At 41.3% G+C, this 144,179-nt stretch overlaps 2 protein-coding genes, 2 long non-coding RNA genes and 1 pseudogene across 5 annotated transcripts; 3 read left to right on the top strand and 2 right to left on the bottom strand.

The window, feature by feature from the left end:
- Window positions 1-40,477: 40,477 nt before the first annotated feature.
- Window positions 40,478-48,626, bottom strand: LOC111844185 (interferon-induced very large GTPase 1-like; annotated as a pseudogene).
- Window positions 48,627-51,713: 3,087 nt separating this feature from the next.
- LOC111848101 (E3 SUMO-protein ligase ZBED1-like) lies at window positions 51,714-54,557 on the top strand. Its single transcript, XM_072718471.1, has 2 exons — window positions 51,714-52,143; window positions 53,608-54,557. Exons 1-2 carry the CDS (start codon window positions 51,714-51,716, stop codon window positions 54,555-54,557), a joined length of 1,380 nt encoding a protein of 459 aa, XP_072574572.1.
- A 19,418-nt stretch (window positions 54,558-73,975) lies between these two features.
- Window positions 73,976-75,216, top strand: LOC140593534 (uncharacterized). Its single transcript, XR_011993933.1, has 3 exons — window positions 73,976-74,062; window positions 74,674-74,789; window positions 75,096-75,216. It is a non-coding gene; the product is annotated as an uncharacterized lncRNA (long non-coding RNA).
- A 1,281-nt stretch (window positions 75,217-76,497) lies between these two features.
- Window positions 76,498-77,335, bottom strand: LOC140593533 (uncharacterized). The gene is made up of 3 exons (XR_011993932.1): window positions 77,178-77,335; window positions 76,881-76,942; window positions 76,498-76,799 (listed from the first exon to the last, which is right to left on the bottom strand). It is a non-coding gene; the product is annotated as an uncharacterized lncRNA (long non-coding RNA).
- A 44,161-nt stretch (window positions 77,336-121,496) lies between these two features.
- LOC111855605 (interferon-induced very large GTPase 1-like) lies at window positions 121,497-141,534 on the top strand. 2 transcript variants are annotated; one of them, XM_072697759.1, is made up of 4 exons: window positions 121,497-121,665; window positions 122,322-122,394; window positions 133,166-133,216; window positions 133,878-141,534. In XM_072697759.1, the coding sequence occupies exon 4, from the start codon at window positions 134,049-134,051 to the stop codon at window positions 141,060-141,062; it is 7,014 nt and encodes a 2,337-aa protein (XP_072553860.1). In that variant the 5' UTR covers window positions 121,497-121,665; window positions 122,322-122,394; window positions 133,166-133,216; window positions 133,878-134,048; the 3' UTR covers window positions 141,063-141,534. The 2 variants fall into 2 exon arrangements, with proteins under 2 accessions (XP_072553860.1, XP_072553861.1); XM_072697760.1 differs by lacking the exon at window positions 122,322-122,394.
- The last annotated feature ends 2,645 nt before the right edge of the window (window positions 141,535-144,179 follow it).

Genomic DNA, 144,179 nt, shown 5'->3' with positions numbered 1-144,179 from the left:
GAGTGCCCCCAGAACCCCAAGCCCGCCCCGGACCCACCCAGGAGCAGCACAGCCGCCAGGCCGGTACCCTACGTCCGCCGGCACAGGCTACCCCAGCAGCGCTGCATGCAGCCGCCAGAAAGACGCCACCCAAGAGCCACCAAAGCCCCATCTAGGCCAGGACCACAGCCCCAACGCCAAACCCCCCCAGAAACCCACCCCCAGACGCCCCAAGCCCATATGCCCCCCCCCCACACCAACAACAAAGACCAAAGTGGGACAAACCTGCGACCCCCCACCCCCACTAGGTGATGGAGCTGATCAGAGGAGCCCAGAGAGTCTGATCTAATATGGCGACAGAAGCTGTATCAAGACTAATATGGTCCAGCAAACTGTCTCTATATTGGTTGATATTAAGATTATTTTTATTGTTCCAGTTCATGAGGACAGTCTTCTTAGCAATGCATAAAGCGGTGAAAGCCATGTGGGTTGTGTTAATCTCTGTAGTGACACCATCTAGGTCGCCCAACAAGCAGACTGAAGGAGAGGCTGGAATGGTATATTTCAGACACTTTGATAAGTCCTCACAAATCCTGCGCCAAAACATCTGAACAGGTGGACAGAACCAAAGAGCATGGATGGATGTAATTGTCAGGTGTATCCCCTTGACAGTGTGAGCAGGTGTTAGAAGACGTAAAACCCATCCTGAACATCCGATGCCCTGTATAGTGCACTCTATGCAGGATTTTGTATTGTATTAATTGTAAACTGGAACTTCTGATCAGTTCAAAGGTTTTTAAACATGTCTTAGACCAGAAATTGTGGTCCCAGCTGATTGATAGATCTGCCTCCCATTTTGCAATAGGAAGGGATATTGATCCATCCATTTTGGAAAGTGTCCTGTATATTTTAGACAGTAATTTGGGGGTTTTGAGATTAAGGAATTCTGCCACACTTGGTGGTATTTGTAATTTGATTTGATTAGACTTGAATTTCCTTTTTACTATAGATTTAACTTGTTGATATTCTAAAAATCTATTCTTGTTAATCCCATATCTTTTAACTAATATGTCAAAGGGGATAAAGTCTATTTCTTCGAATATATGTTCCAAGTATTTAATACCTTTACCACTCCAATCCGGGAAGTTTATCATATTATTGTTTAGTAGTATATCAGGGTTGTTCCAGATGGGAGTACGTTTGCATGGGATTAATGAAGACTCAGTCGTTTTTAGAAACTCCCACCATGCTGTCAGAGAAGAGCTGATACTGATGCTTTTGAAGCATTCGTGTCGCTTAATGTTTGAGCTAATGAATGGTAGATCCGAAATCTCTATGTTATTGCATAGAGCCTGTTCTACGTCTAGCCAAGGTTCATCTAAGAGGGTATGTCTTAGCCACCCTGTTACGCTCCGCTGTTGTTCACTCCGCCCCCTCGTCCAGGACCTCACGGGGTGAGTTAATCTCCGCTCAGGGAGCTGACCCCTCCCTGAGGGAATGCTTTGATTCGGCCGTAGAGAAAGCAGAATTAGCGGACCACTCGGTAGCTTATTTCGTTGATCACAATGTGTTGATGAGAAAGTGGACACCTCCTCAGACTCCCAAGGATTGGGCTACGGTATTTCAGGTTGTTGTTCCATGTCCCCTCAGACCTCAAGTATTAGCCTTAGCTCACGATCATCTGTGTTCAGGTCACCTAGGAATTAGGAAGACGCTCGCCCGCATAACCAAGTGCTTCTATTGGCCAGGAATAAATTCAGACATAAAAAGATACTAACGTTCGTGCCATGCCTGTCAAATTGTCGGAAAACCTAACCAAACGATTCCCCCCACTCCCCTGTGCCCAGTCCCAGCGATTGGGGAACCCTTCGAACATGTCTTTATTGATTGTGTGGGTCCATTACCCAAAACTCCAGGGTGTCCGCGCAGTAGTAAAAGGTAGTAAAAAAAAAAAGTCCAAATTAAGGCCCTTGAAAGGTAGTAAAAGGTAACAAACGAAATTTGACCTGGTAGTAAATTTTTCTTCTCCACCTCAATATATTCCATTTGTTCTGAATATTTCTGTTTGCGTGTTTAACTTCATCTCATGAATAAAAAAAAATATATATATATACGGTATATACAGTATAGGACTTGAGTGTTGATAGCCTATCAGATTGGAGCTTGTGGGATTGATCCAATCTAACGTGTGTATGACGTTAGCAGAGTCCCCGACACTAGCTAGGTGACACTCGGCTCCGGGAAAATACGAGGAAAATGGGGAAATGCAGGTTTTCACAGACTTGGCTCGATGACCCGTTGTTTAAAGATTGGCTTAAGCCGGTCATGGGCAATGACAGAGAAGCATTCTGCAGTGTGTGCAAAAAAACAATAAATTTAACATGGAACGGCGTTACCGTGGTGAAATCACACAGTGCATCGTCCATTCACCAGCAGAGGATGCGGGTGGGGGGGGAGCAGCTCCCTATTTTGATGTTCAGCCATGCACAGACAAGCATAAACCCCACACAGCCTTCGCAGCAAACCAGTAGGCCTACCACGATTAGTAGCACCACTATGGCTGCAGTGGATAGACAGCAGACTTTACAGGTACCAACGTCGGCTCTCAGAGCTGAAATCCTGTGGTGCTTGAATACCGCGGCAAACCATCATTCTTATAATTCCAATGAAGGGGTTGGGGAATTATTCGCTACTATGTTCAGTGACTCTGACATCGCGAAAAGCTTCGCTTGTGGCACGGATAAGACTTCCTACATGATTCGATTTGGCATTGCGCCACATTTTAAGAAGCTACTCATAAAAAGCGTAAATGACGCAGGGCCATTTGTACTCATGTTCGATGAGTCTCTGAACCAGGCGGCGAAAAAAAAACAACTGGATATCCACGTTCGGTTTTGGAAGGATGACCGTGTGGCTTCCTCATACTTTGGGTCACAGTTCCTTGGACACGCAAGGGCTGAAGACTTGCTGCAGTAAGTTGACTTCTTATCGTAGGCTATTGTACATTTTATGGTTTTCAATTAATATCAACATTAAAAATCATTTAATTTGGTCAGAGAATGAAAAGTTGGTTTGGTTTGGAGTTGGTGGGTGGATGGGTGGGGGGCTGGGGCTCTCTGACCCTTGGGTCCAAGGCCTGATTTCCATATCTCATGTCTGTTCATGTTACCACTAGCTTGCAAACCATGCATGAAATTTAATGTAGGAGTGCCATCTACTGGACAGTAAAGTTCCTATAAATAATTATTTCTTACACTCATTATTCAGTCCTAATTCAACTCATTTAACAAGATCTTGGATTCTACACCTTACTTCTGGGACTGTGTGTTTTTGGTGGAAAGGTCTATAATTTACAGATTAAATATTTTGTGTTATATCTGAAATATGAATATTATAAAGAAAAGTCATATTTGCAGATACTTACGGGGACATGGGCTAGGCTACAAACTGTCTAGCAGAGTTTTATGAATAATTAAAAACTCAGTGAAAATAGTTATTTTAATAAAATGTTCTTTTGTGACAGGAATGTGTTACACAGCTCAACTTGAGACACCTGCTGTCTGTCAGTATGGATGGCCCAAATGTCAATTTGAAAATGTTGGAGCTCCTTCAGAGTGAACATTCAGAGCTTCATGGGGATGCACAACTCATCAGTGTTGGCAGTTGTGGCTTGCACACCCTTCATAATGCCATGAAGGCTGGATTCACCACATGGCAGGTAGACAAGCTGTTGCGAGCCTTGCACTACATCTTCCACAATGTTCCTGCACGTAGAGAAGATTTCACCAGTGTCACAGGATCCTCTACCTTTCCCCGACCTATCTGTGGCCACAGATGGGCGGAGAATGTCCCTGTGGCTGAAAGAGCTGTCGACATCTGGCCCATGCTTTCAAAATACGTTGTTGCTGTTGAGAAGAAAAAGGTACCAAACCCCAACACAGCGTCATATGACACAATTTTGTCAGCACAGTCTGATGATTTCATCATAGCAAAGCTCCAGTTCTTCTTGTCGGTTGCAAGAAGCTTTGGCCCATTCCTGACAAAATACCAAACAGATGAGCCTGTACTGCCTTTTTTGGCTAAAGACCTGACAGAACTCCTAATGGTAATGATTAGTTATTGTTGAAATTTATTGACTCATTTGAATATGATTAAACTGCTATAGTTGATTACTAACAGTTATTTCTTGTATTGTTAAGGGTTTACTGCGGCGATTCATGAAACGGGAACTTTTACAGGACCGAAGCCCCCTGCAGCTCATCAAAATTCAGGTATCTGATGAGAAGAACTGGGTCTCTATCAAAAGCGTGGACCTCGGCCTGGGTGCTGAATCTGCCATCAAGGTAAACTTGTCCTAGTCTCACTTCCATTAAGAACATTAAGTCACATGAACATTAATAACATTAATAAATTATTTGTTAGGTCCTGCAGAGCAAGCCAGGAAGCAAAATAGGGGAGCTTTCTGTACTAACATTCCGACGGGAATGTTTGAAGTGCCTTGTTAAGGTAGTCGGGAAGTTGCAGGACAAATCCCCCCTGAAGTTTCCCATGGTTCGGAATGTGGCATGTCTTGATCCCACAAAAATCTATGAAGAGCCAGAGTGGTGCATCAAGAACATGAAGAGCATAGTGCAGACGTTTCTTCAGGGCAAGAAATTGACAGGTGGAATTCCAGCTGGTAAGAAAATGTATGCGTAGGGACAGTAGAAGAGGACAGGTCATTCAAATGAAGGCCATTAAGGGATGTCATTGATGTTATTCTACCTTATTTACCCTTCAGAGCGTTGTCTGTTTTGCTGTTATAAATGACTGTGTGCACATTGACTGTTTGAGAAGCTGTGATATTCTACTTTGTAATGGGCAGTTAAGCATACTGCATTGTACTTAAATGTCATAAATGATTATATCTTCATTTCTTTATCAATATTTCAGGTGATGTTATCATACAGCAGTTTACCTCCTTGACCTCAGTTGAAGGAAGGGGTGAGCGTTTCCTGTCCTTCAAGCCAGTGAAGGAGCGCCTTGATGTGTTTCTGTACACAAATCTCAGCACACCTTACCCTGAGTTATCACGGTTTTGCCAGAGTCTCCTCCTTCTATCGCATGGCCAAGCCACGGTTGAGAGAGGTTTTTCCATCAACAAGGAAGTGGAAACGTGGAACCTCCAGGATGACACACTGGAATGCCTCAGATTGGTCTGTGACAGGATCAGCAGTTGTGGGGGTGTTTTAAAGGTGCCTCTGACGAAGGAGCTCCTTGCCTCTGCCTCATCTGCCAGATCTCAATATAGACTGTACCTGGAGAATGAGAGAAGAAAGAAGGAGAGTGCCGCACTTGCTCTGAAGAGGAAAGCAGTAGAGGAGGAGCTTTTGGACCTCAGAACCCAGCGTGAGGTACTAAGCAGAGTCTGTGAGTCGCTTCAAAATGACGCAGACAAGTTGGCCGAGCAAGCTGAGGGAAAGGCTGGGTCCAAAATGGCTGAACTTATCACAAAGTCCAACACACTTCGCAGAAGACACAAAGAGAAAAAAGAAGAGCTCCGCCAATTGGAGGAAAGGATTGAAGAGAAGTCCTCACAACTGAGACTTTTGTGACTGTCTCTCCTCTGTCTCAGTTTCACAATTTTCTCTTATTCTCCTCTTGTACTCCACTGATTTTCTCCCTTCCTGTCCATTCATCTCTTGCTTCCCTTATGTCTTTGGGAGGAAGAAGAGGACCGCTTCACATGTATGTATGTCTCTCTCTCTCTTCCACTGTCACTCTTTTTCTCTGCTGTCTCCATTCCCACATCTCTCCCCCTCAATCTCAACCCCTTCTTCCCCCCACCCCCCCTCTCTCTCTGAAGTTATCAGCTGATGAATACAGGTAAAATTGTTACAACTTCTACATTCTACATTTAATAGTGTTATAGTGCATATCTGTTCTGCACATAGAATTATGGTTATGTACTGCTAATGGTACGCCTGTTCTGCACACCAAATTGATTTTGGGACACATTCAAACTGATATCTATCTGAAGTTTCATCAACCAATAAATGCCAGTGGTTACCACCCATTACCATGGCTCATTGACTCATTTGGACATTCTCATTTGGAGTTGACAGATAATGAATTGCTTTTAAGAAAGTATTTCATTTCTTGAGTCTGTTTGTGACTGTGTGTGACATGACACACTTTTATTGATTTTTATTCACGTTTATGGTTGTTGTCATTTGTTATACGAAGTGTCAAGTTGGTGGGTTATGTTTAAGCTAAAAAAAAAAAAAAAAAGGCCGCTGATCGATGTTGTGTTGGTAGTAAAAAATATTGGGGAGGTAGTAAAAAAGGTAGTAAAAGGTAGTAAATTCAACTTTAGGATTCCTGCATATACCATGCATACGCTAAAAATTGTAAAATACAGTACGTATTTTAAGATTCACTGGCAGGCAAGTGTAGCAGCGTATGACGTACGATATGTTGGGACGCTGCTGGGATGTACGCATCGCCCACCTTGTGTGATACCTCACTCTTGCCAATGACTCATGGAGTTAATCTGTATCGGTGTTAGAGCGCATATCTTTTTTTCTGTGTTTTAAGTGTATCAAGTATGCAGAAGTCAAACAGAATCTTGGTGAATAACAATACCATACGATTCACATTCAATGCATGTATGCATGACACGAAGCTTTAGCTATTTCATTTTAGGGTTACCACATTGTTAAAGTTTTTATGGCAAATAGGATTATTACTGAGAAAACTTTATTGAATTGCATTAGCCAAATGTATGTACGCCTTACAATGCATATAGGCTACGAATTTGTCATATTTCTTAACTTTACATTTAAACTGCAATACAATACCATCGACTTATAATATTTTCAAGTTACGATGGGGTTCTCGGAACGCATCTCCATCGTAACTCAGGGACTACCTGTATATTCTATATACACAGTATTTACACCGGGCAACCAAATCGAATCCGTAATCCAAAGAATAGTCGGTAATATTCGGCAATAGTCAAAACACGAGTAAACAAATACAAAAGCCGAAAAACCAAAAGCAAATCGAAATCCAAACTGGAAATTCTCGGTGGGCAATTTTCACAAAATGGACTATACTACAGTGCAGTAGTGGCTTGTGACCAGTGAAATAGGTGGGGTACATGGACATTATCATATTTTGTTTGAACTATTTTATAAACTCTACATTGCTCTCTTGGTCATCTCTCTAATTAGGAAAGACAAATTATTATTATTATTATTTCTGGAACATGCTTTTGATAGAAGTGTCTGCTAACCAAACATAAGCTTATCTACTGGCATATTAAAGGCAAATTTGGAACTCAAACTCATGAACTGGTATATAGGAACATAAGAGCAGAACATGTAACATGAACAGTAATATAGTGGAAGAATGCTCCTTAACTAACTCAATAGCAAATGCCAGGTTGGTCTCGGATAAACATTGACCTGGACGTGATGAGGAAGTACCTGCTCCATGGAGTGAAGGCGTAATAAATAGCAGATTCCGGTAATAAATAGCGGATTTTACCAAGGAGGTCCTTTAACCATTAGTTCTTGTGGTTTGCTGGCTAGTGTTTTCCTTACTCATATGTACAGGGAGGGTGGAAAAGCTGTAGGAGTCAGCCCTTAAGGAACAACATTTGATAATCCCTGTTTTAAATTATTTTATTTTCACATAATTTTAAATATCTAACATACCCTCATGTGATTCCTTACTTTATTTCACCGTAAGGTGTCACACCTGGACCATGCAGTGGAGGAGATCATGAGGCTCCATCCAACTCTGGGTACAGGATGATACTACATGGGCATCTTCAGCCAAGAGGTCTTTCAGTCCAAAGTGAGTATACCGTAGAAATTAATCAAACTATGGCCATGCTTACATTATATTGCATTGCATAGATATTTGAAGATGACAAATGTGCAATGATTAGGCAAACTTAAAATTACAGAATGATTCCTTCAATATTGTCAAATTTTTCCTGTCTAGTAGCATGAGTAGTAACTGTTCCGGTGTTACAGTCTCGGTCATTGCCGATTAGCCGTCATTTATGGCTCACCATTAAAAAACAGAATCTCAGAGCTTTGTATCTGGTGTTAATGTGTAGCCTCCTATACACTGTGAAGAGCAACTGTTTAAGTAAAATACCATCTTTATGAAGCACATAAAGGCTTTCAGTCCTTGCTGTGCTGAATCTTGCAATGATACCCGAAGATCACAGAAGTCTCATTCCATACGTGTGTTTGAGGCACTTTCTTCTATCTCCATATAACTTGAACAATTCTGGGTCTAGTAATTTGATTATGAAATGTAGCAATTTAAAGCCTTTTTAATCAATGGCTGGTAACACAAACTCTTTATTTTGGGAAGGTCAGGGAGCCACGCTACCCAATGAACATATATGTATGTGCACATTTATTTACTTGTTTTACATGCAGGAACTTACAGTACAGGAAGATTTAAAAAATTAGGCTGGCTTCACCGTGAAATGCACAATTTTCTGACCTCTACGTGAACTTTTTAAAAATAAATATTTAGATAAATAGTAGTTCTTTTTCTGGAGCAGAGTAAAAGTCTCTGTGATGTTTAGTTTTCAGAAACAACTCATGCTAGAGTTCATCTGGAGAAACCTGTTGACTGTGGACATTAATGCAAATGCTCTCTGGTGGACATCAGTGTAGATGCATGTAATTGATTTGTTGCTTAACTGCTTTTTCATTTTTAATACTGTATCATGTACTATATAACCCTTATTACATGTTCTGTATAACCCTTATTACATGTACTATATAACCCTTATTGCCTGAACTGTATAACCCTTATTGCTTCTGCCCCTGGCTCCATGCATATGTGAAATTTGTGTGTCCTCCCCGTGTTTGTGTTGTGATGTTCCTCTCATAATAAACCCGAGTGTATACAAGTGAATATCAGTGAGCCCTGTGATGGACTGGTATCCCAGTCAGGGTTATGGAAGATGGATGGAAATTATTGATAAGTAGAATCACAGTTTAAAATCCATTTTAAGAGAGACAGTAATTTATTGTACAGTACGTGATCCCCCGCTATATCGTGGTTCAGCTATCGCAGATTTTCATCTATCGCTTTTAAAGCGTGTGGGAAGAGTATTTTAACGCTTAAACTATATATTTTTATTGATATGGTCTTTCTACATCGCGGATTTTCAATTATACCTTTTAAAGCGTGTGGGAGAGGTATTTTAACGCTTAAACTATAAAAAACTGTTTATTTATACGGTCTCCATATGGCGGATTTTCACCTATCGCTGATGGGTCTGGAACGGAACTTCCGCGATAGGCGGGGAATCATTGTACACAGCACCATTCAGTCAGCATTAATTTTTATTGCATTGAAGCATTTAAGTATATTGAATGATTATCACGCTGATATAGATCAAGGTAAATACATCTCCTATCCAATTAAAACTCAATACTACATTCTACAGTAATTTCAGCTATTAAGAGAAACAAATAAAAAACAAACAAACAAAAAAACACCCACTACATACAAATTCTTCTGGCAAAGTAGCATTTTAGATTTGAAACTCATCGTTTTCACATTTCCAAAATATCACAAACAAAAAATAAACTCAAACAGCCCCACCCCCACACCATAACTCATGTAGGCATTATTAGCTCAGGTAAATTTTAATATCTCCACCAATATGTTTTGAAGTTAATTAAATTTGAATTAATTATTATTTAATGATGACTATTAACTAATTGTTATGCCGAATGGTTGGTTCCTCCAAACTCAATTGTGGTATCCCCGTGAGTCTGTTAATGTTAGACTTAAATGGGATTCACTAATTACCAGTACCGCTTAGTAACCTGGGGGTGGGGGGTGGGGTAGTCTTGGCAGTTGGTGGCAGATGATGGGTTATATAGAGGGATGATGGCACTCAGGAAGGCGGTTGTTGGAGTGGTTGTTGGAGTGGAGCCCCTTGGATCCTCTCTCCTTGTGAAGCTTTAAGGTGAAAGGCTTTGTCTTGGTTGCAGTTCTCTGTTGGGTAGCAGCCTTCACCGGCAGGCTTCAGGAGGGCTTCTTCTGGGCTTCTCTTCTCCTGGGCTGATGTTCTCCGCCTCTATTCAGGCTGATGTTATTTCTGCTACCCAGCTTTGTTCTGAGGTGCCAGGTTTTATAGTCTAAAGTTCATGAATAGGGATGACCAGGAATTTGACTCCTGGACCAATGGCTGACCATCCATTTGGCGGGCTTTCGGAAGGAGGTCTGTATCAGTCCTTTTGGGATTTATGACCAGACTGATTCCCCTTTACTGATGATTTTCATTAAGCTGGTGTAACATACACTTTCCAGGTAACCATTGACCAGATTTGGAATCAGCAGTGATTTTCCATCAGGTTGATTCCAAACATGCCATACCAGCTTCACAGGTTCACACCTCATACCATCTGTATTAAATGATTAACAATTACTTATATCATGTATGTTACTGACTCACATCAGTATACGGTACAGGTGTTTTGGGTTGCATCTCAACATATGTTACACTTTGTACAGACATTACATGACATATTCACATTCAAACAGCACATCTTATCCTTAGATAGGCGTGGCCGTTAATTTGTGGTAATACTAATTTAAGTTGCACATCTAGGAACAACATATGTTGGGTTGGTGTGGCTTATCCCAACTGACCTGCTTTCCAGAATGGATAATGTACATCTTAATTCAATTCTTTTAATGCAGAATGGTCGAGCACAAAGAGCTTGCTAACGGGCCACAAAGATCAGATAAGGGCCACAGAGGAATGTGAAAAAAGGGGGGGGGTTGTTAAACAAAGAAAGAAGAATCTCTGAAAGTTAGGACACACTGAGATACTCGGTTACACTAATTTTCAAGATTCTTCTGGTATAACCATTAGAACATATATGCAGTGGTAGCTATACATATTTATTTATTCAAATTTATATAAGTGTTCAAGTGAAAGGTGTAAAATAGGTGATACTCCGTGAACATGCTTATAAGGGTGGCACACAAAACACTAAGATTGTCTAAGGACACACACAAACATAACCTGTATATTGAGACTAGCAATCATAAGCAAAGAAATATACAGGGTATATAAAAGCCGACTTAAAAGAAACTTTCTTTAGGGTGTTGGCCTGTTGGGTGAGTGGTATGTAAGGCAGGATGTCTGGGGAGGGGGTTGTGTGCCAAGTTGAGGGACCCCTATCCTTGATGTCCACTCTGCTGTCTGTAGGCATGGTTTGAATTACGGGGGGTACTGGGGGTACAGGACCCCCCGATCAAGACCCAGACCCACCCAAAGACACAAAAATAGCAGTGTGTGTGTGGGGGGGGGGTCTTAACAATTTTCTTTTGTTGTAAAAAATTTTTTTTAAAAAAAGATAACCTCACCTTGTAGGAAAATTTTATGTAAAATGATTTCAGACACCCCTAATGTGGACCGTACCATTTTAACCACCTCGGCGCTAGAAGCAGCCAGTCGGTTGCATCATTAATTCTCACTGAGTGACCTGTTCATTGTGTTCGTCTGTCATGGTACTGTTTGTCGTGCATTGGTAAATGTAAATAGCCAGCAGATGTCTAGCCTGTCGAAAATGTGTTATTTTACAACCTTCATTTATTTAAGTGTTTCATCTACTAATGCAAGCTGACGTCTTTATAAGTTGAATTACTTGCCATTGTCCTTCTGAGGCCGGTACAGTCAACTTTAGTTACGTTAACTAGCAATATAAGCCAAGTTCTCTATTTAAACCAGGCTTATTTGGTGAGGTAAAATCGATCATGGTCATTTTCCAAGGAGATGAACTCCCTATGTTTTCATTCTCATTTTATCATGAATTAATTGTGTCTTTCTGAAATTATTTCGCCAATTAGCCTGTGTGGTTTGTTATTAGGCTAATGTTAACGCATAAGATGGTCTAACGTTATGCTCTGAAAAAACATCACTATAAGTGAAACATATAGGGGCAACGTAAAAAAACTAGCTAGCCCTATTATTTGAATTTTAGTGGTATTGATTCTGCACTCCACAGTTTCATATTTATAGACATTTTTAGAAGCTTCATCTAATAGCCCAGATACTGTTTTGTTAAACATAGATTAGATTTTATTCACAGACACACTATGAGGAAAAGGAAAGATGGAGACATCAGACACATTTTTGGTGGTAAAAGAAGAGTAAGTAGGAAATATTAGTGTTAAGAGCTACAGAACATTACACCAAAAGTATACAGTAGGTGCAGTTTTGCAAACTGTTAATGTGTATGAAGGAAAGTGGTGGTCAGCAGAAGGCAGGAGAGGCACAGGAGCAGGAAGATGGCAGGATGAGGACAGTGTGCAGGCAGCAGGAAGATGGCAGGATGAGGACAGTGAGCAGGCAGCAGGAAGATGGCAGGATGAGGACAGTGAGCAGGCAGCAGGAAGATGGCAGGATGAGGACAGTGAGCAGGCAGCAGGGAGATGGCAGGATGAGGACAGTGAGCAGGCAGCAGGGAGATGGCAGGATGAGGACAGTGAGCAGGCAGCAGGGAGATGGCAGGATGAGGACAGTGAGCAGGCAGCAGGAAGATGGCAGGATGAGGACAGTGTGCAGGCAGCAGGAAGATGGCAGGATGAGGACAGTGTGCAGGCAGCAGGAAGATGGCAGGATGAGGACAGTGTGCAGGCAGCAGGGAGATGGCAGGATGAGGACAGTGTGCAGGCAGCAGGGAGATGGCAGGATGAGGACAGTGAGCAGGCAGCAGGGAGATGGCAGGATGAGGACAGTGTGCAGGCAGCAGGAAGATGGCAGGATGAGGACAGTGTGCAGGCAGCAGGGAGATGGCAGGATGAGGACAGTGTGCAGACAGCAGGAAGATGGCAGGATGAGGACAGTGAGCAGGCAGCAGGAAGATGGCAGGATGAGGACAGTGAGCAGGCAGCAGGGAGATGGCAGGATGAGGACAGTGTGCAGGCAGCAGGAAGATGGCAGGATGAGGACAGCGTGCAGGACCAAGAGGTGAGTTAGAAATTAGGCTGTACTTTAAGATCTACTGTATCATCAAGTCAGATATTTTCACCATTACTGATACCAACAGTGCGGTTTTCGCCATTCGCCACACTTCGTACAGCATCACTACAATGCAGGCGCACATGCACGCATACACACACACACACTCCCCTCCTCTCAATAGCCGCTGAACGCATTTGCACTGGTTAACACACACATGCCAAGTTGGCCGAACATGGCATATGCTGCAGTTGAAGACATTTTGCAAACTGCTTTAGTAAAAAAAAAAAAAATGCAAAAGTGCCGTTTGGAAGTATTTTGCAGACGTCCATGGAAAGGCTAAGGATGTCGTTAAGCCTCTACACAAACAGTGCTACAATGTTGAGGCAACAAAGTCAAGTAGCACGTCAAACTTGGCAAAGCATCTTACAGACAGACATCCCGGTCTTTATGAGAAATTTTGCGAGGTCAGTAAAGCTCGCGTTCCAGCAACACTGGACTATTAAACACTTATCAAAAATGTTAACTTAGATGGCGCACACCTTAACATTAGCTGTTTATCTATTAGCAGTTAGCCAACAAACATGTTAGCCGTATGTTATCATTAAGGTAGCAGATTGGCGCAATGGCTAATAATAAAATAATACAGTTAATGTGGGAACAATGCAAAAATGTAAAACAAAAATGTGTCCTGTAAAATCCTGTAAAATGTTTTAAACGCCCAGTTATACTTTAAAAAAAATACCAACGTATACCGTGAAACCAATATAACTTTGAAAAATACCCGGATATAAATTTTTGGTCATACCGCCCAGCTCTAGTGGCGACTATTCATATTGACGCGGTAGCGGACCGTAATGGTTATAGAAGTGTTATGAAGGCAGTACCCCCCAATTATGGAGGGGTAATTCTCACTCTGTCTGTAGGTCCTTAAATCTTCAGGCAATAAAAGTTGGAGTGCTGGCCTCCCTTGTTATCTGTGTGTGTGTGTTTATGTGTGCGTGTGTGTGTGTGGGGCCACTAACCCCCCTTTGGTGCTTAGGCCAACATGTACCTACACTCAATTTTAAGGTGTCTGATTCATGACTGTCAGTGATTGTTTAAAAGGAAATCCAAGCCTGCCTCCCTCATTAAGAATAGAATGATTTTTGGTTCAGGTGCCCATATAAATAAATATCAGTTGTGCACCAAAACAGCAGGGCTTTTACTATTAGTATAACTGAAACAATTTTAGCACAAAACACAATATGCCACCACATCATAATTTTATAATGTAAGCAGCAGTACAGAATCGAGGAATCAATGAAAGATGTGGCAGCCATAAGTTTATGTGGCTGGCAACAATAGTTTTCTTGTCTTTTGAAATTTTATTTTCACTCAAATTTCATTCATGATTGTAATGTTTGAAAGTCTCACTTTTTCACTTTTTGAAGGATGTTTAGTATTTGAAACTCTTACCAAATTTTTTATTTTGTTCTCTTTCTCTTTTTGCCTTATACATCATTGCCTCGAATGGTAAAAGTTCTTCGTTATTGATGACCTTTTGTATGATCACTGCTTGTTCTTTCATAGCTTTAAGTGATTGAATTCGCTGCAGGAATCCAGGTTTAGCTTCTGCCTTTTCACTCTCAATCAGCAAATCAATGTATTCTGGTGTGGAAAGTGGGTTGGGCTTTAAAGCGATTTGCTGTAGTCGACCTAAACACCTTTGCATTTCCTCCATTAGTTCCAGTACTTCATCTTGAAGACGCTGAATTTCCTCCTGTTGTTTTTTAATTATTTCCTGAGCTGTCAGTTTGGCACCAGATGCTTTCTCATAATTTGTTTTAAGCTCTTTAGATGTTCTCTTCTCTGTCACCTTTTTATATTCCCATTTGTATTTCTGGTTAAAATGCACATTCCAGGGACATTTGCCAGCACACACTGTGCAGTTTCCTTGGGGGTCCATGGCATTACAACGTGCCTTATCCTTATCATCTGGAATAGCACAAGGGAAGTGGCAGGTGAAATAACACTGCTGACAGTTGGTTATATACTGTCCAGATCCTTTTATACTAACCTGAACTGACTTTGTCAGCTCTACTTCAAATTCAAAGTTTTTGTTTGTATTTATTTCTGCTTCATGCTTCCGAATTATTTGTTGGGTCCTTTTGATTTCATCCAGTTTGGCCAAACCAGCTCGGATCTGTGGTTGCAGACCTGTGACTGCAGTTTCCAGCTCTTTGCGTTCTTTGAGGACTTCCCTAGTTAGCCTCAAGCTCTTGGTTTCCATACTTGTTAAGGCAACAAAAAACCTCTTCATGCTCTTCACACCCATTCTCCAGAACATCTTGTCAAAGTTCTCATCACCATCTTCCTCATTTTCATCATCACTATTTTGCACATTGACTGAATGAGAATTGTCTGCAAACAGTGCTGAATTGTTGAATTTGAAGTGAACAGGAATCCCTTCTTCTGTTCTCGGACAAGGTACACCAGACACGTTGATGGCCTCTAGAACTGGGGGCTTCTGTCCATCTGCAAATGTCACAAGCATCTGGATATTGTCTGCTATGTCTTTACCAAAAATGGAAAGGATGGAGTCAAACACATATTTCTGTGGATGTGTTAGTCGTGCCAGTGAGGCCTGAGTTATGAAGCAGACTGCATCTATAGCACTGATTCCGTTGTTGGAGGTGAAAAATGTTCGGATCTGTTCAGTGATTGCTCGGTCTCTCTCTATTCCTCTTGTGTCACCAAAACCTGGGGTGTCGATGATAGTGATGGAGTAGTTTATTGTATATCCATCTTGATAATTAATGTCATAGGCAGTGACATGGGATGTTTGACTCTCTGCTTGTGATTTTGAAGTCCCCTCATCAATTAATTTGAATCGGAAATTGTCTTCCCACTTAACACCTAAAATATAGTTGATCATTCCATTTATTAGGGCTGATTTTCCTGCTCCAGTTGCCCCAATGACCATAATGGTTCGATGTTCTCTGATGTTCTCTTTTCCAAAAGCATATCTCTTGCATCCATCTACGTTTCTGTGTATCTCCCGCAGGGGAACCTTGTACACAGAGGGGACCCCTTTGCTGAGACATTCACTCTTTTGTTTTATCTCTTCAGCTACTTTTGTGGTTCCTGACAATGTTGAAATAGAGATTGTCAGACTTTCATTGCTTTGACCAGATTCACCACAATTGTATGTAATTCTAACACCATATGTTGTATTTGACTGTAGCCCAATAATTTCAAAGACTTCACCTTTACTAGTCTTTTTTTCCAGTCTGCCTTATTTTCATTTGTTTCAGTTCTGTATTCAACAACATAGTTTTCAATGCTGACACCATGGCCAATTGAATCAGGTTTTGTCCAAGTAACTACAATCTCCTCTGAGTCTACATATGTTTGGAGGACTTGTGGGCAAAGTTTTAATGCTGTCAGCTTCACTGGTTAGACTGACACCTGCTGGACACACTGCCTTGTATCTGAACCTGTAGCCTGTGTGGGGAAGCAGCCCAGACACAGTACATTCTAGGTTAGATTTGAGTACTTTAATAAATTGCCAAACATCTGACTCATTAGCACAGTATTCAACCAGGTAGTGTGTGATTTCACTGGATCCATACTGGGGGTGACTCAGCTTTATTGTCACACTGTCATGAGTGACATCAGATGCATTTGGTCTTTCAGGCTTTGACGGAGGCTCAAAATGATCACTTTGTTTATTCCCATGTTTGTAAAGGTAAATGCTTTCCCCTTTGTGTTTATCATTACGTATGGATGCAGCTATAAAGTATGTTTTCTTGTTCTCCTTGTTTGCCTTTGCAAAATCTGTGAAGAGGATAACTAGTTTTTTCATTTAATGTGAAAGTTAAGTACAATTTCCACAGTTTAATTTAATTGTGTCAAGCAGACCTTGTGTATGACCAGCTAGAAGGAGTGTTCTAACTTGGGATGGAAGAAGTACTAAACTTTAGCTTATGTGAAGCCTGTTCAAGTTCACGCGTATGATCAGGGAACCAGGGGGCAGGTTTCTAATCTCTTGCAGCAAAATCTGATTTTATTAGATATTTGACTGTTCAATAGAAAGGAATGTCCATTAATGTTAATATTTAAAGTAACTGATGAATTGTTTGGTTTTACGCTGTGAAATGTGGGCATATTTATGGTAAACTCTGGTATGTATTATATTACACACAAGTTAAACTGATCATACAGTATGTATGATTTACATGGTATTGATGAAAAGTTAACGTTTAAGAATACACTTTTATAAGGCAATTACTGGTAGTGTTAGCCAGTTTTTAGATGATGTTTAGATGATCTTGCAATACTGTAAACTACCATTATACAGTTTGTTTTAAGAGAATATTTCCAATAAATGTACCTACTATGTTTTCAGGGTTCAGACTGACACAATGGTGGCGTTTGATTCATTCATAGATAGAATTTATATTGCAGAATTTTTTAGCACAGTGTCCCCACCACTGCACTAGGGCATTGAGATCCACACTGACAACCAGATGAGCAAATCTGTTGGCCACACAAACACCTCTTCCAGCAGCAACCCAGCTTTGCTAGTTAGTCTCCCATCCAAGTACTGGCCAGGCCTAAACCTGCTTAATTTCAGGGGGATTCCTTAGTATAAATGCAAGTGGTATAATGTCACTTCAGGCCAACTTACCACAACAAGGACATCAGGTAAAAACACATTTATTAACTTTAACATTTCCTAGTGATGCCTCTATTACTTGTGGAAATTGTACTTAACTTTCACATTTCCAGTTGATCCATCCAGTACTTCTAGAAAGTGTATAAGCTAGTGAGTTTGGAATGATTACCAAAGCTGCCCAAGGAATACAATGCCGGTGTATCTGATAGCACTGATTCTAGTTTTACTACAACAATTACTTAAAATTCAGTGGAAAATGGTAGAAGAATCTTTTCATATACAACGTTTCATGGGAATAATTTAATAGAATACCTACATTACCTTGGGCTGAACGCCCCCCCCCCCCCGTACTTAAGTGAAAACCCAACTTTTTATGGTTTCCAGGGCTAAAGGTACTCGCCGGAGGATGGATCCTGACCACAGAGCTATTGTTGAGCTAATCAGTCAGTGCTGTGACTATAGCATTTCATGTGATCAGCCTCTTATCTGATCCATGTGTTGTTCTAATGCTGACTGTGAGTATTCATATCGCATTGATTAACAGTACTCTGTTTTGATTCCTTGGCCCAGTGGCTAATAGATGACCAGCTGGGCTCACATAGCTGCCTGCTACAGTCTCTGGACAGTGGATCCATGAGTTGGTAGAAGCCAATATCCTGACCTGTTTCCTGCTTTCATTGGAATGGCTGGACTATTTACCACAATCACAGATGCAATGTTGGCGATCAATATGTCATATTTATGTATAATTTACTAAAAGTAGTCTTTAAAAATGCTATGCTGTGATACTGTCCAGTATGAATTGCAGTAATGCTGCTTGATGACCTTCTTGTGAGGGTATTCATGGTTTAAGTTGTTTTTCCCCCTTTATGAAATTGTGACTGATGTGTTACATGTTATTCACTTAGCAGACACTTTCATCCAAGGCACATTTTTGAGAAACTGGGGTCAGACATTCCCTAGAGCAATTGGGGGTCATTGGTTTGCTCAAGGGTTTAATGGTGAAATCATTCTGCTGGGCATGGGGTGTGAACTGGTGACCTTCTCATCACAGACAAGTGTCCTAATCTGTTGATCCACACACCCCCTCCCCCCCTTTGCTTATCAGAAGATTATTTGCATTGGTGTGAAGGTCACATGTACATTCAATGGACCCTCTTCTCAGAATCGATTAAACTCTTTCATTTGATACATGTGGTCTCTGTCTCACAAAGCTCAACCCAGTATCTTTACACAATGATACTGAACCAGAAGCAGCTGTTTGATTTAGCGACTTACCTGGAATGAGACAATCATTACAGCAATCATACAGCATCCCCAGCTGGAAGGGTCTTCCAAGAGCTGCCACCTCCTGGGGCTTCCTCGAAGTGGCTTGCATAATTTCAGTTCTACACCCTAAAATGTAGGTTTATTTATTATGATTAATTCATGATTCACTGAGTTTTCCTAATGAGCCTACATGAAATATTAAATTATACAGTGGTACCTCAGTTCTTGAACTCATTAGAACTCGAATTTCTTAAAACTCGAACCAGCCAGTTCGAGAAAAAAAAAGACCTAGAACTCGATCTGAATCTCATAAGTCAAACCGTAAACGCCGACCTAAGATAACTTGTACGCGCGGGGAAATGAGTCACGCTGCACGTCTCTCAGCGGAAACAAAGGGTAATGCTATAGTCTCAGCCTCGCATTAGCTGTGATAGCGTCGTGTATGTTTACACAAGCTGAATACATATATTTAGACAGTAAAATACATTTAGACAATGATAGACAGTAACAGTAATTATTATAAAATAAAATACATTTAAAAATAAAGATTTCTTATTAATTATTTTAATATTAATAATAAACCATTAATACATTTAATTATAATAATATTGTCGTGCCCAGCGTGGACCGAACGGGGACAAAGGCGCAGACGTCAGGGTATTGGGGAATACGGGGTTTAATTACAGGTAAGGCAGGCAAAACGCAAACGCACAGTAAAATGACCTGACTGGGGAAACAAACTGAAACGCGGAGGAAATACAGAGGGCTAATGACAACAACCAGAAACAGCTGATCACACGGGGATTCCATACGGGGTTAACGAGGGGGCGTGGCACACGGAAGGAGCCGAAGATCGGGGCAGGACACATTGTTTTTTTTAACTATACACATTGTTTGGATAAATTAATTTTCTTAGTTTAAAAATTACTGTTTTGATAAATGTGTTTAGATGTGTTTAGTACAGTATATGCTTTTCTTGTTTTGTCCGGTTCATTTTGTGTTTAAATGCTAGAAAAAACATATTTCGGTGTAATTTTTTGGGACGGTGTTATGCCGAAAAAGGCATCCCTGCCGTAGAATGCAGTCTAAATGACCGATTGGTCGCTGATCTGAAACGAGTTGAGCTACGTTGTCGAGTAAGGATACCGTAGTGCTAATCGATAGCCCCCCAAAACCCGTAAAACTCTAACCCTAACCCCTAAAAAACCCCAAAAACCTATAAAACCCTAACCCCCAAAAACCCCCTAAAACCCTAACCCTAACCCCCAAAACACCCCTAAAACCCTAACCCTAACCCCTAAAAAACCCCTGACCCCCAAAACACCCTTAAAACACCGGCATGCATTCTATGATTCTAAGGCAGGGATGCCTTTTTCGGCATAACACCTGTTACCAATTAATTGGTTTTCCAATTTTTCTTATGGGGAAAATTCGATCAGAACTATAAATTTTTAGGATTCGATCCGGAGTTCTGAACGGATTAAGTTCGAGTTATGAGGTACCACTGTATCTTTCAAAATCAATTATTCTGACTTGGTCTTCGAGAGCACGTGAGCATCTTTTACAAAAACAAAAACAATTGTTTAAATTGAATTAATTTTTTAAGCTGAAATGCTCCAGTAAAATGTCTTTAAAAATAATAATTTACCATTTACCATTTCATGTCACATTTTAGGTGAATGGATTTCCGGACATAAAACAAAAATGAGCTCCAGTTAACGAGGGGGCGTGGCACAAGGAGGAAGCGGACTTTCGGGGTAGGACACATTGGGTTTTTTTTTAACTTTATGTAACCGGTACGAGTAGCTCGAATGTAGATGAGAAGGGGACTTTCACTTTGACGTTTGGAATGGACTTTTATTTTGATGTCTGAGTGCGGTATCCCACCATATTTATGCCCTCATAGTCTCGCGATCCAGGGTGAACTACCGTTTGGGCTGGTTGATGGTAGAGACCCTGCACTCCCGCGGGACCCAACGCACCGAGTGCGGCGCGGGACAAGATTTGATGGGTGAATGCGGGTGCGGGCGGTAAGGTCCTCATGTATGTGCGGGTTGCGGGAGAATAGAATTAATCGCGGGACTCCCGCAAAATGGAATTATCTTAAAATTAATTTATTAAAAACAAATACTCTATTATTTATCTACTGCACAAAAGCAACAAGAACGACTAAATTAAAATAAAATTATTAGCCTATTTCTAACTGTTATGAGTTTATTTCTATGTTCTGAAAAGCTCCTCGTTCGTGTCCATGTTTATCATTCCATTTAATTAAACTCAAATAAAACGAAACATATTTGTTTATTTTCCGTTTCTTTTTTATATATACTCAAAGGGAAGCAAGTGAAACAAATAGAGTAGCGGGAAGAAGTGGTAAAAATAAAACTACTGTACTTACCTGCGGGATTTTGCGAGCGGGAGTGGGACAGAATCTTGCGGGAGCGGGCAGGAGCGGGACTGAAAAATCCGTCCCGCGCAGGTCTCTAGTTGATGGTCGACTGGAAGGAGAGAGTGTGGCATTTAAACTTTGGTGGTGCGCATTTAGGATGTCATAAGAACGATCACCGGGAAGTTCGAGTATTGCTGGTGTGATATGAAAATGTTTGCCTAAGGGCACAAGCGGGAGAAGTCACACATCCATACTAAGATCGGTCGCCAGTATAAGGTATGGATTTTATCCTTTCACAGTAATGATGAATTATGGTTGAGCCTAACGGAGTTTTAACAATTGCGGTATGTGATTTTATTATACAGAAGACGGTCGGAAGGGAAAGCCTAATCAACCGGTGTGAGCCTGGGTTCCTTTGGGGATTATATATAGGCTGCTCTGGTGTGATGTACATGTATGTTTTTACGACTATTACAGGGAATAGAGAGGATGGGTTTTATAAACTGTTTTGGTGTTTGCAGGGAATGGCAGTATCTGGGGAACTTAGTCGCTGTTTCTCTTCCCCTCTTTTAGCATCAGAGTATATCCTGTTATTTTCAGCTACCTTAGTATCTTAACCCTTTAACCATACGGTTAATACCGTTTAGAACATCTGGTGGTCCGTAAGTACCCTTTGGCGGGCCTTACCCTGAGCATTATTAGTTGGGATGTTGTTTAGTGCTCTGGTGACCCCAGGTTCTGCATTTGATTTGACTGCTGCGAGCTTTTCGTGTGTATTTGGATTTTTTTTGCTTTTGCTTGCATAGCAGCCTGATTCGTTTTATATAAGGGGGGTACGCCAGCAATAGCGTCCCAGCTTAATATTAGATCTTAGGCTGTAACGGAAATTGGCCAAGGGTTTGCACCACCTTCCAAAAGTCATAGGTCATCCTTGAAACCACCACCTGGGGCATTTGGAATTATTTAGCCCCTTTATTGTTCTTGAGAATGCAAAAACCCAATCCCAAGGACACCTGGATACACACACACATATACATACGTACAGTTACGCACTCACCACACCCTCCCCCCAACCCACGCCTTCGCCGCTTCATACCCCCAGCGTGAACAGGCAGGTCTGTGACAGGCGCTGGATTTGGCTGCAGGACCGGATGGCTGTTTGTCTATGCTGGGCTACCTCCACCTCCCCATTTCCCTCCCCTGTTGCAAGTCATTACTTTTTATGTTGTAAAGTGTAGTGATCATGTGCTTATGTTGCTGAGGTGTTTTTTTTTCTGTTCCTACATTGTACTCCCTACTGGAGTACAGTCTGGGGGCTGTTTTTTTTTATTCTCCTCTTCTCTCCTCATGTACGTTAATTCTGTTTTCTCTGTTCTTCCTATATCCCCTGTCTTCCTGACCTGTCTACCCCCTATAATGTGATGTTTGTGTATATATATGGTTGGGTTGATGGCCAGTTTTTTCGCTGGTACTTGTGACTAGTGACATGGTATATTGCAACAGCAATAAAGGGTTTTCATCATCATCATCATCATCATCATCATCATCAACAACTTTTTAGGATTTGATCTGGAGTTCTGAAGGGATTAAATTCGAGTTCTGAGGTACCACTGTATAAGTGTTTTTTTTTTTCAAAAGTAACAACACAAAAGAAAATTACATTAAACAATCTATGAAAACTTTGCACTTTGTTTAATAAATGATAATAAATAAGGCAGTAGTGCGAACCACTGTGGCACCGTTATGACATAAACATTTTCCATCTAAACTATGCGACTTGTTCCTTAAAGATTTTTCAGTTAATTTAATAAAGATTAGTTTGTCTTCTTATAGAATAAGAGGTACAGAGTCAGAGATACCTGCTTATTGACCACTGGCAACATTTTCTCAGCTCAAGCAACTTCCTGAAAGCTTTGAAACATCATTTTAATGCTTAATAGCTGATATTATACTCAATTAGTTACTACTTAATTACTTATTAATTAGAATATATTTTCAGTTTAACTTCTTAATAAAAATTATGAACATGTGTGATGATTAATATATTAATACATACATTTATAATTAAATATTATATATCTAACTGCATTCCAGTGTTAAGTGGAACTTCCTTCGCAGTTTTGCAGAAAATTTATTTTTCTTTCTTTTATAATCTATATATCTCTACCTCAAACCAACATAAAAAAACCAAAGCATGTTTTCATATGTGGATAATGTTAATATCGGCACAATCACATTAAAAAAGTGGATTTGACCAACCTGCAAGAAATAGACTTGCACTTGTGAAAAACTGGATCTTGTTCTTTCTCTCTGTCAAGCAGGATGTCGGAGCTGAGCAGAAGTCAAGTGTGAAGAGTGAAGTCGACTGACAACAGCCTTTATATAACAGAATACTTTTACTTTCATTCTGAATGGTGCCTGTTGCTCATTATTCTTTCAGAGGATTTTTTTTTTTATTTATACCCAAGCACCACCCCCGCTTCGCTAATAACTATATTTTTAATTAGCTGAACTACAGATAAATACATTAATTGAAGCCACTCCAAACCAGCCCACCCCCTTGATTCTGTTAGTCTTTACACAGCGTGTAGTCAGAGTATGGAATAGTCTTCCTGCTATTGTAGTGGAAGCTAAAACCCTGGGTTCCTTTAAAGCAGAGATAGATAAGATTTTAACAACTCTGAGCTATTAGTTAAGTTCTCCCCAAACGAGCTTGATGGGCCGAATGGCCTCCTCTCGTTTGTAAATTTCTTATGTTAATTGTTGGAAGGTGACAAATGTGTTTTTCTCGAAAACGTGGTGGAGGTGTGTGATACCCTTTTGTTTCCAGGAACTAGAGAAAAGTGGAGTTTTTTTGAGTGGAAAGTCACGGTTGTGCCAAATTTGGGTGTATTTACAAAATTTTATTGTGAAGTTGAAGATTTTGTTGATTTGCCACCATGCGGTTAAATGAAATTACTCTTTTGTTAAAGCAGTTATGGTGTTTTATGGAGATGTTTAGAAATCAGAGATTGATATTTCTTTACATACTGATCGTTCTATTTATAACCATGAATTGTTCCGTTGGTTTGGGTGAATCTAATTGTTGATGGACTGTAGTTGATTTGCTAGGTAAAATTTTGAAAATTTGGGGCTTCTAGTCCACCTAGATTTTTGTGTTTCTGTAATGTTGCCAGTTTGATTCGGGGTGTTTAATTTTTCCAATAACATTGAGTTATTATGGAATTTAATGAGTTAAACCATTTTGTTGTGGGTTGAGTTGGGATCATTGTTAAAAGGTCACTGATTTTAGGTAATATGATCATTTTTACAGTTGCTATTGTACCCAGTAATGAGGTAGGTAGGTTTATCCATCGGTTTAAATCATCTTCAAATTTTGTTTAATAATGGGATGAAATTCAGATGGAATAATTCTGAGAGGCTGGCAGAGGTACCTGATGTTGCCAGTGGGAATGGGGACAGGTGAGTTTTGAGCTGCAGCATTCCAGTACTCACCATGTATGGGTAGTATTGTGGATTTTGTCCAGTTTATGGTGTATTCAGAGACTTCAGAGAATTAGTTGATAATGAGGTATGATTGGTAATGATTTTATAAGATTGCTGAAATCACACAGTGTGTACCGGGTATTACACTTTAGAAGCACGTGTGGCATGCTGAAGGCAGGCATGTCTTTCCTGCTTTATTTAATATGACTGTTTGCAGGTACAATAAGCTGCACTTACCTCAGATGTTTCCTTAGGTTGGACATGGACTGTTTAGATGTCGACAACATCTTTACAGCCAGTAAACACGCACTGCATTGCAGTTACATTTGTGCCTTTTTCCGTAATATACAGGAAATGTTTTTTTATATTTCCAGCAATGGAATGCATTCCTTTCCTTGTCTGCCATTGCCTGCAACAGAAACTCAGACCGCTCCGGCAAGTTAATTAGTTTGGCTGCAAATGTAGACACGACAGGATAACCAATCAGAAGCATCGAATAGTTTCAAACTTTCGTCTGTGGAGGGAAATAGCAAAGGAGGATGTTTTGCATAAGAAAAACACAAAAAGCAATAAAAATACTGTTATTAAAGATATTAGCAAGGTTTTGCATACAATCTTATGATGTAACTAAAATTGTAATCATGAATATTTCCATAAGTAACTGTAATTTAATTGCACTTTTTTCTCTAGTAGCTGTAATGGATTACAATTACATTTTTTTTGTAATTAAATCACGTAACGCCGTTACATGTAACTCGTTACTCCCAAACACTGTGTATGTATGTGTGTGTGTGTGTATATATGTATATATAGGGTCATGCAGAGGCCAGGTGTGTGTGTGTGTGTGTGTGTGTGTGTGTCCATAAAGGAAAATAAACCACATGGTAAGGATAGAAAAATGTGGCCGGTTACAGACTTTGATAATATAATCAACAATGGGCATCTATAGCCCTGTAAAAATGAAAGTAGGGAGTCGCCTACCAGGGTCCTGAGGTGTTTCATCGTGCGGTGGGTGTGGCAGCACGCTGTACCGGTGCATGATCACCAACCTGACCTGACCTGACCTGGACAGCTTTTGAGCTCCCTTTCACATGCACAGGTGCTGCTGGAATAGACAGGAACACCCATGCAACTGTACAGGTGGGGGAAGATGCTTGAGTTCTCCTGCCAGTATGCAACTGAATCTTCACTTCTGTGTGTTTGAGATCCCAGATCCTTTGCCCCGGGTGCGATCCCCCACTCTGCCCCCGGTGTGAGTTTGCCTCCCCAAGTCTGTGCAAGTGTTTCCTTTTCCCATCACCCCCAAGACAGGCCTTTTGACTTTTTCGACCCTTGCAAGTATTTTCAACTATGATTCTTGTCCTGCAATTCTGCAATTATGGAAGTGTAAGCTGGCCCCTTTCTCTAACCAGCATGTCAGTGAAAAAACTTTTTTGAAGTGGGTAAGCTGCTTCCCTCACAAAAAAATAAAAAGCCGTCTTTGACAACCAAACAGTTTGCAGGTGGTACTGTCCATAGGTTCGGGTCATCCGGGATAACTGGGACGTAGCCGATAGCACCATAAAAAAAACTGATGTTTAGTCTTTGCATGAAACTTCCAGAAGATAAAAGAAAACACCCTGCATCAAGCTGACATCTTGTCTTCACATAAATAAGAAAAAGATAAACAGATCGGAGGTAACATAAAATTTGACACGTTGTATTCTGATTAAAGAATCCTAAGAAAAGGCATACATCAAATTGGCATTTTGTCTTTTCCGCGCATAACCTCCCCTAACAGAAAGACAACCAGCCTCAGATATCTATTACGGTCAGCGGTCATCGGGCCAAACGTACCGGTGTTCCCATCTGTAAAGAAGCAGAAATACCCCAAGTACGTGCGGCATATCTGTGGAAAACTACACGTCTTCTTTGGAGTGGGTATATTTTTTTCTATACATGGTTTATGCTAAACGGCATACATTACAAATAAAAGAATTATATACACATGTATGTGTATTATATAGAGACATAGACCGTTAGAGCGACTGATTAAAAGTGGATCGAGACGCAGCATCGGGGGGGGGTGCCGGTTAAGAGACAATCTGTATAAGACCTTAATCAGCAGGTATAGACGGAGCATCACCATCACCTATACCAGTAATGAAAATAGGAGACTTTATATCACATGACATCCGCCTCGTGTACTGTACCTGTTGTACAAAATCCTTTGTTATATGTACAGTATGCAGCATGGTTGTGTTTTTAAAATGTAACATAGATACAACAGATCTATGGGGGGGGTAAAGCGTATTTAAAGAGCCACCTCTGGTAGAATCCACCTTTAGCAACTTTTGAACCCTAAGCCACACGAGCACTGGGGCTTTTAACCAGGAGACTCCACACCTACGCATTAAATCCTTAGGTCAGCAGTGGTCCCCATGTGCCCAGTGCATATAGGCTCAGGTCCATCGCAAAGAGAAAGAACGACCCGCCAACATTTTGTGTATCTGTACGTATCTGTAACCATTCCATTACATTCATTATATGCTGAGTTTTCCAAAGTGTTTTTTTTCTGAAACATAAAATGCTGAACCTGCTAGTGCACCTGGTTAATAGCATCTAATTTATAACAGGAGCTAGTAAACTGCATTTAGCAGTCGTATTAAAACACATAAAGACTAAAGCCTTAGTTATGTTTAATAAAGATGCCTTTTCAGTGAACATTAACAATGGTAACTGAGCTGTAGCATGTTTGACTCGTAATGAAACGCAGACCTAATTCAACAGAACCAGTCGTCATCCACTTTGCAGTGAGAGTACCGAGCGAAAGTGAACAAAGTTTTCTTTACTTTACCTCCGACTGGTAAGTAAGGGAAATATGTCAGACACATTTATTCAGACGGACACCCAACAGCGCTTATAACAGCTGCCACTCTCCTGGGAAGGCTTTCCACAAGATTTTGGAGTGTACAGTATCTGTGGGACTTTTTGCCCCTTCATCCAGAAGAGCATTTTGAGGTCAGGCACTGAAGAAAAATCACATGGTGAGGCTGGAAAAATGTGGCCTCTTATAACCCCCTTAAATATAATCAATAACAGACATTAGCACTATCAGAACGAAAGCTTTATAGACAACCCTTACTGTCAGAATGAAACTAAAAGTAAAAGTATTCCTTTGTTTAGATTGCTGTTCTGTTATTTCACTCCCATTCATCCAGAAGAGCATTTTGAGGTCAGGCACTGAAGAAAAATCACATGGTGAGGCTGGAAAAATGTGGCCTCTTATAACCCCCTTAAATATAATCAATAACAGACATTAGCACTATCAGAATGAAAGTCATAGACGACTCTTACTGTCAGAATGAAGCTAAAAGTAAAACTATTACTTTGTTTAGAGTGCTATTCTGTTGTTCAACTTCCCTCTGAAAAATACTCTGAACACTATTGTGTGCCTCTGTGTAGAACATCTTTAAAATGTAATGGCAGTTCAAGTTTCTTCTCAATTCTCTTCAAAATTCAATCTGAGCTAAGAAAGCAGTGTCATAAGTACAAAGTACAGAGTTCAATGAAATTCTTACTTGAATGCAGGGGCGTTTCTAGGATTTTCATTTAAGGGGGGCTCAGCCCCCATAGATGTTTAACACATATTTGGCTTGTTCAGAATCAGTACTCAAATGAGTCTTCCTGATTCCTCATAAATAAGACAGTAGGTTCTACATTCAACCCCTTAAAACTTTATATCTATATAATAAATGTTTTTCACGATCTGGGACATTATTTAATACAATGTTTATTACAAAAAAAACAGGATTTTTCTATCTCTGTAAATCACACTGCTATGCAGTTAAAACGAGTGCATTGAATGCTGTCTGTCACTGTTTTTAATCATTTATGTGCATAACTCTATGGCAATTAATGCCATGCACTGTGTAATGTTTTATATAGACAGTTAGGTTTTCCAATTAAAACAGCATCATTGTTTTATAAAGTAGACTATAGGTTAATAGGGTAAGTATTAAGGGCTTCCTTTTCGCTAGAGGAAACAGCTGGTGTGATGACGTAACACAGCGAAAATTTTGACATTTTTTGTAAACTGTATTTATGAAAAAGGACTGCACTGATGCAGATATAACAATTTATCGAAAAACACACACCTTGGCTTAATCCTCGCTCTGTGATGCCGCAGTCTGTGATGCTTCAGTTGAAGACCGCGCTGAAAGACGTTGCGGAGCCGAAGTCTGCCGCCGTTTTCATATGAAATTTAAAGGGGACGTGGCCGATCACCAATTTGTGTAAAGTTTATGGAGAATTTTTAGGGGGGCTGAGTACAAATGTTAGGGGGGCTAAAGCCCTAAAGGCCTAGCGACTCCCATGCTTGACTGTCATCCCCACAGACTACAGACAATTAACAAGACAGTGCAACATCACAGTATAAAAATACTGGGTAATGTGCCATATTAATATCAACATCGCAAATTATGCACATGCAATTCTCACGTCGCAGCTGGTTTGAGATCAGGCTTTTACATACCTTGCATACGGACATTACAGCGGTATAAGGTATTTTCATATTTTGCAGCTGCAGTATTTAGAAATCTTCATGAGGAGGAATGATGCTACTCTGAGACAATTGCGAGACGGCGGGTGAGATCAAGAGAGCAGAAGATCAACAAGACGTACGTCTCTCCGGATATTCTCAGACGTTCACCATTGTTACCAGAGTCGATACGAAAGTATCTGCCTCCTTAACTCTGGATCACCTATTCATCTTCATTGACGACTGCTTTTACAACCTGCGCTTAATGAATTAATAATAATAATAATAATAATAGTAGTAGTAGTAGTAGTAGTATTGTTATTATCACTATTACTCTATCTCGCCAACATATCAATGAATCCACTAAAGTTTATAACCTGGAACATTCGTGAAGTTAGTTCACAGGGAAAACGAATAAAAATTATAAACCACCTGATCCAATTTCAAGCAGACATGGAATCCGAAACTCAAAATTCGAAAACCCCACAATTTAGCCGAATATGCTCATCTACGTATAATTTTAAGAAACGAGGCGTATCAATTTTGATAAACAAAAGAATTACATTTACCCATAACACAACAATCACAGACCCCGAATGGCGATATGTCATTATTAACAACACAATCAACAACAAAAACCTCACTACTGCAAACCATATATAGAGGAACTATCGAGAGCATCCTGAGTGGCAGCATCACTGTCTGGTTTGGGAATTGTGCCATATCGGACCGCAAGACCCTACAGCGGATAGTGAGGACAGCAGAGAAGATCATCGGGGTCTCTCTCCCCTCTATTGGAGACATCTACACCACACGCTGCATCCGCAAAGCCACCAGCATTGTGGCTGATCGGACACACCGCTCTCACACACACTTCACACTCCTGCCATCTGGAAAAAGGTACCGAAGCATTCGGGCACACACATCCAGACTGTGTAACAGTTTTTTTCCACAAGCCATCCATCTTCTCAACAAAAACAGACTGGACTGAAAATTTCACACACACACACACACACAAACATTATCACTCAGCTCACCTCATCTACCTCAAAACATTGGGACTGGACTGACTAATCAACACAAGCGCAAACACACTGACCTACACTACCAAACTATCGTACACACCAACCTGTACTGTAAATGTTCTTTAGCACAATATTCAATACTGGATTACTTTTTGCACTAATTCCTAAATTCTTGCTGCTATGTTAAGGAACGTCTACTGTTTCTCCACTACCTCAACTCATCACCTCAACACCATATTATTATGTTATGTTATGTCTTGTTTATCGCACTTTTGTTGTTGCTCTTGTTTGCACATTCGAACGTGCACTTTATTCTATGTTGTAAAATTATGTTGCCAATCTGTCTTGTCTCTGCTAGCCAGCTAACTAGGCCTCTTAGTTAGCTAGTTTTAGTTTTTCTGTTAATTTATGTTGTAAATCTATGTTGCATGTAGCACCTTGGTCCTGGAGGAACGTTGTTTTGTTTCACTGTGTACTACCTGTATATGGTTGAAGTGACAATAAAGCCTACTTGACTTGACTTGACTTGACATACAGTATATGGACCCAATTCTGACGACCCCGCTTTCTTCAATACGTTTTTCATCCATTTCATCAAACCCTACAATAGTAGGCTAATTGGGGGTGACTTTAATACATCAGTTATCAACCCCACTTTAGAAAGATCATGCACTACTGTTAATCCTAGAAACTGGCACAGCACGGAAATATTAAAAAATAAAAAGTTAGGAAAACTTAAAGATTTATGGCAACCTGCTGCAAAGTATTTTTAAGTTTTCAACTTCAAGCCCATGTAGTTGCGCTGACTTAATTTCCTAAGTTACACTGTGAGTTCTCACAGGGCAGTGCTTTGAGTTACCTCAACTTCACTTTGCAAGCACAATCAAATAATACGTGTTATTTTGCTGAGATTGAAATGATAAGTTGGGTGAAATATTGTAACCCAAAGAAAAAAAGCAGGTTAGCACAACTGCATGGTGATTGAAGTTGAGAAAACTTAGAAATGCTTTGCAGCTGGTTGCCTTACATTTCTAAGTCTGCTCAAATCTCTCTAAACTTACTTTGTAAGTTTAATGAAATACATAAAGAATTAAAGGCAATTAATTACATGTTCATCTTAACAATCACGACAGAGACAATGAATTATTTAACTATTAAATGCAACTTTTAATTTCACTCCCCTTTTTGAACATCGTGTATACACATACACACATTTATTAGCCTTTTTTAAATTTAAATTTAAGTTTAAAGGAATATATAAAGTACAATCTCTTGCAGCACCACACTCCACCTTAAAAGATCACTGCAGACACACACACTTCAGCAAAGCACCACAAGAAGGATGTGTGCCCTAATTATTAGGCTAACATATATACTAAACATGCCTGATTGCATATGAACAGAACTTTTATGTCAAAAAAACATTACATCTTTGAACATGTAACAAAAAAGAATTCCTCTCACACTGAGAATATACAAGAACTTTTTGCATTTAAAAGATCTTAAGGTTACAAAAAAGATAAAGAAATCCAGTAATATCATCAATCTCTGGAACAAAGTTGTACAGGTTCAAATAAGAATGCATACTACTATCATGAATATGATAAGCTGTTAGATTACTCAAACATGACTGACTGCCATATGAATAGAACCTTTAAATAGAAAATCTTTCTTTGAACACTGTGACACTAACAGCCTATGACCTAAAAGAACACACACTGTCCATCTTGATTATTAAACTGGAGCCTTAAAAAAGAACAAACAAAACACGGCATGATTGTTCCAGCTGTCAAAGTAGGCAGCTGCACCCCAGCAGGTCCTTCATGATGGATTCATGGCAGGAACGGCTTGACTTCAACATGGGCAGGACCTTGTCAACGACGTCTGTGTCACCAGGTGGTTCCATGTTGGTCCAGGAACTTGCTGCTCTGAATGGTCCTCCCACCACCTTTGACATAGCAACTATTGTCGCATGTTGGACAGTGTGCTGCTCACTAGGGTACGCAGTAAAGGAGCTACACAGCGAAAGATTAGTAACAGAGCAAGAATAATCACAGCTCCTATGAAAAGCGCCTCCATAACGGCTTGCTGCCAACCTCCCCACATATTATACCACCAGTCAAACATTCCTGCCTGTTGACCTGCATCTCTTGCCATCTCATCCTGCAACCCCTGTGATTCAACACTATGAGATGTACTCTGTCTCCTGGGGAGATGACTGGCTTGTCCTGGTCTGTGCCTTCTCTTGCCGTCTTGCTTTCCCCTTTTCCTGCTTGAAAATAACTTTGCATATTTGAGTTAGACACTCCATGTACAACTTCAACTCATAAACCCTGTTTTTGTCTTTTTGTTTTCTGTAGCACTCCCCCCTTGCACAATGGTCAAGACCATGCGCCTTCATCATCAAGGTGTCAGACACCGACAGAGACACAACCAAAAATCCATCACGGTTGTGAAACAGACCATCAGAGTCCTTAGCATCCCCCTTTGTTTCCACACAGAGGCCTCATAAGGGCCCCTCCCATGACTGAACTCACTCCCCAAGTATGCAGCCTGTTCTTATCAGTATTGCAGCTTAGCTTTGGGCACCTCAAACCCCCCTTTCGCTAAGACCTTCAGCAACGGCGGCTTCAGTGCCTGTGTATATAACACAGAGCAGATCACCCACATACTGTAGCACTGTGCTTCTTAAATTCAATCCATCCAGATCTGCCCTAAGCACGTGTTCACATCCCTGCAGTATCCTCGCGTGGATGAACTGCTGACCCCTATAGGTGAACACAAACAAAAACTGTGACTGTTGTGTTAGGGACACACTGAAAAATGCCAACTACAAATCCACAACCGTGAACCACTTTGCACTGGGCGGCACGTTTGTTAGCAGGGAGTGAGGACTGGGATCTTCCGCTTATTGATCCTCCACTAACTATTTCGCTGCACACAAATCATACACTAACCTTCACACCTTGCCCGCTGCCTTTGGGACAGGCAGGAGGGAGGTGTCGCAGGTTCTGGTGATAAGCACCACCACCCTCTACCTGCAGTAACCCTTTCACCATCATCCTTATACCCGGGTTACCTGTCTTTACTAGGCCTACATCCATATCACGGCGGTCCACACCTCCTCAGCGCTTCCCTTTCCATCTCCTGCCAACATTCCTCTGCACTTTATTTCCCTTCACACTGCCATCCTATCATGCTCCACAGCCACAAACCTCTTAAATCTCCTACACACTCTGTACTCCACTGACTCTCAGCAACTCACCTTCAGTAGCAGCCTGCACTCCATCACACTACATCGGTGCCCAGACTGTCTGCTTTGCTCATCCCATAATTTCTTAGCCACTGCTAAGTGGGGCTCCTCGTCTGGTATGTTGTACCATCCTCCCACTATTCCCGTTTTCCACATCTGAATGTCTACTCCCTCAGGGCCTAATATTATCCCATCTGCCATCATACGTATCCTTTCTTTCTCTCGGCCAGGTAGCGAATCTATCAGCTGATCCCACTCATCCTTCACTCCAAGATCACTGAAATCTCTCCATCGCAACAAACAAGTATGTTTGTCCTGTGTCCAGTTCAGCCTATTGCTATATTGTTCCTGTATAAATGGGCCCCACTGTTCTAGAGAATAAGGGGAAGCTATACTATCCCTGCTGCACAACAAATTTTGTCGCAGAAGGCTATACTGTCCACTGAGCACCTGTACGCCCCCCTCTGTACATTTAATGTCTATCTGCAGCTGACACAAAGCATCTCTGCCTAACAAACTCACTGGGATATGCTCTGATATTAGTATGGGCATATTTACATTTTTGTCCCCTATCTGAACTTCTACTAAACAAGATTTTGGAATATACAGGTGTGTCCAGGCTGATCACAGCTCCAGCACACCAGCTGAACCAGCCTGTTCCCCAATCTCCCCAGAATCTAGAATCATCCCTGTTATATTTCCCTATCTTTTCATGCAAGAATAAAAATCCTTTCTTACCTACAGTATCTGTAATGTCTGCCTATGGGATAATTCAGTTGCAATGGCTTAAGCTTTAGGGAAATAATCAGGCATGTGAAGTGTCTTTTGGCTGCCCAAACATTAGCTCCTGTCCATCAGAGTGCATATTCACCAAACAGAACAGCAGGCAGATGCTACATCATGTTCTGTTAGCTGTCACATACAGCTGATATTTATATTTAGTTTTATTCATACTGCAGCTTATGACCAAGGTTAACATGTAGGGGATCACTTCAGTTTAAGGGGGATTTAAGCAGTTTGGCATGTTGTCATATTCTTAAGAGCAAAAGCATTTTCATCATTTCAAATAAATAAATAAACAAACTAATGAATGAATAAATACCCACCATTTCATACTTTTATGAAGATGCAAAATGTCTGTTTTTTCTTATTCCTTCTCCCCATTATCCAATCGTACCCAAAAATCCCCCCTCTGTCCTCCTACCACTGACAGCATTGAAGGCAATAGGCAATAACAGAAGTACTGTATCGATAACAAAATAACATTACTAATGTTATTTTATTCCCTATATAATTCGTGTCAGGGTCAGCCCCTGTGGTCCTACCGTGTCTCTTCCCCGTTTGACCAGCAGGTGTTGCTGGTCATCCCGTCCTTCATGTTAGTCTTTGTTCTCCCCAGTTACCTGTCTGGTCATGTGGCTCAATGTGTTGAGCATGTGGTTGTCTGTGTACCCTTCTGTCTTGTGTTCGATTCTCACCTCCTCTGTTTTTGTATTTTGCTCCCTAGTGTTTCATTTGAGTTTCTCTAGTTCTTGTGTCTGATTTTGTAGTTGTTTTTGTTCCTTGTGCCCCTGCTTGTGTCTTTACCTGTTTAAGTCCCTAGTGTTGGTTTCTGTTTCCCTGATTCCTTGGTTAGTTCTTAGTTTCCCTGTTTTTAGTTCCTTTGAGTTATTAGTTTCACCTGTACCCCGTTTCCCTGGTCTTTCTTAATTAGCCTCACCTGTCCTGTGTTAGTCTCGTTACCCCTTTAGTATTTTAGTTCCTGCTTCTGTTCAGTTCCCCAGTGGTTCATTGTGTGATGTGTTGTTGTTATTTCATGGATGTTTGATGGTTTAGATATTGTCAGTGTTCAATGTGTATTCGGTTTTTGTTATTTAGTATTGTTTAATTCCCTTCAGTTTTTGACCCCTCGTGGTCCTTTTTGGTTTTCTGTTTTTTTTTTCTGTTTTATTTAATAAACCCTGTTTGTTTTTCTTTGAGCCGCCAGTGGGTCGTCCACCCTTTTTTGTGCCTGCACCATGCCTCGCTCCCGTGCCCGAGCCGCCCGGATCCATGACAATTCGTGGATGGAATAAAGAACAAAAAAATATTTAAAAAAAATACATAAAGACCAGGATAATCATGCGATGCCCCAGTGGGTGAGATCATAATCGCACACACACATCGGATGCTCGCAAAGTGTATCATGCTATTTGTCAGTAAATGTGTAAAACAGTTTGTGAGACAAGGATGCATCGCTGTTCTAAGAGAATGATGTTTGTAAACTACATGCAATCTCACTGCCTGTTATAAAACAGTACATTTTGAAAGGGGGTCACTAGAATCCCACGTAATTGAACTGTCCAGACCTTTATTCAGTATGTGGTTTGAAAAGGAGTAATTAACACAAATGCTAATGTGAGTGACATTGGGATTGTATTGGGCCTTTTCACTAATAAGGAGGTTTGATAATTAGACTAAAAAATAAATAATTAACGATCATCAAGAACCAAAATTACAGTTTTTCTCAGTTGCTTTGATGCATTTCTCACAACAGAATTGAAGTTCTCAAAACTGCTCGTTCAATTCCCACAACCTCTAGTCAGTTGTGCAGATCATAACAGCAATTTCTGGTTGTTTTCGTCATTTTGCAATTGCTTTAGTACACTCAGGCAGATGCTTATGTGCAATTCTCAGCTATATCATACATCAGTGGTTGCTTATGTCATTATGATCAAAATGCATTGTGCTACCCCTCTTTTGCATAGTCATACACTCCAGACAAACTTGTCATTGTGTCATTGTGTAAGTCATTGCAGTCAAAAGTGTTCATCAAGATATCATTAGCTGTCAAGTGTATTTTAAAGGTTTCTACAAAACTTTTTTGGTTTGTATTCACAATACTAATGATTCCTGCACCATTTTCATATACATGGATGAGACTGGCTTCAACTTGGCCAAAGGAAGGAGACATGGGTGTAATCTGATTGGACAGAGAGCTACTGTTGATATGCCAGGTTTTGGGGTGGGAACATCACCATGTGTGCGGCTATTTCGGACAATGGGGTCCACACTCGCATCCCTCTTGTGGGGCCATACAACACCCAACATCTGCTGACCTTCTTGAACACCTTCTATAGGGATCTCATTCCTAAAAAGGAGATTGGTCAGGAAAATGTACCAAAGTATGTGATCATTTGTGGTAATGTGAGTTTCCATCACTCTAACCCAATCAGTGAATGGGTTGCCAACCGCCCCAGGATGCTGATGGAACTCCTACCACCATATTCTCCATTCCTCAACCCAACTGAAGAGTTCTTCTCAGCTTGGAGGTGATAGGTATATGACCGTAACCCACATACACAAATGACACTGCTTGCTGCCATGGAAGTTGTGTGTGGGGATATACTGTAGCAGCAGGCACCCGCAGAGGCTGGATAAGACATTCTAGGAGGTTCTTTCCACGCTGCATTGCACAGGAAGATATCCGTTGTGATGTGGATGAGAACATGTGGCCCAATATACAGGATCACCTGCAACTGTAGAAAGCATTTAGAGTTTCAGTCTGTATATATTGTTCCCCTTTTTGATTTTGTAATTGTTTTTTTTTTTCATTTCATATGTTATGCATGAGGCATTGAAATGCATTTTTTGCTAGACTGCAATCGCAGTGCATGGTATGTCACCATATTACCTGTGCAATCAATAAAATATTCTTCTTGAATCAATCTCCCGCAATCAGTGTTTTTTATTTTCATGTTTCCTGCCCTTGTCATTCAGATGTTTTGTGCATCAGAAAATGTTTACATTGTGCCAGTTTTATATTGATAACATGACTTTATATTTTGGCTGTAATGTCCGTGGACGATGATTCATGGACTTGAGATTTTGATGGCACTGACATATTCAATGACATAAATACTCGCTTTTGAGGCATGGACTAAGTATTTTGAAGAGGTTACCTGCTTTTGTCGGTCATCCATGATGTTTTGCCATTTGCACTAAGTGTTTTGAGAAATGCACTTGCTGTTATGCAACTGTTAAGTCTGTTGTGAGAAATGCACCAAAGCAACTGAGAAAAACTGTAAATTAATATGAAGAACCAACAGGTGTCACTTCATTTTAACACTGAAAACCTCTGAAAGTAAAATTGTGCAAAGGCTAAATCTGTCTGCTTGCTTGACTGTCAAACCACAGGGCTATCCAGCAGGGGGCAATAGAGAGGGAGAGGAAAACGTTCCTTCAATGGTATCTTAATGCAGGGCTCTGGATTAAGAGCATTTTTTGTAGCTTAGAAAGATGACTAATCTTTTTACAGCAAATTCAGAATGTCAACACCACACTGAAATGCAGGTTTACCATCCTCTCCCCCAAATGTATATAAAAAAATTCTTCTCTCGAGCCCTTCATTTAAGTAGAGTCAAATTCTCTGCCTCTAAGAATATTTACTGTAAAATTGATTCAGTGTGATTATAGACTGATTTTAAATTTATAATAAAAAGAAAGTACAAAACTAACCGCCAGTGACTGGAGGTGCACCCTAGACAAGATGCCAGTGCTTCACAGGGCACAAGGCAGGGACACCCTGGACGGGATGCCAGTCCATCACAGGGCACAGGTCATGGACACCCTGGACGGGATGCCAGTACATCACAGGGCACAGGGCAGGGACACCCTGGGCGGGATGCCAGTCCATCACAGGGCACAGGGCAGGGACACCCTGGGCGGGATGCCAGTCCTTCACAGGGCACAGGGCAGGGACACCCTGGGCAGGATGCCAGTCCATCACAGGGCACAAGGCAGTGTGTGTGTGTGTGTCTGGATTAGGTTTACATTACATTGAGGGAACCAAATATATATGTGATTTTGTGTGTTGAGAAAGGTAAAAGAAATGTATTGGGAGGAATAAATGAGAGAGAAGAGAAGGAGGAATCAAAAGGAAATTAACCTGGGGGGGGGGGGGTACTAGTTGTTATTTATCCAGGATTTCTCTGTATCCAGCAAAGGCCCAAAGAGTCACCCCATGGTCCCCAAGGGCACCAGCAGGCTGGGCCCCCCCACACACTGCCAGCGGGCTAGAGGGGGAGGCATGGTGACCCCCCAGGACAGTTACTCACCTGTTAGGAATAGCACCAAAAAAGGCCCACATTCCTTAATGGTTTATTCTGTTATATAGTAACATGGCTATTACTATATTTTGTCATATAGTAATACCTAAATAATTAAGATTAATAGATGTTTTCAAAATTCTTAAAAAATGGTGTTAAATTTATGCATGACAGATTTGACACTTAAAGGATAATGCATTATGACATACTGTACTAATATACATGAAATGACTAAGAGAACGATCTTTCTTAAAATGGAGGTTTTCTTTGAAAAATCATTGTGTGTATATCAGTACTGAATGTATGAGTATGTTCATGAAAACTACTCCCCTTGAAAATTACAGCCTTGACAGAGAACCATATTACACAGGGTTTGGGCAAGACAGAAGCACTTTTATTAGACTACAGGGTTTTCCATAACAGCAGTATTAATACAACTTGCAACTACAGTGATACCTTGGAACACAAATTTAATTTATTCCAGAAGGCTGGTCGAGTTCCGATTTGGTTGAGGTCCAAGTTAAATTTCCCCATAAGAATGAATTTAATCTGTTCCAGACCTCCGAATGATTGCCTATTTAAACATATCTACCTAACAAACTAATGATAAGAACATTAACAATCAATATAAAACTAATACCCACATGAAAAAGCACACACACAAAAGCAATAAACATCAAATAAATGACAATCCCTCACTTCAAAGTGAGAGCAGACACACATACACCACCTTCAAGTCTCGTTATAATTTCCATTTTAAGTTCTACAGTTACTCTCACTACTTTCCTCTTTTGTTTGCTGCTATCACTTGTCATTTTGTTAGGGGCCATGATTACTGTATCACTAAATGTACTATAGATAAATCACAAAATAATCACAATGAACACAGCAGCACAGCTTTCGCACATCAAACTCGGCCGAGAGGAATGACGAGACTGAGATTCATAAGAATCAGCATCCCAGTAGGTCCGTCTGCCTTTATTTAGCCCATCAGAGATGTGTCTCGATTCATACAAGTTTTAGCGGGTCTGTTTCGTTTTGTTGTGTTCCGAGTTTTCGGTCGACATGCGACTTGGTTTTTCTTGACCGACTCATTCATGGTTCAAATTGCTCATACAAATTTTAGCAGAAACAGTCCAGTTCCAAGATTTCGGTTGAGGTACAAGTCGAAAAAAAATTGTCCAAACCATTTGATGTCCGAGTTGGTTGAGTTAAGAGGCGTTTGAGTTCCAAGGTTCTACTGTATATTTCACTGCAAACACATATATTACACACAAGCATGGTAGGAGCACATATAATATCAAGCAGTTTACACAGTAATATATGTCACTACATATTAAAGATCAGAGACCAAACCAGGCAAATGAGACCAATAATTAGGATGTTTGTGTTTGGCATAATAACTAATATAAAACAGAATCTAAGTTGCATAAATCATTTTCTTTCCACTAGTAGCTACATTCAGGTATTTAATGATAATTAAGATCTAAAGATATTTATCTTTTTTCTTTTTTAATCAGAACTTAATTTCAAGAATTAACACTAAATCAAAGAAAGGTAATCCATGCTTTGCTAACGTCCATAGGCTGTGTATTTTCAATTAACCTTCATTTATATAGCACTGTTTTAACCACAGAGTTTACAAAGTGCTTTACAAACATTTTAAAACATGAAAAATAAAGAAAATTACAATAAGAAAAAAATAAAAAAATAATGATGATAAAATTCAAACAGAACCATGGGACCGTAACCTCTACAACACCGGGGACTTTGATTAAAGATTAAATGTTTACACTTTTTTACCCCATGATAAAGGATAATTCTAAATCTTTTATTTTCCATTTGCACATGTACAGGTACACAATGTCTATAACTAAAACACTACATATTTCCTTGTGAGATTTATCTTGCATATGCATCACTGCAGTAGTTTTAGTCTCTTATGTTTAATTCCTCCAGCACTGATTTCTCTGTGATTCCTTTCCAGCTGTCAGGAATCACACCTTTGCCTTTAAATTTGTATCCACATCTATCCTCCCACTCCGTCTGAAACCTGAAAATAAATCATTTCCAGTAACCCTGTGTGCTCCCATCTGCGGTGATGCTCTACTTATCATAAGGGTCACCAGCATCTCTGTAGGACTTGTAGGGGATCCACTTTCCACTGGTACAACTCCTAAATGAACTATCACTGCTTACCATGGACGAGCAAAAATTATTTGAAAATTTATCTGTTTAATCATAATGAATGCAACCTAGGGCACTGGACCGGTGAAACCGAACATTGTGGTCACCAGAATGGTTACTGATAGTATTTGTGCAGATGGCCTTGCAGAAAGGACACTGAGCCCAACATCCTTCAAGCTGTTTGTAGAGAATCTCTTTTATTTTCTGTTTTAAGAGGCATAAATGCTGAGAAGATGCATCAACACTTTCCATATTTTAACTTTTAACCACCTCTTCAAGATACTTGGCCATCATGTCTTTCAGAAACTTTGTATCACTAATGTCTTCATCCTGAATGCTTGTCAGACTCTGCCTGTTTATGACAATGTGGTCCCAAAGTTTTGTACAGAAATGATTGAGCCACATGGATGCATTGCCGTTCTTCAGGTTCACTTCATCAGATACCTCTGTGCTGATACATAAAATGCGTAATTTTATTTCTTCTAGATTTCCATGAAGCATCTCCTGCAATTTTTGTGATCTCGCAAAAACTTTCCGCATGTTCTCCAATAAAACTTTTAAAATACCACTTTGGGTTATCAATGTATTCTGTATATGACTTAAATTCCTCTTGATTTGCAAGGTGCCTCAGTATATGACTTTCAAGGTTGCATTTTTTGCCACTGAATGCTGGATTGTTACATTTCACAATATTAACAATTTTCAGCTTAGTTTGATTGTAAATTGCCTCTTCAACTACAGGCAGAATGTTTCTGAATTAAAATTGAGCAAAAATTGTCACAATATTGCTCCTTTGCAATAGTTTTGGAACATCTGGAAGTACTGTTCCCTTTTACTTTGCAGGTAGGTTACCGGGTTGTTAGCTTTCTTGAATGACTTGTGCATTTTTTGAAACCTCTGGACAGAACCAAGGCAAACAAGAACTGACAAGTCAACTCTGTATTCATATGTGAATTTCACATTTTCATTGCGCTCACATTCCTGAATATGTCTTTCAACATTACCTAGTATTTCAAATATGAAATTTTGATTGAAATCTGTCTTTTCCAATTCTTTGTTCCTAATGTATTCATCAACCATGTGATTCACATTTTGGTGGAGATTTTCAGCAAACTCCTGGAGAGTCCCCATTCCAAATGTTTCTTTCAAACTTTCCCATGTTGCTCCTATGTAAGATTGCGTGATATGTTTTATCTTTGTAAATTCAAACGTTCCTTTTTCAGATATTGTTTTAATCTTGTTCATGATATCTGCCTGTTTTTGGAAGCGAGAGCACAGAATCCTCTCCACTATAGCTTTTATATGCACTGGCTTAACAGGCAGCTGATCTTTTGCTATTTCAGCTACCCACTCAACCCAGAGTGAATTGAATGCTTCCTCCACTTGTTTATCAGTGAGCCTCTTGTCCTTCAACTTCAAAGAAGTTGCCATGGTTTTGCTTTTTTGCATCAGGTTTTTTTCATAAAGTGATTTTTTCTGATCTAGTTCTGACATACCTCTCTTAACTTCATTTAGCATTTTGCATTGTTCATAGGTTTCGTCAATGAGCTCATTCTTCAGGCTCTCAAGTCGGTTTTCAACATTCCCTTTCCATTTAATAAGGATTTCAGCATGTTTGTTTTCTTTGAAATGTGCCTCAATCTCACTTTTTAATCCAGTATAAACTTCATCAAAGTCAGAAATCAGATCTGTGATACTGACACCCGAAATGTTGTTGCTTCCTATTTGGTTTTTCAACTTGGTCTGTGTTTCCAAAGAATATTTCCTTAACTTCCATGACCATTGAGTATACTTCTCTTCCAAGCTGCTGTAAACCATAATTTCCAATGTATTTCTGAAGCTGAAAACAAAATTTTCCTGCAAAAGTGCATTCCAGAGGTCTCGGACTCGCTGTCTGAATTGTGACAATGATGGGAATCGAAAACCTGTCTGCCACTTTGCCACTGAAAGCAGCTTAGATTTCAGGTCCTGAACATTCTGGCTGTAGGATGGATTTGGGGGAGCCATAGGTGGATCCCCCTCCAGGAGATTTTTAAAGTAAAACACTTGAGATTCCAAATCAAACTGTATGACATCACTGAAGCTGTAAACGTCGTCAATACCCTCCTCCTTTGCTGCAGTCTGAGCCATTTCATCCAGCTTCTCCTGAAGGCGCCTCCTCCCCTCCATGTTTTTATCACCAGGTGATGCTTCTGCTACATTCTGGTGCACAAATATGCAGCTTGGTTTGATTTCAACCCGTTTCATCCTTAAGAAAGCCTGCACACAAATCTGTAGGATCTCATGCATCTCAGATGGATTTTCTCCCATGATGTTGATGACAGTCATGTCACCAATTCCAATGATGAACGTGGCAAGTTCATTATCATGATTCAGTGATGTTTTAGTGCTGAGCTCTGAAGAGCAAAGACCTTCAGTGTCAACAACCAGTAAAAAATCAAAGCCAAGCTCCTCTCTGATTTTCTCATCCACCTTTAGCATCTGCATAAAAGCACCACGCGTACACCTCCCTGCACTTACAGTGAACTGAAGACCAAACATAGTATTCAGCAAGGTTGATTTACCTGAACTTTGGAGTCCCAAGATAGACAGCACATACACCTTTTTGTCCCCAAGCTTATCAATGAGACTCTGCAGGACAGCTTGTACCCAAATAAGGGGTACATGTGATTCATCTCCATCCATCAGTTCTAGTGGGTATCCTGAAATTAGCATTTTAGCTCCAAGTGCAGGGAGAGCACCAACAGACTGGTTAACAGAACATTCATACATCTGACCGACCTCTCTCATGATGTGCTGTAATCCAATTGTACTTGCAGCCATCTTTTCCGATATGGAATTAATCTGTTTTCTGAGCTTATCAAGTTCTTCTGCTTTCTCCTTAGTTTTGGGGACATTTCTCATTTGGGACCAAGTTGAGTGGTAATTCTCCTCGAGTCTTGCAAGGTGGTCAGAAGATAAGTCATCGAGTAAAACTCTGAGCCATTGCAGCATGTAGAATTTTGTATCTTCTGAATGACCACTTGATGTTAAACAGTCCAAGAATGATCTCATGAAATCATTAAGTGGCAAAGCTATTTCCCTCTGTTTTTGACGTGTGGCTTTCATGTCACTTACAATCACACTTTGTTGTTGTTCAATGCTTACATTTGTCTTGCAACTCAGGCGATACTGCTGCTTATTTTTCAAGCACCAGTTATGCCACAGTTCACCATGCAGGGGCAGAAACTCTTTTTTGACATCTGAAATGCGTTTTTCCTTCAACAAAGAAACTAAAGTCTGCGCCAGTTCATGTCCATCTTTGAATGACTGATTGTCTTCATCAACTTTGAACTTTAGTTTTCTTGCTTCATTAGAACAGTTTTCAATGCTTTGTTTCTTGTTATTTTTTCCAATGCATCGCTTGATATTGGTTATAAGTTCCTCTGTTAACTCTGCTTCATTCCTGTTCTTGGCAGCTAGTTTCACTATGAGTGGATTTTTTGAACCCTGAACCCTTTCACTTCCAGAAAATAGGCAGATCAATGGGGTAGAAGACTTAGAGAGATTTTGACAAATTGTTTTTGTTTCTTCATGCTGTGGCTGTTCTGACAGTAGAAGCACATTCACCGTACTCACTGCCTGCAGAAATTCAAGTTGCTGTTGATGGTCTTTTGCGTCACCATGAAGGTTTAGAAACGCAACACAGTCATCAAATATGTCATCTTTCTTTCCTCCTGGACAGTACCAGGCGATCTCGACAACCCCATTCAAAACAATGCTGTTTGGAGCACTGCCTTTACAGTGCCGATTGAAGAACACATTGTGTCTCTGTTTGCTAATGACAGAATTCAGAATTAGAGATTTGGAGGTGAAAGAGCTCCCAAGCCTTAAAAAAGAGACAACTGGCACCGGTGTGCTAAACATTTGCCTGGTTTGGTATTTTCCAGGGTTGTCTGCGCTTGTCATACTTTGCCATGATTTTTTGATGTGCCTTAGAGGCCAAAGAGGGAATTCCAGGTCTTCTGTACACGGGTTGGGGACTAAGAAAGGTAGTGCAAACTGGCAGGCAGAGAGTTTTGTGTACATGTACTGTCTTAGAAAGTCATTGGCACAGTGGAAGACCGCCATGTGGATATCCATGGGATGGATGTGCGACTCTGTATCTGCCAGATCTGCTCCACTGGTTGGTTTTTCTTCTCTATTGAACAAATCATCAAAATCATCAAAGGCTGTACCATTATCTTCTAGAGGTGCATCAGTTGCTACTGGTTTAAAACAGAGATATCTGACATTGTAATCTAAAATCATGAGCTTATACAGATATTGACTCTTCAGGTCTTCTACTGTATCTGGTTGATTTAGATACATAGATAAATGGTCTATAACAAGAATATCATTCAGCTTAATCTTATTGGGGAAATGGTCGCTGAGGCCAAGTTTCTGTTCAGCTAGTGTCTCTGATAATGTTGAAATAGAGACTGTCAGACTTTCTTTGCTTTGACCAAATTCACCACAATTGCACATGATTCTAATAGAATATGCTGTGTCTGGCTGTAACCCACTCATTTTAAAGACTTCTGCTTTACTAGTATTTTTTTCCCAGTATGCCTTATTTTCATTTGTTTCAGTTCTGTACTCAACAACATAGTTTTCAATGCTGACACCATGGCCAATTGAATCTGGTTTTGTCCAAGTAACTACAATCTCGTCTGAGTCTACATATTTTTGTCTTGGCTTCCCAGGGGGACTTGTGGGCAAAGTTTTAATGCTGTCAGCTTCACTGGTTAGACTGACACCTGCTGGACACACTGCCTTGTATCTGAATCTGTAGTCTGTGTGGGGAAGCAGCCCAGACACAGTACATTCTAGGTTAGATTTGGGTACTTTAATAAATTGCCAACTATCTGACTCATTAGCACAGTATTCAACCAGGTAGTGTGTGATTTCACTGGATCCATACTGGGGGTGACTCAGCTTTATTGTCACACTGTCATGAGTGACATCAGATGCATTTGGTCTTTCTGGCTTTGACGGAGGTTCAAAATGGTCACTTTTTTTAATCCCATGTTTGTAAAGGTAAATACTTGCCCCTTTGTGTTTATCATTAGGTATGGATGCTGATATAAAGTGTGTTTTCTTATTCTCCTTGTTTACATTTGCAAAATCCATGAAGAGGATTGCTTGTTCGTTCATTTTTTCTGACACGGAACCTGAGAAGAAAAACTCACACGGTTCGACATCCTTCCCATCTTCCTCTGTTGGTTCTGTTAGTTTTGCAGTTGAAAGAGCCTTTAAGTGACTCTGCAAGCAGGACACATACGGCTCCTCCTCACCCAGTGATGTGAATGCAAAGCACACTACATTCTTATCTCTGTTTTTCAAGATTTCACTTTGAAGCTCACTCTTTGATGCCACAATTTTTGTGTCTTCCATCATATCAGTGTACACTTGGAGCAGGTTGATTTCTTGCTCTTTGCAGTCCAGCCATTCCTTAAGTTTATTGCTATTGAAGGGAGACTGTTCCTTCTTTGTTAGGATGTTTGCAAGCACACATTCCTCTGTTCCACCTCCACGAATTAATGGTAGAATGCTTGACAAAGATCTCTGAAACACTGATTTGTACTCCAAACACATATCCTTGAAGGATTTTATCTTTCGATCAAATTCAGGAAAGTATGAAATAAGCTTTCTGGTTGTAATATCATTGCATTGCATTTCTATTTCATTAAAGTCATCTATCACATTCTGTGTTTCATTTATTAATCTGACACTGATCTGACGCACTATTCTGGCAGCAGAAGAATCTAAGATTTCCAGGGGGAGTAACCACACCCTGACTGGCACAGCGTTTTCCCCCTTTTCACCCAGCAGACCTGGAAGTGTTGTGTATACTTTTACAGCATCCTGGAAGGAAACAGGGTTTTGTTTCAGGGCAAAGTCCCCATAGAATTTACAAGACAACTTATCAACAGTAGCTTTGTCAGAGTCTGTCAGCTTTAAGGAAGCCTCCCCCTCAACTGACAATTTTGGTATTTTCTTTATCATCACTTGCAGGTTCCCCTCAATGTTTTGCTGGTCCTCAGTTTCTGAAACTTCTCGATCAAAAACAAAAAATGCCTGAGCACCGTACAGCACTGCTGTTACCACGTGTGTCGCTATTTTCTTCTCAAACACATATGGGTGTTTAACATTTCCTTGTCCAAGGTGACTCATAGACAGCTGCTTGAACTTCGTAGTTGTTTTATACTTCAGGGTGACACGTGACTGTTTTTTCGAAGCCTTTGTGTCCTTAAGATATTTGGCAGATCCACCTACTTCAACCAGTCCCCCTAAGAAACTCGCTTTTAGTGAACCATCAACATCCAAAGCCCATGCCTTATCTTCTACAGAATCAGTTGCAATGACATCAAATTCTGTGTTGTGCTGAATTGTTTCATCTGTGTTTTTTTGAAGGTCATTATGATCCCACAATGTAATTCCTGCATAGGACAAAAAATTGTTATTGGTTTATATAAAAATTAATTTTCATAAAGGGAAACAGGGAAAGATTTGTCATTGATTTGATATGAACTGTCAAACTTTTTCCCAGAGACAATGATTTTTTTTTCTCTGAGTGTATTTTTCATAAATATGAAAGAGATACAAACTTTTTGACCACTAAATTAACATCTGCCATGCAACTGTGTATAAGTGGGTATAGAAAATGTATGGATGTAATTTAATTTTGAAATATTAACAACAAACTGAACTGCATTGATGAGTTTTGTAAATGCAGTTTTATTGTAAGTATACTTGTGTTGCTGCAACAACAAAGAGCAGCTAAATCAGAACTGCAAGAATGACAGTTGAGAGTAAAAACTGAGCCTGTAGCTGCCATCATGTCAACACAGCCGTCTGCCATCTCGGCTTATTCCATGGCTCTTTTTGTAAATTTCCCAGAAACACTCTACAGAAAACTGATTCTAAATTCTAAATGTAGGGTGTATAAACTTTATATTGATTTTCAGTTGCTCACCTCCTCGTTTTTATTGATGGCAGTTTGTTAGCTGGCCTGTGAAAATTATCATTCAGACCTTGGTGAATTTTTTTGTTGAAGAATTTAATTGTATCACTTGGCTCTAGTATAGTTCATTCTACTCAGTAGTGGCACATGAAAGAACTGGCATAGATCTGTGGAATCTAAATACATTAAGACAAGTCACAGAAAATGCCCCAGGGATGCCGGATAAATGGCCAGACCCTGCACTCTCAACTATGTATGTGTGTGTGTGTGTGTGTGTATTTGAAAAGGAGAGACATTAACCATGTTCAGCCATTCAGAGCACGAGTTCAGCCATCAGGGAAGATAAGATCATTTCCTTTGGGATAATAAAAGTCTCCTATTTCTGACTCATTCATTTGCCAGAGATTCATTTGCCAGATTCTTTGTCTTTTTTTGAGGAAGGAATTGGTATACTCCAAGTGAAAGAACCAAGAGCCAAAATACTTTGGCTATTCTGTGATACTGACCCATTATATATAATTAGCAGTAACATGTACATTCAATGGACCCTCTTCTCAGAATCCATTAGACTCTTTCATTTGATACATGTGGTCTCTCTGTCTCAGAAAGCTCAACCCAAGAACTGCACAATCCTTTTTTTACACAATGATACTGAACCAGAAGCAGCTGTTTGATTTAGCAACTTACCTGGAATGAGACAATCATTACGCCCATCATACAGCATCCCCAGCTGGAAGGGTCTTCCAAGGGCTGCCACCTTCAGGTGCTTACTTGAAGTGGCTTCCATAATTTCAGTTCTACACCCTAAAACGTAGGTGTATTTGTTATGATTAATTCATGATTCACTGAGTTTTCCTAATTACATGAAATATTAAATTATATCTTTTAAAATCAGTTATTCTGATTTTGGGCTATAAAGAGCACGTGAGCGTCTTTTGGGAAAACAAACAATTTTTAAAATTGCACTAAAAATTCTTTAAACTGAAATGCTCCAGTAAAATGTGTTTAAAAATAATATTTTACCATTCATATTTATTTCATGTCATATTTTAGGGGAATAGATTTCTGGATAGAAAACAAAGATTATTTCCCAAGCTGGACCAATTAATAAAAAACAAAAACAAATTTTCTTGTACAAAACACCCAGCGCTGTTTGCTTCAGCATCAACTTCAGCTTTGCTTAACAGTTCTTACCTTGTGATAGAACCGTGGGTTGCACCAATAAGGCTGCAAGAAAACTATTATATGAACTGTAGATAAACTGCTGAGAAGACTTAGAATTAGTGTTGTTAGAGGAAACTCTCTGAGACCACAGAACCGGTTTCAGCTGGTTATTGTAAGCTAAAGAGGAAAACTGCCCTGAAAAAGTAACATGGTGAACAACAAGTATATTCCCCATATAAAAGGGGAATAAGTGCCTGAGGGCGTTACACTTGCTGTATGTAGATGCAGTGCCTTGGTTGTCGTTGGTACATCATATAATCAATAAAGAGTCTGCTATCCCCGAGACTCGTGTTTTTTCACCACAACAGAACATTTCTGTAAATTGAGAAAAACTGAATGAAATAATATATAACAGGAATATTTAATTTAAGGAATATTTAACTTCTATTTTTGAAGTATTATATTCATATTGGCAGTACTAACTGACTCAAGGGGTATATATGCAGGAATTGACATGACTGGTACCCAAGTACGCAATCACCTTTAAAAGCGATATGTGCGGCAATCGATTAATGTAACAGCGCAAATACGAACGTATTTTACGTCCATGACAAGAAATTACCTTGCATTTTGACCTCTATACTGCAAATGAAGTACGAATTAGCATATAAAGGTTAAAATGCACTGTAATTTCTTGTCATATCGGTGCAAATGCACATTAAATATGAGTTATGTCCATCCCTGTATATTTGTATTTTTTCTAAAGTAACAGAACACAAATCCAAGAAAAAATACATTGATTAACCAATGAAAATTTTGCGCTTAATAATAAACTCTTCTTTAAAATCTTCCTTAAATATTTCTACTTTTATTTTTAAATTTGAGAACTTGAAAACTCCTAACAAAGAAAACCAAAAGAGCAACAGCACACACAATCCTGGAGGTGTGAAACAAAAGTGCTTTTTTATTTTATAGGAAGTGTTATGTAAATAATGCATAAACTGTACTATCAATGATTATACATCCATCCATTTTCTGTACCAACCTGTCTGATTTAGGGTTGCAGGCGGGTCGGAGCCTATTGGAGAAGCTACAGGTACAAAGCAGGGAACAACCCAGGATTGGGCGCCAACTCATTGCAGGGTGTGTGCCCATGTGCACACACACACACACACATGCTTATGGGCAATTTCCACAATTTCCATTGGTATTTCCAATGAACCTCAGCATGTTTTTGGACTGTGGGCACAAACCAGAGCACCCAGAAGAAACCCTACGATGACACAGGGAGAACAAGCAGATCCTCACAGACGGAGCCATGGCGGAGACTCAAAGTCCACTCCGAAGACAGTGCAAACCATTTTGCCACCGTTATGACATAAACATTTTCCATCTAAACTATGCGACTTGTTCCTTAAAGATTTTTCAGTTAATTTAATAAAGATTAGTTTGTCTTCTTACAGAATAAGAGGTACAGAGACAGAGATACCTGCTTATTGACCAATGGCAACATTTTCTCAGTTCAGGCAACTTCCTGAAAGCTTTAAAGGATGGTTATGTAGTAACTAATTGAGTACTACTAAGCATTAAAATGATGTTTTTTTAATGCTTAGTAGTACTCAATTAGTTACTACATAATCATCCTTTTTAAGTTTAAAATGCATAAAAGCACCACATAAATTTGTGAACTGCATCAAGGCTTTTTGACTTTGTCAGGAATCTCTATTTAAACAAAATAAATTAAAACAAAATCAAGGCAAGGCATGCCCATACATGTAAGGCAAGATAAGACCAGTTGAGTTTATTTATATAATTCTCTTGAGGTTTATTTTACCATTATTTTTTATTGAAAATGAGAGGTATGCTGTCACCAACAAAATTGTTGTTGTCACCAAAAATATTAAAACTATGGCAGTCTAAGTTAACGCGATAATAGTGCGTCAACGGGAATTCATTTAACGTGACTAATGTGAGACTGTGGACACAAGGACAGGGTCAGTTATTTCTTTTTTGTTCACCAATTCACCCAATGCAATGTACTGTGCTCTTGAAATATACAAGTCAAGACCCTGACATGAACGCTGCACTCGAAGAGTAGTGTGATGCAATTATGCTTGGTATAGTAGGGCTGGGCAAAAAATCGATTTAATCGATTTATCGATTTTGTAGTTTAAAACGATTTTTATTTTGCAAACTCTAGTTTTTTGCCACAATAGTTTTTTCGGACTTTTCCGCGTTTCGTCCTTGTTGGTTACCGTAGCGCGATATGAGCCAGCCCCCGCCCCGCCTAACACAGTCAAAACAACATGGCAGCGTGTAGCAGAGAACTACTTCCAAAGAAAGGCACAGGTAATTCCGTAATTTGGAACTGGTTTGGTTTTGATGCAGCAGACGAAACACAGACGAAGCCTTGCTGCAAAATATGTTTCAAGGCTGTTGCTACTGGAAGCAGCAGTACAACAAATCTTTTCCAGCACCTGAGGAATAAACATCCCGAAGAATGGGAGAAGTGCAGCCGGCTCCGTAGCGAAAACAGCTCCTCTAGCACTCCTGCTAAAAAGCAAACTACACTTCCTGAGAGCTTTACAAACTGTGTACCTTATGATAAGAACGGAGCGCGATGGAAAGCGATTACAGAGGCGATCACGTTTTATATTGCCACAGACATGCTGCCAATTTATTCTGTCGAAACTTTCGAAACTTTAATCACATGCTGAAAGTATTAGATGCGAGGTACGTTGTCCCCAGTCGCAAGTATTTCGCCGATGTAGCGCTGCCTCACCTGTACAATACAACTCGGGAAAAGATCCGCAGTGAGCTGGGGGAGATGCAGTTTTACTCAGCCACAACGGACCTGTGGTCCAGCCGGACGATGCAGCCATATCTGAGTCTGACGGTTCACTACATCAACACTAGTTGGACTAAGCGCAGCATCTGCCTTCAGACAGCGTATTTCCCCAACAACCACACTGGTGACATAATTGCCCATGGCTTAAAAGACGCTCTCAGCTCCTGGGGACTTTCGGAGGAACGACTCGTCTGCATGACAACTGATAGTGGCACCAACATCATAAAAGCCCTTAAGGACAACAACTGGCCCAGCTTGCAGTGTTTTGGCCACAGACTCCACAACGCTATAGGTAAGAGTTGGTGTAAGAATAAATAGGTGCACATTGTAAAGTACTGTTTGCTTATAATTTAATAGCCAGAACATGGTATATATTTCAACTGGTTTACACACATAGACTGGGTTACATAAATAAACCTGACTTTTCCTTAATCTGCATTCATTATACATTATGTATTAAACTGTGTTACAACTATTAAAATTGTGATAAAAGTACAAAACAATTTTGAAAACTCACGTAATCAAATATATAGTTTAACAGGGCTAGACATAAGGATTTAGGAGGGCACAGCCACTTTGGCCTTGGCTATTCATATTTTTTCTAGGGCACAAGGCCATTAAGCCTGGGCACAAGGCCAAAATCTGGAAATTTCATAGGACACCTCGGGCCTTGTGGAGGAATTTTATTTCCATAAAGGATGCATTTTTTTATTTTCAAAAAAGCAGAAACTTTGCAAAAAGGAATTGGGTCAATACTGAGTCACTAATTACCAATTACTGTAATTACCAAGTTTAGACAACCTACGCAATACGACCTTCGATTTGAGACAGAATATATATATTTATAGATATATATATAGCTTTATTTCAAAAAACAAAATCCAACAATAAAGGAGCCGTCAATATTTTTGTATTTGTTTGCTCAGAACACCCGTATTCTTTTAGTGTACATGACAATTGACTTGACGTTCGTTTTTTGCACACTGCACGCTACCAGTCCTATATCCTCCCAGCAGAGCTTGGTACTTCTCTGAGTCAAATCTGCTCTGCCTCGGCAAATGTTTTTTTACAACACCATCTGACACTTACCTGAACAAAGTAGATAATTTGCAACATTTTGCGGCAGTAGCCGCGAGTTCAGCTTGCTTTCTTTTACGTTCTCAATCTTTGCGAGGCATGGTGACAGCATAAGCAGCAGACGACAACTACACGATGATTACCGAAGAGGACACCTATCTGTTATTCGGAAACCGTCGGATGGCTTTTCCAATCAAAAAACGTAACCCCCGATGATGCACCATTGTCATTGCTGTGGCTCCATAGTAGGCTGGACGATACATACCGTACCAGCCAATCATGCGACGAACATGTACATGATCGTATTAGTCCAGAATTCATTGCGGTTCATTCAGTAGTTGGGAATTACGAGATGTGCGGGTCGACCTCGTTTCTCGTATCGAAGGTTGGGTTCGGGTTCAGTACAGATGCATCGATTGTTGACGAGGTAAAGTGGACCGTGTCATGCGCAAGTCTTTTGTGTAATGAACGTTACTTTCGGTAAAAAGGGGGCATACGACCAGACAAACATTAAAGGCAGGCCAATCTTGGCCGTAAGGTACTTCAATTTTGAGGAGGCGTGCGGCCAATTTTGAAAGGCACGACGGCCATTGGCCGCGGTGCCGCGGCTTATGTCTAGCCCTGGTTTAAGCTTAGAGTGACAAAAAATATACTAAATATCTTGTCACATTTATTACAGAGAATGGTGTGAAGGATCCAAGGATCGATCGGGCCATAGGGGTCTGCAAAGAAGCTGTATCAGCCTTCTCCTACAGCTGGAAAAAAAGGCGAGACATGACAGAGGTGCAGGCTGAGCTTGGACTTCCCCAGCATCTTTTGATCTCAGAATCCCCAACACGTTGGGGGTCTCGTCAAAAGATGATTGAGCGCTTTCTTGAGCAAGAGAAGGCAATAACTCGTGTCCTGGGTGCGGACAAGAAAACGCGTCATCTTGTTCCCACGTGGCAAGATTTGGAAGTATTAGAAGCCACCAACAAAGCAGTGAAACCTCTCCAGGACTTCACTGATGCACTGTCAGGGGAATCATATGTCAGTGTGTCATGCATCAAACCAGTGCTGCATTTGTTTAAAACAAGTCTCCTCCTGCCAGAGGAGGAAGATTTGGAGCTAACAAAAACAATCAAAGCTAACATCATGCGTTACCTCGAAAGTAAATACTGTGATTTGGAGAAAGAGGAACTTTTGGACATGGCCACACTTTTAGACCCGAGGTTCCGTACAACCTACATTGATGCAAGCAAACTGGAAGTTGTCAAAAAAAGAGCGGTGTCTGAGATCTCTGTTCTCTGCAACTCTACCACAGAGGAAGCTGGTCCCTCAGCTGTTCAAAAGAACACCCCACCAAAAACGAAAATGACTCTGGGTGCCTTCTTTAAAAACAGTGCACCATCCATCACGCCACACCCACAATCTGAGAAAACAAAAATTGAGACTGAGCTTGCAACGTATTTCCTTATTCCAGACATAGAGCCAGACACAGATCCTCTTGAATGGTGGACGCTGCATCAGCCCAACTTTCCAAGGCTAAGCTTACTGGCTAAAAAATATCTTTCTATTCCAGCCACTAGTGCCCCCTCAGAGAGGGTATTTAGTAGGCCTGTCACGATAACAAATTTTGCTGGACGATAAATTGTCCAAGAAATTATCGCGATAAACGATAATATTGTCCATCTGAGACCATTTTCATCTAGAATAATGATAATGGCATAATAATGCACATACGCCTTTCAAAATTCAGAAATGTTTATTTTTAGACTATTTAACACTGAAAATGGAAAACATTTTAAATATCCACAATAACAATGAACAAAACAACCAAAAACAATAAAAGCAATGGACCCTCAGTCTCTGTTAACAAAAAATGCACTTGAATAAATACCAAAAACAATAAATAAAATGGATGTAAACAAAATTGCACTTCAAAAAATATTAAACAATAGGCTCAACCAAATTTTCAAAACCCATTCCCATCCCGTTCAGTCCCGTGGGATGTCATTCCCGTACAGTCCCATTCCTGTCAAATTTCAAAAAATCTTCTACCGCTCCCATGTTTTTTATATATTTCCGTTAGCGCTTGTTTTCCGCGACCAGAGTGGCAGATATTTTTGACTAGGGTCCTGGGAAAGTTGCACCAGCATCATACTGGTGCATGCCATGGCAGAATTTCAGAATAGAAAAATACGCAGGACTTTATTTAATGTGCGGTTAGACGCTGTTAGAGACAGTTAATTTATCTGTGACAAAGCTCTCCAGTGAGTGTCATGTCCCGATCGTCCGCTCTTTCCGTGTGCCACGCCCCCTCGTTAACCCTGTGTGGATTCCCTGTGTTTACCAGCTGTTACTGATTGTTGTCAAACTTGTCATTAGTCCATTGTATTTAGTCCGTGTTTCCGTTTGTTTCTCCAGTCCTGTCATTGTATTGTAATTCTGCTTTACCGCTAGTGTGTGTTCCTTTTGCTCATTAAACCCCGCATTTCCCCGATCGATCCTATATGTCTCCTCGCCTCTGCTTCCCCGGTCAGCGTTGTGACAGTGAACCTACTTCCATGCTGCAATGTGAACATTTGCCATGTTCCTAAAAATTCTGTTTATTGCACAGTGTCTGACCACACAGACCTAGATCATACTGGACATATCAACTGGACATATTTTCCACTATTACAGATTGATGTCTTGCATATACTGATTTTATCGATTACTCAAGAACATACAATATAATTAATATCAATTGTTTTCACTGTAAAAATAATTCCCATGGTTGTTCATATTCTCATTCTTACTTAATATTTACTTTTTATTATACTACGGGACCGTTGAATGCTTGAATCTGATTGGCTGACGAACCTTCTGAGGTGTGCAATTATTTTCAGGGAAACGCACGGCGAACGTAGTTCCAGGCAGCTCTCTTGACCGCATTACAGTTCCATATCACTTCGCATAGTTAACTGTAATAACGGAAATTAGCATACAGTACCTATACAGCACACAGGACTAACAAAAACAACAACATGACAGACGATTTTCCGAAAGTAAATTTTAATATTTACGGTGAATATGAAACTTTCAACAACTGGGCTGCAGCAGTATTAGACAGTCCAGATGAAAAACAACATAAACGGAAGCGGACATCAAAGGCAGCCGGCAACGACAAAAGACATAAAACGATCAGCGAAGAACAGCTAGACAGTTAGCCTAGTGTAGCAACTTAAAGGCTACACATGACATTTCTCACTAGCGAGGTAATAACAGCGCTGCATCTTAAAGCAGACTTACAGTTTAGAGACGGTGCTTCAGAACACTGTTGAGGGACACACAGAGGTAGCCTAATTCATACAAGCTCTCTCTCTCTGTTTCTCTTTCTCTGTGTCTCTGTCTCTCTCGCTCTCTTTCTAATAACTTCATTATTAACTGCATTAGTCTGCTATCAACGGCTCAAGCCTCCATTGCCAGCTTTAAAATGACGTTTTGGAACTAGCAAAAGAGTCGGATGAGATGCGGAAGAAATAATCCTACTCACAATAGCGATTTAAGTAGAAAAACCGGACGAATCCCTTGAAATATATCATCTGATCGATGTCTTGAGGTGTGGCAACCGTAGTATAAGCGGAATAATTGACTCCGGACCGTTGAATTATTAGAAAAATAATGCACACCCGAGGTGTAACGGAATAAGCGGAATAACCACCTCGGGTGTGCATTATTTTTCTAATAATTCAACGGTCCGGAGTCAATTATTCCTTACATAATATATATAACGAACCGAATCAGGCTTAATCAAGATAGGTGATCTATCACTTTAACGATCCCCAAAATTAACCTCCTGGACCGGACAAATACTAATTAACGAATGATTAAACATTATATGCGTCTCTTTTTGTATATGTTTTCTAAATAAGACCGCGTGCCCATACCCAACTGTAATAGCGATTAAAGCGATCTATTCTTTAGTATTTATGTTAAAGACATTTATTTTATTACTGTTGTGGGATTAATCTTTGGGAACACTTAAATTTAATAAGCACAAAAACACATGACATAAACACGACTGTATTTTGTGTTTTACGGCTTTTTTGGAGGACACCGACTCCGCTGTTGTGAGAATTACTGACTGTCTCGTTGTTCGAATTCGTGATTCCCCCCGCTCGCGTACCTCCTACAGCCTCTTGCGTACCCCAGGGGGTACACGTACCCTAGTTTGGGAACCGCTGTCCTACGCTAAGGAAACGAGAGTTGTCATTCAGTCGCGGATAACAAACAAGTATGCAAATGAAATTATCGCGGCCGGAAAAATTATCGAGGTCATTTTTTTTATCGTGCGTTTAATCGATTTATCGACTATCGCGACAGGCCTAGTATTTAGTGTGGGTGGGGGAATAGTTACCTGCAACCGGGCCTGCCTTAAGCCAGAGGTTGTGGACAGGCTCATCTTTCTTGCAAAAAATGTTTAGAATGAGCATGCACAATGTTTCAGAGATCTAACAAGCAAGTGTTTTGTTGTTATAGATAAAAGTTTACATTTGTTCATTCTTTGAGCAGGCTATATGTCTGCCACAGGCATGTTTCATTTTTTATATTCACACTATACTGAGAAGAGTTTATTTTTTTTAACTGTAATGTTATATGTTACAAAATTTGTAATTATCTGATTTCTTGAACAGAAAATTTAAGCTACTGTGAAGCTGTTGCACTTTTGCTTAAACCTGGGTTAAAGCTTGAAATTGTTGAATGACAGAGCCTCATTTACTTTTTGTTTTGGGATTCTACGCATTTTAACTCTTGAGGACAATCATAGCAATAAAGTTGCACTTTTGACACTATATCTGATGTCTGCAGCCATTTTTTAAGTGCATTGGAAAAAAAAATCGAAAATCGAATCAAAACTCGAATTTTTCTTTAAAAGTCAAAGATTTTTTTTTTAGGCAAAATCGCCCAGCCCTATGGTATAGCGCTCCATACAATTAATGGCAGAGCATGATTCATCCAATGCGTGCAGCATACCTGTCAGTTCTTCCGTTAGCAATTCATGACAGAGCACAATAGATTGTTTTGAGGGTTCAACATTCAGCTGAAATTGGACAGACCGGGGGGGCAATAACATCATGGCAGTCTGTAAAAGACTTGGATGGCTTTATAGGAACCCATACTGCATGTACTGACTGGTCAAGGAAGGATGCCGAGGCCGTGATGAGTAGCGGTATGGTGTAATATTTACTAGTCGGCATCCCGCTCCGTACGATCCCGATGTGTGCCACGCCCCCCTCATTACCTCGTGTTCAGCCCTGATTGTTCTCACCTGTTGCCTGTTCCGTTTACCTAGTCCTGTGTATATTAGTCCGCGTCTCCCCATGTCTGCCAGATCCGGCATTGTATTGTCTCGTGATTGTCCGTGCTTGCCTGTTTTAGTTCATTAAACCCAGTTTACCTGAAGTCCTGGCTTGCGCTCCTGCTTCCCTGCTTGCCTCCGTCACCGAACGTGACACTACCCTTCCATGGCTTGTGAGATAAGAAAGCCCCCCTTCTGCCTGCCTGGTCGATCATTTCTAGCCGCTATTTAGGTGCTTCCTCAAATCTTGTTGCCTAAATGACTTATGTCACACTAATACTAATTAAAAATTTCACTATAACAAAACGATCCTTATACATTTCAAGAAAAACGTAAACTATATATGTCTGGTGTTTTTTTATTCAGTTTGATAATCAACCTCTAAAGGCCACTTCTTTAAATTTCTTAGCAAAATAGCGAAAGAACAGTTACTGATAAACTGTTTTATTCCTTGTTTGAATCATCAGTGGCTATGCCCTGCTCATTTTCAAAGAGAGTGACATGTCGCCTCTTGACTAAACTTTTGTAAAGCACGTGTAAAGCTACCCTTAAAGCACTTTGAATAAAATGTTTCATAGCATGTTTTATACTTATTTTAAAATAACACATTACCAAAAAAAAAGGTAAAATAACAAAAATATATACTAAATTCTTGACCGTCCCCCGTACCTCCCCATCAACCCATCCTTGTCTCGTGCTAAAACTTCACACTTCTGCATGCCTGGGTGCCTTGTAACAGCTACAGTGTGAATCAGTATCCTGTAATGTGTTGTAAAACAAAACTAGCCCATATCATTTCACCATAAAACATGATGACAGTGTTTTTACCATTAGAAAATGCATTATTTAAAATAGCACGTTGACAAGCACAACTAATGTTTTTTATCCCTTAAATTAAGATAACTAAGGCATTATTCTACCAAAGTTTTAAAAATGTTTCGATGTATGTTGATATATACTGCTGACTAGTTCCTACCGTTCTTGTTGCCTAATTGATTTATATTACACTCATCCTAATTTAAAATTTCCCTATGACAAAACAATCTTTATGCAATTTTAAGAAAAGCGTTAACTATATATGTCTGGTGTTTTTTTATAAGGCGCGTGAAGTTGTGGCGGCTAGGTGCCCTGTAATACCCATTTTGTTAAGGCGCACCTACTGTCGGCTTGAGAAAATTACAAGTTTCGCCGGCCTACCCTTGAGAGCGCGCTTGTGCGCGTACCCGTGGCTTTGCGGCGCTTGTGGGCTGTTCGCCTTACTTCTGTAGTTAAGGCTGAATTTTTATACCAATTTAGCTGTATTTGTTAAAGTTTTTTATACCTTTAAACATTAACAAAAATAGTTAATGTCTTCAGTAGCTAAACCCGTTCTCCCATTGTGCCCATTAGCTGCCTGGCATATCAAAAAAACAATTGAAACAATGCTAGACCGTATAATTTCACCCTAAAACATACTGGCTACGCTTTTATTGACATAAAATAGCGCATTTGCTTAAAATAACAAAATTGTTTTTACCCTCTTTCATCTCTAGCTAGAAAAGATTGACGAGCCCCAAAGCACGGTTAAAATTACGCTGCCAAAAGTTTTGTTATCCTTTAAACGCATTTAAACCAGTACATTAATAAACATCTGTAATGTATTTTATTCTTTTAAAGACTAATGGTCACCGTTTTGCTGGCATGTACTGTACCGTATATGCTATGGCTCAGCAAAATACAAGTAAATACATCTTTTAAGATGTTTATTCCTTGTGGTTAGCCGTCCGTTGATGAAATTAGCTAAATGTTGCTAAACAGTCGGGACTTGTGGTGTTAGAGTCCGACTTTTATTTTAATTAGAAATAGATTATTTTATACTGTTTACAAATAAGTCAGATTAACAAGTAGAGTTAATGTGCGTTCTGTCAGGATGGGTGCGTTCTTCTCGCAATCCAGGGTGCCGCGGTTTATGATATTAAGACAAATGTTTAATATCTTGGGGACGATAGCGCTTGGCTCTTCGACGCCACCTTATGTTAAAGCATATTAATTCTGCCCTAAAACTTATTGTTTAGGCTGTTCACATTGCGACAGTGTTGCATGCTGGGACATATGCAAATAGGCCGGACCGCGCTTTGCTTTTCGGCGCCACCTTATGGTAAAACACATGAATTCAACCCTCGCTTGACTCTTCGGCGCCGCCTTGTGTTAGAACACAGTGGTTCAGCCCTAAAACTTATTGTCTAGGCCAGAGGTCACTAACAGGCGGACCGCGGGGCGGGTCCGGACCCAGAAGCTGTCACATACGGACCCGGACCGATAGCCAAAACATTACGTTATTATTTAAAACCTTCTATTTTAACCGGCGTAGCGTTTGTAGTCTTTTCGGTAGTGGTTTAGCAGTAGAGCCGCCGTTTCCCACGCCAATGAACGTCAAACGCCTTTGAAAGCCAAGCAAGACGTAGTTCGGCGTATGCAGTCCTATGTCTGCGCTAATGTGCCGTTAGTGTTAGTAGTAGCATCGAAGCTAAAACCACAACCAAAAAGCCGTAATGTTCCTAACAGAGTGACTGGTCTGTCCTGAAATCGTAAAGCTGAACAGTTTTCAAATACAGTATGTATTATATAACAATAGGCAACTTAAATATAGATCACACTAAATAGTTAGACATTATGATCTTCCGGACCTTTGCTTCAAGAAGTTTTCTCTAACTGGACCTCTTTAAATTTTAGTTGAATACCCCTGGTCTAGGCTTTCACATTACCTCCAGTAGAGCATGCTGGGACATATGCAAATAGCCGCAGCACTTCTGGGGTACATTTTAAAGGATTACCCAGCGTTATTCGTTGATTCTTTTTGTCTAAAATGTTTAGGGCGCTTTACTTTATTATTCACATTGGTAGAAAAGTGCTTCAATACTTTAAAAAACGTCACGGTTAAGGGGACTTATTTGAAATAACATGGCCGCGACCTTCCGTGCATGGCCGCTGTCATATGCTTGACAGGCACGTTTGATGTTTTAGCCCTTAAAAATAATATACCCATTGCATTATTCTAACATATGGTATGTTGCTAAATACCGTTCACCAGTTCCTACAGCTATTAAATGTATTTAAATAAAATCGGGCATCTTGTTTAAAATAAAACTAACACAATACAAGTAAATGCATCTAGGTCTAGGCTGTTCACATACATTGTATTAAACATTGCGTTAAAACAGCACGTTCATGTTAAAGAGAATTATTTCTAGTTTAAAACTAGCAGCAGGCCGGCTTTTAACCACCACCGCTTCTGGGGTCATGCCGTACGCTCATTTTACCAGCGGCAAGGCACTACTACCCAGAAAACCCACGCGACATAGGTCCATTGAATCTTAAGTCCAACGCCTTAACCACTCTGCCACCCTGGTGAACATGGCACATGTACATACATTTTGTCAATTTAAAAAATACTATTACAAATCGACATTTATTTAATTTAGAAATATGTTATTTATACTATTTAGAAATAAGTCAGATTAACAAATAGAGTTAATGCGCATTCTGTCAGGATGGTGGCGTGCTCACACAATGTGGGTGTGTCCGAAATCGCGCACTTGCCTCAGTGCACTGAGATGTAGGGCGTAGTGCACACTGCGCACTTCCTCCTGTAGTGCACACTACCATGGGTAAGTGCTGTCATAAATGGAACACTAACGTTTTGCACTTACCGGAAGTGACGGACTAGCATTTGATCGCGATTCTCCAGCGCCCCAAAATATTTGCCGTGTTTTATTTACAATGAATTTCCTTGTGGTTTTATTTGCGTGTATATAACTTATCTACGACCGCCTAACCGGCTAAAAAACTGCTAACATTTACGTGTGCGAACTCTTCCAAGCCGATATAATCGCAAACTCAAAATTATCTATAACTGTCGTCAGAGAGTGACAGGCTACACACCGAAGTATACATCAGTAAAATAATTTTATTAATGTTACATTTATATGACGCAGTTGCCTCCGAATGAGCTTGCGTGTCTGTGTTGTCCGCCATTATTTAAACTTGCCGAAAGTCCCTCCCCTTCCGCTACGTAGTCAAAATGGCGTCCGTTTAGTGCGAGTAGTGTCCATCGTTCTGCACTGCGTTTTCTGGCCGTTTTCAGTGCACCATCCGGGTACTTTCAGTGCACTTAATTTTGGCTTAGTTGTCAGTGTGAACGCACTACGCCCTAAAATCGCGCACTAAAAGTGCGCAAGTGCGCGATTTCGGACACACCCTTAGTCTTGAGACTACAATTTCCGCCCGTCGCCATTTTGAACGTGTTTACGCCCCTCCCCTTCCCCCCAGCGATCGCCCATTTCCCACGGTACTTTGGACCAGGCAGTCAGCACACGGCTTCGCTCCGTTGCGGGGCTAAAATGTTTGCTTCAACCTAACACTGGTAAAAGTTTTTCTTGTTCTTCTATAAATACGTTGGTTAAATGTAATGGGTTTAAAATGTTTGTGCTCTTTTCACATTTGCTCTTTTGTGCTTGTTTAAAAGTTAAAAGTTTGGGACGTGTCGTTTGTGCTTAACACGGTGTTTCGATCGGAGCATGTCTCTGCTTGTTTAAATTCCGTCTGCTTTTCTTTCTTTCTTTTAAAAGTTAAAGTTTGGGATTGTGGCGTTTGTTTAAAATACGGTGTTTCGCTACTTGTTTAAATTCCGTCTGCCTTTCTTTCTTTTAAAAGTTAAATTCCGCCTGCTTTTCTTTCTTTTTAAATGTAACACTAAAGTTTTGCCCTAGCTTACGTTCATCCTGCTATATGTTTTATTATTCCTTAAAAACGTTAAAAATAATACATTAATAAAATACATGTAATGTATTTTTATTCTATTAAAGTTTAACAAACCACCAAACACTACGGCCCCCTATCGGCAGCACGTGGCATAAGCATGTATACCATTTGGCCAAAACCCCTGTTTGCTTAAAATACGGTGTTTCGCTACTTGTTTAAATTCCGCCTGCTTTTCTTTCTTTTAAAAGTTAAGTTTGGGACTTGTCGCTTGTTTAAAATCCGCCTGCTTTTCTTTCTTTTTAAATGTAACACTAAAGTTTTGCCCTAGCTTACGTTCATCCTGCTATGTTTTATTATTCCTTAACGTTATTAAAAATAACACATTAATAAAATACATGTAATGTATTTTTATTCTATTAGTTTAACAAACCACCAAACACTACGGCCCCCTATCGGCAGCACGTGGCATAAGCATGTATACCATTTGGTCAAACCCCCCCCCCCACCGACCAATCAGAACAAAGTGAATCAAAACGTTTATGACGTCAGAGATGGGAGAGAGCTTTAAGCTCCGCCCAAGGCACCAGGTAGCCTCTCTGACCCTTGATAAATTAAAAGTGAACTGCGTTTGTGGAACAACATGAGGGTAAGTTTAGAGATGGAGGTAGGTTGAGTCTGACTTTTTTGGGAAACTTTCATGGAATACCCCCCATGTCTGTCCACTAAGTCAGTCTTCCTTCATGTCCTGAAGTGTTCCAAGAACACCCGAACGACCGATTTGTCATGAGCTTCGGTTTCTGTATTAGTCTATTAGTCTATTCGATGAAGGAATCGAACTTACGGTTTTCAGACACTCGGTCGGTGACTCAAACGAATGGTTTGCAAATCGATCCCAAGAGCCCTCGTGGAGTTTACTGTGGAAATGCAGTTACGATGTTAAAAGGAATAAAATAAACGCAGCTGTTCATCATTTATCACAACAGTAAATTATTGCACTTCTATATAATAAAACTATATGTATTTAATCAAATACAAAGATATTTCTTAACTTTGATGTTTACATAACACATGCAAGTTTACTCATGCTCATTGTATGTGTGGTTGTATTGGTAATATTGCAGTTGTTAACTGTGATGCAGTCCTTGATACTCATGCACATGAATTCGGCTTAAGTAAAGAAAATAAGAACTATATATATATGTGTTTATTCAGCATCAACACCCTTTCTGCTTTTTATATATTGTTTTTTTTATTGTGAATAGTCAAGCTGAAAATTTTTGTTGAACACCAGCGCCATCTTTCAGTCAAATAACGTAACCTTGAGACACCGGTCGATTTATTATCTGATCCCATGATTCGTTGAGTCATACGGTCAGGTGCAAAAAGAAAGACGAAAAAAAAATAGTGAATCATAGAATCAATTTTAGAATCGATTCATTTCAACGGACAGTTCGAAAGAATCGAATCAGTTAATTAAGTCGAACTTCCCATCACTAATGTTTTCCGGAGTTTTCTTCAGTGTCCGAGATTGGATGTAGGCTTAAGTTTATTGGGATTCCTAATTCTGTCATATACTTTTCGTAGTAAATCGTCACCACGCCTTCCCAGATCTTCGTAAAATTATAATATTTTCTCCGATTTACATATTATAGCCAGCTGATTTCGGAGTGGTGAGGACATTTTGCACCGCTCGGTCAGTTACAAGTAGTGAAGTGAAGGGCAGACAACTGCAGAGCCAAAATGAACTTGGGTGAGGGTGAAGACTATCGCTACCGAACGGAACAATATTGTGATATTAGTCGCCTTTGCGCTGTTACGCGTACGAATGATTTAAAACTGAGAACCTCCCCCCCCAAAATTGTTTTTCTTTATTTTTTGTAAGTACTTGAAGTTGTTTTCTTGTTAAATGCATATATACTGATATTGCATTAAAAATCATATCTCAAACCCTCTTCTCTATCCATTGGGGCTCTTTGTAAATCTTGGGTCAGACATTTAGGATAAAATTGCTTTTTGCTTTAAATGGTTTCCAACCTCTGATCTATACTTAGTTATATGACTAAGTAATATGTAATATTTAGCAGGTCAATGTGCCGATCTGTTGTTGGGCTTGAGTTTTTCTTAAGCGATGAAGGGTTTCTGATGACCTTTGGACAATCTTTGTTTATTTTTGGTAATTGATTTCCAATACTAAATGCATGTATTTGCATAAAGCAATAATTATGGCTGCAACTAACGATTATTTTGATAATCGATTAATCTGTCGATTACTTTTTCGATTAATCGGATGGGGGGGGGGCAAAAAACAATTTGATTTCCAGCAATTTTTTATAACCCAGTCTGTCTTTGTACAAAAGTTGTTTCCAGCAACTCACATAAAAAACAAATGTATGCTACATTAAGAGTATACAAAAAAATTAATAATTTGTAGCAGCTGAATCAACGTAATGAAATACACAAAATCTTGTTTTATAAAGTGCAACCAGCATGGTGCTTTAGATAATGTATTCAGTACTCCAGTTTTTCAATGTAAAAGCACAGACTACCGCTGCTGCTACTAAGAATATTATTAAATAATTGTCTAATGTTATTTAATGTTGATACACATATATGACAGGGGGAGAGAGCACGCCAGCGAGTCTGTCTGCATTTATTACGGACAAATAAAGTAAACATTTATTGCGAAGAAAAAGCCTTTTCCGCATCTTACGCTAAAAATTACTGAGCAACGCAAATAAGACGATTGGTGACGAAAAACCCGTGAACGGCAGGCGGCAAATTTTGTTTTAAAACGTGTCCGGTTGTTTCAGCATACTACAGTGATGAACTGTAAATAAGATAAATAACATAAGGCTATTTAGTTTGTTTAATAAAAGGACAAGATATAAACCTGTTCTATCGGAAAGGTAGCCTTAAATGACTTCTGTTGCGATCTGGAGCTATATAGAAAATGAAATTAAATAAAATTTACTTGGGGCGCCCACCTAATAGAATGGTAGGGTAAACACGTTGTGGTATACTGTATGTAGCCGCATTTCTAGCCCCATAATAGCTGATTGTGTTGACAACCACGACTTCCCCTGCGTTCATTTAAACACATGTGCGTGTATGAAGGGACGGGGCGGGTAACGCGGCCGGCAGTAACGCCATTGGTTGCAGTTATTAGTTATCCAATCCGACAGTAAACGGCTCATTAATAAGAATATTCTGAGTTATGGTCTCGAAATAAAATCCCGAGTCCTTGACAAGAACGAGTACAAATACGGCTGCTTCAAAGACAAGATCGAGACCTTCAAAAACTGGTCTTGAGTACTACAACATTTGATATTACTATAAAATTCTTTCGTGAAGAAATGAAGCAGTGGTGTAGTGGTAACAAGAAATTTAAGGTGGGTAAACTAGGCTATATGCACAGCAGTAAAAACGGTGGGTAACTATATCATTAACATTAGTGATCTTAAAAAAGGTGAGTAAAAGCTGTTTTGTAAATTTAAAAGGTGCGTAAATGGCGTTTATGTGCATTTACTTTTTTCTTTTATGGTGGTCGGCATCGGTTTATGTGCATTACTGCCACCGCGGCTTTGGTTAGCTTACTGCTCCCAAATTAGGAGGTTGCCACTGTACTTATGTGTATAATAAGGTAGACCCAACTAATCGATTATTAAATTAGTTGGCAACTATTTTAATAATCGATTTTAATCGATTAAATCGATTAGTTGTTGCAGCCCTAGCAATAATGCCTTGCCAACTCTAATATTGATAAGAAAAAATCCCTTAATGGTATTTATGTTGAATAAATTCATGATTTAATTTGCGATTCATTTATGATTAACTATGGACAGTTGTGCGATTAATCACGATTAAATATTTTAATCTATTGACAGCCCTAATCTTTTCATGGATAACAAGGTAACCAAGAGGTAAGAAACAAATTGGATGATATTGTTTTGAGGGTATTCTATGGCTGATTTAAGACATGTCTAACATAAGAGATAGGAACAGAAAGCTAACACAATCTGAAGGTTAATTACTTATTAGTTATAATAGAAAAATAATTAAATATATATGATGATTAATATATTAATGCATACATTTATAATTAAATATTGCATATCTAACTGCATTCCAGTGTTAAGTGGAACTTCCTTCACAGTTTAAAATCTCAAATGAAAAATTATTATATTTTGCTTTCTTTTACAATCTATATATTTCTACCTCAAACCAACATAAAACCAAAGCATGTTTTCATATGTGTATAATATTAATAGCGGCACAATCACATTAAAAATGTGGACCAAAAATGTGGACCAACCTGCAAGAATTAGACTTGCACTTGTGAAGAACTGGATCTTGTTCTTTCTCTCTGTCAAGCAGAATGTCGATGAGCTGAGCAGAAGTCAAGTGTGAAGAATGAAGTCAACTAACAGCAGCCTTTATATAACAGAATACTTTTACTTTCATTCTGAATGGTGCCTGTTGTTCATCAGTGTTTCCCTTACCATTATATTAGGGGGGTGCCCCGCCCCTCCAAAGGCCCCCCCTTGAAGGTCACAGTAATTTTATTTTATTTTCTATATAGCACAAGATCACAACAGAAGTCATTTAAGGTTACCTTTCCTTTTATCAAACAAATAGCCTTATGTTATTTATCTTATTTACACAACAGCTTGTCATTTTTGTCTCTACACAGACATGTGCACGCACAAGCAGGTGAGCACACTCCCACCAGTGGACAGAGAGTGCATGTCAGAAAATATGTCGTGTCATCCACCTGAAAAGCAGACAAAAATATCTCCTTTTTTTGGTACCTCAGAACTCGAAATTAATCCGTTCAGAACTCCGGACCGAATCCTAAAAAGTTCGAGTTCTGATCGAATTTTCCCCATAAGCAATAATGGAAAACCAATTAACTGGTTCCTGGCCACAAATTACACCAAAATATGTTTTTTAGCATTTAAATGCAAAATGAACCGGACAAAACAAGAAAAGCATATACTGTATTAAACACATCTAAGCACATTTATCAAAACAGTAATTTTTAAAGTAAGAAAATAAACATATCCAAATAATGTGTAAAGTTAAAAAAAAGCCCAATGTAGTAATAATTACTGTTACTGTCTATCATTGTCTAAATGTATTTTTGCTGTCTAAATATATGTATTCAGCTAGTGTAAACATGCACGATGCTATCACAGCGAATGCGAGGCTGAGACTGAAGCGTTACCCTTTGTTTCTGTGTGACTCATTTCCCCGCGCGTACAAATTACCTTAGGTTGGCGTTCACGGTTTGACTTCTGAGATTCAGATCCAGTTCTAGGTAAAAAAAAATTTCGAACTGGTTGGTCCAACTTTTAAGAAATTCGAGTTCTAATGAGTTCGAGAACTGAGGTACCATTGTATTAACTGAAGCCACTCCAAATCACCCCACCGCCTTGATTCTGTTTGCCAGCTGATTCTTTGCAGAAACTTTGAATTGTTGGCCAGAGCCAAAGGGAGTGAAAGTGGGTATCTGGGATGCGTAATGCACACTTTGAACATGTGTCCGTTTCTAGAAAACCCATATACATCTTGTGCTGGGTGATGTGTGCTCTGTGAATTATCTTATATTGAATTAGTTGCAGGTTAGTGTTTTTAGTCATAGTGAAGCTGTTCTTGCATATTTGGGTCCAGAATTCAGTGTTTGTTGTAGATGATAGGTCCCTTTCCCTACATTGGATATTTGAGAGAATTTTCTTTGTGTCAGTTATTTTATTAATTTCTTCTACAAGCGGGAAAGAGAGAGAGGTTAGTAGTCACTTTGGGCGGAGCTTAGTGAGGGTCCATTTATGACAGCATAGGCGGGAGGGGTGTGTTCTTTATTCTGATTGGTCCAGGGTCATGCCCATATATGGTATTCTGATTGGTCCAGGGTCATGTCCATATATGGTAACAGATGTGCTTGACAGTTAGGTGCCATGTGGGCACATATATGTCATAATGCTAAGAGGAACATGTGGTTTTGTCAGACAGGGGCCATTAAACTTTAGGAGAATTAAAATACATTACATGTATTTATTAATGTTTTATTTTTAATTACGTTTTCAGGAATAATAAATGAATATAGAAGAATAAAAACTTTAGCAATGTTTTATTTCGGTATAAGTTTGAAGAAAGCATTTAACCAGCAAACTTTTAGGAGGAATTACCTTTCTGAACCGTCTCCAGGGCCATCCTGACAGAAATGAGAAGTAGAGATTTTAGACAGCCTAACGTTGGCAAACTGAGTTTTATGAAGCAGCTTACACTGCATGAGACCATGTGTAGCACAGATGGATGAAGAGTGAACTCTATCTAGGATACCCTTCCACTGACGATCTGAAAAAGTAGTACCAAAGTCACCAAAGTTTTTCAGGGATAGAGTAGAAACTGTAGCTATTTAAAGAGCTAATAAAATCATACATGACAGAGATAAGCTGTTTACGGTTGCAATTAAGGGTTAAAAGGCTCTGGTGGCCAGTTAGGGAAATAAGGAAGCAGCTTTTGCACAAAGTGTCTGCTTTGAAATGAATGAAACAGATGATTCTTTGGCAGGTTATACTTGACTGATAGGAATGTGAATGTTGCAAAGACCCCCATCCTCATATAAACTATTAATAGTGATGAACCAATTTTTTGCCCATTCAAGAAAGGCAGCTACAGTTTTTTTTTAAGAAAAACAGTTAATGTCTTTTCTTTAAAATTTACAAGCCTATTTCTGTCTGATTTTTCGCGATAAGACTTGTGAACGCCTAAGTGTGCTTTGGGTCTGAATACACATCGTGATCCTGACAGAAATAATTACTGTATGTCTGCTGTTACGATCCGCAGTCTAGGGTTGGGGACCGTCAGGAAAAAAACAGGGAAAACCTGACTCCCTATCCAAAACACAGAGTAAACACCACGTTGCGCAAAAACAAAAAGGCAGCCACTCCGTACGCACCAAACCAAAACAAACACACGGCAAATACACAGGGACAAGGAAAACACGGTATCCGAAGGGGCGAGCAAAGAGAATAATATGGAGCCGGGCGAGAGTTCGAAACCAGAAGAGCAAACAACCAAAGCGACAGTACCAGAAAGGGGCGAAGCGAAAGTTGGAATCCAGAAACAAAATCAGTCATACACAGTAAGGCAAAGCAGTAATCACAGGCAATCAAACAGAATTAAACGAGCAAGTGCTCTCGAGTGTCGCGAACCGCAGCTTCTTCTCTGGGGACCAGAAACAGGAAACGGTTGCAGATGGAAGGCGTGGCCAGGTCCAGGGCAGAGTCGAAGGAGCGGCGGACAAATGGGCGAGTGGGCAGGGCGTCCGAAGAACCTATAGGCATCTCCAAACTTACGGCACGTATCCAAAACTTACGGCACGTAACACTGCTTTCACAAACCTAAAGTTAAACTGTAAAGCTCTGACCCCCAGTACATTTGTTTGTGCGCATGAGCGTGAACAAACATTTGCTGAAAAAAGCGTGTTTATTAAAATAACCAACTTTATTCTGTTAAAGTTTTTAAAAATATGTTTTTGATGCTTGTTGATAAAAGCTACTCACTAGTTCCTACAGTTATTAAATGTAATTAAATAAGCCGGTCCATCTTATTTAAAATAAACTAACAAAATACAACTAAATTGTTTTATGTCAAATATATTCTTTTGTTCAGGGTCACAGTGGGTGTCTGGGCCTATCCCGGAGACTGTGGACAAGGCAGGGAACAGCCTCCTGACACAATCATGATGTGAGAATATGTCACCCAGAGTACCATACTTGCACTGTCTCATCCGTTTGCGTTGTGCCCTTGTAGGGGTTTATCTGTTTTAAGTTGCTAGGAGTACGTATCGCTGGGTTGGTCAAACTCCTTTTCGGTCGAAGTCTGCAAAAATTTGACGGCTGGCGGCCATGTTGTTTCCTCGAAACGCCAGTTGATTCAAATACGCGAATCCCCGCTAACAGCTGGTCTTATCAATCACATCACAATAGCTAGTGTGCCGGCGCATGCTTCCCCGCTGCGCACACTATCAGCCTGTCATGTCTAAACATGTAAAACGCATAAATTCAGCCTAAAACTTGATGACCACATTTTTTACCGTTAAAAAATAATGCACAATTAATGTTTTAATCCCTTAAATTATTAAAATAATCATGGCAATATTCTGTCAAAGTTTTTAAAAAGATGTTTTTGATGCTTTTTTAAAATAAACCAACAAAATACAGTGGTACCTCAGAACTCAAACTTAATCCGTTCAGAACTCCGGATCGAATCCTAAAAAGTTCGAGTTCTGATCGAATTTTCCCCAAAAGAAATAATGGGAAACCAATTAATTGGGTCCCGGCCCCAAAAAATTACACCAAATTATGTTTTTTTTTTTTAGCATTTAAACACAAAATGAACCGGATAAAACAAGAAGAGCATATACTGTACTAAACACATGTAAGTACATTTATCAAAACAGTAATTTTTAAAGTAAGAAAATAAATGTATCCAAACAATGTGTCCTGCCCCGATCGTCCGCTCCTTCCATGTGCCACACCCCCTCGTTAACCCCGTGTGGAATCCCCGATCAACTTCTGGTTGTTTCTGGTTGTTGTCATTCGTCCTCTGTATTTTGTCCGCGTTTCGGTTTATTTCCCCAGTCTGGTTATTGTATTGTCCGTTTGCGTTTTGCCTGCCTTACCTGTAATTAAACCCCGTATTCCCCGATACCCTGACGTCTGCGCCTTTGTCTCCCTTCCATCCCCGCTGGGCACCACAATATTATTATAATTAAATGTATTAATGGTTTATTATTAATGATATTAAAATAATTCATAAGAAATCTTTATTTTTACATGTATTTTATTATATAATAATTACTGTTACTGTCTATCATTGTCACGCCCCGCTCCGTCCGCTCCTGATGTGTGCCACGCCCACCTCGTTACCTCGTGTTCAGCCCTGATCGTGATCACCTGTGTCCTATTACGTCTAGCTTGTCTTTTGTGTTTAGTCCGTGTCTAAGTCCGTAGTCCCCAGTTCCGTCATTGTATTGTCATGTGCAGTGCTTTGTCCGTCAGTCTGCCTCGATTAAACCCCGTTTGTCCATATTACCGGCTCGCTCTCCTGCTTCCTTGCTCGCCTGCTGGCCGCGTGCTGACAATCATTGTCTAAATGTATTTTTACTGTCTAAATATATGTATTCAATCTATGTATTGCATGTACTGTAAACATGTAATGCAAGGCTGAGACTGAAGCGTTACCCTTTGGTTCCGCTGAGAGACGTCCCCGCGCGTACAAGTTGTCTTAGGTCGGCATTCACAGTTTGACTTCTGAGATTCAGATCGAGTTCTAGGTAATTTTTTTTCGAACTAATTGGTTCGACTTTTAAGAAATTCGAGTTATAATGAGTTCGAGAACTGAGGTACCACTGTACAACTAAATTGTTTTATTCCTTTAATCATGTTGGCTTAAAAATTCTATATTAATTTGTCACACATCGTTTAAGTTATAGTGCTTTATCCAATTTAGATAAATTTAGCTAAATGTAGCTAAAGAAACCAGGGTTGTGGTGTTAGAGATAGACTTTTATTTTAATTAGAAATAGATTATTTTATACTATTTACAAATAAGACAGATTAATAAATAGAGTCAATGCGTTTTCTGCCAGGAAGGGCTGCTGGCTGTGTACTTCCCATACACTGGGCCAGCGGTCAAATGGGGCATTATAGGGCCCCCTCGCTGCTACAGTATGTCGGCTGGTGGTCATGTCGTTTGACACCACAACTCTATATGCATGCTCTACAGGGTGAGAGAGAGAGAACATGTTGGGATATCATGTTTGGGGGTTCATGTCTCTATGCGCACGCACAACATGGGGAGAGAGAGAGCATGCTGGGATATGTCTCTACGTGCACACGCTACAGGCTGATCGAGTGAATTCTGGGAAAACTTCTCATTTCTTTCAAGAAGACCATGGAGATGGTTCGGAAAAATAATTCCTCCTAAAAAGTTGCTGGTTAAATGCTTTCTTCAAACTTATACTGAAATATTATTATAAAAACTTATATTGTATATTGACATGACTCTGGACCAATCAGAATACCATATATGGACATGACCCCGGACCAATCATAATAAAGGACACACCCCCTCCTGCCTATGACGTCATAAAAGACCCACACTAAGCTCCGCCCAAAGTGACTAGTAACCCCTCTCGGAATAGGTAGTAAACTGTTATAGACAAGGCTTACCCTGGTACGAGAGGTACTCGCTGGCCTAGGCACAAAAGGGGGGTTAGTGACCCCACACACACACACACACACACACACACACACACAGATAACAAGGGAGGCCAGCACTCTTTTATTGCCCAAAGATTTAGGGACCTACAGACAGCAGAGTCGACCTCAAGGACAGGGGTCCCTCAACTTGGCACACAACCCCCTCCCCATACATCCTGCCTTACATACCACTCACCCAACAGACCAACACCCTAAAGAAAGTTTCTTTTAAGTCGGCTTTTATATACCCTGTATATTTCTTTGCTTATGATTGCTAGTCTCAATATACAGGTTATATTTGTGTGTGTCCTTAGACAATATTAGTGTTTTGTGTGCCACCCTTATAAGCATGTTCACGGAGTATCACCTATTTTGCCCCTCACACTTAAATACTTATATAAATTTGAATAAATAAATATGTATAGCTACCACTGCATATACACTCACCTAAAGGATTATTAGGAACACCATACTAATACGGTGTTTGACCCCCTTTCGCCTTCAGAACTGCCTTAATTCTACGTGGCATTGATTCAACAAGGTGCTGAAAGCATTCTTTAGAAATGTTGGCCCATATTGATAGGATAGCATCTTGCAGTTGATGGAGATTTGTGGGATGCACATCCAGGGCACGAAGCTCCCGTTCCACCACATCCCAAAGATGCTCTATTGGGTTGAGATCTGGGGCTCGTTCTTCGTACGTCGCTAACTCAGTTAGCTGGATTTGATTGTTGACGATTTGGCATGATCTTGGATTGTTTGGTTCTTCGAAGCTCATCCTGGACTTGCTGTCATAGCAACAGGTGCGCAAGCTTAAACCTGCTCGGGAGCAGGCTTATTTCATGTAAACAGGATTAGATTGCGGCTTTATAACCGGAGGAGATAGGGAAGTCTGTCGCAGCCATGTCTTGTCCATTTTTACGACAGCAACCTGTTGCGGAAGGTGCAAGAACAATTCGCAGAGCTTTTCGAATTAATCGCGTATTGCGGGATAGACAGGATCCTTTGGCGCAGCGCGAAAGTGTAATTGTTGAGAGATATCGTTTTTCTCGTGAGGGTGTTATTTACATCATTAATTTGTTGGAACCCCACATTAAGTGCTCAACACGGAGGAGTCGGGCTTTGACAACTGCACAGACTGTGTGCATTGCCCTGAGATTCTTTGCGAGTGGCACTTTCCTTTACACTATTGGAGATGCAGAGAACTTAGTGAAAAGTGCTGTCTGTCGTGCCATTCGCAAAGTTTACCTGGCACTCAAGCAGTTTTTAAGGGTTTTTGTGGTATTTCCAAGCCACTTAAGACCCCAGGTGGTAAAGCAGAATTTTTTTTGCTATTGCAGGTACATTTATAATTGTTAATGACATGCAATCATGACCATGCCAAAAAGTATGACTAACAGTATGTGTCCTTCAGGCTTCCCTAACGTGATTGGTGCCATAGATTGCACACATATCCCCATCAAGGCCCCACCAGGCCCCAATGAAGGGGATTTTGTGAACAGAAAGGGGGTTCACAGTATAAATGTGCAGGTATGTTACTATTACAATTTATAATATTCCAGATTAGTAATATATTACATTAAAAAAAAAAAAAAGAAATGGATCAAAAAGTATGCAGTTGACTAACTAAAATCTCTTAGATGGTGTGTGACGCTATGTTCCATATAACAAATGTGGAAGCAAAATGGCCAGGATCAGTGCATGACTCAAGAATTTTCAGAGAGTCACATTTATGCACATTATTTGAACGTGGTAAGGGAACATATAAATGTCAAGCTCACAGTATTACACACACTTATGCTGAGCCTAACAAAACTGCATTTTTCCATTATACAGGGGATTTTGACGGGATCCTGCTTGGAGACAGGGGCTATGCCTGCAGGCAGCATTTTATGACGCCCTTCTCTGACCCAAACCCTGGACCACAAACCCGTTACAATGCAGCTCTAGCCAGGACAAGGGCATGCATTGAAAAGACCTTTGTGCAACTAAAGGAAAGATTTCAGTGTCTGAAGGGTCTGAGGGTTGCACCTGACAGGGCCTGTGACATAATTGTTGCATGTGCCATCCTCCACAATATTGCTGTTACGTTCTCTGCTGCGATCGCGCAGTTTCGGTCTCTCTCTCTCTCTCTTTTGATCGTCGTCGTTGCCTCCCAGTGGCGAATCGCTACCGGAACTTCCGCCCATCAGCTTCTTTAAAAGAGACTCCGCCAGCGGCTGCAGGAGGGTGGTAGCTGGAGAGGGTTTACTTTGGAAATTGTTAATTGTGTATATACATACATATCGCTTGTGTACCTCGCGGTTTTAACAAAAACTGTGTACCACGCACCTTGTGGGACATTTGCAGGTTGGGTCAGGTTTTATTCTTTATTTTCATCGGTCTTTTGTTGTATCTTCCACTTTATTATAAATACCAGCAATCCGTTTGTTTTCCGTTTCCGATGAATACATTGACCCTGGGCATTACGTAGGTTATTATTATGTTAGACATTAGATCAGGCGGACACCACTTTTGTAGGTTTTGTTTTCATAGTTAGATTAGTGTAGGTAGGTAGGGTTTTGTTTGTCTTGTTTCTTTCATTAGATAGAGTGGAGAAAACAAAACTAAGGGTAGGTAGGGATGTTTTGTTTTACTCTTTTTATTTCTTTGGTGTTGTCTGGGCCCAACCCGTAAATACCTTGTGCTTCTGTATCCACTTGTTGTCTGCCGTGAAATACAGATGGTTTACTAAAAGCCATGTTAGAGTGGTGTGTCGGGTGTCCCTGTTCCTGTGTACGTGGGTGCACCTCTCATATCCCTGGCCGTAACAATTGCCACCATCAGAAAGGAGAGGACCCCTGTGGTGGAGGTGCAGCCTGATGATGACCTCCAGCCAGTGCACTTGGACCAACCTAGTGGCAGAGCTGCACGGGACAGAATTGTGGAGCACCATTTTTGAATGTGTAAAATAAAAGACAAGACAAATATGCTTAGTTCCTGGAGTTTTATTTAAACAATTTTTTATAAAGAAAAGCCAGCAAGTCATCTTTTGCCTGCAATAACAGATAGTTATGTAAAGTCAGCAATACTACTATGTGTCAAATGGTGTATTAGCACTTACTCTGAAAGTCTTTTTGAAGCAACTCTATCTCTAGTGCAATTTTTCTCTTTTTGAAGTTGTCGAGTTCAATTTCTCCTCTTAATTTGTGTTTTTTCAGGTCAAAATACTCGATTTTTTGTTGAAGATGCAGTTTATATAGGGAACGGATGTCACCCTGTGTCATTTTGTGAAAGAAAAAAAAAAATGGGTCAAAACATACCTCATGCAACAAAAGTAAAAAGTAAAAGTACAACACTGTCCACCTCTGTATCAGTTCTTTGTGCAGACTCTTCTGCAAGCCTTTCTGTAGGCCTTTCTCTAGGTGTGGACTCCTGCAACTCATATTGCAGACAGAAAGAATAGGTATACAAGTATATACAAATTAGTGTAAAGTTATTTTATGCACTTACAGGTTCTTCCTCCAAAGGACAGTCATCTGAGAGGGTTTCTTCACTGTCCTGTGCAATGGAAATAAATGGGTGTTCCAAAGTGTTGCACTCTCTTCCCTTTATGCAAGTTAGAAAAAGTACACAACTTACTGCATATGCTTCAGCCACCACTTGCTTGGGAACAGGTAAAAATGTTGGTGTATTATGTAAAACTGCACAAAAGAGGAAAAAAAAAACAAATAATTGTCATTACAATTTACTACACTGTAAAAAATATAATGTGATCAATAACTCATGGCAACATTTTATATTAACTAAAAATTTAGAAGTCTTCACTTTCACAAATTGTTGAAATGACTGTACCAGCCATTTGGATTATACTTCATTTAATGCAGCAACAAATAATTTTACAGTGTACTAAGAGAATTGAAAGCTCATTTAGCCTACCAGCAATGAAGGTGTTGCTGCTACTGGTCCCTGGCTTTGGGTCTGAGGAAGAGCTGCCCCCAGGGATGCCCTCCACAATGGTTCGGTTTTCATTCAACCCAAGGGCCAGCTCCTCTGCTGGGGTATATTGTGGTGGTGCAGGACCACCACCTGTTTTTTTTTTCTCAGCCTTTTTCTTGGTGGCTGTTATAAACAGACAAACACATTATTTAACAGTGGCTTTTAAAAAGGAAAAAAAGTGGCTTTTTAAAATAAAGACAGTATAAGAATTAAAGGCTACCATTTTCTAGAATATTCTTGTACTTCACTTTTACTTGTCTCCATGTTCTAGTGGGTCCCGTGGTGGCTCTGACATAAAAGAACAAAGTAAATATGAAATTATTAAAATGCAAAAATACACACTGTAGAAAGTAATAGCAACATCTACCATGGACAGCACTTACGCATTTAATTTGTCTGCTACTTTTTGCCAGCCCTTTCTCCTGGCTTTTGCAGACTTTGAATTGTTTCCTGTCGTTTTAATTAAAGACTCAAATTCGGCATAACCTTCCATTAAAAGCTCTTGTTCTGCTTGGGAGAAAAACTGGGCACGTTCTTTGGCCATGCTGAACAGCCAATAACAGCGTTGCTAATCATTGTTTCTACTATCGATACATATCCCCTTTTAAACCAACGCATGAACGCGCAATTATCTCAGATAACTCAATCCAGCGATACTAATCATAAACAACAGGTGTGTTCGAAGAACCCACTTAGCCGGATCATGATTAGCACGATGATATCATCTTGGATGTCTCATTTGATCTCGGATGTTTTAAGCAACGTACGAAGAACGAGCCCCTGGTGACTGTGGGGGCCATTGTAGTACAGTGAACTCATTGTCATGTTCAAGAAACCAATTTGAAATGATTCGAGCTTTGTGACATGGTGTATTATCCTGCTGGAAGTAGCCATCAGAGGATGGGTACATGGTGGTCATAAAGGGATGGACATGGTCAGCAACAATGCTCAGGTAGGCCGTGGCATTTAAACGATGCCCAATTGGCACTAAGGGGCCTAAAGTGTGCCAAGAAAACATCCCCCACACCATTACACCACCACCACCAGCCTGCACAGTGGTAACAAGGCATGATGGATCCATGTTCTCATTCTGTTTACGCCAAATTCTGACTCTACCATTTGAATGTCTCAACAGAAATCGAGACTCATCAGACCAGGCAACATTTTTCCAGTCTTCAACTGTCCAATTTTGGTGAGCTCGTGCAAATTGTAGCCTCTTTTTCCTATTTGTAGTGGAGATGAGTGGTACCCGGTGGGGTCTTCTGCTGTTGTAGCCCATCCGCCTCAAGGTTGTGCGTGTTGTGGCTTCACAAATGCTTTGCTGCATACCTCGGTTGTAACGAGTGGTTATTTCAGTCAAAGTTGCTCTTCTATCAGCTTGAATCAGTCGGCCCATTCTCCTCTGACCTCTAGCATCAACAAGGCATTTTCGCCCACAGGACTGCCGCATACTGGATGTTTTTCCCTTTGCACACCATTCTTTGTAAACCCTAGAAATGGTTGTGCGTGAAAATCCCAGTAACTGAGCAGATTGTGAAATACTCAGACCGGCCCGTCTGACACCAACAACCATGCCACGCTCAAAATTGCTTAAATCACATTTCATCCCATTCTGACATTCAGTTTGGAGTTCAGGAGATTGTCTTGACCAGGACCACACCCCTAAATGCATTGAAGCAACTGCCATGTGATTGGTTGATTAGATAATTGCATTAATGAGAAATTGAACAGGTGTTCCTAATAATCCTTTAGGTGAGTGTATGTTCTCATGGTTATACCAGATATGCCACACCAACCGAAAATATGTTGTTCCCATATATGCAACTTAAATTGGTATTACTACAAACTAATGGTCACGCCTACTGTATCTAAGGATAAGATGTGCTGTTTGAATGTGAATATGTCATGTAATGCCTGTACAAAGTGTAACATCTGTTGATATGTAACCCAAAACACCTATACTGTATACTGAGGTGAGTCAGTAACATACATGATATAAGCAATTGTTAATTAATTAATACAGATGCTATGAGGTGTGAACCTGTGAAGCTGGTATGGCATGTTTGGTATCAACCTGATGGAAAATCACTCCTGATTCCAAATCTTTACCATGAAACTGTATATATCAAAAGTTACACCAGCTTAATGAAAATCATCAGTAAAAAGGAATTTTACTTTAATCTGGTCATAAATCCCAAAAGGATTGCTACAGACATCCCCTCCGAAAGCCCACCAAATGGATGGTCAGCCATTGGTTCAGGTTTCCAATTCCTGGTCATCCCTATTCATGAACTTTAGACTATAAAACCTGGCACCTCAGAACAAAGCCAGGGGAGGAGCGGGAGAACATCAGCCTGAAGAGAGGCAAAGAACATCAGCCCAGGAGAAGAGAAGCCCACAAGAAGCCCTCCTGAAGCCTGCCGGTGAAGGCTACTACCCAACAGAGAACTGCAACTGTTGGGTTGAAATTGTATATATTATCACTCACATGTATTCTCAAGGATGCATAACTTGTTCCATGTACAGTAGCAACTGTGTAAATGCTCAGCAGTAACTTTCTATCACGTGCAGCAGACGAGGCCACCTCTGATGCACGTTCTGTTGTTCCTGTTCCCACTCCCACATTCCCATTGCTTCCATCCCATTCTAAAATGTTGTTCACACCCACAATGTAACCTGATATCAGTATGTTTACCTTATAGTATAAATAAACCCTGTCGAGGGGCCACACCTTTGTAGCTCACACTGAGGTGGGGTTACCCTTGCAGCAAGTAAATCAGCGCGTGTCTCATACTCTGTGGGCCGGCAGTCGGGGGAGCTGATCACTCTCCCCAACATAAATCTTGGTCCTTCGAGCCGGATTCACAAACCAGTGATCCGTGCGGATTGGGAATCCTGAGGACATCACCGGGGCACAGAGAGGAGCGACACCGAAGTCTGTCGACAGCCGCTCGTCTAAGACGGGTCGAGAAAGTCCTGGAACGTGAGAATTCGTGACCAGGCCGGTGGTTAGGACTGCGCTCGACGACTGGTGATGCCTGACGGACCGCGATCGTCGTGACTGACCCCAGAGGTGAGACGTTTGGTTATATTTCGCCGAAAGGAAATAGTCTAAATTTGGTTATATTTCGCCGAAAGGAAATAGTTGAATTAGAATTTAATTGACCTGTTAATTGACAAAGGTTAGAGTTGGCCGTAATCAACCGGGTATGAATGTTTGTGTGAATGTGGAGGACTAAGTGATTTATAGAATCCTAGGCTGATTCTACCAGTCCTGTTATTTCTTTGTCTGAGAAGAAAGACGTACTGGCGATTGGGAGATCAAGGACGGGTTCCATCCCTGAAAACTGACACCGCTGCACAGATAGTGTGCAGTAGAAGGCCGTGTTAGTGTCCTCTCCCTAATCTCGTGCCAGAGAATTTCTGCTCAGGACCCTTGTAGTAATAACAATAGACAAGTAAAAGGATGGGAAAGGGGCAAAGTAAACAGCCATCCTTAGAGGGAGATGAAAAGTTTATGGAAGGATATATAGGAGGAGCAGGGACTATAAGTAATCAAAGGTGGAGAAGAAAGCACGGGTTTGGAGGAAGCCTCCATATGACAGACCTTCTCAAGTTACAGAGCGATTTAAAACTAGAAATGTTGCGCACTAAAAATAGCGGAAAGTTGGACAGACGGAAGAAGGAGTACAAGCTGTCAGAAAAATGGTTAGAACAAAGTAAATTAAGAGACGCAACTAGACAGGAAAAAAAAGGAAAAAGGAGAGAAAAACTTGCAGCCGTAGCACTAGTCACTCCTGATGAGGAAAGTGCAGCAAAGACCCCACATAGACAGAAAACACCTACCGCTCCTCCGCTGTCGCAGCTGACATCGGAAGCAGCACCAAAAGACAAGCTGATAGCAGCGCCTAAAACGCTGACACCACATTCTGCTCCATTAGCGTCATTAGCACCAGAATCTCCTTTTCATCCAATGGTGACCCGAAGCAGGGATCCTTCACTGTATCCAGTGAAAGATTTAGAGTCATGCAAAACTAAATTCCACCCCAGTAGCGGAGATGGGGCATCAACCCCAGAGTTCCAATGCCCCATGGTGGAAGTCGCGAATCCTGATAGGGGGCAGGACGGAACAGGTCCCGAAACAATGTTAGTGTACAGACCCTGGACAGCTGAGGATAGGTCAGCTGCTTTAAAAGGGATACCCCCTGTTGAGGAAGGTGTAGGAGAATTTTGGGAAGCTGTGTTAGAACTTCAAAGCAGTTTCCACCTAAACGGGAGAGAAATGTTCCAGTGCCTGAGGCAACTGTTTAATCACAAATGGGGCAGAGTTGCAGGAGATTTCACAGGGCATGCGTACCACGGAACACCCCTCCCGTATGATTCATCTGCCCTGAGACACAGTCTAAGGCAGCTAGAAGAAAGAGTCTGAGAAAGATTTTCAAGGAGAGCAGATTACGGTAAAATCTCACAATGCAGACAGAAAGAAGGGGAAGAGCCAGAAGACTTCCTAGACAGATTGAGACCAGTTTTCAGAAGTAATTCAGGCATTCCCCCAGATAGTGATGAGGCTGGAGTATACCAACAACAATTAAAAAGGGCATTCCTTGCCGGCCTAAACCCTGAACTTAAACGGTATATAGATAAACATTGGGTCCATCAGAATACAGGCTCAGTGCAGCAAGCTATAGAGTACGCCCAGCACGCACAAAAAGCACAAAAACAAAAGGGAGAAGCGACCTTCGCAGCCTCTGGCGATACAATCGCAGTAGTCTATTCAGGCCCCCAGAGCAGGGGAAGTTACAGAGGCCGAGGAGGTAGAGGTCGAGGAAGAGGTGGTAGGCCAGAAAACTCGCCTCAGTATGATAACAAATGCTGGAATTGTGGAAAACCAGGTCATATAGCTAAGCAGTGAAGAACTAAACGCGTAAATAACCCAAACTCGACAGAAAATGATCAGTGATGCCAAGCTGAGAAACCGCAGGCACCATCTCCTCCACCCCCGCTAGGGCCCCCACTAGATAGGGAGGAGGAGGAAGTTGACCTTCTAGCGGTGAGCCAGCTGATAGCGCTTAAACAGCCTGCAGAACTGCCTCGACGGCGGTTTATTATAAATGGAAAGACATATGATTGTTTATGTGACACGGGAGCCTGTAGAACAGTATTAACTACAACTCCGCCAAAAGCAACGTTCTCTACTTCAACAGTATATGTGAGAACGGCCGGAGGGCAATCTGAGACCCATAAATTAACTAATCCCATAACGGTAAAAGATGAAGAGACAGGGACAGAGTGTGAGGTCCAAGTTCTGGTGAGCCCGTCATGCCCAGTAAACTTACTAAGAAGAGACCTTATGGTCCAGATGGGCATAAGCGTTGTTGCCACGACCACAGGCATGAAAGCAATAATAGACAGGCAAGCTCTAGTGGTCCATGGATCGTCAGTTCCGCAGTATTACTGGTCTCTGGACCTAGGCCAAACACCACAAGCTCGGGAGTTGCTAAGGAAAACTAGAGTAAAGCAGGGAGTAGATAAGGTCCAATTTATGCCCGACGATGGCCTTCATGTGACCATGTGGTACAAACCCTCACCTGGCCCCGACTACCGATATGATCGGCAGTTCCACGCTATGGGACCACCCCAGGTCACATTGCAGTATCTGTATGTTAATCCCACGACTGGCTACGCTGCAGCCTCAGTGTTATTGGATCCTAAACAACAAAAATTATTTAGGGAAAAGGTGCCTCATGTGTCACTATCAAAGCCACTCCAGGGTAGATGGCAAGGTCTTGGGTATTTTGTGGAAGATGCCTCTCACAGATCTGCGTCTTATCAGCCAGACCCAAATTCAGATTGGAAACATGATAAAAGCACAGGGGTTAGAGTCCACGTGTAATACCCCTATTTTCCCAGTGCAAAAAGCGAATACGGGTAAATGGAGAATGGTACAGGATCTGAGACCAATCAATGACATCGTGCAACATGCAGCCCCAGATGTCCCAAACCCCCATCTCCTACTCAATTCATTGACACCAGACAAAAAATATTTTTCGGTAGTGGATCTGAGCAATGCGTTCTTCTCAGTACCCCTACATCCAGAGTCACAACATTTGTTTGGTTTTACCTATAGGGGACAAAAGTATACATATACCAGACACCCAAAAGGGTTCTCAGAAAGTCCACATGTGTACACCATGGCCCTCAGGTACTCAATGAGCACATGTCCCACGCCAGCCCATAGTCAAGTGTTACTATACGTGGACGACATACTGATAGCCTCAGACACAGAACAACACTGTAAAGAAGCTACACTAACAGTATTAAGGCATCTGTACGAAACCGGACATAAGGCATCAAAACAGAAATTACAATACTGCCAGACTGAAGTAGTGTATCTAGGACATAGACTCTCCCAGTATGGTCGTTCACTGCTAGAATCCAGAAAAAAGGCAATACAGGAAGCACCCAAACCACACACAAAGCAACAGATGATGTCCTTTTTAGGACTCTGCAACTACTGCAGGGCATGGCTTCCAGATTATGCAGCCTTGGTCCAACCTTTACAATCCCTAATATACGGGAAAGACATGGCCCTAAGGGACAAAATTGAGTGGACCAGAGAAGGGGAAGCAGCATTCACAAACCTTAAACTAATGCTGCAAACTAACACCACATTGGCTCTGCCAGACTACAAACAGCCCTTCACCCTATGTGTTGACGCGAGTCAAGGCTACATGAAAGCCGTATTGACACAGCCTTTCGGGTCTAAAGACAGACCATTGGCATTTTACTCCAAACACTTAGATGCAGTTGCAGCAGGTTTCCCCCGATGCCTACAGGCCTGTGCAGCAGCAGCGGAAGCTGTAACAATGTCAGCAGAATTAGTGTTATGCCACCCACTCACTTTGAAAGTTCCACACTCAGTTTCATTGATACTGTTACAGACACCACTCCCTTTCCTGACACCTGCTAGACACCTCACTCTAGTTTCACTTTTACTTTCACAACCAAATATCACATTGCAGAGATGCGGCCCTTTAAATCCAAGTACTCTTCTTCCATCAGCTATGGATGGTGAACCACAGTAGAGGAACAAACAAACAAAACCAAGACATGATATTTCTCAAACGCCACTATCCAACTCAGTAACTGTATTTGTTGATGGTTCGGCGTCAAAAGACAGTACAGGGAGAAATAAGGTCGGCTATGCTGTAGTTTTAACTGATAAAGTACTTGAAGCTAATGCACTTCCCCCGACATGTTCAGCCCAAGCAGCAGAATTGTATGCTGTCATCAGAGCATGTGAATTGCACAAAGACAGATCATTGACAATATACACTGATAGCCAATATGTGTTCGGAGCGGTTCACCATCACTCCAAAGTATGGAAGAACAGGGGATTTAAAACATCGCAGGGCACCTCTCTAGCACATACAAACCTGTTATTACGATTATTAGACGCTGTACAGCTACCATCTGCTATTGCAATATGTAAATGTAAAGCCCACCAAACTGACACCACCTTCACTACAGTAGGAAATAGTTTCGCAGATGCAACAGCAAAGGCAGCAGCACAGAAACAACCTACATTGAAAATGACAGATCTCCTACTGATTGATGCAGATATACTATGTGATTCTCAAAAACATGCGCCGCTCTCAGAAGTAAAAGCCTGGATCAATAGAGGAGCAATCCAGATTAATGATATCTACCACATCAATGATAAGCCCGTACTTCCAAAAAATTTATACAAAACAGCGGCATTGGTGAGCCACGGAAATACCCATGTCTCAACAGGAGGGATGGTACATATAATACATCAACATTTCTATACTATAAATTTTTCTGATTATGCAAAACACTTTTGTAGATCATGCCTCATATGTTGCAAGCATAATTCCCAGGGCAACCTGAGACCAAAGAGAGGACAGTTTCCGGTAGCAGAACACCCGTTTCAAATCATTCACATGGACTTTATAGAGCTGTCATGGTCACAGGGAAAAAAGTACTGTTTGGTAATAATTGATACGTTCTCGAAGTGGGTCGAAATATACCCAGTTAAACACTGTGATGCAATAACGGTGGCAAAATGTCTGGTAGGCAGTTATTTCCCTACATATGGCATTCCCCAAACCATCAGATCGGATAACGGTACCCATTTTGTAAATCAAACAATGGACCTGTGCTCTCAAGCGCTAGGGTTTAAACTAAAGAATCATTGCGCATACCATCCTCAGAGTGCAGGATTAGTGGAAAGAACCAACGGTACCATAAAAACTAGGCTAAGAAAAACAGTGGAAGAGACAGGGAGGCCATGGCCAGAATGCTTATCTCTGGTAAAATTGTGGATGAGAATTACGCCAACCCCAACAGGTCTTACGCCGTTCGAAATAGTGCATGGTAGGCCTTTTCCTCTAGCTACAGAGATGAGTGACATAACAAAGGCGCACAGGGAAACAACACTTGCGGATTGGATGAGCAAACTGCTGCGCACTCATGAATTACAAAGACCCAGTAGTCTGCCAGTAAATTCTGCTTCTGTATTACAGGACACCCTCAAACCTGGAGATTGGGTTCTCGTTAAGGTCCTCCTTCGGAAGGACTGGAGCTCTCCCAGGTGGGACGGCCCGTATCAAGTGCTCCTCACGACCCCGACAGCCGTGAAGATAGCGGAGCGGCCATCGTGGATACACAGAAGTCACTGCAAGCTCATTAAACCCCTACAGGAGCCAGTACAACCGACGGAGTAGCAGTGGAAGTCTGCTACAAAGGCGCGGTAACCAATAGGGTGCCGACGTCTCAACCCGGTATAGAAACCAACTGATCTGCACTCACTTTTAGAATGGCTGACTGTAAGCGGTTCCTTGTAACATGGCTTCTGGTCCTCCTGACTGTAGTCAGCGGGTTGCTTTTGTGGATGAGGTCCACATCGGATAACACTCGCCGCGTCCCCAGGTGGACGCACGATGGCTCCCACCTGAGACCTCTTACAACTGACCACTCACATCCCTATATGCAGAATTACTGGTATCGCTACATACACGACACAGTTATGAAGTCCAATGTTACATATGTTCACATATGCCCATACATGCGGAAGGTCCCACAATATATGCTAAGCCCATGAATAAATCCCAGGCTAAATGTGCATCTTCGTTTGGAGGGGTTGGATATCAGCATTTTGGTATCACCATTAATGACACGAATCCCTATGCCCCAGGAATTATTAATGGCACTTGTAATCTTCTGTTCTGGATCGACTTCAAGGTCACTAAATCCAATTCCTTATTTCCATTCTCTGTTTTTATGAACAAGGACCCAGGAACATTTAACCATACAATGTGTTATGACCAGATGAATGGTACACGTCTTTTAGGTAACACCACAAACTGTGACCAAATTGCTGTTTCAGGTGAAGGCGCACCAGTCAACATGTCAGGCCCCAGCAATGGATCCTATTGGGTGCAAGGTGTAGCCTGGTTATGTGGTAGTCGTGCCTACTTTGTGCTGCCACCTAATTGGTATGGGGTTTGCGCGCCCATCTTCATTTCAGATCATACCTTTATCGTATCAACCAGTTCTGTTTCAGGTTCCACTCGCAGACGACGTTCTACCGCGCCAGCCCTACGGCCACATGACAGCGTGTGGGGAACTGATGTGCCCCCAGAGTTCAAACATTGGTCCACAAACCAGAAGGTTTTCTTATCACTGTTCCCCTGGGTCGGGGTAGCAAAGAACACTTTACGCCTAGAAACCATTGACTATCGCTTAGGACTTTTTATTAATAATTCCATTGTGATTAATGAGCAACAAAATGCACAATTGGATGTCACGAGGCAAATAGTGATTCAAAACCGTATGGTGCTCAATATGTTAACAGCGGCCCAAGGAGGTGTTTGTGTTTTATTGAACAATACTTGTTGTACATACATTCCAGATAATGTCCATTCCCCTAACATGACTGACGCCATGAACTGTCTCAGAGATCTTCGGAAAGCCATGGCCGAGGACTTTCACCCTAGCACATCTTGGTTTAATTGGCTATTTCAAGGGGGATGGCTCGGACTATTCAAATTTCTTGTAATAATGGTTATCACATGTTTGATTTTTCTTTGTGTTCTTTACATTTGCATTATACCATGTTATAAAGCTGTGATTAGCAGAATGGTTGTTAATTCTTTTGTTGTAGCATACACTGCCCTGAGCCAACAAGAGTTCCTCGCTGATGAAGAACATGATGACACTTGTTTAGTGATGCCGCCCACAGAAAATGTTTAGGCAAGATGTGGATGGCGGATGTCGAATACACGGTTCATGATAAACAGGAGGGACTGTTGGGTTGAAATTGTATATATTATCACTCACATGTATTCTCAAGGATGCATAACTTGTTCCATGTAGCAACTGTGTAAATGCTCAGCAGTAACTTTCTATCACGTGCAGCAGACGAGGCCACCTCTGATGCACGTTCTGTTGTTCCTGTTCCCACTCCCACATTCCCATTGCTTCCATCCCATTCTAAAATGTTGTTCACACCCACAATGTAACCTGATATCAGTATGTTTACCTTATAGTATAAATAAACCCTGTCGAGGGGCCACACCTTTGTAGCTCACACTGAGGTGGGGTTACCCTTGCAGCAAGTAAATCAGCGCGTGTCTCATACTCTGTGGGCCGGCAGTCGGGGGAGCTGATCACTCTCCCCGACAGCAACCAAGACAAAGCCTTTCACCTTAAAGCTTCACAAGGAGAGAGAATCCAAGGGGCTCCACTCCAAGAACCGCTCCAAACGCCGCGCCTTCCTGAGTGCCATCATCCCATCAGCTCATCAGCTCTGCAACCAACAGCCCCCCCCCCCCCACTCTGCAACCAAGTAAACCAACTTCCTTTCATTCTAACAACCTAAGCTGTTCTGTTAACCTGCTATATGACTTTAGGGTCGTGTTTCCAAAAACTGTGCTTGCTTTGCAGAACAGTATTTCCCTTTTAAGGTTACTTATAATTATTTCCATACATTGTTTGTTTCTATTCCGTTATTTCGTGTTTGTTGTTTATGTTAAGTGTAATGTCTGTCTTATGTTAGTTGTAGTGTTAGTTAGGATTAAATGCATGTCTTTTACACAACTTCATTGCGTGCTCACAATAATCCCTGCCTCTGTGCTATCTTGCTATATGCTCTGAAACCTCAAACTCACCTGAAATATCACGAGACTCACTCTCATTGGCCGTGAGGGGAGCTTCGCTACCGGTCGTTTACATTACCTGGTGATGCAGCTCGCTGGACGAGCCATCTAACCCAGGTTACTAAGCGATAATTTGTGAATCCCATTTAAGTCTCACATTAACAGACTCACGGGGATACCGCAATCGAGTTTGGAGGAGCCGACCATTCGGCATAACAAATAATTAATAATCATCATGAAATACTAATTAATTAAAATTTTATTAATTTCAAAACATATTGGTGGAGATATTAAAATTTACCTGAGCTAATAATTCCTACAGATATATTGATTCTAGATTTAGGAACAGACTTTATTTGCAGGTACTGGAGGTATTGTTCTTTCCCAATGTCATACTTTTCGACTGATTGTTGGAAGGTGGCAAATGTGTGCTTCTCGAAAATGTGGTGGAGGTGTGTGATACCCGTTTGTTTCCAGGTACTAAAAACATGGAACTTTGTTGAGTGGGAAGTTTGTGTAAATACACCCCAAATTGGGGTGTATTTACAAGGTTTTATTGCAAATTTGAAGATTTTGTTGATTTGCCATTCAATTTAAATTACTCTTTTGTTAAAGCAGTGATGGTGTTTTATGGAGATGTTTTGAAATCGTAAATCAGAGATTGATATTTATTTACATACTGATCGTTTCATATGCAGATGGTGGACTTTGGCTGCTTATCAGCAGTACATGCATCATATTTTGGGGAATTGTGAAGAGTGCCTTAACCACGATAGACAGGCAGGCAGGCAGAGACAAAGTCCATCAAAGAGTCTGTTATCCACGTTGACCTGTGTAGCCTGGCCAAAGTCCATCAATCAGTTTGTTTTCCACGCTGGGCAGTGTCGGGTGCCATGAAGGCTGCACCCACGATGATACAGTTCAGGATCACCATGTGGCTAAATGGGCTCATTTATCAATCCCTCCATAATGGGTGTAAGGCTGGCTGGAGGCCAGCTTCACCGTTATGGATGTTTTTATATTGTTTTGGTGCCTTTGATTCTGTTTCCCCATAGTTATGTCCTTGTGTTCATGTATTTCGGTTTCATTTTTCACCTTTGCTTCTTTTTACCCTGCTTGTGTCTAGTTTTATTATGTTTGCTTTTGCCAGTGTTCCAAGTATCCCAGTGTTTGAATCTAGTGTTGTTAAGGAGCGACTCGAGAGCAGGCGTATGGTGAATAGAGAGAGGCTTTATTACACAAAACACAAATGGTTTAGGGAAAAACAAAACAGGACTGTTAGTGATATAAACGGGAGAACAGGAAACCACAGGGGAACGGCCTAGGGTCAGACAGAGACCAGCACAGGGACGGGCACAGGCAACAGGAGGGACGACGTCAATGACCAGACAAAAAACTAATGAGGGAAAAGGCAGCAACAGGCTGGCTCATTAGGGCCACATCGGGGAGGAGACACTGTAGGAGGGTCAGGCAGATGTCTGGTTTTGCTGAGGCATGGCGGGGAAAACATTCCTTTTGAAGGTCACTTGATGTCATCCTACGATTCAATAGAAACTGTTGGATAAGTAAACAGTTACCTCTGCCACTAGAAAGTCGCTTCCACCCTGGCTGGTTTTTGGTAATTTCCAGTCTTTGGTTTCAACTTGTTCTCCAGCATCTCTGTCTTTGAGCCTGGAAGGAACCTGCTGCTCGCCTTCAACTGAAGGTGAATGAAAAACAAGTAATTACAGTGGTACCTCGGTTCTCAAATTTAATCCATTCCGGACTCCGGATCGAATCCTAAAAAGTTCGAGTTATGATCGAATTTTTCCCATAAGAAGTAATGGAAAATCAACTATTTGGTTCCCGGTCCCCCAAAATTACACCTAAATATGTTTTTTTTTTTTTTTTAGCATTTAAACACAAAATGAACAGAATAAAACAAGAAGAGCATTTTTTTCTTAATGGCTTCCAAAACGATAAAGATCTTATCCCAATATTACCCCTGTCCTGCCCCCATCTTCCGCTCCTTCCGTGTGCCACGCCCCCTCGTTAACCTCATGTGGGAACCCCATATGATCAACTGTTTCTGGTTGTTGTCATTAGTCCTCTGTATTAAGTCTGCGTTTCAGTTTGTTTCCCCAGTCCGGTCATTGGGTGCGTTCGACTTGCTTACAGCGCTGGCTTAAAGCAACGCATTCTGGTCCTGACGCAATGCATTACGGTTAGATGCATTGTGACCTCTCACCCGGCTGCACAAACTGGAACTGCCTCCGTGACGACACACCTTTGCCCTTATTGGCCGAAAAGTTTAGTTACACGCATGACGTTTGTATCCCAGGCAATTCCGAACTTCCGATGCGTAATCTGCTATTTCTCCCGAATATCATGTAAAGCAGTGAGAACTCTTTTTTAGTTAATTTACCTGGTACACGTAAGTTAATGGTTTATTTATTGTTAGTTACTGTAATGTTGCGCTGCTTTATTTGGTTAATCGTCCAGTCTGTGAAGGAGCCATTCAAGTAAGAATTGCATTGTAGTATGACTCATTTCCTGGCACGTACAATTTATATTAGGTCAGCGTTCACGGTTCTACTTCTGATATTCAGATCGAGTTCTAGGTCCAACTGGTTTATTCGACTTTAAAGAAAATCGAGTTCTAGTGAGTTCGAGAACCGAGGTACCACTGTATTATAGTATTATTATGTTATTGTATTTGCTATTATGATGAACTGTGCTAATAAAGAAGATTTTGTATGCATAGGGGGCAGGTAAGCTTAAAATAGCGGTAGTAGCAATATTATTGAACTATGGGTGTTTAGTTTGAAAAAAGGGGGATTTGTGATAAACCTTGTGCAAGGAAATGGAAGGTTCCGGGCAATGCAGAATGCACTGAAGCAAGGGGTGTTTGTAAATGAGAAGACAAGTCACTTGATAATTATGGGATGGGGTAACTAAGGGGGTAACCAAGGTGACTGCATAAGCAATGCAAACACGTGCAAGTAAATGTGCCTCTTGGGGTAGTAGCCAACTATAATTAACACACCTCTAGATGAATTAATCAATCATTGTTAATGAGCTTTTGATAGGTGAATTACTTTTCCGAGAAGGAGCCAATTATTATTGAAATGTTTTTTGAGGAAGTTAGGAAAAAGTATATAAACTGTATTTCTTTTGTTGGGTGCGTCACTCCTTGGGACAGGGATACCCTGCATCTGTGCTTCTCCTGCTGATTAAAAGATACTTTTCCTTACTTTACCTTAAGTCTCACTCTGAATTATTGTCAAGAAGTTCAGCAAGTGATTTAAGTAAGGAAGGAGGGTTTTAGTAGTTTTAGTAGTTGTAATTATTTATCTTCCACACTAGTAAGCTAAGACAACTGCCTTGTGGTCCTCTGGTTTAAACCTCCACCACCAAAACCAGCCTCACCCTGCCCCCACATGCACCAAAACCACCCCCACGCTGTCATTGCATGCACCAAACCTGTCCCAGCTCCATCCCTGTAGTCACCAACACATCTAAAGTACAATGTAAGATTAATGTTCTCATTTGCCTTTCAATATCTTAATCATTAAGTTACTCACTTGACGCTACCCATAGAAATAAATGATGATTCCCCATAAAGATATATATATGTGTGTGTGTGTGTGGATTAGCTTCATATTGCATTGCGGGGACCTCCACAATGTATTAATAACCTGATTTTTGTGGGAACCATTTTTCAGGTCCACACCAAGATCTGTGATTGAAATCAAAAAAGTAAAACTGCCAAAAGACTTGTATTTTGTTTGGTTACTTATGGTTAAGGTTAGGGCTGGGTAGGGGTTAAGGTCGTCATGTTGGGTTTAGGGTTTTCCCCCTAGAAATGAATAGAGAGTCCCCACAAAGATAAAATTACACAACTGTGTGTGTGTTAGTGTGGTGTTTGCATGTTCTCCCCATGTTTGTGTGGATTTCATTTTCATTTTTCTCTTGTAATAAAGTGAACCATGTGTGGTTGTATGTATGAGTGAATGTCAGTGAGCCCTGTGACTGGTATCACACTCAAGGTGTCTCACCACCGCACTATACTGGATAAATGATTATGGACAATAGATGGAAAATAATGATACGAAAAACATTGTTAATGTAACTATTAATACAATATTTGTTAGAAGAGTTGCTGACATTAAAAATGTATGTCCTTAATGTTTCTGGTTTGCCCTTTGTGTTTTTATTATTATTATTATTATTATAATTATTATTATTATTATTGATAATAAACCCTGCTTAGTTTGGAGGTGCTTTGTGGATCACCTCTCCTTCCATCATGCCATAAACATGCAAATGACCAACCATTTATTCTAAGGCCCCCTCACATCTTATATGCTTCTGCACAGTTAGCAGGATGTGAGAATTGTGGCTGAGTTTCCCTGCTACAGTAAACCGGCTCAACCCAGTTCTGTGGTCGAAGGGTGTCTAGTTACACAGGAAACCAACATTATTTCTGTTCCCCCTAGCACAGCGGTGGCCAATCTTATCCGCAAAGGGCCGGTGTGTATGCAGGTTTTTGGGGTAACCTTTGGGTCAGCTGTTCAAACTCAGATGTGAGGAGGACTCAGCCGATCAGTCCTCTAATTAGTAAAAATAATTAGGGAGCTGCAGCGAAAACCCGCACACACAGCGGCCCTTTGCGGATAAGATTGGCCACCCCTGCCCTAGCAAGACAGATGCACAGACATAGGTCAGAAGAGCACATTGCAGTTATGCACAGCAGGAACCTTTGGTAACATTTTCTATGAGTGCTATCTATAAGAATCTATTAACACATTCATTATAATACATGTCGCGTTCGGGCTCGGGCAAGCAGGGAAGCAGGCGACGTGCAGCCAGAACGTCAGGTAAACGGGATTTATTTACAAAGACGGACAGGCACGAACATCTACGGACAATACAACAATGACTGATCTGGGGATGACTGACTCTGACAAGGACTAAATACACTAGACAAGCTAAGGGAAACGAGCCACAGGTGAGATCCATCAGGGAAGAACACGAGGTAATGAGGGGGGCGTGGCACACATCGGGATCGTACGGAGCAGGGTGTGACAATACATTCATAAATCATAATAAACATAGCTATAAATATTTATAAAAAGGCATACATTATAGCCATGTTTATTATTCAATTCAATTTATTTTTATATAGCGCCTTTCACAACAGAGTCGTCCCAAGGCTCTTTACATGGATGTGTTATGATACATTAAACATCATTAGAGAGAGTAATACAGAACGGGAAAAAGGAAGGAAAAAATGTAATAAAGAAAGCCAGATGACAACGGAGGAGAGGAACTAAAAACTCCCAAGTAAGGGGAAAAAACCTCTGGGGTCCAAGGTCAACTGACCGCCCCCACCTCCTGAGCATACTAACATTATTGAAACAGAAAAGAGTAGACTTGCTTGTAGGGTGTAAGCTGTGATTGAGGATCAAGACAAAGTCCATCAATGAGTCTATTTTCCACGCTGGCCTGTGTAGGGTGGCACTGAATGCTGCATCCGCGATGATAGAGTTTGTAAGTCACATTGGCAATGTGGCGTAGCTGTAGGAAGCATGCCTTCGATACCTCACTTGCAGTATGCATTATAAATTGTCATTAAAATGCATTATAAGCTGTGTTTATAACTCTTAATACCAAAGGAACTCAGTCACCAGCTTGCATAATACACAGTATTATCAGACACAATATGGATAAAAGTATTGGGACACACCTCTTAATCATTGAATTCAGGTGTTTCATTCAGACCCATTGCCACATGTATATAAAATCAAGCACCTAGCCATGTGGTCAGTGTTACAAACATTTTTGAGAGATTGGGTCATTCTGAAGAGCCCAGTGAATTCAAGAGTGGTACTGTCATAGGATTGCAGAGTACTGCTGCGGAGCTTGGTTCTGGGGACTTGGAGGGTGTTAGTGTGTACAGAGCGGAGGGTGCGTGAGGAGGTAAGGGGGGTGAGGAGTTCCTGTACATAAAGGGGGGCATGTCCATAGATGCACTGATGGGTGAGGAGAGAGACCTTGTACTCTATCCTGAGTGGGACAGGGAGCCAGTGAAGGGTTTTCAGGATGAGGGTGATGTGGTCATGCTTTCGCACCCTCATCAGGATCCTGGCAGCACTGTTCTGAATATACTGTAGTCTCTGGATATTCTTGCCAGGAATCCCAATGAGGAGTGCATTACAGTAATCCAGCCTGGAGGAGACAAAGGCATGGACGAGCTTCTCTGCATCTGCCAGGCTGAGTGTGAGTTTAGCGATGTTCTTGAGGTGGTAGAATGATGACTTACAGAAGTGTTTGATGTGGGTGTCAAAGGTGAGTTGAGGGTCCATTTTAACACCCAAATTGGTGACAGATGTGGAAAGGGGGATGTTTTGGCCAGAGAAAGTGATACTGGTGATGGTAGAAGAGCGGAGATGGTGTGGTGTGCCAACTAAGATGGCTTCTGTTTTGTATCTGTTCAGCTGAAGGAAGTTGAGCCTCATCCATGCCTCTATCTCCTCCAGGCAGGTAGTCAGTGTGGATGTTGACAGAGGAGCAGTAGACGAGGTGGGGGTAGTCCTGAGGTAATGAATGTCATCGACATAACAATGAAAAGATAAACCATGTCTGCTAATGATATTTCCAAGGGGGAGCATGTAGATGGTGAAAAGGATGGGGCCTAGCACAGAGCCCTGTGGGACACCACAGGTGACGTTGTGGGTGTGAGATTTTACACTGCCCAGGGCGACATGCTCAGTTCTGCCGGTCAGGTATGATGTGAACCAGTTGTGAACATTTCCTGAGAGTCCAATGGTGTATTGCAGGCGGTGAAGGAGGATGTTGTGGTCTATTGTGTCAAAAGCAGCGGTCAGGTCAAGGAGGATGAGTAGAGAAGGGGAACCAGTATCTGCTGTCACCAGAAGGTCATTGGTGACCCTGACCAGGGCTGTTTCAGTGCTATGGCCAGGGCAAAAACCAGACTGAAACTTTTCAAACAGGTTATTTAGTTTGAGGTGATCATGAAGTTCTGCTGCAACAGTTTTTTCCAGAACTTTTGAGAGAAATGGAAGATTGGAGATGGGCCTATAGTTAGAGAGAACTTCAGGATCAAGGGTGGGTTTTTTCAGTAGAGATCTGATGACAGCAGTTTTTAATGCAGAAGGAATATGGCCAGCCAGGAGGGAGTTGTTTATGATCCTGGTGATGAGTGGAGAGACAGCAGAGATGTTAGCCTTCATCAGGGCTGAGGGGAAAGGGTCCAGGGAACTGGTTGACGGTTTCATTTTCCTGATGAAGTCCTCCACCTCTTCCCGTAATTAACCATTCAGCTTTTCACTCCATTCAGTTAATTCGCATAAGTCTGGTTAACTTTATAATTTTGGTGTCTCATTAAATGCAATTTAAAAAAATTTTGTTAATCCATTTATTTACTTTTTAAAAATATTTTAAATATTTATGAATCCTTTAGTAAATTCTCTTTTTGCCATTAAAACATAATGAATTGCTTTACTAAATAAGTTTATTAATTTATAAATAAATAAAATAATTTAAAACTGAGCATCAAGTTATAGTTTACTAATAAAACACTACTTCTTTTTCAGTGACATCTGTGGTCCTGCATACTAGAGTACTATGATGTCACAATGCTTGCTTGGCTCATGTTGGCAGGTCTGGGATTTAAAGCTTCTAGGATTTATTATTATCAAACCTTTGTGCTTCATGTTTTCATTTAAAATTAAGCTTGACACTTACCGATCTTGGTCGCCACCTCGGGCCCTTGCAATCGGATTACCCCCCCGTCCCAGGCACCAATTAGCCACTTTGACACCGTCTTTTCAGCATCTTTTCTTGTAATGTTGCTTGTAAGAGCATTTTTTTTCAAGCCACCTGTGAATAACAGAGTAAAAAGATGTTATTACTATGAATATTTTGGCAAAGTATTTTTAAGTGTATAGGTGAACACTTGCTTATATATGATTTAAAATTTAGATTCTGCTTAGGGCTAGGCCATATGACCTTAAATCAATATCATGATTAATTAAACCATTTTACCATGATTATGAGAATTTTTCCCCCTCATAGTTCACTGACAAAGTACTGTTAATATGTAAATATGCTCAACTATTAAAACTTGAATATTTTGTTCTAATAAAACAGTGCATATGCTATCTGTGGTTTTAAAATAATTTAAGGAAACTGTTTGAAAAGGACTTTTTGGCAATGTAGTTTGTGTCATGATTGAGAAATACCTCCTTCCACTTCTCCTTCCCCATTAGAGTTTTGTTCTTGCATGGGCAAAGTTTCCTGTATATGATAGGCCTACCTAAAAAATGTTCCCTGTTTGTTTTTGGTTTAGAGGCAATCATAATCAGATCATTAATTATAACTACTTAAAACATTACCTGCATTTCCCAAAACACGCACTTTAAACTGTGGCCAGTCTGTGCATGGAACAATTTCTTCCTTCACTGCCTTGCTGATATTGTGATATTGACTTTTCCTGGTGGCCAGTAATCAGTATCTTCTTCTGTTCCTTTGCTCGCTGGAGTTTTGCATTAGCTCGCAATACATTCGCGTTTTCTGCCTGGTGACCCATGTGATCCAAGATGCGTTAGAAGAGAAGGGATCTAATTAAGTAGATGTTATGGTAACCTAATGCAATAAAATTTTAATTAAGCAACAGCAAACTGACCGCCGTTTACGTCTATCAAGTGGCATCTAAAAAAATGTTTCTGAATGTCGCATGATCTACCGGTCGTTCGCGATCGACGTATTGGGCACTCCGGTGCCAAGCGGTTTCCCTCACTCTCGCCATAACATGTGGCAAAGTGACTATACTGTAAATGACTTTCCTTCGACCCTTGTGTGTTTTCTTTGCACCCTGGACTGCCGCATAGCTCAGTGTTCCCCAGATCTGTCATTGACATTGCACCTAGTGTTGCCCATGTCTTGTCTTTCTTCATTGCCCCGTTTAGATTCCCTGGATTCCAGGGGGCTGTTCCACTAAGCAGGATTTCTTAGTTAGCTGGGTTAACTTAAGCTAGAAGTCATAATGATCCAATAGGAATGCTCCTTACCTAAACTCTTATTGGACTATCATGACTTCTAGACTACGATAAAAAATAAGGGTATACTATCCTGTGGAAATGGTGAGTGACGAATAAAACGTCAGTATAGACATATGCTTAAGTTATGAGTGACACCTTAAAAATTCCGAAGTCGGTTTGTACTTATACCATATATCAGCTAGAGTAGGTTATAGCTATACGCATTATGTATATAAAGCTTTCTATAAAACAGAAAAGCACCATGTCTCTATTGCTGCACTGATGTTTCACACCTGCAGGATTCCGGGTGCAGTTCCACTCTTGGTTCTTTGTGAGCATTTTTCAAGTTTAAAAATAAAGGCAAAGAATATGACAGTCTTACATCCTGTCAGTTTGCATTAATGTCCAAAGTAAATAATATACACTGGTCGAGAGACGACTGGCAGTGGATGTAGTAGAACGTTAGTGTCACGCGGGGAGAGGCAAGGAGACAAGGATCCCGGAATGCGGGGAAGGAAGCGTTTTATTAGATTGAACTGCGGGTGTCCAGAGGGAGCCGTAAGCTCCGTAAGGGGAAACGGGGCGAAGCCCGGTCTCCAGGGAGCCCGGGAGAAGGCGATCAGGCAGACCAATCCGGAGGCGGCGAGCAGAGAGAATGGTCGAGGTCCGAAAGCGCAGGTCGAAATCCGAAGGGTCAGTCCGATACGTACACGCGGGACAGGGAGACAGAAGGGCTGGTCAACACGGGAAGCCAGGCTCAGCTGGACGGACGGATCATGGACGGGAGCTGGGCTGAGGAGGTAAGGAGCAGGAGTTAAGGGGCGCACACGAGGAAGACAGGTAAGGAGCGGGAGCAGTGGAAGACGGAGGACAGAAATACGCTTAGTAAGACTAGTCATGAGCTCAATACTTCGCAAGTTGGAAGAGCTCTACTTTGCCCTTATGTAGGGGTGGTAAGTGAGCTGGGGCTGTCCGCACCCGTCGGGTCCGCCCCTGTGGCCGTGACAGTTAGCGGGTGTATTGCTTTTTATTATCGAGTGTTGAGATTTTATATTTACATTATTATTTGCTGCAGAGTACTGTGTGTATATTACAGTCCGGTGATCCCGGTTCAAAATGAGAACGCAAGTCGACGCGCACCCAGCCAACACATCCATGTGGGGCCCAGAAGGGATGCACTTGGGCTGAAATGTGGGCCCCACCTGGGAAACCCAAGTGGGGCCCTGTTAATTTTGTCCACAGTTTCCATGGTGGCTCCACATGGGCTAATGATGGGCCCTTGATGGGCTCCGTATAAGGCCTATATGGGTAACCCAGCTTGGTCTTATGTAGTGCTCATTTGGGCTACAATAGGTATATCCTATTTGTCTGAGTCATTTCACAGAAAACCCCTAAATACCTACTGTATTTAATACACACTGGAATTTAAACTGTATTGTTTCAATGAAGAAAGATCAGTAGTATAATTAATGCTTTAATATCTCTTTCAAACATACAAATGGAAAAAAAACTGCAAATGTCGTTAACCATCACGTTAACAGCACACATTTTACTACCACTTCTCCTTTAGGGGGAAGATGAACTTTCCGGGCATAGGAACAAGATGAACTTCACAGGATTAGAGTCCAAAATGGAGTTGATAGGGACCTGCATGCAGTGCAGCTCCTCACTCCTCGCCTCCAACAGCCCTAAAAAGAAATAAATCAAAGGGCAAAATAATTAATAATAATAATACATTTTATTTGTATTGCACTTTATATTTTAGCAATCTCAAAGTGCTACAGAGTAAAAATAAAGAAATAAAACAGGAGGATCTATAAAATACTTTAATAAAATGTCTTTCTAAAAAGATGAGTTTTTAGGTTTTGTTTAAAAGCATCAGTCGACTGTGGGGCTCTCAGGTAGTCAGTTCCACAGCCTCGGCACCACAGATGAAAAAGCCCTATCACCCACGCTGCGGAGCTTGGTTCTGGGGACTTGGAGGGTGTTAGTGTGTACAGAGCGGAGGGTGTGTGAGGAGGGATGGGGGGTGAGGAGTTCCTGTAAGTAAAGGGGAGCATGTCCATAGATGCACTGATGGGTGAGGAGAGAGACCTTGTACTCTATCCTGAGTGGGACAGGGAGCCAGTGAAGGGTTTTCAGGATGGGGGTGATGTGGTCATGCTTTCGCACCCTCATCAGGATCCTGGCAGCACTGTTCTGAATATACTGTAGTCTCTGGATATTCTTGCCAGGAATCCCAATGAGGAGTGCATTACAGTAATCCAGCCTGGAGGAGACAAAGGCATGGGCGAGCTTCTCTGCATCTGCCAGGCTGAGTGTTGGGCGGAGTTTGGCGATGTTCTTGAGGTGGTAGAATGATGACTTACAGAAGTGTTTGATGTGGGTGTCAAAGGTGAGTTGAGGGTCCATTTTAACACCCAAATTGGTGACAGATGTGGAAAGGGGGATGTTTTGGCCAGAGAAAGTGATACTGGTGATGGTAGAAGAGCGGAGATGGTGTGGTGTGCCAACTAAGATGGCTTCTGTTTTGTATCTGTTCAGCTGAAGGAAGTTGAGCCTCATCCATGCCTCTATCTCCTCCAGGCAGGTAGTCAGTGTGGATGTTGACAGAGGAGCAGTAGACGAGGTGGGGGTAGTCCTGAGGTAATGAATGTCATCGACATAACAATGAAAAGATAAACCATGTCTGCTAATGATATTTCCAAGGGGGAGCATGTAGATGGTGAAAAGGATGGGGCCTAGCGCAGAGCCCTGTGGGACACAACAGGTGACGTTGTGGGTGTGAGATTTTACACTGCCCAGGGCGACATGCTCAGTTCTGCCGGTCAGGTATGATGTGAACCAGTTGTGAACATTTCCTGAGAGTCCAATGGTGTATTGCAGGCGGTGAAGGAGGATGTTGTGGTCTATTGTGTCAAAAGCAGCGGTCAGGTCAAGGAGGATGAGTAGAGAAGGGGAACCAGTATCTGCTGTCATCAGAAGGTCATTGGTGACCCTGACCAGGGCTGTTTCAGTGCTATGGCCAGGGAAAAAACCAGACTGAAACTTTTCAAACAGGTTATTTAGTTTGAGGTGATCATGAAGTTCTGCTGCAACAATTTTTTCCAGAACTTTTGAGAGAAATGGAAGATTGGAGATGGGCCTATAGTTAGAGAGAACTTCAGGATCCAGGGTGGGTTTTTTCAGTAGAGATCTGATGACAGCAGTTGGAGGAGGGAGGAGGGAGTTGTTTATGATCCTGGTGATGAGTGGAGAGACAGCAGAGATGTTAGCCTTCATCAGGGCTGAGGGGAAAGGGTCCAGGGAACTGGTTGACGGTTTCATTTTCCTGATGACGTCCTCCACCTCTTCCCGTAATTAACCATTCAGCTTTTCACTCCATTCAGTTAATTCACATAAGTCTGGTTAACTTTATAATTTTGGTGTCTCATTAAATGCAATTTAAAAAATTTTTCTTAATCCATTTATTTACTTTTTAAAAATATTTTAAATATTTATGAATCCTTTAGTAAATTCTCTTTTTGCCATTAAAACATAATGAATTGCTTTACTAAATAAGTTTATTAATTTATAAATAAATAAAATAATTTAAAACTGAGCATCAAGTTATAGTTTACTAATAAAACACTACTTCTTTTTCAGTGACATCTGTGGTCCTGCATACTAGAGTACTATGATGTCACAATGCTTGCTTGGCTCATGTTGGCAGGTCTGGGATTTAAAGCTTCTAGGATTTATTATTATCAAACCTTTGTGCTTCATGTTTTCATTTAAAATTAAGCTTGACACTTACCGATCTTGGTCGCCACCCCGGGCCCTTGCAATTGGATTACCCCCCCGTCCCAGGCACCAATTAGCCACTTTGACACCGTCTTTTCAGCATCTTTTCTTGTAATGTTGCTTGTAAGAGCATTTTTTTTCACGCCACCTGTGAATAACAGAGTAAAAAGATGTTATTACTATGAATATTTTGGCAAAGTATTTTTAAGTGTATAGGTGAACACTTGCTTATATATGATTTAAAATTTAGATTCTGCTTAGGGCTAGGCCATATGACCTTAAATCAATATCATGATTAATTAAACCATTTTACCATGATTATGAGAATTTTTCCCCCTCATAGTTCACTGACAAAGTAAGTACTGTTAATATGTAAATATGCTCAACTATTAAAACTTGAATATTTTGTTCTAATAAACAGATATGCTATCTGTGGTTTTAAAATAATTTAAGGAAACTGTTTGAAAAGGACTTTTTGGCAATGTACTTTGTGTCATGATTGAGAAATATATATTACCTCCTTCCACTTCTCCTTCCCCATTAGAGTTTTGTTCTTGCATGGGCAAAGTTTCCTGTATATGATAGGCCTACCTAAAAAATGTTCCCTGTTTGTTTTTGATTTAGAGGCAATCATAATCAGATCATTAATTATAACTACTTAAAACATTACCTGCATTTCCCAAAACACGCACTTTAAACTGTGGCCAGTCTGTGCTTGGAACAATTTCTTCCTTCACTGCCTTGCTGATATTGTGATATTGACTTTTCCTGGTGGCCAGTAATCAGTATCTTCTTCTGGTCCTTTGCTCGCTGGAGTTTTGCATTAGCTCGCAATACATTCGCGTTTTCTGCCTGGTGACCCATGTGATCCAAGATGCGTTAGAAGAGAAGGGATCTAATTAAGTAGATGTTATGGTAACCTAATGCAATAAAGTTTTAATTAAGCAACAGCAAACTGACCGCCGTTTACGTCTATCAAGTGGCATCTAAAAAAATGTTTCTGAATGTCGCGTGATCTACCGGTCGTTCGCGATCGACGTATTGGGCACTCCGGTGCCAAGCGGTTTCCCTCACTCTCGCCATAACATGTGGCAAAGTGACTATACTGTAAATGACTTTCATCCTCCCCAGTACATCTCCTGGTGGGAGAGCAGTGGCTGATTGGGGTCGTCTTCCTGCCACCCCCTGCAGCTGCCCTTATTGGGATGTTAAGCCCCAGAAACTGTCTCTCCTCTGTAGCCACAACCAGTAACTGGCCATCTCAGTCTCTTCTGCCAGACCTTTGATGGCCCTCCCTAGGTTTGCCCGGCTAAAGCCACTGCGTGGAGAAGCTGGAATGCAGATGTGCCCACAAAGCCCCTGCATCCCACTTCTACCGGATAAATGATGCAGACTAGTCAGCCAATAAATAGAAGCTTCACTTCATTGCATGCTTGTCACAATGGATGGTTTCAGATTGTGAGAAAAGACATGGAACCACAGTCACGTTACCATGGTCTGAGGCCGTTGGGCTATTTGAGTTGTCAGAGGCTCACCTATGATGGTGAATTTGTCGAACGTGGATAGAAAGATAAAAGCTGTTGATTGGGGGTACACATTTTACTGAACGAGGTTAGTTGAGGCCCTGTTTTAGCAGAGCCCTCTGTGCTTCAGCCCTGGTAAGCCTGTGCATTAAAGAGTCCCTGTACGGAACTCTGTAGATCCCCTCAAGGCTTTTACTGTCACGACCCGGAAAGGAGCGACTCGAGAGCAGGCGTATGGTGAATAGAGAGAGGCTTTATTACACAAAACACAAATGGTTTAGGGAAAAACAAAACAGGACTGTTAGTGATATAAACGGGAGAACAGGAAACCACAGGGGAACGGCCTAGGGTCAGACAGAGACCAGCACAGGGACGGGCACAGGCAACAGGAGGGACGACGTCAATGACCAGACAACAAACTAATGAGGGAACAGGCAGCAACAGGCTGGCTCATTAGGGCCACATCGGGGAGGAGACACTGTAGGAGGGTCAGGCAGACTGTCTGGTTTTTGCTGAGACATGGCGGGGAAAACATTCCTTTTGAAGGTCACTTGATGTCATCCTACGATTCAATAGAAACTGTTGGATAAGTAAACAGTTACCTCTGCCACTAGAAAGTCGCTTCCACCCTGGCTGGTTTTTGGTCATTTCCAGTGTCTGGTTTCAACTTGTTCTCCTGTATCTCTGCCTTTGAGCCTGGAAGGAACCTGCTGCTCGCCTTCAACTGAAGGTGAACGAAAAACAAGTAATTACAGTGGTACCTCGGTTCTCAAATTTAATCCATTCCGGACTCCGGATCGAATCCTAAAAAGTTCGAGTTATGATCGAATTTTTCCCATAAGAAATAATGGAAAACCAATTATTTGGTTCCCGGCCCCCAAAAATTACACCAAAATATGTTTTTTTTTTTTTTTTTTTAGCATTTAAACACAAAATGAACAGAATAAAACAAGAAGAGCATTTTTTTCTTAATGGCTTCCAAAACGATAAAGATCTTATCCCAACATTACCCCTGTCCTGCCCAGATTGTCCGCTCCTTCCGTGTGCCACGCCCCCTCGTTAACCTCATGTGGGATCCCCATGTGATCAGCTGTTTCTGGTTGTTGTCATTAGTCCTCTGTATTAAGTCTGCATTTCAGTTTGTTTCCCCAGTCCGGTCATTGGGTGCGTTCGACTTGCTTACAGCGCTGGCTTAAAGCAACGCATTCTGGTCCTGACGCAATGCATTACGGTTAGATGCATTGCGACCTCTCACCAGGCTGCACAAACTGGAACCGCCTCCGGACGACACACCTTTGCCCTTATTGGCTGAAGAGTTTAGTTACACGCATGACGTTTGTATCCCAGGCAATTCTAAACTTCCGATGCGTAATCTGCTATTTCTCCCGAATATCATGTAAAGCAGTGAGAACTCTTTTTTAGTTAATTTACCTGGTAAAAACAAGTTTAAACAAATGACATAAATGCTCTAATAGCACACGTAAGTTAGTGGTTTATTTATTGTTAGTTACTGTAATGTTGCGCTGCTTTATTTGGTTAATCGTTCAGTCTGTGAAGGAACCATTCAAGTAAGAATTGCATTGTAGTATGACTCATTTCCTGGCACGTACAATTTATATCAGCGTTCACGGTTCTACTTCTGATATTCAGATCAAGTTCTAGGTCCAACTGGTTTGTTCGACTTTAAAGAAATTCGAGTTCTAGTGAGTTTGAGAACCGAGGTACCACTGTATTATAGTATTATTATGTTATTGTATTTGCATTATGATGAACTGTGCTAATGCAGAAGATTTTGTATGCATAGGGGGCAGGTAAGCTTAAAATAGCGGTAGTAGCAATATTATTGAACTATGGGTGTTTAGTTTGAAAAAAGGGGGATTTGTGATAAACCTTGTGCAAGGAAATGGAAGGTTCCGGGCAATGCAGAATGCACTGAAGCAAGGGGTGTTTGTAAATGAGAAGACAAGTCACTTGATAATTATGGGATGGGGTAACTAAGGGGGTAACCAAGGTGACTGCATAACCAATGCAAAGACGTGCAAGTAAATGTGCCTCTTGGAGTAGTAACCAATTACTATGTAATTAACACACCTCTAGAAGTATTATCCAATCATTGTTAATGAGCTTTTGATAGGTGAATTACCTATCAAAAGCCGCCCCCACCTCCTGAGCATACTAACATTATTGAAACAGAAAAGAGTAGACTTGCTTGTAGGGTGTAAGCTGTGATTGAGGATCAAGACAAAGTCCATCAATGAGTCTATTTTCCACGCTGGCCTGTGTAGGGTGGCACTGAATGCTGCATCCACGATGATAGAGTTTGTAAGTCACACTGGCAATGTGGCGTAGCTGTAGGAAGCATGCCTTCGATACCTCACTTGCAGTATGCATTCTAAATTGTCATTAAAATGCATTATAAGCTGTGTTTATGACTCTTAATACCAAAGGAACTCAGTCACCAGCTTGCATAATACACAGTATTGTCAGACACAATATGGATAAAAGTATTGGGACACACCTCTTAATCATTGAATTCAGGTGTTTCATTCAGACCCATTGCCACATGTATATAAAATCAAGCACCTAGCAATGCGGTCAGTGTTACAAACATTTTTGAGAGATTGGGTCATTCTGAAGAGCCCAGTGAATTCAAGAGTGGTACTGTCATAGGATGCCACCTTTGCAATAATTCACTTTCTGATATTTCTTCCCCCTTAGATACTCCATGGTCAACTGTACATGGTATTATTGCGAAGTGGGAGCATTTAGGAACAACGGACACTCAGTCATGAAGTGGCAGATCACGTAAAGTAACAGAGCGGGTCTGCCGGGTGCTGAGGTACATAGTGTGTAAAGTTTGCCAATGCTCTATTTACTCACCACAAACCTCAGTACAACTTGAAGGGGCTGAGTCTCTACTTCCTCCATGCTGTGCTCTGTCTTAGGCGCTTGATGAGATCAGGGTAGTCCAGAATGAAAAGCTGTGTCATGGCTTTCACTGCCACATTCATATTGCAGTGTTTAGCTATGTGCAGTGTTGATGTACAGCATTTCAAACAGATGCCATTGCCCTTTAAGAATTATTTGCATTTGTCTAATGGCTTCTCTCTAAACCCCTGACATTTGTAGAGATGATGAGGCTTCTTGTGTAAAAAACACAGCTGCCTGATCTTCAATGTTCTCTTCTGAGACCCATCTGGAGCAGCAGGTGGTAAGTTGAAGAATCAGTCTGAGAAACTTCAGTCCTGTGAACATCAATTGGCATTCTTTGACGACCTGGTGTCAGGGTCAGTGCCGGAGGTCAGCACTGTCTGACCCCGCCCCCTGTGACCTTTCCCTGTTTGGCCCACAGACATTGCTGGTCATTTCACTTTTCCTCTCTCTCTGTCATATTGTCCTTCGGCCCTTGTGTGTTTTCTTTGCACCCTGGACTGCCGCATAGCTCAGTGTTCCCCAGATCTGTCATTGACATTGCACCTAGTGTTGCCCATGTCTTGTCTTTCTTCATTGCCCCGTTTAGATTCCCTGGATTCCAGGGGGCTGTTCCACTAAGCAGGATTTCTTAGTTAGCTGGGTTAACTTAAGCTAGAAGTCATAATGATCCAATAGGAATGCTCCTTACCTAAACTCTTATTGGACTATCATGTCTTCTAGACTACGATAAAAAATAAGGGTATACTATCCTGTGGAAATGGTGAGTGACGAATAAAACGTCAGTATAGACATATGCTTAAGTTATGAGTGACACCTTAAAAATTCCGGTCGGTTTGTACTTATACCATATATCAGCTAGAGTAGGCTATAGCTATACGCATTATGTATATAAAGCTTTCTATAAAACAGAAAAGCACGATGTCTCTATTGCCCAACTGATGTTTCACACCTGCAGGATTCCGGATGCAGTTCCACTCTTGGTTCTTTGTGAGCATTTTTCAAGTTTAAAAATAAAGGCAAAGAATATGACAGTCTTACATCCGGTCAGTTAGCATTCATGTCCAAAGTAAATAATATACACTGATCGAGAGACGCCTGGCAGTGGATGTAGGAGAACGTTAGTGTCACGCGGGGAGAGGCAAGGAGACAAGGATCCAGGAATGCGGGGAAGGAAGCGTTTTATTAGATTGAACTGCGGGTGTCCAGAGGGAGCCGTAAGCTCCGTAAGGGGAAACGGGGCGAAGCCCGGTCTCCAGGGAGCCCGGGAGAAGGCGATCAGGCAGACCAATCCGGAGGCGGCGAGCAGAGAGAATGGTCGAGGTCCGAAAGCGCAGGTCGAAATCCGAAGGGTCAGTCCGATACGTACACGCGGGACAGGGAGACAGAAGGGCTGGTCAACACGGGAAGCCAGGCTCAGCTGGACGGACGGATCATGGACGGGAGCTGGGCTGAGGAGGTAAGGAGCAGGAGTTAAGGGGCGCACACGAGGAAGACAGGTAAGGAGCGGGAGCAGTGGAAGACGGAGGACAGAAATACGCTTAGTAAGACTAGTCATGAGCTCAATACTTCACAAGTTGGAAGAGCTCTACTTTGCCCTTATGTAGGGGTGGTAAGTGAGCTGGGGCTGTCCGCACCCGTCGGGTCCGCCCCTGTGGCCGTGACAGTTAGCGGGTGTATTGCTTTTTATTATCGAGTGTTGAGATTTTATATTTACATTATTATTTGCTGCAGAGTACTGTGTGTATATTACAGTCCGGTGATCCCGGTTCAAAATGAGAACGCAAGTCGGCGCGCACCCAGCCAACACTGTTAATTTTGTCCACAGTTTCCATGGTGGCTCCACATGGGCTAATGATGGGCCCTTGATGGGCTCCGTATAAGGCCTTGTTACGATCCAGTCTAGGGTTGGACCGCAACAAAGTGAAAGGGAAGGAGGGATTGGGGAGGACAGGACAACTAGGGCTAGGAGAAGGGAAAACGGGACACAGAGGGAGTCTTTTTTTATAGTTTTTTTTATAGTTTTTCACAAACACTAGGTGTAACGAACGTCAGGAGTGACAAAGGCCAAAGAAACAAACAAAAGCACATCTACCGAGTAACCCAAGCTGAGCTACCTAAGTGAACACAAAGAAAATGGTGAAACGAAACAACAATGCCTAAATCTATCTCCCTGACCAAACAAACAATAATCCCCACGTTAACGAATAAACAAAAAGGCAGACACTCCCTACACACCTAGTGAAACACGAAACACCAAGCCGAGGCAAAGGTATCAAAAGGGAAAACCGAGAGGCGAAGTCGAAACACAGGCGAAAGTCCAAAACCAATCAAGCAATCAGAGACCAAGGCGAAAGTACAAATAAGGGCGAGGCGAGAATCGGAAGTCAAGGGCAAAACAGTCATACACGATCAATCAAACAAAGCAAAAGCGAACAGAGAGCGAGCTAGCAGGCGAGAAGCAAGTAGCGGGCAGACGAAGGGACGAAGCGGCGAACTCTTCAGCCGGTGAACCGGAAACGGCTCCGAGGGCAAGGGAGGCGGGGTCAGGTCCTGAGGGCGGAGTCGAGGGGGCGGGCGACCAATCGGCGAGTGGGCAGGACGTCCGAAGGACCTGCAGGCATCCTCCTGAACTTACGGCACGTAACACTTACGGCACGTACCCGAAACTTACGGCACATATCCCTTACGGCACGTAACCCAAACTTACGGCACGTAACACCCCCCCACACAAGAGTGAACCCACACGGGTCACCAAAATACACAGATCCCAAACAAAAAACAACAAAAATCACAAAATAAACATAAGAAAACAAACAGAACGGAACTTCAGGGGAGGTAACAGAGTTATTAGGATCCGGGGTCACAGACTCAACCTTCGAAGGTTTATCCAACACTGGCACGGACATGAACGTGTCCTCGAGGTCAATGTCGGCAAGCTGGCGCCGCTGTGCACGAGTAAGCACACACGCAGGAAACACCGTCGGGTGTTCCACCGCTACATCATTTTCACACAGCACAGGGTCCAGAACGACTTCGGGTAGAGGAACGATTCTCTTCCCCGCTATGTCATTCCCAAGAATGAATGTAACGCCTGGGACAGGTAACTGGGACTGGACAGCAACCCGCACGTATCCCGAGAAATCGGGAGTACACAAATATACAGTGTGCAGGGGAACTCCAGCCACACATAAATCAATTCCCTGCACTAACACATCCGTACCACAGTACGTATTGACAGACAGGGGAATAACCCCTTCCACCAAGAAGGACTGAGCGGCTCCCGTATCCCGCAGGATGGTCACAGGGTGCCGAGCATCCATCTCACTGAGCGAAACCGAACCAGTAAATACAAACGGTTCGAAAGCAGCATCAACACGAGAGGAGGAGGGCGAAGAACTGTTGGGGCAGGCAGCAACATTCACTTTTCTAGCTGCTGTACGAGCTTCCTTGCGCTTTAACACAGGACAAACAGATATAATATGGCCCACCTCGTGGCAGTAAAAGCACTCGCGTTTCTCCACGGGTGGTGGAGACGCTTGCGAAGGGGAGGTTACAATCGGACGAGTTTTACGAGGCAAAGGAATCGGAGTAAACACAGTTTTGTGGGTCAAAACGAACTCGTCAGCGAGGGTGGCAGCTTCAGTTAGCGAAGTCACCTTTTGCTCATTCAGGTACACTACCACTCGATCAGGAACACAGTTCTTAAATTCTTCTAACAAGACCAGTTCCTTAAGCTGGTCGAAGGTAAACACACCACTAGCGCCGCACCACTTATCAAACAAGACGGCTTTCTCGCGTGCGAACTCCACGTATGTTTGGCTGGCGGATTTGGGAAGCTTTCGAAAGTTCTGCCGATAAGCTTCCGGCACTAACTCATAAGCGCGAAGCACAGTAGCCTTCACAATGTCGTAATCAAGGCTCTGCTCTAACGCAAGAGCCGAACAAACCTCCTGTGCCTTACCCACAAGCTTACATTGCAGTAACAATGACCAAAGGTGTTTGGGCCAGTTCAATGTCATAGCAATGCGCTCGAAAATGGAAAAGTAGGCGTCTACCTCATTTTCCCGAAACACAGGAACAAGACCGATGTGTCGGCTCACATCAAAGCTCGATCTACCAATTTCCGGGGAGACAGGCGAGCTCAAGGGAGACCGGGGACGGGGTCTAGGAGCATCTTGGGCGTCAGCCTGGTCTCGGGCGGAGCGAGCTGCGGGTGGAGGTGTACCTGGTGTGGGTGCTTTACGCGGAAGAGGCATCGGTTTTTGGTCGCCCATGCTCATCCGACGTAACTCCAGCTCCTTCTCAGCCTCCATCTCCATAGCCCGGACACGGAGTAGCTGAGCCTGGTACTCCTGTCTCTTAATCTCAAGCTCTAACTCCCGTAACTTAATCGTCAGCAGTAGGTCCTCCCTGGTTGAGCGGGGATCCCCAAGATCCATGCGGTGTCCACTCCCTGGATCGTCGCTGCTGGCCTCCGCTACAGCAGACATCCGAACCGGGGTGGCAGCAACACTAGGGGATCCACCCAACTCAGGCAGTATACCTTGCTGAACCAATTCATCGAGCAAAAATTGCTTAACGACCCGCTTGGAAGCCTCAGCGGGGACCAAAATGTTAAAGAAGTCTGCTATCTGTAGCAGATCATCCTTGCGGCACACATCAAATTGTTCGAGTGTGGGGTAAAGGGTGAACGCAACAAGGTCGAATTGGGCCATCACGATTACTGCAATGATCACAACACCCCCCCACACAAAAAAAATCCGCCAGACAAGCACGAAAGGGAAAGAAGGAAAGGACGAGCCCCCAATTTTGTTACGATCCAGTCTAGGGTTGGACCGCAACAAAGTGAAAGGGAAGGAGGGATTGGGGAGGACAGGACAACTAGGGCTAGGAGAAGGGAAAACGGGACACAGAGGGAGTCTTTTTTTATAGTTTTTTTTATAGTTTTTCACAAACACTAGGTGTAACGAACGTCAGGAGTGACAAAGGCCAAAGAAACAAACAAAAGCACATCTACCGAGTAACCCAAGCTGAGCTACCTAAGTGAACACAAAGAAAATGGTGAAACGAAACAACAATGCCTAAATCTATCTCCCTGACCAAACAAACAATAATCCCCACGTTAACGAATAAACAAAAAGGCAGACACTCCCTACACACCTAGTGAAACACGAAACACCAAGCCGAGGCAAAGGTATCAAAAGGGAAAACCGAGAGGCGAAGTCGAAACACAGGCGAAAGTCCAAAACCAATCAAGCAATCAGAGACCAAGGCGAAAGTACAAATATGGGCGAGGCGAGAATCGGAAGTCAAGGGCAAAACAGTCATACACGATCAATCAAACAAAGCAAAAGCGAACAGAGAGCGAGCTAGCAGGTGAGAAGCAAGTAGCGGGCAGACGAAGGGACGAAGCGGCGAACTCTTCAGCCGGTGAACCGGAAACGGCTCCGAGGGCAAGGGAGGCGGGGTCAGGTCCTGAGGGCGGAGTCGAGGGGGCGGGCGACCAATCGGCGAGTGGGCAGGACGTCCGAAGGACCTGCAGGCATCCTCCTGAACTTACGGCACGTAACACTTACGGCACGTACCCGAAACTTACGGCACATATCCCTTACGGCACGTAACCCAAACTTACGGCACGTAACACCCCCCCACACAAGAGTGAACCCACACGGGTCACCAAAATACACAGATCCCAAACAAAAAACAACAAAAATCACAAAATAAACATAAGAAAACAAACAGAACGGAACTTCAGGGGAGGTAACAGAGTTATTAGGATCCGGGGTCACAGACTCAACCTTCGAAGGTTTATCCAACACTGGCACGGACATGAACGTGTCCTCGAGGTCAATGTCGGCAAGCTGGCGCCGCTGTGCACGAGTAAGCACACACGCAGGAAACACCGTCGGGTGTTCCACCGCTACATCATTTTCACACAGCACAGGGTCCAGAACGACTTCGGGTAGAGGAACGATTCTCTTCCCCGCTATGTCATTCCCAAGAATGAATGTAACGCCTGGGACAGGTAACTGGGACTGGACAGCAACCCGCACGTATCCCGAGAAATCGGGAGTACACAAATATACAGTGTGCAGGGGAACTCCAGCCACACATAAATCAATTCCCTGCACTAACACATCCGTACCACAGTACGTATTGACAGACAGGGGAATAACCCCTTCCACCAAGAAGGACTGAGCGGCTCCCGTATCCCGCAGGATGGTCACAGGGTGCCGAGCATCCATCTCACTGAGCGAAACCGAACCAGTAAATACAAACGGTTCGAAAGCAGCATCAACACGAGAGGAGGAGGGCGAAGAACTGTTGGGGCAGGCAGCAACATTCACTTTTCTAGCTGCTGTACGAGCTTCCTTGCGCTTTAACACAGGACAAACAGATATAATATGGCCCACCTCGTGGCAGTAAAAGCACTCGCGTTTCTCCACGGGTGGTGGAGACGCTTGCGAAGGGGAGGTTACAATCGGACGAGTTTTACGAGGCAAAGGAATCGGAGTAAACACAGTTTTGTGGGTCAAAACGAACTCGTCAGCGAGGGTGGCAGCTTCAGTTAGCGAAGTCACCTTTTGCTCATTCAGGTACACTACCACTCGATCAGGAACACAGTTCTTAAATTCTTCTAACAAGACCAGTTCCTTAAGCTGGTCGAAGGTAAACACACCACTAGCGCCGCACCACTTATCAAACAAGACGGCTTTCTCGCGTGCGAACTCCACGTATGTTTGGCTGGCGGATTTGGGAAGCTTTCGAAAGTTCTGCCGATAAGCTTCCGGCACTAACTCATAAGCGCGAAGCACAGTAGCCTTCACAATGTCGTAATCAAGGCTCTGCTCTAACGCAAGAGCCGAACAAACCTCCTGTGCCTTACCCACAAGCTTACATTGCAGTAACAATGACCAAAGGTGTTTGGGCCAGTTCAATGTCATAGCAATGCGCTCGAAAATGGAAAAGTAGGCGTCTACCTCATTTTCCCGAAACACAGGAACAAGACCGATGTGTCGGCTCACATCAAAGCTCGATCTACCAATTTCCGGGGAGACAGGCGAGCTCAAGGGAGACCGGGGACGGGGTCTAGGAGCATCTTGGGCGTCAGCCTGGTCTCGGGCGGAGCGAGCTGCGGGTGGAGGTGTACCTGGTGTGGGTGCTTTACGCGGAAGAGGCATCGGTTTTTGGTCGCCCATGCTCATCCGACGTAACTCCAGCTCCTTCTCAGCCTCCATCTCCATAGCCCGGACACGGAGTAGCTGAGCCTGGTACTCCTGTCTCTTAATCTCAAGCTCTAACTCCCGTAACTTAATCGTCAGCAGTAGGTCCTCCCTGGTTGAGCGGGGATCCCCAAGATCCATGCGGTGTCCACTCCCTGGATCGTCGCTGCTGGCCTCCGCTACAGCAGACATCCGAACCGGGGTGGCAGCAACACTAGGGGATCCACCCAACTCAGGCAGTATACCTTGCTGAACCAATTCATCGAGCAAAAATTGCTTAACGACCCGCTTGGAAGCCTCAGCGGGGACCAAAATGTTAAAGAAGTCTGCTATCTGTAGCAGATCATCCTTGCGGCACACATCAAATTGTTCGAGTGTGGGGTAAAGGGTGAACGCAACAAGGTCGAATTGGGCCATCACGATTACTGCAATGATCACAACACCCCCCCACACAAAAAAAATCCGCCAGACAAGCACGAAAGGGAAAGAAGGAAAGGACGAGCCCCCAATTTTGTTACGATCCAGTCTAGGGTTGGACCGCAACAAAGTGAAAGGGAAGGAGGGATTGGGGAGGACAGGACAACTAGGGCTAGGAGAAGGGAAAACGGGACACAGAGGGAGTCTTTTTTTATAGTTTTTTTTATAGTTTTTCACAAACACTAGGTGTAACGAACGTCAGGAGTGACAAAGGCCAAAGAAACAAACAAAAGCACATCTACCGAGTAACCCAAGCTGAGCTACCTAAGTGAACACAAAGAAAATGGTGAAACGAAACAACAATGCCTAAATCTATCTCCCTGACCAAACAAACAATAATCCCCACGTTAACGAATAAACAAAAAGGCAGACACTCCCTACACACCTAGTGAAACACGAAACACCAAGCCGAGGCAAAGGTATCAAAAGGGAAAACCGAGAGGCGAAGTCGAAACACAGGCGAAAGTCCAAAACCAATCAAGCAATCAGAGACCAAGGCGAAAGTACAAATATGGGCGAGGCGAGAATCGGAAGTCAAGGGCAAAACAGTCATACACGATCAATCAAACAAAGCAAAAGCGAACAGAGAGCGAGCTAGCAGGTGAGAAGCAAGTAGCGGGCAGACGAAGGGACGAAGCGGCGAACTCTTCAGCCGGTGAACCGGAAACGGCTCCGAGGGCAAGGGAGGCGGGGTCAGGTCCTGAGGGCGGAGTCGAGGGGGCGGGCGACCAATCGGCGAGTGGGCAGGACGTCCGAAGGACCTGCAGGCATCCTCCTGAACTTACGGCACGTAACACTTACGGCACGTACCCGAAACTTACGGCACATATCCCTTACGGCACGTAACCCAAACTTACGGCACGTAACAGCCTATATGGGTAACCCAGCTTGGTCTTATGTAGTGCTCATTTGGGCTACAGTAGGTATATCCTATTTGTCTGAGTCATTTTACAGAAAACCCCTAAATACCTACTGTATTTAATACACACTGGAATTTAAACTGTATTGTTTCAATGAAGAAAGATCAGTAGTATAATTAATCAACCCGATCTCACGAATTTTCGTGCAGCCATCACGACTTAAAATCTATTTAAACGTACTGTGATCACGTTTTCGGCTTTTTTTACGTGCTGGGGTAACGTTTCCTTTCCCTATGTGTTTTAATGGGCAGTGCCTAACACCGCCACAATGAGCGCTAACTGGTGACTAAGTGACGGGAAAGTCATGCATGCCCAGAATCATATTGTGTTTTTTGTGATATGATAACGCTTTCCATAACGTGTGACGCGACCTTGCAAAACAGCACTTGGATTTTACTTCTGTTGCATGAATGAGTTAGTGTATGGAGGGAAATCCCGGACATTATTCAAAAGGAATTATTAACAGAAGTAAAATCCAAGCGCTTTATACTTTAATAAAATGTCTTTCTAAAAAGATGAGTTTTTAGGTTTTGTTTAAAAGCATCAGTCGACTGTGGGGCTCTCAGGTAGTCAGTTCCACAGCCTCGGCACCACAGATGAAAAAGCCCTATCACCCATGCTGCGGAGCTTGGTTCTGGGGACTTGGAAGGTGTTAGTGTGTACAGAGCGGAGGGTGTGTGAGGAGGTAAGGGGGGTGAGGAGTTCCTGTAAGTAAAGGGGGGCATGTCCATAGATGCACTGATGGGTGAGGAGAGAGACCTTGTACTCTATCCTGAGTGGGACAGGGAGCCAGTGAAGGGTTTTCAGGATGGGGGTGATGTGGTCATGCTTTCGCACCCTCATCAGGATCCTGGCAGCACTGTTCTGAATATACTGTAGTCTCTGGATATTCTTGCCAGGAATCCCAATAAGCAGTGCATTACAGTAATCCAGCCTGGAGGAGACAAAGGCATGGACGAGCTTCTCTGCATCTGCCAGGCTGAGTGTTGGGCGGAGTTTGGCGATGTTCTTGAGGTGGTAGAATGATGACTTACAGAAGTGTTTGATGTGGGTGTCAAAGGTGAGTTGAGGGTCCATTTTAACACCCAAATTGGTGACAGATGTGGAAAGGGGGATGTTTTGGCCAGAGAAAGTGATACTGGTGATGGTAGAAGAGCGGAGATGGTGTGGTGTGCCAACTAAGATGGCTTCTGTTTTGTATCTGTTCAGCTGAAGGAAGTTGAGCCTCATCCATGCCTCTATCTCCTCCAGGCAGGTAGTCAGTGTGGATGTTGACAGAGGAGCAGTAGACGAGGTGGGGGTAGTCCTGAGGTAATGAATGTCATCGACATAACAATGAAAAGATAAACCATGTCTGCTAATGATATTTCCAAGGGGGAGCATGTAGATGGTGAAAAGGATGGGGCCTAGCACAGAGCCCTGTGGGACACCACAGGTGACGTTGTAGGTGTGAGATTTTACACTGCCCAGGGTGACATGCTCAGTTCTGCCGGTCAGGTATGATGTGAACCAGTTGTGAACATTTCCTGAGAGTCCAATGGTGTATTGCAGGCGGTGAAGGAGGATGTTGTGGTCTATTGTGTCAAAAGCAGCGGTCAGGTCAAGGAGGATGAGTAGAGAAGGGGAACCAGTATCTGCTGTCATCAGAAGGTCATTGGTGACCCTGACCAGGGCTGTTTCAGTGCTATGGCCAGGGCAAAAATCAGACTGAAACTTTTCAAACAGGTTATTTAGTTTGAGGTGATCATGAAGTTCTGCTGCAACAGTTTTTTCCAGATCTTTTGAGAGAAATGGAAGATTGGAGATGGGCTTATAGTTAGAGAGAACTTCAGGATCCAGGGTGGGTTTTTTCAGTAGAGATCTGATGACAGCAGTTGGAGGAGGGAGGAGGGAGTTGTTTATGATCCTGGTGATGAGTGGAGAGACAGCAGAGATGTTAGCCTTCATCAGGGCTGAGGGGAAAGGGTCCAGGGAACTGGTTGACGGTTTCATTTTCCTGATGACGTCCTCCACCTCTTCCCGTAATTAACCATTCAGCTTTTCACTCCATTCAGTTAATTCGCATAAGTCTGGTTAACTTTATAATTTTGGTGTCTCATTAAATACAATAAAAAAAAAATTCGTTAATCCATTTATTTACTTTTTAAACATATTTTTAATATTTATGAATCCTTTAGTAAATTCTCTTTTTGCCATTAAAATATAATGAATTGCTTTACTAAATAAGTTTATTAATTTATAAATAAATAAAATAATTTAAAACTGAGCATCAAGTTATAATTTAGCAAAAAAACACTACTTCTTTTTCAGTGACATCTGTGGTCCTGCATACTAGAGTACTATGATGTCACAATGATTGCTTGGCTCATGTTGGCAGGTCTGGGATTTAAAGCTTCTAGGATTTATTATTATCAAACCTTTGTGCTTCATGTTTTCATTTAAAATTAAGCTTGACACTTAAGCTTGGTCGCCACCTCGGGCCCTTGCAATTGGATTACCCCCCCGTCCCAGGCACCAATTAGCCACTTTGACACCGTCTTTTCAGCATCTTTTCTTGTAATGTTGCTTGTAAGAGCATTTTTTTCAAGCCACCTGTGAATAACAGAGTAAAAAGATGTTATTACTATGAATATTTTGGCAAAGTATTTTTAAGTGTATAGGTGAACACTTGCTTATATATGATTTAAAATTTAGATTCTGCTTAGGGCTAGGCCATATGACCTTAAATCAATATCATGATTAATTAAACCATTTTACCATGATTATGAGAATTTTTCCCCCTCATAGTTCACTGACAAAGTAAGTACTGTTAATATGTAAATATGCTCAACTATTAAAACTTGAATATTTTGTTCTAATAAAACAGTGCATATGTTATCTGTGGTTTTAAAATAATTTAAGGAAACTGTTTGAAAAGGACTTCTTGGCAATGTAGTTTGTGTCATGATTGAGAAATATAGTCTTACCTCCTTCCACTTCTCCTTCCCCATTAGAGTTTTGTTCTTGCATGGGCAAAGTTTCCTGTATATGATAGGCCTACCTAAAAAATGTTCCCTGTTTCTTTTTGATTTAGAGGCAATCATAATCAGATCATTAATTATAACTACTTAAAGCATTACCTGCATTTCCCAAAACACGCACTTTAAACTGTGGCCAGTCTGTGCTTGGATCAATTTCTTCCTTCACTGCCTTGCTGATATTGACTTTTCCAGGTGGCCAGTAATCAGTATCTTCTTCTGGTCCTTTGCTCGCTGGAGTTTTGCATTAGCTCGCAATACATTCGCGTTTTCTGCCTGGTGACCCATGTGATCCAAGATGCGTTAGAAGAGAAGGGATCTAATTAAGTAGATGTTATGGTAACCTAATGCAATAAAGTTTTAATTAAGCAATAGCAAACTTACCGCCGTTTACGTCTATCAAGTGGCATCTAAAAAAATGTTTCTGAATGTCGCGTGATCTACCGGTCGTTCGCGATCGACGTATTGGGCACTCTGGTGCCAAGCGGTTTCCCTCACTCTTGCCATAACGGAAAAATATAGTAAGAAGTACAGCTTAAAATATAGCAAGTACAGCTAATTTACCAAACTAACACCGTTACCTGCACAAATTCCAATATGGCAAGAAGGCTAATAAACAGATTTCATTTAAACTTGGAAAACCCCTGGAAGCCGATCTGTCAGACACAACTTTATTATTGAATGTTCATTTAAGTACAACCCAGATATGTGTAAAAGTAATGTTTCACTTTTAACCCAAAATACTTTAGTTTATGCCTGTTGTACACTGGCTCGCCTCAGATTCGGAGTGATAGAAACTGCCAGATAAACAGTCGTGAAAGTCCGATGAGAGTGGGCGGGCGCGCGCGGGGGGCGTGGATGGCTGCGACGGTATACGCGCGTGCGTTTGTGTATTATGCGATCTCAGCCTCATGCACTGATTCTTTTGCTGAGTAGAGAACTGGTCGGCCAAAATAGCATGTAGGCCATATAAAATTTATATTTCATTAAAATTGCTCAGATGTACCAAGACATTATCCCATGAATAAACAAACAAACAAATGAATAAATATATGCAATAGATGCATCTTAATTTCAATTCCATTTTTTTCCTTTGAATTTTTTATCCCACTTGGGGCCCATGTAGAACCCATGTTCTCTGTGTACGTGGTATGCCCATTTGTAGCCGATTTAAATTCATATGGGTTGCCCACATGGGCCCCAAAACCAGCCCACTTAAAAGCCCAACCTAAGCCCAGAACATCTCTGATGTCGTTGCGCCCCTGACCCAGCTGTTACGGAAGGAGGTGCCTTTCGTTTGGTCCCTGGCCTGCCAAGCAGCATTTGATTCAGTTAGCGGCCCCAGATTTCTCTAAGCCCTTCAAACTGGAGGTGGATGCTAGTGGGATTGGTGCTGGTGCTGTCCTCTTGCAGGAGGACAACCGTAGACTCGACCACCCTGTTTGTTATTTTTCCCGGAAATTTGTGAAGCATAAATTAGCATATAGTGCCATAGAGAAGGAGGCCCTCGCTCTTTTATTTGCATTACAACATTTTAAAGTGTATGTGGGGGAGACTCCCCAGCTGGTGACGGTCTACACCGATCACAATCCCTTAGTTTTTCTCTCGCGTATGTGTAACACCAACCAGCGTCTCATGCACTGGGCCTTAATTGTGCAGTCTTTTAATCTCGTGATCACCCACAAAAGAGGGGTTGATTACCTAGTGACCGATGCCCTCTCTCGGGCCTGATTGGTCTTTTCAAATATGATTGTTTTGTTTTTTTTAATATGCCACCCCAGACGACATCACATTATAAAATTCATTATTGGAGTCCAACTTCTGTGTTCAATGTTCAAATTCTGTCAAATGATTTTTCTTACAGGCAGACATCCTCTCCATGGAAACATAATCCAAGAGTAGATTTTTGAACAGATTTATGTTTAAACTCTCTTTTGACTTCCAGTTCAGAAGGATTGTTTTCTTGGCAACGGTTAGTACTGTGAGAAGCATGCAAGATTTATTCGTGTCTATATTAATGTTAGTGAGGTCCCCAAGCAGGCAGAGTGAGGGGGAGGGTGGGATGGGATGCCCTAGGTGTGTCGATAAGTCTTCACAAATCCTTTGCCAGAATTCGTTGACTGGTGTGCAATACCAGAAAGCATGAAGGAAATTATCTGGTGCGTCCTTCTTACAAGTTACGCATATGTCAGTATTTCTGATACCCATCTGGAACATCTTTCGACCTGTGTAGTGTGTTCTATGTAAAATTTTGTGTTGTATTAGCTGCAGGTTGGAGGTGTGAGTCATTTGAAAGGTATTCAAGCAAATTTGCCGCCAGAAGTTAGTGTCTGGGTTGATGAGTAAATCCCTTTCCCATTTGTGGGTAGGGAGAACGTTGTATCAGATTCTGCTAGATGCCAGACACATATACAACCCCAATTCCAATGAAGTTGGGACGTCGTGCAAATTGTAAATAAAAACAGAACGCAATGATATGGAAATCTCATAAACTGAGGTTTTATTCACAGCAGAACATATAAAACATGTAAAATGTTTAAAGTGGGACATTTTGCTATTTAGTGAAAAATATTGGCTCATTTTGAATTTCATGACAGCAACACATCTCAAAAAAGTTGGGACAGGGGCAATAGGAGGCTGGAAAAGTTAGTGGTACAAAAACCCAACAGCTGGAGGAACAATTGGCAAATAATTATGTCAATTGGCAACAGGTCAGTAACATGACTTGGTATAAAAAGAGCGTCTTAGAGATGCAGTGTCTTTCAAAAGTAAAGATGGACAGAGGATCACCAATCCCCCTAATACTGCATCGACAAACAGTGGAGCAATTTCAGGAAAAAAGTTCCTCGGTGTAAAATTGCAAAGAGGTCGAAAATATCATCATCTACAGTACATAATATAATCAAAAGATTCAGAGAATCTGGAGAAATCTCTGTGTGTAAGGGACAAGTATTCTGGATGCCCATGATCTTCGGGCCCTTAGGCAGCACTGCCTCACAAATAGGCATGATTCTGCAATGGAAATCACTAAATGGGCTCAGGAATATTTCCAGAAAACATTATCAGTGAACACAATTTGCCGTGCCATCCAAAGATGCCAGTTAAAACTCTATCATTCAAAGAAGAAGCTGTATTTGAACATGATCCAGAAGCGCTGACGTCTTCTCTGGGCCAAAGCTCATTTAAAATGGACAGTGGCTAAGTGGAAAACTGTTCTGTGGTCAGACTAATCTAAATTTGAAATTCTTTTTGGAAACCAGGGATGCCGTATCATCCAGACTAAAGAGGAGAAGGACCAGCCAGCGTGTTATCGGCGCTCAGTTCAAAAGCCAGCATCTCTGATGTATGGGGGTGCATTAGTACATATGGCATGGGCAGCTTGCATATCTGGAAAGGCACCATCAATGCTGAAAGGTATATCCAGGTTCTAGAGAAACATATGCTGCCATCCAGACGACTTCTCTCTCAGGGAAGACCTTCCATTTTCAAACATGACAATGCCAAACCACACACTGCATCAATTACAACGTAATGGATTCGTAGAAGAAGGGTCTGGGTACTGAACTAGCCAGCCAGTGGTCCAGATCTTTCACTCATTGAGAACATTTGGGGCATCATAAAACAAACATTACGACACAGAAGACTTGAGCAACTAGAATCCTGTATCTCAGAAGAATGGGACAACATTCCTCTCCCAAAACTCGAGCAACTGATCTCCTCAGTCCCCAGACGTTTACAGACTGTTGTTAAAAGAGGAGGTGATGCCACCCAGTGGTAAACATGGCCTTCTCCCAACTTTGAGACGTGTAAAAAACAGAATGTTTTTTATTCTCACAACATCCCAGCTTCTTTGGAATTGGGGTTGTATATCTTAGATAGTAGTTTTTTAGTTGGCGTTATTATGAACTCAAAAGAAACCAAAAGGCAACATGAGGGATCTAACAAAGGCAGGTAGATAGAAAAAGAACTAAACAGGGTATAAATATACACGAGGAAAATCTTCCACCTAGCAGGTTTGGGAAACACAGCAGTTGATTCCAGTTTGTATCTCCCTCATGAGGGTGGCGCCCCGGCTGAAATATGGCTGAATGCCTATTCTGTCAAAATGAAACTAGGAAAGTGAAACTGAAAGTACAATGTTCCAGTATTTATACGGCTCACTCTTTGGCTCATTCTTCAGTCCAGCCGTACCCTCATATGCGGTCTGTAGTTTATTTACAGAAATAAAAATTTGCATCGCAGTCTATCCAGCCAACAGTTATCCCAGAGCACACGGCTGGGATTCCTCCCGGACGGGCTGCCGGACACAGAATAACACAGGATCACGGTAATCGGAGTTACGGGCAAAATGCTAAAGAATGCTGTTTAAGACTTTGTTTAAATATAATGAATGCTATGAATTGTAGGCAGGGACGGATTACAGACCGGGCCAGCGGGGCCGCTGCCCAGGGGCCCTTGGGGTGCAGGGGGCCCGTGGGCAGAGGTGGACATTTCAGGTACAGAAAGTAAAAATCCAAACCAGGATTTTATTTCAACCAACCAGTTGAGTACTATATGACTGCTACTCTTTATACTTAACTGGTTGGTTGAAATAAAATCCTGGTTTGGATTTTTACTTTATGGACCTGAAATGTCCACCTCTGCCCGTGGGGCCCCTAGCCCAAAACAATTTGCAACGCTTATCAACAATGTATTTTCGTTTGTCTATTTTAGAGGGCCTACATTCTTTGATCCTCTGCCTACAAGGGCCCCTGACCCTATAGGGCCTCTGATGGAAACATGGAGGGAGGGCGTTTGGCTGCCAAGGGCCCTTGAATTGTGGTGGTTGTGGTGGTGGTTTGCCCAGGGGCCCACACAACCCATAATTCGTCCCTGATTGTAGGGATTTAAAAATGCTTAAAAGTAATATAGATAAAAACATAATATTTCCAATTTTATACTTAAAGTTACGTAGTTACTTGAGATTCAAACATTTTCCAACAGAAATGTGAGACCTAAGGAAGTAAAGTCACAAAGGAGTGCAGACGGTGACTGAAATTCATTAGGAAAAATAGAGGTAGCCTAAGTCGAAGTGTTTGTTTATTTTCAAAACGTAATATCGTACGTGCTCTCTAGTGAAGCATTTACAGAACTTTATGTAAAAGTTATTTTAACTGCAAAATGGCACTGTATACAAACATGTTTTATGGTTTATATTTTATAAGTACATTGGGAGAGTCTGTGGTCCATCATACAACATTATAGACAGGGATGGACATAACTGGTACGCAAGTACGCATTCACCTTTCAAAGCCATGCGTGTTTATTAATTCATTAATATAACGTACGCATTTTATGTGCATTTTATGTGCATTTGCGCCGATATAACGTGAAATTACCGTGCATTTTAACCTTTATTTGCTCATTCGTACTTCATTTCATTTCTCTCACTCTCACTTCTCATTTTTTTCCACTCTCATCATCATGCACCTTATTGCCTCTGTACTTAAAGTCATTTATTTATTATGTTCATAGTTCATTGTGTGTCTATTGTGTGTCATCTGTTGTGTCTAATGTTACAACTGTTATTTGTGTGCGCTGCTCCTCTATGCCTTTTAAATTGCCCCTCGGGGACAAATAAAGTTTTTTGAAATTGAAATTGAAATTGAAAATTTGCGGTATAGAGGTTAAAATGCACGGTAATTTCTTGTCATATATTCTTGTCATGTTATAAAATACGTACGTATTTGCGCTGTTACATTAATCGATTGCCGCACGTATCGCTATTAAAGGTGAATGCGTACTTGCGTATCAGTTAGGCCTATGTCCATCCCTGTTTATAATAAAAGAAAAACTAATTTATTACATTATTTGTGTTACTGGAATTTGTGCTGCTTGAATGCTGACCCTCATGAACGGAGTGTCCACTGAAAAATGCTGTGTAGACTTTAAAATATCTTTGCAAGTTTCTGCGCAAGCATTTCGTAAGTAAACTACAGTACTATTGAGTAAAAGTTCCTTAATTATAAGCCTTAACAATTGCATGTTAAATATAAGGAAATTCAACAATTACCTTTTGGTTTAGAGTAACAATTACTTTGTTTTATGTAAGAAATAAAATCTAAATTAATAAAATTAAAGCTATTTTAAGGTGTGGAATCGTATGTTACATAGACATAATAATAGTTATTTGAAATTAGTATTTATTTCTATATCCATCTACCAACCTACACTAAAAAAGGCTTCGTTTAATGTAATTAATTTCATTAAGGTAAGCGGTTGTATGAAAATTAATTCATCTAAGAATAGATATGTTTTAAGTTCATAGTTAGCTTAAAAATTGAGGTATTTCCAGCTCAGAAAAGCTATGTTACACTAATAAACTAATTTTAGTAGAATGTAATTAATTACTTATGAAATTAATTCAACAGCACCCACGTTCAATCTACTTAAATGTAATATGTACAGTATGGGTTGTTATTAACCTACACATTTTAATGAAATTCAACTTATAAAATTAACTTTCTTGATGTATGTTATGCAGGGGCGCTGTAAGGGGGAGGAAAGCTAGGACGATTCCAAGGGCCCCTGAGTGACAGGGGCCCTAAAAAATTAGGAAAATAACTGGATTGGTTTGGACTGGGGGGCCTAATATGATATGCTTTCATGGGGCCCAAAATCTCTAGCAACGCACCTGATGTTATGTACGCCGTTTGGCGAGCAAGCAGGACGGGGAGAATGGCAAGTCGAATCCGCAGAGATCCAAAGGACGGGGTTTATTTAGGGCAGACAAGCAACACGGGGTACGCATGTTAATGACGGATCTGGGAAACGGACGAAGAGGTGGACTGATATACACAGAACAAGCCGGAAATAACATCAAACAGCTGGGAACAATCAGGGTAGCCAGGGCCGTGCACAGACCTTTTGAGGGGCATGTGCTGAAACTGAAAATGGGCACCCCCCAACCCCTCCACGAACCACTCCACCACCAAAAAAATAACACACAATAATATTCTTATATTATATTTAATTAGTATATTATATATAGCATATTATAACTAGCTATATAATATGATGAAATGTTAATAAATTACATCATGTAATTTACATGCATCAGCACATTCAGCAGATAGCACTTATAATATATTTTATATAATTCTTATATTATATTTAATTAATATATTATATATAGCATATTATAACTAGCTATATAATATGATGAAATGTTAATAAATTACATCATGTAATTTACATGCATCAGCACATTCAGCAGAAATAGAAATTTCTTATAATATATTTTACCTAGCTGACAAGGATCACTCGGTTGCTTTGTGTCAAACTCAAATGCAGTTACACCGCGGGTTTTTGACCAGCGAATGGGTGCAATTTGTCCATCATTAAAACGACGACATCACATTACGTCAACATCACACCGGTGTGGTGATGCATTATATGAACCTTTATAGACGTACTAGTGTTTATTTCATAAAGACAATGTTGCACTTATTCAAACAACAAGATATTTTACCGTTACAAGACGAAGACGTTCATCTTCTTCGGCTGAAACGTAAGTTCGCTGCGCTCAGGGGGCAGAGTTGTGAAGTCTGACTGACAGTTTGAGCGGTTCTAAGAGATGCGCTTTTTAATGCCTTTAATTGGTTAAATATTTGTTAAAAAGACAAACAGACGTAAAGGGTTACCAATAGCATTGATTTATTAAAAAAAAAAAAACTCCCCCAAAAAAAGGGGCACTTCCGAGTGTATTTACAAAGAGGGCATGTGCTCTGCACAGGTTGAGCCCTACCTGTGCACGTGCCTGAGAGTAGCACACGTGGGTAATGAGGGGGCGTGGCACACACGAGGATCGGACGAGCCGGGCGTGACATGTAAGGCCATTTTGATTACCAGCCCTGGTCTTCTGGTCTTGGATGATGGGTAATATATGCAGAACGGTGTGGCACCCTTTGCTGTGCAGCTCCTAGAACCTCCCTCTCCCCTGTAGACCAGTGGTCCTGGATGTATATTTCACACTGTGACATGGTACTGCCTTTGATTTAACAGAATTTTTTTGTTGATCCATCACAATGGTGTTGAATAGAGCAAGAGTACAAAAATCCCAGATGTAGTGATACACACTCCGCACTGGCTGCAGACATGGGGTTCTGGGGGGATCTGCTCTTGTGGGCTGGTCAGTGGCTGGGAGGCAACCTGTGTGGGGTCACCTGGAGCTGCCTTGGTTTATCTAGGGAACATTTTTTTACTGGAACGAGGCATGGGCAGGTGCCATTGTTAAAATTAAAGGAGAAATAGGATTGATTGTAGGCCTACTTCCCAGCTTAGCCCCCTGTAAGTGCCACTACAGTACTAAAGGTGGGGAGCCAATTGGCAAAACCTAAAACCAAGGAAACCAAAATAGAACATAAACCTGGGGGAAACAGAAACCCAAATAAATACTAATAATCAGATGAGGGCAGCCAGAGACCAGCCTCAAAACCATAACCAGCAGGTACTCTGTTTAAACTGCACGCTCAGCCCACTGAGCTATGTGGCATGTCAGGGTCCGCATGTTTGTCTCAGACTTCCCCCGTTGTCCAAGTCTTTAGTGTTTCCCCTGATCCCTGAATGGCCGCATAGCTCAATGAGCTGAGCTTGTGGCTACCTGTTGTAGGAATATTTAGCTCAGGTAAATTTTAATATCTCCACCAATGTTTTGAAGTTAATTCAATTTTAATTAATTATTATTTAATGATGATTATTAACTAATTGTTATGCCGAATGGTTGGTTCCTCCAAACTCAATTGCGGAATCACTGTGAGTCGGTTAATGTGAGACTTAAATGGGATTCACTAATTACCAGTATCGCTTAGTAACCTGGGTTAGAATGCTCGTCCAGCAAGCTGCATCACCAGGTATTCGATTTTGGTTTTTGCTTTTGTGCCTGTGATTGTGTTTTTACCTCTGTTATTCCCGTGTTAGATTCGGTTTCCCCGTTTCCGTTAGTTTCTTAAGTTCCCTGTTTGATTCCCTGAGTTAATAATTAGTTACACCTGATGCCTGTTTTCTTGTGCCAGTCCTTGTGTATTCTACCCTGTTGTCCTGCACCCTCCCCAAATCGAAATCGAAAAGGAGGCAAAAGCGGCTGTCATTGGATAGGTTCCTTGTTAAAGTCGCTCAAAAAGAAAGATTCCATTGAGCCAACAGATAGCAGTGATTCCGTTAGTTATAGTGAAAGTCAAAATAACCCTCTTCTCCTCTCTCTCATCTCCCTCACACCATCCACGATTCTTTTCAAAGGTAAAGTTCAGGTTACTTTGTTTTATGTAATTTTACTTTATATTTTGTATTAATAATTTTTTTATGAATATTTTTGGGTTGTGGAACGAATCATCTGAGTTTCCATTATTTCTAATGGGAAAATTCGCTTTTATATACGAGTGCTTTGGATTACGAGCACGTTTCCAGAACGAATTGTGCTCGCAATCTGAGGTTTTACTGTATAGATGTGAATAGGACATAAGTGTATAGATGTGTATGGGACATAACAGTGTATAGATGTGGGATAGTATATAGATCTATACCTTTAATAAGCCCTATGTTGAGTACATTTTGTCAGATATTGGCCTACCCATTCCATACTGCAAATTTGAAGTTCACTAAAGAACCCACAATACATACTACCAGACTGTATGTTGCATTGTGCACCACAGTTTAAAAGTCTAAACTTTTCCTTCTCGGGTGAGGCATACTAGTTGTCTGTGACTACAAATGCCTCAGACATTTCAAACCTTAACCAAGTGCAGGTAGCTTGAAGGTATCAAATAAGTAGCTCTACTGGAGCTCCATCTAGTGGCTATATGCTGTATTCACGATATCATAGAATATCTTTCGTTACTTCGTTGCATATTTTACGGAAGTCTGTAGAGGACATGCATAAACTTTTTTTTTTCTTTTTGTTTTCTCGAGATCTCGAGGCTTATTTTTTTCTTGTGATCTCGACATAACCCATGTCACTTTCCCATGATCTCGAGGTTTAGTATTATCCTCATGGACGAATGCATCAGATTTTATTTTGATCGTGGACTGTCCCAATCAGAATCATAATCATAATCAGAAGACTTTATTAATCCCGGAGGAAATTGCTCACATTGCGACTGCACAATCACATATAAACACGAAGACAAGAACAATACAATATAAGTATAAAAATAGGAATGAAGTGTAAAACAAATTATGACACTGTTAAACATTCTAATAAATAAAATACAAATAAAATAAGACAGAAAATCTCTGCACAGGAATCTAAAGTACCTTTGTCCAAAAGTTACAGGAAAAGTAAAAGTGTATATTGCACAGTAAAGTAAAAGTATATTGCACCAATATCATAAGTGCATGGTTATACACTCACCTAAAGGATTATTAGGAACACCATACTAATACGGTGTTTGACCCCCTTTCGCCTTCAGAACTGCCTTAATTCTATGTGACATTGATTCAACAAGGTGCTGAAAGCATTCTTTAGAAATGTTGGCCCATATTGATAGGATAGCATCTTGCAGTTGATGGAGATTTGTGGGATGCACATCCAGGGCACGAAGCTCCCGTTCCACCACATCCCAAAGATGCTCTATTGGGTTGAGATCTGGTGACTGTGGGGGCCATTTTAGTACAGTGAACTCATTGTCATGTTCAAGAAACCAATTTGAAATGATTCGAGCTTTGTGACATGGTGCATTATCCTGCTTTATTTCATAAAGGGATGGACATGGTCAGAAACAATGCTCAGGTAGGCCGTGGCATTTAAACAATGCCCAATTGGCACTAAGGGGCCTAAAGTGTGCCAAGAAAACATCCCCCACACAATTACACCACCAGCAGCAGCCTGCACAGTGGTAACAAGGCATGATGGATCCATGTTCTCATTCTGTTTACGCCAAATTCTGACTCTACCATTTGAATGTCTCAACAGAAATCGAGACTCATCAGACCAGGCAACATTTTTCCAGTCTTCAACTGTCCAATTTTGGTGAGCTCGTGCAAATTGTAGCCTCTTTTTCCTATTTGTAGTGGAGATGAGTGGTACCCGGTGGGGTCTTCTGCTGTTGTAGCCCATCCGCCTCAAGGTTGTGCGTGTTGTGGCTTCACAAATGCTTTGCTGCATACCTCGGTTGTAACGAGTGGTTATTTCAGTCAAAGTTGCTCTTCTATCAGCTTGAATCAGTCGGCCCATTCTCCTCTGACCTCAAGCATCAACAAGGCATTTTCGCCCACAGGACTGCCGCATACTGAATGTTTTTCCCTTTGCACACCATTCTTTGTAAACCCTAGAAATGGTTGTGCGTGAAAATCCCAGTAACTGAGCAGATTGTGAAATACTCAGACCGGCCCATCTGGCACCAACAACCATGCCACGCTCAAAATTGCTTAAATCACCTTTCTTTCCCATTCTGACATTCAGTTTGGAGTTCAGGAGATTGTCTTGACCAGGACCACACCCCTAAATGCATTGAAGCAACTGCCATGTGATTGGTTGATTAGATAATTGCATTAATGAGAAATTGAACAGTTGTTCCTAATAATCCTTTAGGTCAGGGTTTCTCAACCCGGTCCTCGGGGACCACCAGACGGTCCATGTTTTTGCTCTCTCCCAATTCCCTGCCAATTGGGAGAGAGCAAAAACGTGGACCGTCTGGTGGTCCCCGAGGACTGGGTTGAGAAACCCTGCTTTAGGTGAGTGTATATTGCACTTGTTTGTAAAACCAAGGTAGACTTCAAACTGTGAGAAAAAGTCTAGATATATTGCACTGAATCATGGATACGAGGAAATAACACTGTCTGTCGGTGCAAGAAAATTGTCATATTAGTGTTCGTCATTTGAGAAGGAGGATCAGAAATTTGCAGCTATACCGTCGGAGAAATTATAGTGAGCCTGAACGAGTAGTCAGTTTCATTACCAACCAACTGGTGGGTCCGGGACGTCTCCATGGTTACCGGGTGATGTTTGAAAGATGTCGGCGTAAAAAAATAAGACAAATAAGTCTTATTTTAACAGAATGCAGCTGCTCGGCTTGTTTTCAACCTTCCCAACTTCTCCCACACCACTCCTTTGCTGCGCTCCCTACACTGGCTTCCTGTGGCTGCCCGCATCAGATTCAAAACACTGATACTTGCATATAAAGCCTACTGTCTACTGTCTACTGGCTACTGTCTTGAGGGCATACGAGTTAGTGCCTGAAGCTTACCGGCAAAACTTCCGGAAGCTTTGTAAATCCGCCTCTGAAACCCACGTGGAGAACGCTCGGGAGAAGTCACTCCTCTTTGATAAGTGGTGCACCGCTAGCGGTGTGACTGATTTCGATCAACTCAAGGAGCTGCTTTTGCTTGAGGAGTTTAAAAACTGTTTACCTGACCGTGTGGTTATATATCTGAACGAACAGAAGGTTACGTCTCTTGTGGATGCTGCTACCCTCACTGATGAGTTTGTGATGACCCATAGAACTGTGTTCACCCCACTCCTTTGCCCCGCAAGCCCTATCCTAGATCGGTGCCGCCTCCTGAGAAGGCTGCTCCGACAACCCCGCCGGTAGAAATAAGAAAATGTTTCTATTGTCATGAAGTTCGTCACCTCATTTCTGTTTGCCCTGCGGTCCGGCGCATGAATGCTCGCTTTGCTATTAAAAAGGTACATGTTGCCGATTGTATTGTTGATGTCTTGCCGCCAACCCACACTGTCCAACCCACCTTCCAACCGTTTGTGTTTACATCAGACTCATTAAGCGAAACAAAACCAGTAAAGTGCCCCGTAACCATTTCGCGTGACACTGGGGCTGCTCAGTCCTTTATACTTGACAATGTGTTACCTTTTACTGACTCAACTTATTCTGGTTGTGATGTTCTTGTACAAGGTATTGAATTGGGAACTGTGAGAGTGCCTCTTCACCAGGTTTATTTAAAAATAGAAGATTTCTTGGGTTTTGTAAAAGTGGCTATTTGACCTCGTCTCCCTGTTTCGAGAATAACTTTCATTTTGGGAAATTATATCACGGGTGCCATAAACCAAAAACTGGGCAAGAGATCGAAACCAAAAGCAAACAAATAAAGGCAAAGGTACAGGCAAGTTTCTTGCTGTCAGGCTTTTCATCTCGGCCGGATGATCTTGCGGGGTGTCGTGGGCGGGGTCCGGACGGGGAGGCGGAGCAAAGGTCGGTTGGAGTGGAACTGGCTGTGGGCAGAGCTGGACATGCAGCGGCGCATAACAAGACCCACCACAGTCATGTCATCGGCGAACTTGATGATGTGCATTGCTGCACAGTCGTGAGTCAGCAGAGTAAACAGCAGTGGGCTGAGCACACAGCCCTGGGGCAGCTCCAGTGCTCAGTGTGGTGGTGTTGGAGATGCGGTTTTTGATCTGGACTGACTGAAGTCTCTCAGTCAGAAAGTCCAGGATTCAATTGCAAAGAGATGTTCAGGCCCAGCAGGCTCAGCTTTCGAATCAGGTGCTGAGGAATGATTGTGTTGAATTCTGAACTGAAATCTATAAACAGCATTCATACATATGTGTCCTTATTGTCCAGGTGGGTGAGGGCCAGACGTAGGGTGGTGGCGATGGCATTCTCTTTTGACCGGTTGGAGCGATAGGCAAACTGCAGTGGGTTTAGAGAAGGGGGCAGCAGGGTCTTAATGTGTCTCATGATGAGCCTCTTGAAGCACTTCATCATGATGGGTGTGAGTGCAACGGGGCAGTAGTCGTTGAGGCAGGACACTGGGGACTTCTTTGGCATGGGAACAATGGTGGTGGCCTTGAGGCACGTTGTAACGACAGCAGTGCACAGGGAGAGGTTGAAGATGTCAGTGAGGACATCTGCCAGCTGGTCTGCACATTCTCTGAGTACTCTTCCAGGGATGTTGTCTGGACCAGCAGACTTCGGTGGGTTAACTCTACAAAGAGTTTTCCTCACATCAGCCGTTGTCAGACACAGAACCTGGTCGTTGTGAGAAGGGGTGGAATTCCTCACCATCACGTCGTTCTGAGCATCGAACCGTGAATAGCAGTTGTTCAGCACATGTTGCTAGGGAGGTATCTATGGAGTTAATTTACTGCCAAAAGTATTAATCAAAATTTTGAAAACCGCAAACAAATTATTAAGTATCAGAATGAAAATATGTATTCCAAATATCAAAAAAGTCGAATAAAATCATTTTTTTCTTCTCTAATTTGTTTTGCTTCTGGAATGTTTTTCTTTGCTTTTGAATTTTTTTTTTTTGCTTCTGACTTTTGGCACTGTTTTGACGGGTGGTTGGGCCTTAGAAGGGGGTGTTCACCTTACACGTCTATTGGTCCACTGGAATTTGGAGTGAACATGCCTTTAACCATCTGAGCACGACCACTCCATGACGCTTCAGAAAATCGCAAAATGGTGGGAAGCTCCGGAGCCAGTTTACAGCATGGAATTGCATCTTTGCAGTTTTATAATAGTGTACTTTTATTAGGAATCGGTGTATGCAACACATATGTTGCGTTCGTAAAATGTCACCAACCCATCCAGTTTAGTAACTTTCACTATTCCATCAACGCGCTGACCAGGGAAGTTTACGTGGGGCACCGCGATTAATTTTGCCTCATATTCGATATTCAGTTTTCTGCCTTTAATAACATTAATGGAAGTAAAGTGGCGCGTTTTTAATGACAGAATTGAGTTGTCCAGTACACAGACAATGCATACGAATTATTTTTGCGCTTCAAACCATTTCGTGATTTGTGCAAAATCGTGTTAATAGCTAATATAATAGGTCCTGTCAGCTGTATAATGACATGGTGGTTTAGCATTTTGGGCTCATGGCGACTGTTGCACACCCCTCTGTTTCCCAGATTGCTTTACGTATGATTTTTAATACATTTTTGAATGTTCGAATGTATCCGTATAATGTGCAATGGGACAATACATGAATGGGTTAATAACTTTAAAACTAGACAAGACAGGCACATCTAGTGAAGTGTGCTTTGATCAGTGGACAACAGGGAGCAATGCACAACCCTTGGGTTTTCAGATTATTTTTGTTTGTAATAGTTATTAATTATTATATTGCATCCATTTAAAGTGTAATGGGGCAATGCACTAAAGGGTTAACAGCTCTGAAACCAATTGAGACAGCCATGTCCTATGGAGTGTGCATTGATCAGGGGAACCTGGGCGACAATGCACACCCCTTGGATTTTCAGAATAACTTTCTCTCTAACAGTTATTAATTATTACATTGTATCCATATTACATACATATTGCTCCATTTCATACATATTCGTTACATACAAAACAGTCCTGAAGAGCAGAGACAGCTCCTGCATGCAGGCCAGGTTCTCACCTGTCTCAGGACTGGTTTGGAGCATCTGACTAGCGCTCTGTATGCTGGTATTAGCATCATGCCACACTTTAACCACAAACTTCATGCTTTTTGGTAGCAAAAAGAAGCAAGATAATTTTAATGTTTTATAACATTTTATGTAGAATTTGTAAAATGATTATGAGCTTTTGTGATGATGGAGTTCATGAAGTATTATCATTTTTCTATCCAAATCTTTGAATTCTTTGAAGCTGGTGGTTCATCATTCTCTTCATCTAGTTAGGAAATATTCTTTAGGCAACATTAAAAATTCTTTGGGTAACATTAAATCATCTACATACAAATCCACTACGATATTCATGATTATACAGTAGAACTGGCAACTATGCAAGATAACCACGAAGCAGTATTGGGCATTGAAGCACAAACTGTAATGTGATCCAATGATATGGTCTGGTTTCAAGCAGTATAGAATTTACCAGTATCTAATTCTCTCCTCTTTCTTGCAGGAGTTCTTATCTGTCACAGTATGTCCTCTTCCTCACTCTCCAAATTTGAAGGTACGATGGCCCGGTTTACTTTGATTCTGGCTTTATCATTAGTGTCCTTGAAGTACATCATTATCCTTTATTAGCTTTTGTTCAGAGAAAACGCAACAATTTAAACTGCTCACTATGGGGTATCAGTGTTTCAGGCCACTTGAGCTGGTTTTTCGCTGAAAGAAAAGTAAGAGAATTTTTTTTAAAAAATGACACAACATTAGCAATAAAGATGCTGGTGGTGAAGCTGAGATTAAAAGAATCTGATTTCTGCACTTATGGGTGACATATTTTATATTTTAGGGGAGGCGCATTAGCAGTAGCAGATGCTATTTAGTATAGTTCTGAAACATGTACTGTAGCTATTATGAAAAAAATGCAGGGAAAATATTGTGACCAAACTTTCCTTGTACCTGCCTCCTATCTTCTGCAGGAAGCACTGCTTGTATAATCAAAATTTATCGAAACCATTTAAAAATAAAAAAGATTTAGACTTTAGATTTAGAATAAAAACATTATTTAGACAGACAATATTTAAATACATATTTAACCTTTATTCTCTTCCCTGTAGTGCTAGTGTGTTAGTCAGGGTGGTTTGTAATCCACCGTTCCTCATTATTTTTCATAGCAAAAATATGGCAGAATCTTTGTGGACTGAAATTATTTTATTTTTATTTTCTAGGCTAAAAAATGAAGAATTCTCACCAAAAATTATACACCTTGAAGTGAAACCTTGGATTGTTTTTTTCCACATGAAAGCTCTCTATGAAGATAAATTAAGGTATAGAACTCAAGTAACACTTACTTTTGATTTGTAAAGCAAGAAATCAGAGCATTTGTTGGATAAAGGATAATGGAGTCATCACTAGAAAATCAAAGTGGAACAAAACAGAAGAGAAAGGAATCATTTGAGGAGACACAGAAGAATCTGAGGAAAGCTCTAGATGAGCTTAAGAACTTGTTAAAGGAAGGCAAAGATCAAAATGATCTTATGGTGAAAGACACTGAGGATCGGATCCGAGTAGCATTGGATGTCCCAAAGGAAAGTTGGGCTCAAGGTCAAACTTTGAAAGATCTCATAGAGAATCTTAATAGCAATCTTAATGCTTTGGAAAGGTCCTCATTCTCACTAGAGAACATTTCAGATGAGGATGTTCTGAAAACCGCATCTGGAGGTTTGTGTCTCCAAGGTGTCTACAAAAGTGGGAATTTGGAAGACCTACTAGAAAAGAGACAGCAGCTGATTGAGATCCCTGAATCTTTCTCACTTTGTGGGCCTGAGCAGAGTGCAGTGTATGAACAGAAAGAATTTTCATCCCACAAGTCAGAGTCAGTTTTTCAAAAGGCCATGGAAAGACTGGGCTCCAGTTTAACTATTGACTTTAAGGTTGGATTTTGGGGCTTCAGCCTTGAAAATACAACAAATGTGAAAAATTCTCATGAAGAAGAAAAGTCAAATGTACAGTCATGTGAACAGTCTCATGTATATTGCATAAAGTACAACTATGTGCCTTTGGCTTCCAGCTTCTTAGGCAAAGAGAAACTGAAATTGCTTGATGGAGCCATTCAGGAACTAAAATCAATTGAAACAATCCTTTTAAATTCAAATGATAAAGAAGTGCTCACACGCAGAGTTGTAAATTTTTTCAAAAGATTTGGCTCACATGTGAATCAGGGCCCTATACATTTTGGGGGAGTATTCTGGTGGAGAGCATCTGCTGAAGGAGTTAAAACTAGTGAGCTTTCAGAGGTGAAGAGCTTAACATCAGATGCCCTAAATGTGTATGTTGGTGCTGCATATAGTGGTCTTTCACGAAACTTCTCTGCTGGAGTAACAACAACATCTACACAGCTGAAAGGTGCTCTTCAAAGAAATTACAATGAAGCCCTCATGAGTCAAGTTTGCTTGTCTGTACAAAAGACTGGTGGTCCAGCTCATATTGATGACCACATTCAGTGGAAGTCACATCTTGTCACCAACAACAAGAACTGGAGTGTAATTGACAGAGGAACCACCTTTGTTCCAGTGTGGGAGATAATAATGGCAGCTCACAGTGATGTCTTCCAAGATGCATACAGTTTAGCAACTTGTTTAAGGGAGATATTCAGTGATGTTACAAATCAAAGTGTGGAACAAATGTGGGGTGAAAATATTCTGTCTGCTGTTGAAAGTGCAAGGAAAATGATTCAAACTGTTAAGGACTGGAGAACCTCAGAAGGTGATGCTCACCTGATGGAGTTACTAGATTTAAAAAAGAAACTGAAAAATGAAATGGGATCAGACGAAACTTGGGTTGAAACATGCCTCTCAAATCCAATACTTCAAAATTTCTTGTTGTACATTGTTATAGAAAATAAAAATGAACAGGCTATAAACCTGAGATTTTTGATGCGTGCTCTTCTAGAACCTCACAATGCAGTGAAAAACTTCTCAGACAAAAGTGAAATAATGAAGTGGGCATATCAGCCTGAGGAAAATGTAAACACACATATTCCAGTGTCAGATATTCCAGAACTAATAAAGATCCTCAAACAAAAGAAAGAAGAATTAGAAGGTCAGTGCGCCTTCAGTTCCAGTGAACACCGTTCATCCACAGTAAAAGCCACATGCACTGTTACCAACTCACTGCACTCCTTGTGTCGAACCCTAAGTGACCAGCAACAACATGAAACTGAACTCTTGGTTCTGTCCAGTATTGATGCTTTGGGATACTGCTGTGAGAGTAAGACATTTAATCATCTTCTGGACTGGAATGAAATCAACTTCTTGCAAAATGAGATAGAAAGATCTTACAAGGAATATTGCTCTCTGAAAGAGCAAAATGTATCAAAAGCTCAAGCCTACGTGTTTTGGAAAGTGCTGACTCTATCCAAAGATGAAGAATATATTTCCTCTGAGAAAAAAGAAGCACGGTTAGAGTTAATTAAATCACACCTGAAGGACAACATTTCAAATGCAATTAAATTACTGGTTGAAGAATCTCATGGAAACTGGGAACTCCTTGAAGAAGAGTTGAATTCTTTTATAAGGGAATCAAACATGAAAGAAGAAAATACAAATGGAGAGGATACAGCATCACAGCTGGGTAGTTTACCAGCAAACCAAGTGTCTTTATCTGAGGACACAACTGATTTTACAAATATACCAGCTAGTGATACAGCAATGAATGGCTGTACAAGTTTACTAAAAAAACTTGGCCTCAGTGACCTTTTTCCCAAAAAGATTAAACTGAATGATATTCTTGTTATTGACAGTTTGTCTCTTTGTCTAAGTGAACCAGATACAGTGGAAGATCTGAAGAGTCAATATCTGTATAAGCTCATGATTTTAGACTACAATGTCAGATATCTCTCTTTTAAACCAGTAGCAACTGGTTCACTTCTAGAAGATGATGGTACAGCCTTTGATGATTTTGATTTTTTTAATACAAATGAGGAAACAACTAGAGGAGCAGAACTGGCAGATACAGAGTCGCACATCCATCCCATGGATATCCACATGGCGGTCTTCCACTGTGCCAATGACTTTCTAAGACAGTACATGTACACAAAACTCTCTGCCTGCCAGTTTGCACTACCTTTCTTAGTTCCCAACCCAGGTACAGAAGACCTGGAATTCCCTCTTTGGCCTCTACGGCACATCAAAAAATCATGGAAAAGTATGACAAGTGCAGACAACCCTGGAAAATACCAAACCAGGCAAATGTTTAGCACACCGGTGGCAGTTGTCTCTTTTTTAAGGTTGGGAACCTCTTTCACCTCCAAATCTCAAATTCTGAATTCTGTCATTAGCAAACAGAGACATAATGTGTTCTTCAATCGGCACTGTAAAGGCAGTGCCCCAAACAGCATGCTTATGAATGGGGTTGTCGAGATCGCCTGGTACTGTCCAGGAGGAAAGAAGGATGACATATTTGATGACTGTGTTGCGTTTCTAAACCTTCATGGTGAAGCAAAAGAACATCGACAGCAACTTAAATTTCTGCAGGCAGTGAGTACGGTGAATGTGCTTCTACTGTCAGAACAGCCACAGGATGAAGAAACAAAAACAATTTGTCAAAATCTCTCTCAGTCTCCTGTCCCATTGATCTGCCTATTTTCTGGAAGTGAAAGGGTTCAGGGTTCAAAAAATCCACTCAAAGTGAGACTAGCTGCCAAGAACAGGAATGAAGCAGAGTTAACAGAGGAACTCATAACCAATATCAAGCAGTGCATTGCAAAATCTCACAAGAAACAGAGCATTGGAAACTGTTCTAATGAAGCAAGAAAACTAAAGTTCAACGTTGATGAAGACAAGCAGTCATTCAAAGATGGACATGCACTGGCACAGACTTTAGTTTGTTTGTTAAAGGAAAAACACATTTCAGATATCAAAAAGGAGTTTTTGCCTCTCCATGGTGAACTGTGGCATAACTGGTGCTTGAAAAATAAGCAGAGGTATCGCCTGAGTTGCAAGACAAATGAAACCATTGAACAACAAAAAAGTGTGATTCTAAGTGACATGAAAGCCACACGTCAAAAACAGAGGAAAACAGCTTTGTCACACAATGATTTTATGAGATCATTCTTGGACTATTTAACATCAAGTGAGCATGCAGAAGATACAAAATTCTACATGCTGCAATGGCTCAGAGTTTTACTCGATGAGTCATCTTCTGACGACCTTGCAAAACTTGAGGAGAATTACCACTCAGCTTGGTCCCAAATGAAAAATGTCCCCAAGACTAAGGAGAAAGCAGAAGAACTTGATATGCTCAGTAAACAGCTTAATTCCATATCTGAAAAGATGGCTGCAAGTACAATTGGATTACAGCACATCATGAGAGAGGTCGGTCAGATGTATGAATGTTCTGTTAACCAGCCTGTTGCTGCTCTCCCTGCACTTGGAGCTGAAATGCTAATTTCAGGATACCCACTAGAGCTGATGGATGGGGATGAATCACATGTACCCCTTATTTGGGTACAAGCTGTCCTGAAGAGTCTCATTGATAAGCTTGGGGACAAAAAGGTGTATGTGTTGTCTATCTTGGGGCTCCAAAGCTCAGGTAAATCAACCTTGCTGAATACCATGTTTGGTCTTCAGTTCACTGTAAGTGCAGGGAGGTGTACGCGCGGTGCTTTTATGCAGATGATAAAGGTGGATGAGAAAATCAGAGAGGAGTTTGGCTTTGATTTTTTACTGGTTGTTGACACCGAAGGTCTTCGCTCTCCAGAGCTCAGCACTAAAACATCCCTGAATCATGATAATGAACTTGCCACCTTCATCATTGGAGTTGGTGACATGACTGTCATCAACATCATGGGAGAAAATCCATCGGAGATGCATGAGATCCTACAGATTTGTGTGCAGGCTTTCTTAAGGATGAAACGGGTTGAAATCAAACCAAGCTGCATATTTGTGCACCAGAATGTAGCAGAAGCATCAGCTGGTGATAAAAACATGGAGGGGAGGAGGCGCCTTCAGGAGAAGCTGGATGAAATGGCTCAGACTGCAGCAAAGGAGGAGGGTATTGACGATGTTTACAGGTTCGGTGATGTCATACAGTTTGATTTGGAATCTCAAGTGTTTTACTTTAAAAATCTCCTGGAGGGGGATCCACCTATGGCTCCCCCAAATCCATCCTACAGCCAGAATGTTCAGGACCTGAAATCTAAGCTGCTTTCAGTGGCAAGGTGGCACACAGGTTTTCGATTCCCATCATTGTCACAATTCAGACTGCGAGTTCATGACCTCTGGAATGCACTTCTGCAGGAAAATTTTGTTTTCAGCTTCAGAAATACATTGGAAATTATGGTGTACAGCAGCTTGGAAGAGAAGTATGGTCAATGGTCATGGAAGTTAAGGAAATGTTCATTGGAAACACAGACCAAGTTGGAAAACCAAATTGGAAGCAACAACATTTCGGATGTCAATACCACAGATCTGATTTCTGCCTTTGATGAAGTTTATACTGGATTAAAAAGGGAGATTGAAGCACATTTCAAAGAAGACAAACATGCTGAAATCCTCATTAAATGGAAAGGGAATGTTGAAAACCGACTTGAGAGCCTGAAGAATGAGCTCATTGAAGAAACCCATAAACAATGCAAAATGCTAACTGAAGTTAAGAGAGGTATGTCAGAACTAGATCAGAAAAAATCACTTTATGAAAAAAATCTGATGCAAAAAAGCAAAACCATGGCAACTTCTTTGAAGTTGAAGGACAAGAGGCTCACTGATAAACAAGTGGAGGAAGCATTCAATTCACTCTGGGTTGAGTGGGTAGCTGAAATAGCAAAAGATCAGCTGCCTGACAAGCCAGTGCATATAAAAGCTACAGTGGAAGGGATTCTGTGCTCTCGCTTCCAAAAACAGGCAGATATCATGAACAAGATTAAAATAATATCTGAAAAAGGAACGTTTGAATTTACAAAGAAAAAACATATCAGCCAATCTTCCATGGCAGCAAAATGGGAAAGTTTTAAAGAAACATTTGGAAAGGGGATTCTCCAGGAGTTTGCTGAAAAACTCCACCGAAATGTGAATCACATGGTTGATGAATACATTAGGAAAAAAGAAATGGAAAAGACAGATTTCAATAACAATTTCATATTTGAAATACTAGGTAATGTTGAAAGACATATTCAGGAATGTGAGCGCAATGAAAATGTGAAATTCACATATGAATACAGAGTTGACTTGTCAGTTCTTGTTTGCCATGGTTCTGTCCAGAGGTTTCAAAAAATGCACGAGTCATTCAAGAAAGCTAACAACCCAGTAACCTACCTGCAAAGTAAAAGGGAACAGTACTTCCAGATGTTCCAAAACTATTGCAAAGGAGCCAACTCAGTGAGAATTTTTTCTGAATTTTTATTCAAAAACATTCTGCCTGCAGTTGAAGAGGCAATATACAATAAAACTAAGGTGCAAATTGCTGATGATATGAAATGCAACAAACCAGCAATCAGTGGCAACAGATGCAACCTTGAAAATCATATACTGAGACATCTTGCCATTCAGAAGAAATTTGAGTTCTACGACGAATACATTCACAACCCAAAGTCGTATTTTAAAACGTTTATTGGTGAACATGTGGAAACATTTTGCGGAAACTACAAAGAATTGCAGGTGATGCTTCGTGAAAACCTAAAAGAAATTAAACTGCACATTTTACGCACCAGCAAAGAGGCATCTGATGAAGTGAACCTGAAGAACGGCAATGCATCCATGTGGCTCGATCATTTCTGTACAAAACTTGGGGACCACATGGTCATAAACAGGCAGAGTCTGACAAGCATTCAGGATGAAGACATTAGTGACACAGAGTTTCTGAAAGAGATGATGGCCAAGTATCTTGAACAGGGGGTTAAAAGTGAAAATATGGAAAAGGTTGATGCATCTTCTCAGCATTTATGCCTCTTAAAGGAGAAAACAACAGAGATTCTTTTTAATCAGCTTGAAGGATGTTGGGCTCAGTGCCCTTTCTGCAAGGCCATCTGCACAAATACTATAACTAACCATAGTGGTGACCACAGGGTTCAGTTTCACCGGTCCGCTGCTATAGGTCACTTTTGTTATCATGAAACAGATGAATTTTCAATTGATTTCTGCACTACCAAGGTAAGCAGTGATAGTTCATTCAGGAGTCGTTCCAGTGGAAACTGGATCCCCTATAAATCCTACAGAGATGCTGGTGACCCTTATGATAAGTGGAGCATCACCGCAGATGGGAGCACACAGGGTTACTGGAAATGGTTTGTTTGCAGGTTTCAGAAGGAATGGGAGGATAGATGTGAACTAAAATTTAAAGGCAGAGGTGTGATTCCTGACAGCTGGAGAGAAATTACAGAGGAATCAGTGCTGGAGGAATTAAACATAAGAGACTAAAACTACTGCAGTGAGTAGTGTTTTAGTTATAGACATCATGGGGTAAAGAAACTTAAACAAAAGTCTATGGACAAGAGCAAACCTTACTTTGATTTAATGTTAATTCTGCCAGTTTGTGTTTTTAAGATAAGTATCTATAAATCTAATTATCATAAAATATCTGAATGTACCTATTATAGTTAGTGAAATGAAAATGTTTTAGACAAATTATCTTCTATTTTCTGTTAATTCTTGTGCCAAGGAAAAACATCCTTATTACTGCTCTCATTGTATTTGATCTTTAATTAGATTGATCTTTTTTATTTGATGACATATATTACTACTTACACTGCTTGACATCATGTGTAGCTCCTACCATGTCTGTGTGTTCCATCTGCGTTTGCAGTGAAATTAAATATAGTTGCAAGTTGTATTAATATTGCTGTTATGGAAAACCCTGTAGTCTAATAAAAGTATTTCTGTCTTGCCCATACCCTGTGTAATATGGTTCTCTGTCAAGACCATAATTTTCAGAGGGAGTCATTTTCATGAATATTTCCATACATTCAGTACACACAGCAGTCACTCACACACAGCAGTCACACACACACAGCAGTCACTCACACATGCACACCTATGGGCAATTTGGCGGCTCCAATTAACCTCACTATGTTTTTGGGCTGTGTATGTGGGGAGCTGGTTTTCTCTAACTCATTTTATGTATATTAGCACAGGAGAGAAAACTGGTTAATCACTGGGTATTCTAACTCTTCAAATATTCCCTTCTATTGAAAGTCAAGATTCAACATACAAAGAAATCTAAGTGTAATAGAGGTGTATAAAGAATATACTTGACAGATAATAATGCATTTCCCTTTCAGTGTCAAACCTCAGTGTCAAAGTCGCAAGCTTCAGTATAACACAGTGAATACAACATTTCTAAAAATTTGAAAACATTTCTAATGTTAATTATTTGGCTATTACAGTTTTTAACAAAATAAAACCAAGGAATATGAGCCTTCATCATAACATAGGACTTTTAATGATCATATAATAGTTTTTCTCAGTCACTTTGGTGCATTTCTCAGATCAGAAATGAAATTCTGATAACTACTTGTACATCCTCCACATCATCGAGTCACTTGTGCACATCATACATGCAAAGTCTCATTGTTTAGGTCAAACTGCAAATGCTTTGGCACAGTCATGCAAATGATTATATACAATCATATGCTGATTCCTACATTATCAGTCGTTTATGTCATGTTGGTCAAAATGTATTAAACTGGTTCTCTGCTAAATAGTCTTACCCCCCAAAACATCTAGGCATTTGATCATTGTACAAGTCATTACATGCAAAATGGTTGAACAAGTTGTCATAATCATATGTGAAGCATATTCTATATACCCCTCTATTACACTTAGATTACAGTTTTTCTCAGTTGCTTTGGTGTATTTCTCACAACAGACTTAACATTTGCATAACATCGAATGCATTTCTCAAAACACTTAGTGCGAATGGCAAAATATCATGGATGACCAGCAAAAGCAGGTATCCTCTTCAAAATACTTAGTCCATGCCTCAAAAGCAAGTATTTATATCATTGAATATGTCAGTGCCATCAAAATCCCAAGTCCATGAATCATCGTCCATGGACATGTGAGCCAAAATATAAAGTCATGTTATCAATATAAAACTGGCACAATATAAACATTTTCTGACACAAAACATCTGAATGACAAGGGCAGGAAACATAAAAATAAAGCGGGAGATTGATTCAAGAAGAATATTTTATTGATTGCACTGGTATATGGTGACATACCATGCACTGCGATTGCAGTCTAGCAAAAAAATGCATTTCAATGTGTAGGATCACGCAGGCCCCACAGCCAGTATTTTATGGCCGCTGAGGGAGTGAGTCGGCCATGCCAAGATCTCCCTCCGTACCTCTTTGACCCAGGGCCCCTCTCCAGGAAGCCGAAGCCCGCATTCCAATGTTTATGGCCCTCAAACGGAGGACCCAGATAGTGGAAAGGGGGGGGGAGATCCTGCATCTCTCTGGAGTGGGACAAAGCTAAAATCATATGCCATCTATTGTGTATTTGATTGTGTGTTATCCTCACTATTAGTTGGCATCATTACTGTAAACTTGGTGGATGTGTATGTGTCAGTCACAATTGTCTTTTATTTTTCTTATGAATGTCCCATTGTATCTTTGCCACTTGGACAATTATATACATATATATATATATATATATAAATAGGCACAGATAGGTAAACACTGGGGTTATCCAACCACGTGCTCACACCTCTCTCAGAGAATAGGGGAAATGAGTTTAAGTGGTGTAACCAAGTAGGTAGAAATGTTTGAGCACATAGTTATTTAGTTAATAGAACTAAGGAAGGCCCCCACCCCTCACCAAAAGGGGGGGGGAAGGGGTGGAAATGCGGTTGCTTATCTATGCCTTACAGTCGTAAATCAGAGATTCGCGCTCTTTTCCTGCCTCCCTTTGTCTGAAAGAGACTATGCAATGTATGTGAAAACTTGTGTACTGAACCCCTTTTTAATAGCCCGATTTGCTACATTTTATAATTTGGCAATGTATAATCAACCCTGTTCTTTTACTGAAGTAAAGAAAGTTACCCAAGCCATCCTTAATTAGGACACACTGTATGCAATGGGGTACAGCTTCAGTAAAATATACCTGAACTTGTCACAGCTGTGAGGTATGCCACCTAGCCATGTATTCTGTACATTGATGGCAATAATAAGCATGCACCTCATAAGAGGAATTATAAATTAATCAATGAAAATTAGCAAAGGTTTGGATCAAAGGTGGAATATCATGTTTGGTATCAATGTCATCCTAAATTATGTCCGAATATGAATCCGGGGACGGATTATTACACAATTGAACCTATCCAAAGCTAAATTACTTAATTAAAATCAGCACAAAAGTTGGCCAAAGACCACCATAAATCTATGGGGACATTCGGGGAGCCTGCAACCGGCCCCTCGGATCCAGGTACCAATTCTCATTGGGTATGAGTTGGACCCTGGGTCATGAATATTCATGGGACCCATGGGGCATAAAAACCTCACACCCAGAGAATCTGGAGGAGGAGGAGGAGGAGAA

Source organism: Paramormyrops kingsleyae, chromosome 12 (genome assembly GCF_048594095.1).
Source record: "Paramormyrops kingsleyae isolate MSU_618 chromosome 12, PKINGS_0.4, whole genome shotgun sequence".
NCBI lineage: Eukaryota > Metazoa > Chordata > Actinopteri > Osteoglossiformes > Mormyridae > Paramormyrops > Paramormyrops kingsleyae.
This window is presented reverse-complemented; position numbering and strand designations above follow the sequence as displayed.

What these genes read in the sequence shown, in the direction of transcription:
- LOC111848101 (XM_072718471.1), top strand. Translation starts at nt 51,714, where the DNA reads ATGCTGAAAGTATTAGATGCGAGGTACGTTGTCCCCAGTCGCAAGTAT. An exon ending in CAGACTCCACAACGCTATAG is followed by an intron (nt 52,144 to 53,607) that starts GTAAGAGTTGGT and finishes CATTTATTACAG; the next exon opens with AGAATGGTGTGAAGGATCCA.
- LOC111855605 (XM_072697760.1), top strand. Translation starts at nt 134,049, where the DNA reads ATGGAGTCATCACTAGAAAATCAAAGTGGAACAAAACAGAAGAGAAAG.